A 144,179-nucleotide genomic window follows, 5' to 3' on the forward strand; every position below is an offset into this window, starting at 1 on the left:
CCTCTTCCTCCTCCTCTCCGCAAATCCATTCCCTTCTAGTCCTGATGATGTTATTTAGTTGGGCAAAGAAACGTCTGCAAGAAAACCACCGAGCTCAGAGAGCACCAACGACCCCTTATCTATTTTTCCTCCTCCTCCTCCTCTTCCTCCTCCTCCTCCTCCCTCCCTCCCTCTCTTCCTCCTCCTCCCTCTTTTTCTCCTCCTCCCTCTCTTTCTCCTCCTCCCTCTCTTTCTCCTCCTCCTCCTCCCTCTCTTCCTCCTCCTCCTCTCTCCCTTCCTCCTCCTCCCTCTCCTCCTCCTCCTCCCTCTCTTTCTCCTCCTCCTCCCTCTCTTCCTCCTCCTCCTCCTCCCTCTTCTTCCTTCTCCTCCTCCTCCTCCCTCTCTTTCTCCTCCTCCTCCTCCCTCTCTTCCTCCTCCTCCTCTCTCCCTTCCTCCTCCTCCCTCTCCTCCTCCTCCTCCCTCTCTTTCTCCTCCTCCTCCCTCTCTTCCTCCTCCTCCTCCTCCCTCTTCTTCCTTCTCCTCCTCCTCCTCCCTCTCTTTCTCCTCCTCCTCCTCCCTCTCTTCCTCCTCCTCCCTCTCTTCCTCCTCCTCCTCCTCCCTCCCTTCCTCCTCCTCTCTCTCTTCCTCCTCCTCCTCCTCCCTCTCTTCTTCCTCCTCCTCCTCCTCCTCCCTCTCTTTCTCCTCGTCCTCCTCCTCCTCCCTCTCTTTCTCCTCCTCCTCCTCCCTCTCTTCCTCCTCCTCCCTCTCTTCCTCCTCCTCCCTCTCTTCCTCCTCCTCCTCCTCCCTCTCTTCCTCCTCCTCCTCCTCCCTCTTCTTCCTTCTCCTCCTCCTCCTCCCTCTCTTTCTCCTCGTCCTCCTCCTCCTCCCTCTCTTTCTCCTCCTCCTCCTCCCTCTCTTCCTCCTCCTCCCTCTCTTCCTCCTCCTCCCTCTCTTCCTCCTCCTCCTCCTCCCTCTCTTCCTCCTCCTCCCTCTCTTTCTCCTCCTCCTCCTCCCTCCCTTCCTCCTCCTCTCTCTCTTCCTCCTCCTCCTCCTCCCTCTCTTCTTCCTCCTCCTCCTCCTCAGCTGTCATGTGTAGTCTTTCTCTTTGTGAGACTAGACATACCTAGTTTCCTCAACCATTCAACGTACAATTTAACCTCCATACTCTTTATCGTCTTTGTTGGGGAGGTCATAAAAGCCACGTGCATTGAAAAGAACCCGGCTAACTCAGGTTTTGCTTTGTTGTTTGGCAGCTCCGCTGAAAACACAACCAAACCAAAACAATTTCCTGCCTTATTTTCCTCCTGGCATCCCGACATTACGGCAGAGCCCTGGAATTGGATTAATGCGGCAATATTTGTTGTGAATCAAGAGCGAAGGACACAAGGTCATCCTTTATAGCTAGTTTATTCCCGGCCCTGTGTCGAAGAAGGGGAGATACAAAAGGAAATGTTTTTAAAAAGAGATTTTTTTTTTCCTTATTATGTTATTTTTAACACTAGGGAGTTCTGCCTGTTGGTAGAACCTCGTACAGGTTTTTTTCTTCCTCTTCCATCAAAACAGGGAGAGAGAAAACATTTCAACGGTTTGTGATCAAATTAGGAGGAGATTTAAGTCAAGGCTTTGTAAGTCCTGGCCCAGATGTTGTTGTTTTTTTTTTAGTTATTTAGTTATTTAGTTATTCAGATATTCAGATATTTAGTTATTTATTTAGTTATTTAGTTATTCAGATATTTAGTTATTTATTTAGTTATTTAGATATTTAGATATTTGGTTATTTATTTAGTTATTTAGTTATTTAGTTATTTAGATATTTAGTTATTTATTTAGTTACTTAGTTATTTAGTTATTTAGATATTTGGTTATTTGGTTATTCAGTTATTTAGTTATTTAGTTATTTAGATATTTGGTTATTTAGTTATTCAGTTGTTTAGTTGTTTAGATATTCAGTTATTTAGTTATTCAGTTGTTCAGTTATTTAGTTGTCTAGATATTTAGTTATTTAGATATTTAGTTATTTAGTTATTCAGTTATTTAGATATTTAGATATTCAGTTATTTAGTTATTTAGTTATTCAGTTATTTAGTTATTCATTCATTCATTCATTCCTCACCTTTATTTTTTTATATACAGTATATATAAATAATGGCGGATATATTTAATCCTCCCTCCTCCTCCTATTTTTCCTCCAAAAACAACCCTGTGAGGTGGGTTAGGCTGCGAGAGAGTGACATAGTTCAAGGTCACCCCCTTTCATGCCTAAGGCGGGACTAGAACTCACCGTCTCCTGGTGACTGGCTCAGAGTCATCCAGTCGGTTTTCATCCTAAGGCGGGACTAGAACTCACCATCTCCTGGTGATTGGCCCAAAGTCATCCAGCTGGCTTTCATGCCTAAGGCGGGACTAGAACTCACCGTCTCCTGGTGATTGGCCCAAAGTCAGCCAGCTGGCTTTCATGCCTAAGCCAGAACTAGAACTCCCAATCTCCTGGTGATTGGCCCAAAGTCACCCAGCCGGCTTTCATGCCTAAGGCGGGACTAGAACTCACCGTCTCCTGGTGATTGGCCCAAAGTCAGCCAGCTGGCTTTCATGCCTAAGCCAGAACTAGAACTCCCAATCTCCTGGTGATTGGCCCAAAGTCACCCAGCCGGCTTTCATGCCTAAGGCGGGACTAGAACTCCCCAACTCCCAGTTTCTAGCCTGGTTCTTTCACCACTACACCAAACAAAACTACAATTCCCATCAATACTTCGGGGGGGGAGGATGATAGAACCTGTAGTCCATCTCCAGGGCCAGGCTGTAGAAAGCTGATTGACTAAATAACCCTTAAACTTGAGCAACAGCTGGGTTGTTAAAGGTAGAACTGGGTCTCCACCAGTGGTCCTACCCCCCCCCAAAAAGAGAGTCTGAGGTCGCGCCCGCTTCTACAAGAAACCACGCTGTAGCAAACCAGTAGCATCCTTTGCAGCAAACGACGGACCCTGGGACCCCCCCGTGCTTCACCAAAACTCAGATTTATGGCTGAAAAAAAACGCAAAGGTGTTTTTTTTCAAGAGGCAACTGGAGTTTCCAAGTTTTTCTTTGAAAGAAGAGGAAAAAGCAGAAAGTCCAGTTGTGGACTTTCGTGGGACTTCCAGTTGGGACAACCGTAATGATGGATGACCTGAGAATCTCCACTGTCAGATTTATGGCTGGGAAGAAAACCACCTACGCCCTGGTGGTCCAACAAACCAGGATTAAGCAAACATGGCTAGAGGCCATCTCCCCTGCTGCGGACTTCCCTGAAGTCCTCCGCCCTTCGCCCGGTTCCCTGACTCATTTCTCCTCTCCTGCAGCTCCAAACTGCCAGAAACTAGGACCGATAAAAAGATGGTTTTAAAAAAAAAAAACACCGCAAGAAACCGAGCGATGGGAGGCCTCTCCGGGCTCTCCCCCCCCCTTCTTTTTCTCCTCCTGCCAGCAATAGCGCTGGGATCTTTTGCAGTCTTGTTAATATTCAGCAGACATATCACCGAAACGTCAAGAGTTTAAAATATACCACTGCAAACGGGCAAATTCTGGAAATTCGGCCTCTTAATTGTGGGGAGGGAAGATGGCTACCACCCCCCCTCCCCACACCTCCACATGTGCCTTCCTTCCACCATCCGAAATGGCAAAGGGGAATTTGGGCTCCGGGATTTAATAAAAAAAAAAAAAATGAGAGAGGAGATTTTTGGTGCGGTTTTGGCCCAAGAGGTGGAGGTCACCGCCCCGCCGAGCTTTGCAAGAACCCCGAAAAAGGGAGAAACTTCTCCGGTAAATAATCACTTTCTCGCCTCCGTTGCCCTTGAGAATATTCGCAAGCTTGGTGCCAGCGTTTAAGCATGTGTGGAGAGTTGCCAGGATCTTCCCAGGCCCTTCCTCCTTCCCCCTCCCATTGCATTTTTATTTTCCTGGCAGAGTTGGGACCAAATTCCATTTTAATGTCCCCCCCGGGGGTCTGCAAATGTGACATTACAGAACATTTAAATTCTAGGAATGTGCGCAGGCTGGCTTACACATCAATAAACGTTTTTTCCCAGAACCAGATTCAAAGACTTGGGGATGAAGGCTGGGTCCATTTTTTAATATATATATATATATATATATTTGCAAATTGCAGCTCCCAGGAAAGAAAGAAAAGCCCCACGTTAAAATCCATCAAAATGCACCTTAAAAGTAGTCCTTGACTTACGGAGCCCCAAATTTCTGTTGCTAAGCGGGTTTTGCCCTATTTTACCGCCTTTCTTGCACACGGTTGTTAAAACGAATCCATGCAGTTTGTTAAGCTGGTCACACAGTCGTTGTGTGAATCTGGGCTTCCCCCGTTGACTTGGCTTGTCTGAAGGTCGCAAAAGGAGGAGCCTGAGTGGCGTAGGAGGCTAATGCCTCCTAAGGCAGCATTTAACATCCAGCTGCCTGCAATTACTGCGAGTTCAATTCTCCCCAGGCTTAAGGTTGACTCAGCCTTCCATCCTTTCTAAGGTAGGTAAATTGAGGACCCAGTTTGTGGGGGCAATAAGCTGACTTTGTATAAATATACAAAAGTATGAAGGCTATTGCTTAACGCACTGTAAGCCGCCCTGAGTCTCCGGAGAAGGGCGGAATATAAATCAATTTTTTTTTTAAAAAAAGGGGGAAATCACGTGTCCCTGGGATGCCGCAATCGTCATAAGGTTAACCTAGTTAACTGGATCACCCACTGCATTGAATCATCATGCAAATGGTACATCCAAAGTCTGTTGGTTATAGCTGGTTACCAAAATTGGACTAGATGTTCCTCATCCCAAAAGCAGAGGTGGGGTTCAGCGGGTTCTGACCAGTTCTGGAGAACCGGTAGTGGAAATTTTGAGTAGTTTGGAGAACCGGTAAATACCACCTCTGGCCGGCCTCGGCCCCATCTATTCTCTGCCTCCCGAGTCCCGGCTGATCGGGAGGAAATGGGGATTTTGCAGTAACTTTCCCCTGTAGTGGGGTGGGAATCAGTGGTGAAATTCAATTTTTTTTTACTACCGGTTCTGTGGGTGTGGCTTGGTGGGCATGGCTTGATGGGCGTGGCAGGGGAAGGATACTGCAAAATCTACATCCCCACCCCACTCCTGGGGGAAGGATGTTGCAAAATCCCCATTCCCACCCCATTCTGGGACCAGCCAGAGATGGTATTTGCCGGTTTTCTGAACTACTCAAAATTTCCACTACCGGTTCTCCAGAACTGGTCAGAACCTGCTGAAACCCACCTCTGCCTTGGACCCAGCATCTGGGAACGAGTTCACATTTGGAGCCCTGTAATTCAGGAAAGGGATGCGTTTTCATCCTTATAACAGCGACACTTTTCTAAAGACAAAAATACATCAAGGGAAGCTGGAAGAGCTGCATGAAGTCATCTTCTCTCTGAAACCCCGTCCAAAATTCTGAAGAACTGGGAAGGGAAGAGCTGACTTTGGTGTTGTCACATCTTGGTTAAGAGCTGCCAACTCCTTCTCTTACCTAACTGGTTGTTTACCGCAGAAACTAGGATGAGTTGTCTCATATTTTCGTTTCAATCCTAGCAACTGTATCTAAGTTTAACCCAATGCATATGGATTAATCAAAAAGCAAATTGCTAATTTTTTTTTTTAAATATTTTTTTGTGTGTGCCAAATGTGGGTTGATACCCAAGAGAAGCAGAGATGTGAAAGTTAACTTTGGTTTACAATCTTCTTGTAAAAGTTGGAGGTCTAACCAAGTAGAAACTCAGCGAATCGTTGCCAAAAAATGGGTCCATTTTTGTGAAAAACGGGCCCGTTTTTGGCCTCCCAAACCGTTTTTCACTAAAACGGGACATACAGAGGGTTTGGGAGGCCCGCAGAGTGCTCCTGGGGGCTGGGGAGGACAAAAAACGGACGCGTGGCGGCCAATAACTAATTTTTTTTTCATGTTTTCCTCTTCGAAATTTTGGTGCGTCTTATCGTCTGAAAAATACGGTATTTGTGCATGGAAATTAGGGTAGACTTTTTTTTTTAAACAGAGAGTTCTCTTGATAGGAGAAGAATACTTTTAAAAATAGCTTTAAATACCAATCTTTGAAGGACACAAGTCCTCATTTCACGTTTCTTTCCTGCCGGAAAACTGCCATAGCATTAGTTCTGAAAATGTGAAGGCTCAAAGACGATGATCTTAAAGAACGGCCTGTTTTTAGTTGGGGGAAAAAATACGTCTTTCCTGTGACTTGAGCATAGCACTTCTCTCTCTTACCCCGATCCCAAGAGGAAGGGAACTCATAGTTCAATGTAAAGCCGACTTTGTTGTTTTGCAGTAAATAATGGATTACTAATGGTTTCAGAAGTGTTTGTTCTCACTCTAAAAGAGCGATGGAAACCTGAGGCTAAGTTAGTCTGAAAACACTTTGCGTAACATGGATTTCTTTTTTTTCTTCTTTCTTTCTTTTAAAAGGTAGTTACAAAATTTGCCTTGAGTCAAAACTGAACTCCTGGTGCCCAGAGGCCCCTAAATATGTACTTTTTTTTTTTTTTTTTTGGTGGCACAATTATACAACGGTTTTGTCCTTGTTGTTTCTACCAAAGTTTTTCATCTTCCAAGTTTGGTCTACAACTCTGAGATGATTTCATCCATCGATTTGGCTGGTTTTCCTTTCGGGAACTAAGTTAGGTCTGGATCCTGCTAATCTTCCGAGCAAACGAGATGGACCAAGTATAGGGCATCCTCAATTTATGACAGTCTGTTTAGTGACCAAAGTCGCATTGCCACTGAAAAGGGGGTCTCTGTTGTGGCCCACTGGTGGCCAGCAGAGTCGGACAGTGAGGAGGTTGGGGAGGAACATGGGCCAGTCCTGGGGGCTGGGGAAAACTCGGACGAGAGCTTTGCGTCGGAGGCAGAGAGGGAGTTAAGACAGCAGCGAGGCAGAGGAACAGCAGGAGCCCGTTCCAGTGTGTGCATGCGCAGAGCTGCCAGAAGACAAGAACAATTAAGAAAACAGGGTCAACTCAGGAGTAAGACCACACACCTTGGAGATGACTGGCTCCTCCCATAGGACATAAAAGAGGAGAAAACGGGATGTGGGCTTTTGCAGGAAGGAATTAGTTCATCTCGTTTCAAGATTGGAAAGTTCTGTTTGTGACTCGAATAGACTCTGTGCCAAGTTTGGCCTCGTTCTGCATTGGGAAATTGGTGCTCCGGCAGCGTTCCAAGGGAGATAAGGTTTGTGTTGATAAACACTCCTTTGAAAGACTGTTTGCCAAAGCCTTGTTGACCGTGAATGAACAGAATTCACAGTCGTCTTAATAAAAGAGGTTTTACTGGGATTAAGACTTTTGCCTCATGCTTTCTAAGGAAGCCTAGGTCAGTACAGTCTCTTAGGACTGTGTTTCACCATTACGACGGTTGGGCATCCCCAAGGTTGCATGATCCAAAATCCAGACGCTTGAGAACTGATTTGTGTTCATGATGGCGGAACATCCGCGCTGCTAACGTAACAACTGCAGTGCTTCCCTTAACAACGGTGGCAACCAAGGCGGGGCAAAAACTCGCTTCTCGCTCAGTAACGGAAAGTTTGGGCTTGACTACGGTCATAAGTCGAGGACTGCTGCGGCTCCCGGTTGAAAGGCAATCGATAAAACAAGGTGTAGCTCTTTCGCATTCCCTCGCACACAGAGTTGTTAACGGGTGGAGTTTTGGTTTGCTGGCTGTTGCCCACGATCCGTTTATTCTTTTAAATTGACAGTAGTAGGGGAGCTGTAAAACTGAACTTCCCCAGGGAGGCAAAGTTTGGCTTTTAAACTGGATCTTAGCCTTTTGCACTGCGGAAAAGGAGAGATTGCTTCCATCTTAATCCCTGGAGGATGTTTGGTGCTGTTGTGATATTCTGGCTTGTTCTTATTCCTTTTTAGCTTTCGGTTTAGATTACGTGCTGCTCAGAGCGGGCCGGAATTAGAACTGCAGTACCGGGAACGCAAGGAAGGCATGCAATTCTGTAGCCAGCAAATTAATCTGGCTGCTTTTTAAATACACACACACATATATATATATATATATATATTTGTATTTTTATTCTTTTTACAAATAAGGTGGCGGATATAACCAACTCGCCTTCCTTGTCCTATTTTCCTCACAACCACCCTGTGAGATGCATTGAGAGGAGAGAGTGGGGGACGGGCTCAAAGTCACCCAGCTGGCTTTCATGCCTAAGGCAGGACTAGAACTCACTGTCTCCTAGAGTTTGGCCCAAAGTCACCCTGTTGACTTTCATGGTTAAGGTAGGACTAGAACTCCCAATCTCCTGATGATTGGCCCAAAGTCAGCCAGCTGGCTTTCATGCCTAAACCAGAACTAGAACTTCTAATCTCCTGGTGATTGATCCAAAGTTAGCCAGCTGGCTTTCATGCCTAAACCAGAACTAGAACTCCCAATCTCCTGGTGATTGGCCCAAAGTCAGCCAACTGGCTTTCATGCTTAAGGCGGGACTAGAATTCACATTCTCCTGGTGTTTGGCCCAAAGTCAAACTCCCCAATTCCCATTTTCCCATTTTCTAGCCATTAACCATTGTACAAACCCTAACTTGCCATGCAAAGCAATTATTCTCAATTTTGTGTCTTTCTAATCTGTTTGGTGGGTGGTGGGTAGAATAGCTCCTATAATTCCCAAGCAGAGAGGGCTCTTTCTTGTCCCATTCACTTTTGCTAGGTTGGAGAGAAATTCTGGTTTTGGGGTTCTTTTCTAGTGAACAATATTGTGAGTTTTCTTTGTGCCGGATAAAATCAAGACTTGGCAATATCTCATGAACAAAGCGCACTTTGTAACCCGTATTACGGGGTGTCTCGTTGTTGTTGTTGTTTTAATCCATTGTCGTTTCCAACCAGCAACAATTTTTTCTCTGGTTCCTGACCTTTTCTCCATCTTGTTGCAGAATAACTATAATTATATAAGAGGAAAATTGTGGGTTCAAATCCCGAGTCAAGCTGACTTCAGGACCCTGGAGAGCAGCATTCCCTTGTGCTCTATTGGAACCGCAATCCAATATTTTAATAAAAATGATCTTTAACATTATTGTCAGACCCGAATACTTAGAACCCTGAAAATTATAACATTTTATATGTTTTGGCTTTTTAAAATCGTTCTCATTGCATTCTTTTGTTGGGTCTCTGAATGTCATGAAGATTTGATTGATTGATTGATTGATTCATGATAGCTTCTTAGCATAAATTATAATATAATCTCTATAGAGATGATGACACTTTTCTTGTCATGGGCCCATTCGTAATTGGGTTCTGTTTCTTGGTGACCTTCAACCAGTTTCGTTTCTTGAAATGATACAACCCACTTTTCAAGCATGCAAAATTTATTATTGGATAGCAAAGCCGCGAGGTTAGAAATGATGATTTTTTTGCAGCTGAATTGTATCCTGCAACATCTCTTTGGCTTGGAGAAAACCTTCTGTTTTCTCTGAGAAAGATAATCCTGGTTTTTTTTGTGTTTTTTTTTTTAACAAAAAACCTATTAAACAGTACATGTTAGTTTCCTGAACTCTTAAATGTAGAATTTGTTGCATCGTGTCTCTTTTTATAACAAGCATCAATTGAGGGCCAGGCCACCAATCTCAGTTTCTCCGTGTTACAATTACTCGGGCTTGTTTCTATATACTCACAGAAATGACCTTCTCCAAAAATAGCTTTTAATTTTTTAAGGTGAGAAAGCAAAACCATGAAACTGTACAAGGCAAACCCAGCTTAACATATTCACGTCATTTATCTCAGCCTGGGTTTAAACTGGATTTGAAGTGAAGTTTATAAATCTGGGACCCAGATTTGAGATTACAGATAGTCCTCAATTTACGGCCATAACTGAGCCTGAAATTACTGTTGCTAAGTGAGACAGATGTTAAGTGAGTTTTACTCCCTTTCTAGCCACAGTTGTCAAGTGAATCCCTACAGGTGTTAGGTTACTAACGCAGTTGTTAAGACTTTGCTTGTTAAGTTGGACTTTGCTTATCAGAAGATCACAAAAGGGGGAATCACGTGACCACGGGACATAGCAACCGTCATAAATAGGAATCAGTTGCCAAGCATCTGAATTCTGATCACATGACTGTGGGGATGCTGCAATGGTCATAAATATATCAATAAAGGAGAATCTTTGTAGCTCAGGGTTGAGTTGTTGGGGTCCTCGGTGCTCTCTGAGCTGGCTTGTTTTCTTGCAGACATTTCATGACCCAGCTAGGTAACCTCATCAATGCTAGAAGGGAGTAGGGTTTGTGGGGGGAGGAGGAGGAGGACGAGGAGAAGGAGACGGAGGAGGAGGAGAAGGAGAAGGAGGAGAAGGACGAGGAGAAGGAGAAGGAGAAGGAGGAGAAGGAGAAGGAGGAGAAGGACAAGGAGAAGGAGATGGAGGAGGAGGAGAAGGAGAAGGAGGAGAAGGACGAGGAGAAGGAGAAGGAGGAGAAGGAGAAGGAGGAGAAGGAGAAGGAGAAGGAGACGGAGGAGGGGGAGAAGGAGAAGGAGATGGAGGAGGAGGAGAAGGAGAAGGAGGACGAGAAGGAGGAGAAGGAGGAGAAGGAGAAGGAGGAGGAGGAGGAGGAGGAGGAGAAGGAGAAGGAGGAGAAGGACGAGGAGAAGGAGAAAGAGGAGAAGGAGAAGGAGACGGAGGAGGAGGAGAAGGAGAAGGAGATTGTGGGGTCCTTGGTGATCTCTGAGCTTGGTTGTTTTTTTTTGCAAATGTTTCATGACCCAACTAGGTAACATCATCAGTGCTAGTAAGGAGTGTCAGTTTATATTCTGGTGTCTTTCCTGACTGTGTGGGTTGGGGCGATTTTAGAGGTTCTTCGGTTGGGCTGTTTACTGATGGCTCTTTGGCAGTTTCTTGATTCAGATGTTGTTTACCTGATTGTTGGTCTGATGTTAACCTTGGAGTTAATCTACTCTGATTGTTGGGGGAGAGTTGCTGGAGTCTTTTTTCTCCTTCTCTTTTGGGCTGGTTGATTGTCTCTTTTGCATAATCTGTAGATGTCCTTCATGTCTATGTGTCCGTCGATGGCTGATTTGTCAGAATGCCAGGCTTCTGGCATTTTTGGGACTTGGCCTGGTCTAGGATGGTCACATTTTCCCAATTGAAACTGTGGTTATGTATCTATGTATATATATAGATTATATATTCTCTTTCCTTCCAGCCATCTGTAGAGCTGTTATGTACTTTTTCTCTTTTATGTTTTTCAACCATTTTTCCAGGTTCTTGTTCCCTGCACGCGTACAGATGCAACATTCAGAGAGGAAAGGATTGTGATGGACTTATGAAACGTCAGAGGTACCAAGAGTGCCAAGAAATACTTATGAGTTTTGATTTCCATGCAAATTCAAATACAGCTCCCTTTCCCATCCCAGCAGATAAAAATCTGAGCTCTTACAAAAGAAGTTGCTACGTTATTAAATTTGGAATTCATCATCATCTGATTAGGGCACCTTTTCAAGAGAGAAAAAATAAATATTTCTGATATTTTTTTTAATTTTTATTTTAGAAGAACCCTCTTTTTTTTAGGGACACCAATGGGAAACAGACGTTGAGGAGGGCAGAGGGGGTGAAAATCTTTTTTTTTCCAAACATTTGAGGGGGGACATTTGAGGGACACCCACACACAGAAATGCTGCTTGGAGGGGCTAGGCAGGAAATGAAAAGAGGGAAGTGAAATGAGAGATAGGAAATGAAAAGGGATAGAAAGAAGAAAGAAGTGCCAACCGTAGGAGAGGCACACAGTTTTCAAAGATGGTACTCCAGGATGCTCTGAACATCACCAAAGTCCCACCTGTTTCGAGTTTTGCAGAAGGAGAAAAGGCAAGTTTAAGACAAATCAGCTAAAGCGTCCCTTCGCATTTCTCTCATTTTATCCCCACCCCAAAAATGAGGGTTGAGCAAAACTAGAAAATGCATAAACAAGGTAGCTAGCCAGCTAAATAGAGATAGATAGATAGATAGATAGAAAGATAGATAGATAGATAGATAGATAGATAGATAATAGGATAGATAGATAGATAGATAGATAGATAGATAATAGGATAGATTAGATAGATAGATAGATAGATAGATAGATAGATAGATAGATAGATAGATAGATGATAGATAGATAGATAGATAGATAGATAGATAGATAGATAATAGGATAGATTAGATAGATAGATAGATAGATAGATAGATAGATAGATAGATAGAGATAGATAAATAGAGATAGATAGATAGATAATAGGATAGATTAGATAGATAGATAGATAGATAGATAGATAGATAGATAGAGATAGATAAATAGAGATAGATAGATAGATAGAGATAGATAGATAGAGATAGGTAGGTAGGTAGGTAGGCAGGCAGGCAGGCAGGCAGGCAGACAGACAGACAGATACCATGTTTCTCCGAAAATAAGACCCTGTCTTATATATTTCTGAACCCTGAAATAAGTGCTTGGCCTTATTGCCATGCGCTCAAAAGCCCGATTGGGCTTATTATCAGGGGAATGTCTTATTTTGGGGGAAACAGGGTAGAGAGATAGAGATAGATAGATAGACAGACAGATAAAAACAGACACAGACAGTCAGATAGCAATAGCCCTTAGACTTATATACCGCTTCACAGTGCTTTTACAGCCCTCTCTAAGCGGTTTACAGAGTCAGCCTCTTGCCCCCCAACAATCTGGGTCCTCATTTGACCCACCTCGGAAGGACAGAAGGTTGAGTCCACCTTGAGCCTGGTGAGATTCGAACTGCCAAATTGCAGGCACTGCGCCATCGAGGCTCCAAGATCGATGAAGGAAGGAAACGTTAGAAAGGAAGCGATGAAGAAAGGAAAGCGAGAAAGAAGGAAGAGAAAAAAGAAAAAGAAGGGCAAGCAAGGAAAAGAAGGGGAGGGGAGGAAGGAAGGAAAGGGAAAGAAGGAAAGAAGAAAGTGGAGAGCGGTGAGAAAAGAAAGGAAGGAAGGGAAGGAGAAGAAGAAGGAAAAAATCATAGGAAGGAAATGTTGAATGTTCAGCTCGGAGACAACTATTATTATTACTATACTTTTACTATTTGTTTTTCGAGTTTCTGGGCTACTTTGGAAGAAGAGCAATGCCTGAATAACTAGTCACTGTAATTTGGGAAAGCATATTCCACTGGGAAGCTGGAGGAGTGGGACAAATATTGACGTTGTGCAGGCAGTCCTCAACTTATAACCATTCATTTAGTGGCCCATTCAGAGCTACAGCACTGAAAAAAGTGACTTATGACCATTTTTCACATTTACGACCCTTACACAATCCCCCACGGTGATCAAAATTCAACTGGCAACTGACTCATATTTACGACCGTCGCAGGGCCCCAGGGTCACCCTACACCCCCCACCCCACTTAGCAACTGTCTCGCTTAGCAACGGAAATGTGGTTGTACGTCAAGCAGAATCTGGAATATTTTGGTGAATTTGAAAAAGAATCGGTGCCAAAATGCCCTGTCTCTGATGCTGCCTTTTTAAAAAAATTTTTCCTTCCTTCCCTCTGCCTTTCTTCGCAAATACGTTGCTTTTTGGATTCGCGTCTGTTCTTGGCAGGGCTGCCTGTTTGCAATCAATAGAAAAGGGGAATAAATCTGGAGCGTCCGTCTGACGATCGCTACGGCTACAAAAGCAGCGCGGAAAAATATTTTGCTCCTTGAATACCAATTGTAACCCTGAAACCTTTCGGTGGATGGAAATATGGGCATCGGCGTGAAATGATCGCCTGATTCTGGAGCTCGCCGCTTATTCGGAGCTGGGTGAGCCGGCTGAATAAATTTGTAAAAAAGAAAAAAAAAATGAAAAAATGAATTGCACCTTTTATTTTATTTTATTTTATTTTTCTTCTGAACAAAGTTTCATGAACCTGCGCCCTTAAATTGAATTTCCCCTGGTTCTTGCAAGGGTTAGTTTTACGTGATTTATGGATATCCCGTCTTGATTTGGGTTTTTTTGCAAATAATTCAGGTCGGCGAATAGATGGAACTCACCTTCCCCTTCCTGTTTTTCCCACAACGACAATGCTGTGAGGTGGGTTGGGGAGAGAGGGAGGGAGGGACGGAAAGAGAGAGAGAGAGAGAGAGAGAGAGAGAGAGAGAGAGAGAGAGAGAGAGAGACTGGCCCCACCCAGCTGGCCTTCATGGCTGAATTGGGACTAGAACTCCCATCTCCTGGTGATTGGTCCCAAGTCAGTCAGATGGCCTTCATGACTGAATTGGGACTAGAACTCCCATCTCCTGGTGATTGGCCCCAAGTCAGTCAGATGGCCTTCATGGCTGAATTGGGACTAGAACTCCCATCTCCTGGTGATTGGCCCCAAGTCAGTCAGATGGCCTTCATAGCTGAATTGGGACTGGAACTTCCATCTCCTGGTGATTGTTCGCAAGTCACCCTGCTGGCTTTCATGGCTGAATTGGGACTAGAACTCCCATCTCCTGGTGATTGGTCGGAAGTCACCCAGATGGCCTTCATGTCTAAGACTGGACTAGAACTCCCATCTCCTAGTGACTAGGTCTAAATCACCCAGCTGGCTTTCACGCCTGAAACCAGACTAGAACTCACATCTCCCACTTTCTAGTCTGGTGCCTTTAGACCAAACCGGCAGGGGCGAGAAAGGTTACAGCCTGCCTTTTTTTAAAAATTGTTGTTGTTATCGTTGTGGCCACTCGCGCACGTTTAAGGTAGACTGCCTTTGAATATGGTGTCTTTATTGTGCTGTGTGATAGCTGTTGAAAATACGAAACAAAAATTTCATTTTTTCCCCCCTTCACTGACATGAGGTCAAACTTACTCCAGCCACTGCTCCCGAAACTTCTCCAAACCCTCCCCCCCCATTTCTGCCTCTCTGTCTTTTTGTCTTTTTTCAAAATGTAAATACATATTTGTGTGTGTGTGTGTTTTATAAATATAAAATCCACGGGTGTTGATGATTTAACAGGAGTGGTCCACAAACAGCAGAAGAGCAAAAGACGGAAACCAGAGCGCATATGCTTCCGAGCCTTTGGGGTGGGGGCAGAAAGCAGAAAAGCATCCCCCCCTCCTCATTTGGGAGGGAGATAAGTAGATTGACTGCAGTTGGGATTTATATCATAACCATCTGTGAGTTCTCTTTGTGGTTTGTTTGGGATTTTTTGATTTTTTTGCCTTCCCTCCTCCTCCTTCAAATGTCTTCACAGCTCTATTTTCAAGCGATTATTCCGCCTGGATAATAATAAAATATATCACTCTTATGGCGGGCTAGATTCTCTCTCCTAAATTCCAGAATAATTCGCTTTTGGTGGCGGTGAGAAGGTTCGCCAACCGAAGAGTCACTTTTATAACGCACTGCAGTCCGACTGTAAAGCCAATTATTCCTGCCGGTTAAAAAACACACCAAGATTTGGGGGCTGGGGGGGGGGGCTTTTTCCTTGCAGAAATAGCACGGCAAATATTTCTTGGAAAGTTTTATCTGTTTGTTGTTTTTTTTTCATCCTTCCTGCGAAAGTGTCGTCTTGGAAGGATACGGTGCTGTAGGAAGTTAAAACCCACCCCTCTCCTAGAAAACGAAATATTTTAGGAAATATTAAAAGGGCAGAATATTTCCCCTAAAAGGCAGGCAGAAACTCAGCCCCCCCCTCCACCTTTGTTAATGGGCCGTTAAGGCCTGGGCCAGTCTATCCTACATAACAAAAGATCTACCTCCTTCGGGCAGAGCCATTTAATTGCTCTTCACTGCATCACCCAACAAGATTCAACCAAACTTAGCACCCAGACAACCTACAAAGCAAGCCATGATCTTTCTATTCTATTCTATTCTATTCTATTCTATTCTATTCTATTCTATTCTATTCTGTTCTAGCCCCTTGTGTCGACCAGAGTTCTCGCAGACGTGTCTGCTTTCAAATCGTTCGGTTTAGCCCAGTTTTCTTAAGCGTCGAAAGGCTTAAGTTGGGTTGCTGGGAAAGGGAACGGCAGAAAACAGAGGTCTAAGCCAGTTAAAGTCTTAAATCAGGGCTTTGCGTATAATCTACCCTTTTGGAAGCATAGACAGCTGCAACCTTAGCTGACCTTGGAGGGGACATATGCAGGCAGTCCTCAACTTACGACCGCCATGGAGCCCAACATTTCTGTGCTTAAGCGAGACACTTGTCAAGGGAGTTTCACCCGGCTTTACGAATGTCCTTCCCATCGCTATTAAGTGCATCACTGCGGTGGATAAATTTAGTCAGCCGGTTGTGAAGTGAATCGGGCTTCCCCGCATGCAAGGGGGCATCATGTGACACCCCCCCCAGGACACCGCGACCGTCGTATGTATGAATCAGTTGCCAAGCGTCTCAATTTTGGATCGCGTGACCACAGGGGACGCTGCAACGGTCGTAAGTGTGAAAAAAAAGATCATAAGTCCCTTTTTTTTCATGGCCGCTGTAACTTCGAACAGACACCAAATGAAATGTTGTAAGTCAAGGACTCCCACTTTGACCAGCAGTGGGTTTCACATATTCTTATCACCAGTTCGCCCTGTGCGCACTTGTGTGCTTTCCATGCATGCGCCTGGCCTCAGAAATGTGGCTAAATAGAATGGCATTACGCTCACCCTCAGTCGCCGCTACCAATTCGCCTGAACCGGCTGAATGCCACTTTTGACTTTGACCCTTAATTTTGTCTCTCAATATTGGCACACGTTCAGACCTTTTGTCCTGGAGAATCACTTATCTATACTCTCCTCTGTGTTTCTTGGCAACACAAACTCAACACGCTGTGTAGGTATAACACAACAAGTCTTCTCATCTGCCCTACGTAATATTCCCGGGAACCTTCGTTCCATCTGTTGCCATTCAACGCAAGGCTTCCAACGTTTTCAGGTCTGCTGCTGGGGTAGCTTTCTTAAGAGACGAGAATCGCTTGGCATCCATTCCAGGTTTTCCTAGAGAACGTGAAAATGAGACATTTTCTTTTGGGACGTCAGAAATCACATGGCAGGATTACTTCAGTGGAATGATTGATTTAGCAGCAGAATTATTAGCAAAGCCAGTTGAAAGGGTGAGTTCTAGTCCTGCCTTAGGCATGAAAGTGAACTGGGTGACCTTGGACCACCAGGAGACAGTGAGTTCTAGTCCCGCTTTAGGCATGAAAGCCAACTGGGTGACTTTGAGCCGATCACCAGGAGATTGTGAGTTCTAGTTCTGCTTTAGGCATGAAAGCCAATTGGGTGACTTTGAGCCAATCACCAGGAGATTGTGAGTTCTAGTTCTGCTTTAGGCATGAAAGCCAACTGGGTGACTTTGAGCCAATCACCAGGAGATTGTGAGTTCTAGTTCTGCTTTAGGCATGGAAGCCAACTGGGTGACTTTGAGCCAATCACCAGGAGATTGTGAGTTCTAGTTCTGCTTTTGGCATGGAAGCCAGCCGGGTGACTTTGAGCCAATCACCAGGAGATTGTGAGTTCTAGTTCTGCCTCAGGCATGAAAGCCAGCTGGGTGACTTTGAGCCAAATCACCAGGTCACTGTGAGTTCTAGTCCTGCCTCAGGTATAAAAGCCAGTTGGGTATCCTTGGACCAATCACCAGGTCATTGTGAATTCTAGCCCTGCCTTAGGCATGAAAGTGAGCTGGGTGACCGTGGACCAATCACCAGGAGACAGGGAGTTCTAGTTCTGCCTCAGGCATGAAAGCCAGCTGGGTGACTTTGAGCCAATCACCAGGTCACTGTGAGTTCTAGTCCTGCCTCAGGTATGAAAGCCAGTTGGGTGTCCTTGGACCAATCACCAGGAGACAGTGAGTTCTAGTCCTGCCTTAGGTGTGAAACCCAGTTGGGTGTCCTTCGACCAATCACCAGGTCACTGTGAGTTCTAGCCCTGCCTTATGCATGAAAGCCAGTTGGGTCAATTTGGACCAATTACTCTCTCTCTCTCTCACCTCAGCCCACCTCACAGGATTGTTGTTACGGGAAAAATAGGAGGAACAAGTTATGCTGGATATGTTCACCGCCTTGAATTATGTTTCAAAAACAATAAACAGACGAAAACTTGGTCTGGCATACATGCTATAAAATAATACGCTTAGGTGCCCATGTATTTCCTACCCAAGTTTCAATTTGCAGCTATTAATCGTATTTGAAGCGTTCCTATAAAATTGTATTCCACCACTTTTCAACTCCTGCGCCGAATGCTTTGACAATCCAGAGGTCATAAATGTCTCCCAAATCAAAATATACTCATTCTCACCCCGAGAATCGAAAAAATGCTTGTAGGACTGAGGCGCCGTTGCATTTGAAGGTTTATTTTTCTTTGTGTAAGAATTTGCCACTGGAGCCAGTCACAAAAGAACCATTAGCCCGAAGGTAACCTTCGGAATATTCTCTTTTCTTTCGTTCTACCTTCGACCATTTCTCTTTCCATCCCACACTTCCTTTCATCGCAAGTGCACTTCTTATCCGAATCTATTGTCGTTATGCCCAACAACTATTACTCATGAATTGCATTGCAAAAATAAAAAGCTGCGTAAATTCCAATTCAGTGTTTGGCTCCCTTGCGTGAAAAGCATTCTCTTGTTCAGTTTCAAATCTCTACCATATGTAAAATGCAATTTTTAAATTTAAATTTTAAACACTAATTTTAATTTGTTTAATTATGGGATATTTTTAAAATTTAGCCAAATTGTTTAATCTGTTTTAATCTATTTTAAATTTTGTATCTCTGTGTTTTATCTTTTGGCTGTTCACTGCCCTGAGTCCTTCGGGAGAAGGGCGGTATAGAAATTTAATAAAATAAAATAAATAAAATAAATATGTTGTCCTCAACATATGACCAAAATTGAGCCCAAAATTTCCGTTGCTTAAAGCGAGGCAGTTTATTTATTTATTTATTTATTTTTAAAATTTTTATACCGCCCCCTCTCCCGAAGGACTCGGTTGTTAAGTGAGTCTTGCCCCATTTTACGACTCGTCTTGCCACAATTGTTATGTGAATCCAGCTTTCTACTCTGACTTTGCTTGTCAGGTCACAAAAGAGGATCGCGCAACCCAATACCAGGCAGTTGCCAAGCCTCCGAATTTTGACCATATGACCACGGAGATGCTGCCGCGGTCGTGTGGATCACAAGTCACCTTTTTTCAGTGCCGTCATAACTTTGAACGGTCACTAAACGAATGGTCGTTAAGTCGAGGATTACCTGTACCACAAACTGTGTAGTTCCTTCCTTCTTTTAGTTCGCTCCAAACCTTTAGTGCCCAAGAAATATATAATTTCACTCTGCTGCCCTTTCTTTTTTTTACGATGTTTCCCTCCTCTACTGTGGATTTTAAAAGCCGTTCTGGGACTTTTGAAAAATGAGCGTGATTAAGATGGTGTTATTTGTGCAGTTGCTGGAAGTCACTTGAATTTGTATGCATCTTCTTCTGGGAGCTGCCATGACCAAAAAAAAAAAAAAAAAAAGGTGTATTGTCTAAATCACTAAAATGGCAAGCAGAAACCCAGGCAGCAAAAGCAACTAAAGTTTCAAATGGCAAAAAATAAAAGGGCAAAATACAAATGTTACCAGTGAGACCAAAAAACAAGGGATCAAGGAATAACTTTATTTGACCGTAACCAAACAGAACACACCAGAAGTAACATCATTACTGGAAGAAAGAACTATAAAATGTAACGATCAATGCTAGGATAAGATAAAACAAAGGTCAAAGCAAGAAAGCCAAACGGAGAAATGCAACTAAAGTGGCAAATTTCAGACAGAGCCAATAAAATAGGAAGTCCATTGAGATAGCATTGAGCCAAAACAAGAAGAATTAGAGGTAGGGAAGGAAGGGAAGGAAGGAAGGAAGGAAGGAAGGAAGGAAGGAAGGAAGGAAAGAAGGGAAAGAAGAAAGAAAAAAAGAAGGAAGGAGAGAAAGAAGGAAAGAAGGAAAAAGGAAGAAGGAAAAAAAGAAGGAATGACAGAAAGAAAGAAAGAAAAAGGAAGAAGGAAAAAAGAAGGAAAGACAGAAAGAAATAGAGAAAAAGGAAGGAAGGAAGGAAGAAAGAAGGAAGGAAAGAAAAAGGAAGAAGGAAAAAAGGAAAGACAGAAAGAAAGAGAAAGAAAGAAAGAAAGAAAGAAAGAAAGAAAGAAAAAGAAAAAGGAAGGAAGGATATATATGTTATTGTTTTTAATCATGGGGCCAAATTTATATATATATATTAATTATATTTTAATGTTTGTAGTTTATGCTTTTACTTGGCTGTTCACCACCCTGAGTCCTCAGGGAGAAGGGCGGTATACAAATTTAAAAATAAATAAATAAAAAAGAAAGAAAGAAAGAAAAAGAAGGAAAGAGAGAAAGAGAGAAAGAAAAAAGAAAGACGGAAAGACAGAAAGAAGAAAAAAGGAGAGAGAGAAAGAAAAAAGAAAAGAAAGAAATAAAGAAGGAAAAAAGAAAAAAGAAGGAAAAGAGAGAGAAAGAGAAAGAAAAAGAAAATTAACAGAGAATAATTAAAGACAATTAATGCAGCTTTCTCAGAAGGAGCATTATTGTCTGCTTGTTAAGTATTGTTAAGTATTTATTAAGAAGGAAACAATAGTTAAAGCCACTTGAAATCAGCCAAGCCAAAGTGATAAATCCCGCAATAAATCAATTTTTTTAAAAAAAAAATTAAATTCAGCAAGTCAAAGACGGAAGCGAGGAGCTGTCCCTTTCAGCACCTGAACCCCCCGCCCTCCGCGCACTACATTTCCCGGCAGGCCCCGCGGTTGTGAGTGAGAGAGAGAGAGAGAGAGTGTCCTTCGCTTTGCTCCCAGGATGCTTTGCGACGGCCGCTTTCCTTCCAAGCGGGAACTCGCGGCCCGCACTTCCGCCGGACGGACTACACTTCCCGGCGCTCCCGGCGGCCTGAGGGGAAAGGAGGGAGCCGTTTTTTTTTTGTTTCTCAAGATGGCGGACGGGGTGCTGAGCGCCGGCGTGAACCTGGAGGCCTTCGCGCAGGCCATAGCCGCCATCCAGGCGCTGCGCTCCAGCGTGACGCGGGTCTTCGACTGCCTCAAGGACGGCCAGCGGCACAAGGAGGCCGTGGAGGGCCGCGAGAAGGGCTTCCTCGCCAACTTCCAGGAGAGCCTCCATTCCGTCAGCCGGGATTTGGGGTGAGGGCGGGGCCGGGCCGGGCGGAGGCCACGCCCCTTCTTTCCTCTGGCGCCGCTAGCTCGCCTGGAGGGGCGTGGCCACGTAGGATAATCAGGGGAGGGAGGGCGTGGCTCGGGCTGCCTGGCCTGCTGCTTTAGTCCAGGATTGGGGACCACCTGGCCTATCATCATCCCCCTCCATCCATTGGCAAGGCATGGGATATAGCTGGGACTTCCATGCTGCACTGCCGGGCAGGGCATGATGGTCCTCCTTTGGGGGTGGGAGGAGAGCAGGCTGGTCTGCCCATGGTAGAGCCTCCCCATCCAGTCGCAGCACAGGTAGTCCTCAACTTACGACCTCAGTGGAAAATTTCCGTTTCCCCCCAACAAGATGAGCTCTGGCCTCGCTTTACGGCCTTTCTCGCCGCCGTTGTTAAGCGAATCACCGCGGTGGTTGAGCTAGTGACACGGTCGTGAAAGCGAATCTGGCTTCCCCATTGTCGGAAGGTTTGTTTTATTATGTTTTATTTGTTTTGTTTTATTTGATTTGTATACCGCCCTACTCCCGAAGGACTCAGGGCAGTGAACAGCCAAGCAATAAAATACATAAATACAAAAATTTAAAAAACCAGTTAAAATCAAATTAAATCATTTTGGCCCAGACAAATTAAAACACCCCAATAATTTAAGAACAGATTTAAAATTGATATATTAAAAGAGGGAGGAGATTAGGCCAAGCTTAGGGAGCTTCCTTAGAGATTAGGAAGGTTGCAAAAAAGGGGGTCGGCTGACACCCCCCCCCCCCGTGGGACACTGCACGCCGTCATAAATACGAACCGGTTGCCAAGCGTCTGAATTTTGATGGCGCGACCACGGGGGGGATGCTGCATTGGTCGTAAGTGTGAAAAACGGCCATACGTCGCTTTTTCCCCCCAGTGCCGTTGTAACTCCGAACGGTCCCTAAAGGAACGGTTGTAAGTCGAGGACTAGCTGTCTTGTGATTCCCGATGGCATTTGTATGTGTGGTGATTCAAAAAGATTCCAGAGACCAAGAAACTCCTTGTTTTTGAAAAGGAGGCAAACAGAACACACCAGAAGAAACACAGAAAAAATAACAATAAAATGAAACATTCCAGCCTTATGGTCAAGAAATAAAGAAAGCAAAAACAGAGAAAACGCAGCTAAAGTAGCCAATGCAAACACAGTAAATAAAATAGAAAAAAGGGCTTGGAGGTAGCATTGATGGATGGACGATGAATCATCAAGTCAGAATCAAGTCTTAGCAACCATACAGCTAGATCTTCTCAGGAGGATCTCTCCCCATCCTGGTCCATGGATGGATGGATGGATGGATAGATGGATGGATAGCAATAGCCCTTAGACTTATATACCACTTCACAGTGTTTTACAGCCCTCTCTAAGCGGTTTATAGAGTCAACCTATTGCCCCCAACAATCTGGGTCCTCATTTTACCCACCTCGGAAGGATGGAAGGCTGAGTCAATCTTGACCCTAGTGAGATTCGATCTGCCAAACTGCTGGCAGCCGGTGATCAGCAGAAGTAGCCTGCAGTACTGCACTCTAACCACTGCGCCACCGAGGCTCTTGATGATGAATCGTCAAGTTAGAATCAAGTCTTAGCAACCATGTAGCTAGATCTTCTCAGGAGGATCTCTTCTCCATCCTGGTCCATGGATGGATAGATGGAGGGAGGGAGGGTTGGTTGGTTGGATGGATGGATAGATGGATGGATGGACGGATAGATGGAATGGATGGTGAATCATCAAGTCAGAATCAAGTCTTAGCAACCATTCAGCTAGATCTTCTCAGGAGGCTCTCTTCCCCATCCTGGTCCATGGATGGATAGATGGAGGGAGGGAGGGTTGGTTGGTTGGTTGGTTCGATGGATGGACGGATGGATGGATAGATGGATGGATGATGAATCATCAAGTCAGAATCAAGTCTTAGCAACCATGCAGCTAGATCTTCTCAGGAGGATCTCTCCCCATCCTGGTCCATGGATGGATAGATGGAGGGAGGGAGGGTTGGTTGGTTGGATGGATGGATAGATGGAATGGATGGTGAATCATCAAGTCAGAATCAAGTCTTAGCAACCATGCAGCTAGATCTTCTCAGGAGGATCTCTCCCCATCCTAGTCCATGGATGGATAGATGGAGGGAGGGAGGGTTGGTTGGTTGGTTGGTTGGATGGATGGATAGATGGATGGATGATGAATCATCAAGTCAGAATCAAGTCTTAGCAACCATACAGCTAGATCTTCTCAGGAGGATCTCTCCCCATCCTGGTCCTTCAGGCCTGTCAGTGCTGCTCCATCACTGCTATATGTCTGTGGAGATTCTCAGGTCATCCATCAGGTCATGGTTGTCCCAAAGGTGCTTTTTCAAGAGGCAACCGGACTTTCTGGTTTTTCTTTGAGGCTCTTCTTCAGCTGAAGAAGCTTCTTGGATGAGAAGCGAAACATCTTCGAAGAAAACCCAGAAAGCCCAGTTGCCTCTTGAAAAAGCACCTTTGGGACATGACTGGTATCTACCTTGCTGTTGGTTGTCTTCCTTTCTTCTACTCTTTCCAGCATTATGGACTTGGCTAGCAATTATGGCTTGCCCAGGTAGAGATGGATGGATGGATGGATGGTTAGTGGTTGGTTGGAGGATGGAAGGTTAGATGGACAGATCGATCTATCTTCTACCCATCAATTAATTCATAGCAACCATGTAGCTAGAGATTTGTGGATGGATGGATGGATGACCAGCTTCCAATAAACAAAAGTCCATGGGGGAAGCTGGATTCGTTTAATGACCGCATGACTCATTGAACAACTGCAGACGTTTGTTAAATTGGATGCGACCCATTGAACAATTCTCTTGCTTAGCAAAGGAAATTCCGATCCCCGTTGCCGTTGTAACTCAAGGAATACCTGTAGTTTGGTCTTTCTGTTTGATTTCAGCCCCGCGTTTTTCACCTCGAGAGTATGAAAGCGCAGACCGATTCTTTATTGCCGAGTTACACCCCGGATGAATTTATGGTGTCTCTCTGTGTAAAAATACGCTTTCTAACGCTGTTTTTCTCGTGATTTCTTTTCAGTGAGTTGGAACGCTTGAGTAACCTGGTGGGCAAGCCGTCCGAAAATCACCCCCTCCATAACAGCGGCCTCTTGAGTCTCGATCCTGTCCAAGACAAAACACCCCTTTATAGTCAACTGCTCCAGGCCTACAAGTGGTCCAATAAGGTAAATCATCCATGACTTCATCCCTAAGGTGTTAATGTTAATTGTCACTGACATCCAGCAAACTGAAGGATATTTTGCCGTCGGCGTTACTACAGGGAAGAGAAAGGAAAGGGAAAAATGTCCTTTGCGAATGCCTGTCCTACTTTAATTTAATGACCCTTTTGGCTGTTTATATGCACAGGAAAGTTGGTCCTTGACTTACGAGTAATTCTCTCAGCGACCAATAGGGCTGAAAACATGGGGGGAGGGGTTTTCACCAGTCCTCGGAGTTCTGACCGCCCCAGCACCTCTGCGGTCATGTCGTCGTCATCTGGACACTTGGCAATGCGCCCTGTGATCATGTGATCACTGTGAGCGTTTCCTGCCGACTTCCCCAACGACTGTCATTGGGGAAGCCATAGGGAATGTCACAAGTTGCTGGGATAAGTTTGCCCCACATGCGTACCTTCCTCCAGACCCTCGGATATGCTGTGCAGGTCCCTCACGCCCCTCCTCTTATGCAACCCCACCTATGCTACACAACCTTATGCCCCCTCCCCCATCGCCTCTGCTGTACCCCTGGGCCCTCACCCCAACCTGCACAACTACACCCCCTCCCTGATCCATATCCTTGCACACCGTCCACGACCCCTCCCCACATCTCTCATGCCCCCCCTCACACCTTTCCTTTCTGCAGAGGTTTTGGTTGTGACGAGACGATTGGCTGGGTATGTGTAGAATGGGATTTATTTATTTATTGTTTATTTATTTATTGGTTCGATTTATATGCCGCCCTTCTCCGGAGACTCAGGGCGGCTTACAATGCGTTAAGCAATAGCCTTCATACTTTTGTATATACCTGCTTAGTAGGGCTTTCGGCCCCCCCAAGCGGTGTTCTTTTTTTATACAAAGTCAGCTTATTGCCCCCACAATCCGGGTCCTCATTTTACCTACCTCGGAAGGATGGAAGGCTGAGTCAACCTTGAGCCTGGTGAGATTTGATTAATTGCAGGCAGCTGGTGCTACTTAACAGCACTTTAGTCTGCTGCGCCACCAAGGCTCCTTGGAATTTGGAATTGCCAGCTGTGTGTGATTTTAACCCCTTCCTTTCTTGCTTCTCAAATCTGAAAGGGAGAAGGGTTGGGACAGCCAAACAGCCAAGCTGAGAGTTACTGTAGGTAAACAGGGAACAAGCCACACTCATGAGCACTGATGGTATTACCTAGATGGGTCGTGAAACGTCCCAGCAACCAAAAGCTCAGAGAACACCAAGGAACTCCACTGTCAGTCAACCAAACTAAACGGCAAGTCCCTTTGAAACCTAACCTTGGCCAGGAGACTTAAGCGTGGTTTACTTTATTTTAAATCCGCCCCGACTTTGGGGACCGGCTAAAAGGCTCTCCCACGGTTTCAGAGCTTGCTTGGCAGATCCTCCCCGTTCTCTGAATTCCCTGAGATTTAAACGTACCTTCCTTGGCTGGCTTTGGGGTTTTGGCTGGGTTCACAATGCAGCGACATGATGCAGCACTTTTGAGCGGCTCGCCAGGTTGCGTCGCTCGGCGGTAGCCTCAGCAGCTGTTTTAAATAAGAGCATCTGGAATAATTGAGCAGCTTCTTTGACTCACACACACACACACACACCTTCGTTTGGCTTTGCAGCCCGTGATCGCTGCCTGCGAAGAGCGCGTTGGGTAGAACGGAGAGCGGGGAAGTGCTTTCTGTATTTAATTTTTAATTTTCGAATCCTTTGCAGCCGGCTTCTTGTATTTTTGATGAGCTGAGGCAAGGCATTTTCGGCGCCTCCAGACTGGACCGACCTTCTGTTAACAATTTGTATTTTTAAACACACGGCTGAGATCAGATTTGGGGTGGTGGTGACTAAGAGGGGCCACAAGAAAAGGGGGTCATTCTCTCAAGATTCCTTCCTTCCTTCCTTCCTTCCTTCCTTCCTTCCTTCCTTCCTTCCTTCTTTCCTTCCTTCCTTCCTTCCTTCCTTCCTTCCTTCCTTCCTTCTTTCTTTCCTTCCTTCCTTCCTTCCTCCCTCCCTCCCTCCCTCCCTCCCTCCTGGTACCGCAGTGGTTAGAATGCAGTATTGCAGGCTAATTCTGCCCACTGCCAGGAGTTCGATCCTGACTGGCTCCAGGTTGACTCAGCCTTCCATCCTTCCGAGGTGGGTAAAACGAGGACCCAGATTGTTGGGAGCAAGAGGCTGACTCTGTAAACTGCTTAGAGAGAGCTGTAAAAGCACTGTAAAGCGGTATATAAGTCTTAAGTGCTGTTGCTATTTCAGCCTTCCTGTCATTCATAAGAGATCTGGGGCAGCTCACTGACCCTCTAAAAATTACTTTTGCCTAGTAATGTTTAATACATTAAACAGTCTAATTATCATCCATCCATCTATCTACCTACCTACCTACCCACCCATTCTATCTATATGTCTGTCTGTCTGTCTGTCTGTCTGTCTGTCTGTCTGTCTGTCTGTCTATCTATCTATCTATCTATCTATCTATCCATCCATCCATCCATCCATCCATCCATCCATCCATCCTATCTCTCTTCCTCTCTCCCTCCCTCTCTCTCTGTCTCTCTCTTAGCCAATGTCTCGCTTAACAACAGAAATTTTGGGCTCCATTGCAGTCGTACGTCAAGGACTACCTGAAACGCTGCCTTCTGTACCCCATCATTTTTTTTTAAAGTCTAAGCCAGCTAAAGTTTCTTTTTTTTTTCCCCCTTCCCCCAGAATTTTAAGATGTAAAGGGATGGCGGATTCGTTTTGAATTCAAAAGAGGCCGTTTCTAAATGCCAGCCTGAGAAAAGTGAGGCTCTCTCCAACTTATAATTTAAGCCATAAATTAGCATTGTGGGTAACGCGTGGATTTTAAACCTGCCAATGCGCCTTAAATTTATATTTTCCCTGAAGCAACATATCCTGTTATTTGGGTTTCTCTGAAAGGCTTGGTAGACTCATAATAACAGACTTGGAGACTCTAAAGGTTGAAAAAAAATGATTATTATTTTGTTAGAAAATTCTGTTTATGAGGGGTCCTTCGTGCTTGGTTGTTTTCTTGTAGACATTTCATGACCCAGCTAGGTAACATCATCAGTGGTAGAAGGGAGTGGGTTTGTGGAGGAGGAGGAGGAGGAGGAGGAGGAGGGGGGGATGATTGTGAGATTCTTAGTGCTCTCTGAGCTTGCTTGTTTTCTTACAAATGTTTCATGACCCAACTAGGTAACATCATCAGTGTTAGAAGAGAGTGGGTTTGTGGTGGTGGTGGTGGTGGTGGAGGTGGTGGAGGAGGAGGAGGAGGAAGAGGAGGAGATTGTGAGATCCTTAGTGGTCTCCGAGCTTGCTTGTTTTCTTATAGACGTTTCATGACCCAACTAGGCAACATCATCAGTGCTAGTAAAGAGTGCAGTTTGCTGTCAGTTTATATTCTGGGGTCTGGGTGGGTTGGGGCACTTAAAGGTTCTTCAGCTGAGCTGTTTACTGACGGCTCTTTGGCAGTTTTCTTGATTTACTTGATTGTTGATCGGATGTTAACCTTGGAGTTAATCTACTCTGGTTGCTGGTAGAGAAGTGCTGGAGTCTTTTTTTTTTTTCCTCCTTCTCTTTTGGGCTGGTTGATTGTCTCTTTTGCATAATCTGTAAACGACCTTCATGTCTATGTGTCCGTCGATGGCTGATTTGTCAGAGTGCCAGGCTTCTGGCATTTTTGGGACTCGGCCTGGCCTAGGATGGTCACATTTTCCCAATTGAAACTCTGGTTAAATCTGTCTCTGCGTTGTCAATCTATATGTAATTCTGTGTATTCCCACGCACACCCCCTGAAAGGAGAAGGCAGCTTGGGTCTCCGGAGACGTCTCCATTGTCAAGCAATCCATGGTTAGCAAATCCGCCCGAATTGACTTCCTTGTTATTAAAACCCATTATTTCCCACCTGGCCGTCAAGAATTCCTGGATGGGTTCACAGCTTGGGTTGATTTAAGTCGGGTGTTGTCGTCCTAAGGACGTTTGGGGATGGGTAGAGGCAGTCCTTGACTTACGACCAGAGATGGGATTCACGTAACCGTAGCAACCGGTTCGCCCAGTACCAGAAACGTGAGCGGACGTGCCTCGTCCGTGCATGCATGCAACATCACACAAAACACAGCAATTTGCTCTTCACGTCATTAAGTGAATCTGACTTCCCCCATTGACTTTGCTTGTCGGAAGCTGGCTGGGACAGTCGCAAGGCGATCACGTGACCTCGGGATGCTACAACTGTAACAAATCGGTCACCAAGCGCCCGAATTTTGATCCTAGGGATGCTGTGATGGTTGTAAGTGTGAGGACACTTTTTTTCAACGCCGTTGTCACTTTGAACGGGCTCTCAACGGATGGTTGTAACAGCAGTTCGTTTAGTGACTGCTCAAAGTGACAACGGCACTGAAAAATGTGACTTAAGACCGGTCCTCACACTTACGACCGTCACAGCATCCTCACGGTTACATGATCAAAATTCAGACACTTGGCGACCAATTCATATTTACAACGTCCCGGGGTTACATGATCCCCTTTTTTTTTTTTGCGATCTTCGGACAAGCCAAGTCCGCGGGAGAAAGCCAGATTTACTTAACAACCGTGTTCCAAACTTGACATATGCAGGGATTCGCTTAACAACTCTGGCAAGAGAGGTCATTAAACGGGGCAAAGCTCACTCAGCAACAGAAATTTGCGGCTCAATGGTGGCGGTGAATCCAGGACTACCCGGATTGGCTTTGTGGGAATTTTTTTTTTCCCCCCGCTGGAAAAGTTCTCTTAACCCTAGGTGCGGTTTTAAAACGAGACGAGTGCGGGACGGAAGGAAGAGAAACTTGGTGGGATGAAGACCCCGTTTTAGGATCCGTCGGTAAAGCAGGACAATCTCTGAGGGTGTGTCTTCTTCTTCTTTTTAATCTCTTTTCCTGTCTTTCCGCGCTCATAGCCACGGGCTGTGCCAGCGAAGACGTTCCCGTAGATTTTGTCAAAGGCCGTAACAATTCCGTCAGCTCACAGATCAGGCGAAAGTCCGCTAATAGGATGTGAATAGGTAGGAGCGAGCTTTGCAGGGACACACAGACACACATACACACACCTCTCTCTCTCTCTCCTCGGGAGCCTTGCGGTATCCGCCGTTTTTTTCCCCCCCGAAATGGATCCATCACCCCGCTGACTTCAAATTGGTTGTGACTGGCAGACGGAACGAGTAGTCCTGCTTCTCGGCTGCTAAATGAACAAGAGAACGGGTTTCATAATTCCCAGTCAGCGGAATTTTTTTTTCCTCCTCATTCCTGGGTGACTTTGCACAAAAGAAAGGAAGCGGCTTTGTGTTGGCTTTAGGGAGGCGGCTCGGTGGCAAATGGGTTACCTGGCATATCTGGAGACGCCAACAATCAGGTTATCCCTTAAGTCCTTGAGAGATCTCCTTCGTTTCAGCACAAAGAGGTCCTCTTGTCTAATGAAAAGAAGTCCTTAGGGTGATTTGATTATAGCAGCGTTTCAAAATGTGCCTAAGGCTGGACTAGAACTCTCTGTCTCCCTTTAATTGGCCCAAAGTCACCCAGCTGGCATAAATACGAACCCCGTTCTGATCTACGGATCTAAATAGGGACCAGTTTTAGGTTTTATTGAACATTTTTCCAACTTTAAAAACCACAAGAGAAGAAATCAAAAAGGAGAAAAAAATAATAATAAAAGAAATGCAAACAAATAGGAAAAAAACCAAACAACACAACAGTGTGATACGATTTTACAGCTTTCCGTATCAGGATGTATTTTCTACTTTTGTATAGTTCACTATTCAATATTTGCCTTCTCATAGATTTTAACGATTCTAGTAATGGTATAATAATTATATTATAATAATAGAATACTGATTATAACCGTTCTGATTATACATATATACGTTTATCTTTATATTATAGTCAATAGTTTTAGAACTTTTATTTCTTGTTTTGGCTTCTATTCTCTAGCCACTTGTACAGTCTACTCCAAGTTTTATAATAATCCGAAAAGTTTGCTCTGCGTGATTTTCATAGAATCATAGAACAGAGTTGGAAGGGTCCTTGGAGGTCTTCTAGTCCAAACCCCTGCTTAGGCAGGCAACCCTACACCACTTCAGACAAATGGTTATCCAACATCTTCTTAAAAACCTCCAGTGTTGGAGCATTCACAGCTTCCGGTGGCAAGTTGTTCCACTGGTTAATTGTTCTCACTGTCAGGAAGTTTCTCCTTAGTTCTAAGTTGCTTCTCTCCTTGATGAGTTTCCACCCATTTTGGTAGAGGCGAAATCCTCTTTCTTTGAATGTTCACGCACGTCGGCATATGGCGGCTTGAAACCACAACATAAACAGTGAGAGGCAGCAGCGTTTCAATGGCAGCATGTTTATATGCAAATATTTACGTTCCGTGTTAATTAATTGTGTTTATTTGAGACTTTTGAGTAAGCAGTAGCCATCACTACCTGAGCTAATTGTTCCCGTTTAATTGTTCCCATTCTTGCAGCAGGCGTGATTCCACAAAGCATGTGAGATTTTTTGGGGGCGTGATTTCTTTAGGGAGAAGCTCCTGGTCAGGCTGACCTTGGATTATGGGAATTGTAGTCCCAACACTAGAGGCTGTCTTTGTGAATGTCATAAGGTCAAAAATCAAATACGTGGATGGATATATTACAGCAGTGTTTCTCAATCTTATCTTTAACTTCCTTTACAGATAACAATCTTATTTTTAACTTAACTTTCAGATGATCAACTCCCAGAATTCCCCAGCCAGCAGGGTTGACGGGAGAATTCTGGGAATTGAAGTCCGCCTCCCCCCCCCCTTTAAAGGACCCAAGGCTGAGAAACACCCAAATGAGAGATTCTCAAGCGATCTGCAAGAACTTTTAGTCCTCTCTAACTCAATTTTCTCTTCCATTGATCCGTTTGCCAAATATTATTCACAGGCGGCTGCCTCCTCCTGCTTTGTGTCGCTCGCGTTTTATATCGGGCAATCCAACCTTTTCCGTAAAAGAAAACGTTTTGACAATTGACAAGGTTGTGAATCCTCGCAGGGCTCCCTTTCCCCGGAAGGTCATTCTCACAACAGGATTCCCAGACGGAGAGAACCCATCACGTTTGAAAATCCGTCTTCCTTTCTTTGGGGGATCAGGATTGTGGCTTTTATTCACCCCCGGCCACAAACGTTTCCTTAATTGAAGCGTGACGCTGGCTCCAAACAGGTAGAATTTTTATGAAAGGGAGAAAGAAACCGTGGATAGTTAAAAACTCATGCAACCATCCAATGGCATTCACCCCGTGCGTCAAGGTACTTAGGCACAAAGGTTGGAGTTTAAACGACAATCACAGCCAACACAAAAACTCTCTCCTTCCCCTCTGGGCCAGTTTGGACATTAATGGCGCCCTACTGTTTCTCGCCCGAAATTGGGTTTACGGGAGGCCATTGTCCTCAGCCGCAACCGGCTAGGCGAGCGGACTTGCTTTCGCGAATAATCATCTCTGCCCGAGCCTGAACAAAAGCCCGCTGGGGTTGCCACTTCGGCCTCGTCCGCACGCACAAAAGAACGTCGGACACCTCGTTTTGACTTCTGCCCAGCTTACTTTGGCTTAATTTGAGCTGCTTTCTCCAGGGTGCCCTCCAGATTTCGGTAATTCAGCACGTTGGTTTTTTTTTTTTTCCACTGAGGGCGGAGGGCAGTGACTTGCTGGGTGTTGGTCTTTTGAATCGTCGCGCTTTCATTGCGCGGATAATCACACCGGTCCAGCGTGGAGGAACGCAACTCCCCCCCCCCCACACAAAAAAGAGTCACACATTAGCAAGCGCCCAACTTTGCAGAAAGATGTCCGAATGGGCCAGGATGCTGCCCAGCTGTGGCAGAGAAAAAGAGTTTTTCAAACTCGGCGACTCTTTAAGAGACGCGTGGATGAAACGGCGTTTGAACGACGGGCGGATTTCATCTCCGACAGACCGGTCCGTTTTGAAAAATTGCGACGATTTGGGATTGATCATTTTTATTTTTGGGAGAGAGAAAAACATCTGCATTTGAAGGAAAAACGCATTCTGGGCTCGAGTTTGCTAAACCGCGTCTGTTCGCTTTTCCAGGTCTTTCATTTTTTTTTTTCCCTGCCAGCGCAAGCATTGAATTGCCATGTGTTCGACTATTTCAACGATCCCTTTCAAAGAGGAGCTTGAATTTCCCTGAGCAGGCTGCCCATGCTTTTCTTTACAAGCCAATCCCTTCTTTCCAAAAATGCATATTCATGGCTTAAAGTTTCGGCTTTGAGGAGTCTTTACCCCCCAAAAAAGAGAGAGAGATTCTAAAATTAGCATGCCGTCTTCTTTCTCGGTTGCACCAAGCTTCAATTTGGCACTCAGGTATTCTTAAAAAGTTTTGAGAAATGGGGGAATTAGCCCATTGAACGGAAAACACCCATTTGGCAAAGTTTTGCAAACTTCAGGTCCTTTTGGGGACCTTTTGGGTTTTATATTAGCAGATCAGGGGGATAACACTTCAATGTTTACGACCGCAATGGAGCCCAGAATTTATGTTGCGGAGCGAAACTGTTGTTAGGTGGGTTTGTCCCCGTTTTACGACTTTTGCCACGGTTGTTAAGTGAGTCACTGCGGTTGTTCGGTTGGCAACACCGTCAAATGTTACTGACAGATTAAGTGTATCTGGCTTCCCCATTGACTTTGCTTGTGAGGAGGTCGCCAACGGGGATCGCCTGGCCTCCGCGACGCTGCGACCGTCATAAAGATGAGTCCGTTGCCAAGCGTCCCAATTCTGACCACGCGATCAACTCATCTTGCCACAACTCAACTCAATGACCGTTCAAAGTTACAACGGCGCTGGGAAAAAAGTGACTTATGACCGTTTTTCACACTTAATGACTGTGGCAGCATCCCCATGATGCTGTGATTTACATTCGGATGCTTGACAGGGGACTCACATTTACGACGTTCGCACTTTCCCCGGGGGGGGGCTCACGTGATCCTCCTTTTGCGACCTTTCCAACGAGCGAAGTCCATGGGGAAGCAGGACTCACTTAACAACTGGCGGCAATTCATTTAAACAGCGGTGGCAAGAAAAGTCGTAAAACGGGGCAAGACTGACGTAGCGCATTTCCCACGTAGCAACGTAAATTTTTGGGCTCCATTGTGGTCATAAGTTGAGGACTGCCTGCGTATAGGAAGGTTTATCCGAGGCTTAAAGAGAAAAGATTGTTCTTTTAAAAGTGAGAAAAAAAAATCTTAAAGCTGTCCTTATTGATTCTTTAATGCCCCGGCTTGCAATCTCAGCAAAAATGAGATCAAAGATGACAGAGTTAGGCTTGATCCTTCCTGATCACCTGTTTGCTTTCTGCTTCGAGGCTTTTGTAGCTAAAATGGCAGGTATACAGGCAGCCCTCGACTTAACGACCACGATGGAGCCCCAAGTTTCTGTTGCTAACCATCACAAATTGAGACCATAATTGCCAGATTGCAACTTGAGGTTTACCTGTATATAAGACTCCTTCCTTCTCCTGTTTTCCTTACGACAACAACAACCTCTTGAGGTGGGTTGGGCTGAGAGAGAGACTGATCAAGGGGACTCAGCTGCCTTTCATGCCTGAGCCAGAACTGGAACTCCCAATCTCCTGGTGATGGGCCCAAAGTCACCCAGCTGGCTTTCATGCCTAAAGTGGGACTAGAACTCCCAGTCTCCTGGTGATGGGCCCAAAGTCACCCAGCTTTCATGACTAAGGTAGGACTAGAACTCACCGTCTCCTGGTTTCTAGGTGGGTGCCTTCACCACTAGACCACACCGGCTCTGTGTTTTGGGTTTTAATTTGCCCCCCACCCCCAATTAAACAGTTTTTAATTGCTGGAGCCAGGACAAAAACGAAATTGAATTCCATCTCCTTTATGTTCAAATGTAATTAGAATTAAGTGCGGTATTATTCCACACTGCGCATGCATTTAATTAATACTCTTTGCCTTCTGCCAACTTACACGTTGCAGCTGGGCAACCGTTTTTTTGGTAGGGTCTGGAGGCCAGACACAAGGGTCTTTGGGGTAGGAGTGGTGAGGAAGATAGCAATTTTGCGGTTTTGAGTGACACACCTCCGCTTTAGAACAACTGCTGACTCCCTTGAACTTCTGGCTGCAGCTGGAATGAACGAATGAACAAAAAGGCCATCCTAAAAGAGGCATTTTTGGCTTCGGGATGGCGATGGTCACAAGGGAAGACAGCAGGCGGCCTTCTAAGAAAGGGTTGCACGGCGATTTTTGCAGAGTTTAACAGAATAACGGAATCGGAAGGGACCTTGGAGGTCTTCTATTCCAACCCCCTGCTCAAGGCAGGAGACCTTCTTACAGCCTCCCAGATAAATGGTTGTCCGTTCTATTCTTGAAAGCCTCTAGCGATGAAGCACCCATAACTCTAGGAGGCAAGCTATTCCATGGATTAATTGTTGTCACTATCAAGAAATTTCTCCTTAGCTTTACGTTGGACCTCCCTTTGATAAGTTTCCATCCATTGCTTCTTCTCCTGCTCTCAGATTCTTTGGAGAATAGCTTGACCCCCTCTTCTTTGTGGCAACCCTTGAGATATTGGAATACACAGCTATCCTGTCACCCCCTAGTCCTTCTTTTCATTAAACAAGACATACTCAATTCCTGCAACCGTTCTTCCTATGTTTTAGCCTGCAGTCCCTTGTAATTAAGGGTCAACAACACAACTCATATTAACTCTTGTTTGTTGTCAGTGGCCGTGACCTGCTTCTCAATCAACACAATCGCGTTGGGGAAGGCTTTTTGAGTGCCACATCGGCATGAATGCTTCTCCTTTCCCTCTGATTTTTTTCCCCTCTTCTTAAAAACTTCCAGTGTTGGAGCATTTACAACTTCTGGAGGCAAGTTGTTCCACTGATGAATTGTTCTCACGGTCAGGAAATTCCTCCTTAGTTCTAAGTTGCTTCTCTCCTTGATTAGTTTCCACCCATTGCTTCTTGTCCTGCCCTCAGGGGCTTTGGAGAATAAATCTGGAAAGCTCAACAAATCTCCACCGGTCACTTCCTTCCCCGTCGTCGTCAATCCTGTGTGAGATGCCACCATCACTAATCTTCCTCTTGTCTCCTTGATGTGTCGACTTTAGCTTTTCCGCGGTGACACGAAAGGCTGCCTTTGGAGAATGAGCTTTTTAAGGGCGTGGATAATCCCATCAAGAAGTAAACACCGGCAGCGTGTTAATGCCGTCAGACGGGGTCCTTCTGTCTAGAATTCGGAAGGATCTCAATAATAACAGCATATCGTTGGGCAGCCTCATGATTTGGGTGTCAGGTTTCGATGTCATCTCAAATAAATTGCACTCCCAAACAATTAATCTTTGCTAAAATATTCCATTTATTTGAGTACAACAGATCTGGCCCTGACTTCGTCGTAGCCGATACTAACCCTCTGACCCCCAAACCCTTCCCTTTCCGTTTCCCAATTCTCATCTTCTCATTGGCCATCTTCCAAGTCAGTCTCCCCAGCTTCTGACCTCAGCCCACAGGAATGTCCCCCCCTCCCATCCCATCTCCTAGGGGATATTATCTACAGAGAAAATAAGTAGGTGAAAAGTCAAGCCTCGTCTCCTCCTTTTTATGGCAGCATCAGAATGCTGACATCGGGTTTTGAAGGGCATTGTTTTGGATTTACAGAAATAACAGGGTTGGAAGAGACTGACCGGCATCTAAGGAGAAATTTCCTGATTCTCAGGACAGGGAAGACTTGCCTCCAGAAGTTGTCAATGCTCCAAACTTGAAGGTTTTTAAGAAGAGATTGGACAGCCATTTGACTGAAAATGGTATAAGGCCGTGATGGTGAATCTATGGCATGTGTGGGCACCCAAGCCGTCGCCCCAGCTCAGCTCCGCTGCACATGGCATGGCGTCTGTGGGGGGCACACGTGCAGGGGACCCACTCACGTGTGGGGGGCGGGACGCGCGCGCTTTGGGCACTCGGTCCGGAAAAGGTTAGCCATCACTGGTGTAGGGTTTCCTGCCGGAGCAGAGGGCTGGACTAGAAGACCTCCAAGGTCCCTTCCAACTCTGTCTATTCTATTCTATTCTATTCTATTCTATTCTATTCTATTCTATTCTATTCTATTCTATTCTATTCTACTCTACCCTACCCTACCCTACCCTACCCTACCCTACCCTACCCTACCCTACCCTATTCCTATTATTTCTAATTCTTTTCTGCTCTGCTCTACTCTACTCTATTCTACTCTCTATTCTAGTCTATTCTAGTCTATTCTAGTCTAGTCTAGTCTACATTGCCTTCTTTCATTAGAACATAGAATCCTAGGGTAGAAAGGGACTTCGGAGGTCTTCTAGTCCAACCCCCTGCTTAGGCAGGAAACTCTACCCCACTTCAGACAAATGGTTATCCAACATCTTCTTAAAAATTTCCAGTCTTGGAGCATTCACAACTTCTGGTGGCAAGTTGTTCCACTGATCAATTGTCCTGACTGTCAGGAAATTTCTCCTTAGTTCTAAGTTGCTTCTTTCCTTGGTTAGTTTCCATCCATTGCTTTTTGTCCTTCCCTCGGGTGCTTTGGAGAACAGCTTGGCTCCCTCTTCTTTGGGGCAGCCCCTGAGATATTGGAACATACTTCTATTACGTCTCCCCTGGTCCTTCTTTTCATCAAGCTAGACCTACCCAGTGTTGGATCTCTGTTTTACAAACCTCTACCCATGACTTCTTGTCTTGCCCTCAAGTGTCCAACTCGGTTTTTCTGCATTCAATGGAAGACACCCCCCCCCCCTTCCATCATTCTTAGTATTCACATTTAGAAGATGATTTCAATAAAAGCCAGGGCTTTTTTAAAAAAGAAAAAAAGATATCTGGAAAAAGAGTTCTGTACGCTCCATATTGTTAGCTTCGTTCGGTTTTTTACATTCTTTCCAATTCTCCGTTCCCCTCCCAAGTTGGATCTCAACTCCGCTCGCGAACCTGGAAAATCGAACAACAGATGGTGCTGTTAGGAATTAAAAGAATTCAAAGCGGGGCTCCGTCAGCTGCCAAGATGAAACACCCTTTTTCTTTCTGAAGGAAAGGAGCTCATTATCAAGAGTATTTAAGCCGAGGAGATATTTAATCTTCCTTAATCATTTGCATTCTTGAGAAGAAGGAGACCAGTGGCAGCTGTCACGCCCGGCCAAGGCCCGTGCAACAGCTCCAGCTTCTAATGACTTTGACGAATCTATTTTAATTCCGCTCATGCTGGGCGCAATCAAAACTGAAGCCCCCAAAAGTAAGAGGAATGTTTTTACAAGCCTCTTTATTTCTAATTAATTTGATGGCTTTCCGATCTCGCTTTCTATTTCCCTCTTCCCTGCGTCCTGCGTTCGGGAAGGGAAAGAGAGAGAGAGAGAGAGAGAGAGAATTTTTTTTTTAAGAATTGGAGGCGAAATTCAAGAAGAAATATATTCTCTTTACGAATATGGTAGTGGGGCATTTCTGTCCCACAGTTTCATACTCTGTGTTATCCTGGAGCTTTTCCTTTTCCTGAAATGATCAACAGGATACAAATGATTTCCTTCCTTCCTTCCTTCCTTCCTTCCTTCCTTCCTTCCTTCCTTCTTTCCTTCCTTCCTTCCTTCCTTCCTTCCTTCCTTCCTTCCTTCTCTTTCTCTTTCACTTCTCGTCTGTCTATCTGTCTCTGTCTCTACCTACCTATCTATCTACTCTCTTTATCATGTGACTCATCTCTCTCTGTCATCCCTCTCTCTCAGTCATCTTTGTCATTCTCTCTTTCGCTTCCTGTCTGTCTGTCTGTCTCTCTCTCTCTACTCTCTTTATCATCTGACTCCTCTCTCTCTCATCCCTCTCTCACTCATCTTTGTCATTCTGTCTCTCTCTTTCACTTCTCGTCTGCCTGCATCTCTCTCTCCTCTCTCCTATTATCTATCTATCTATCTATCTATCTATCTATCTATCTATCTATCATCTATCTGATTTATTTGCCTCCCATCTCATTTCGAAGCCACTCTAGTCGGTCTTAACACTATCTTGCTGTTGTTCAGCTGAGGATGGTAGAGTTTCGTCGAAGCCATGTCAAACCTGCCATAGGATGTACAGAGACGTTTCAGTGCCTTCCGATGGCAGCAGAAAAGGAAGGGGAGCAGGGAGGGGTGGAGAGACCCATTAAGCACATTCCTGTTCTAAATCATATTTCTGTTGCCTACATCTAGATATCCTTAAATGCAATGCTGAGAGGGCTCTAATCCCTGCTAAGCGTTTTACGTCCTACCATATTTCAACGCATTCGTCAGAAGCCAGCTGCCTGTCAAGCTGTAGGATGTATTGGGCACTCCATGGAGCGAAGAAGGAAGGGGAATTGGGTTACCGGTAATCCTCGACTTAATGACCACAACCGAGCCCAAAATTTCCGGTGCTAAGCGAGACACTTCCACGAATCCCTGCAGTTAACACCATTGTTAAGTGAATCCGCCTTCTCCATCGACTGGGGCTTGTGAGAAGGTCACAGAACGTGATTGCTTGCCCTCGGGATCCTGCAACCGTCGTCAGTAGAATCGGTTGCCCATGGTGGCCACAGATCCCCTTTTGCGATCTTCTCACAAGCCAACTCAACGGCGAAGCCGGATTCACTAAAACCACTTGTGTTACTAACTACACAAGCGCAGCGATCTCAACAGCTGTGACAAGAGAGGTCATACAGTGGGACACTTCCGAAAAGTCTCACTTAGCCACCGGAATTTGGGGATCAACGGTGTGTATGTGTCGTAAATTTGAGTACCGCGTTTAAAACTCCACGACCGAGTCTTTTGCTGCACAATGCTTGATTTGACGTTGTGTTGAGGAACAACATAGATACCCCACCTTGTCAAAATGGGTGAAAAGAAGGCGGTCCTGGTAAGACGGTGGATTGCTGTAGATCTACTTTGGCTGGGTCGATCCTCCTGAGAACTAATTGGGAATTCTCCCGTGAATTCCAAGGACGTCAAAAGAGAGTACAGTTCCATGCACGGAATAATTTTTTTTTTTTAAAAAAGGCGATAATCGGCATATGTTTAACATTTATTCAACATTTGTCACTGATTGGAAACCTTCCTTCCAGCTGTGATTAAACAGTCTCCCTCTTCTGCATTTCCAAGCAGGCCTTAGAAATTTAGATAAATAGATTTATTGCTGAGAGTTAGGAAGGCATATATACAATATATATATATATATATCACGTGAAGTGTTAATACCACTTTATAATGCCTTGTTAAGGCCACACTTGGATATTGCATTCCGTTTTGGTTGCCACGATGTAAAAAAAGATGTGGAGACTCTAGAAAGAGTGCAGAGAAGAGCAACAAAGAGGATTAGGAGACTGGAGGCTAAAACGTAGGAAGAACGGTTGCAGGAACTGGGTATGTCTAGTCTTATGAAAAGAAGGACTAGGGGGAGACATGATAACAGTGTTCCGATATCTCAGGGGCTGCCCCAAAGAAGAGGGAGTCAAGCTGTTCTCCAAAGCCCCTGAGGGCAGGACAAGAAGCAATGGGTGGAAACTAATCAAGGAGAGAAGCAACTTAGAACGAAGGAGAAATTTCCTGACAGTGAGAACAATTAACCAGTGGAACAACTTCCCACCAGAAGTTGTGAATGCTCCAACACTGGAAATTTTAAAGAAGATGTTGGATAACCATTTGTCTGAAGTGGTGTAGGGTTTCCTGCCTAAGCAGGGGGTTGGACTAGAAGACCTCTGAAGTCCCTTCCAACTCTGTTATTCTACTCTACTCTACTCTACTCTACTCTACTCTACTCTACTCTACTCTACTCTACTCTATATATATATGAAGGTATTCTCATTCGGATAGCACCCCACCAGCCTGCCCTCTGGGTAACCCCTAAGCTTTTTACATTAATTTCTTTGTCTTTCGTATGAAACCTGAAATACACGCCTATGAAATAATAATGTGGGCTGGGAAGATTGGGGGGTGCTGTTAACTCGGATTTTACCTTTATTTATATCTTTTGGATCGTTGCGGCTTCAACCATTCTAACCGACAGACTCTGGCTGGGAGTAAAATAGCACATTGTTAAAAAAAAAAGAAAAAAAGAAAAATCCAAGTGAAACTTAACAACGGTTAATACCTTGTCTGTGTCAGGCTCCCCTCTGATCTTTCAGCGATAAAGTCTGACCCGAAATGGGCAGCTTTTTAAACGATTCTTGGAAATGCTCAGATAAAAATAAGAATATCGGCAACTTGTCTCGATCAAAGTCAACGTTGTCTGAAGCAGTCTTTTTTTGCCGACGCCTCTGGCCTCCCGTGGTTCATCCTGGGCAGTTCTGCATAGGAAGTCCTTGACGTATGACGATTTGCTTAGTGACCAACGTTATAAGGGACTCCTCCGGGGCTACTTAGAATTCGAATTCGAAGTTCTATCATCATCTTCTTCCTTCTCCTTATTCTTCCTTTTCTCCTCCTCCTTATTCTTCCTTTTCTCCTCTTCCTCTTCCTCCTCCTCCTAATCCCATCTTCTTTTTTTCTCTATCATCATCATCTTCCTCCTCCTCTTTTTCTTCTCCTCTCCTCTCCTTTTCCTCCTCCTTCTCCTCCTCTTCTTCTTCCTTTTCTCTTCATCCTCCTCTTCCTCTCCTCCTCCTCCTCCTTTTTTTCTCCTCCTGCTATCTTCTTCTTTTCCTTCTCTATCATCTTCCTCCTCCTCCTCTTTTTCTTCCTTTTCTTCTCCTCTTCATCCTTTTTCTCCCTCCTCCTCCCTTTTTCCTTCCTTCCTCCTCCTCCTCCTCCTCCTCTTCCTCCCCCCCACCCTTCCTCCCTTCTGGTCCTGATATTTCCTGAATGCTGCCTGACTTTCTTGAGCCAATAAATAGCACACCCTTATGATCCCGGCTCCCCCACCCTCCCAGCCCCCAAACTGGCCTTAAGGGTGAATCCACTTTGCTTATTCCCCCCCCTCCCAAACTTTTATTTTAAGACTGACCGGATCGGGGTGCCTGCGGGGCATAAAATGAGATTTAAATTGCCCTTTCCAGCTAAGATCTTCTCTTCCCTTTTCCCATTAAAGGCTCCGATAATATATACAATTTCATTTCCATTCAGGTTGGCTTGTATCTGTTAGCGGTACATTGCTGCCGTCCGCGAGATCTGTACTCTTTTATTATTAATAAAATAGCAGAGCGAGCCGAGAAAGCATCTCGCAGTTTAGGACAGATGATTAGGAGCTTGAGTTGCCTTGTGGGAAAGCCTCGGATTGAAATGGAAGAGGATATAAAAATTCTAACGGCACCTGCTACGTTTGGACGGGGGCCTTTTCTGGGGAAAAAAAAAATACCTGTAATTTGAAGCAGAAAGGTATTTTAAAAAGCGTGCGTCTTTCTCCTCCCCGTTGCCCATTATTAAAATTATGGCGTCACCTTCGCATGGTTGATTTAAATATGTTTTCTGTAGATAGGCTGGCACAGCGAGCGAATTCCAAATGTACTTATCGTTGGCTCGTTGAATAAAGCACAATAAACTGGATTCATTCCACGTTCAAAACCCTAGATATCAGAACACATTTTCCTCCTCCTCCTCCTTTCTTCTTTCTTTGTCTTGTTGATTCTTCTCCTCCTCCTCCTCCTCCTCCTCCTCCTTCTTCTTCTTCTTCCTCCTTCTCCTCCTCTTCCTCCTCTTCCTCATCCTCCTCCCCCCCCTCTTCTGGCACTGATGATGTTACCTAGTTGGGTCATGAAATATCTGCAAGAAAACTACCAAGCTCAGGGACACCAAGGAGCCCACAGGCCTTTTTCTCCTTCTCCTCCTCCTCTCCCATCTAGCCCTGATGATGTTACCTAGTTGGGTCGTGAAACGTCTGCAAGAAAACCACCAAGCTCAGAGAGCACCAAGGACCCCACAGCCCTTTTCTTCTTCCTCCTCCTCCTCCTCCTCCTCCTCCTCCTCCTCCTCCTCCTCCTCCTCCTCCTCCACTACAAACTCCATTCCCTTCTAGCACTGATGATGTTACCTAGTTGGGTTGTGAAACGTCTGCAAGAAAACCACCAAGCTCAGAGAGCACCAAGGACCCCACAGCCCTTTTCTTCCACCTCCTCTTCCTCCTCCTCCCCCTCCCGCAAATGCTTGCAACTCCAAGAGTGCAGTGTACCTTGAAAGAACAACCGAGAACCATTCCGATTACTTCCTACCCCGCCAGCATTCTCCCCCCCTCCTTCAAACTAAGCAAATCCTATCGTTTTTGCTCTCTGGTGCCACCTTTTCTCCCTCCCCCCTTCCGCTAAATATTTATTCTACTGAATAAATTCTACAGAAGGGGCAAAGAAGAAATTATCGCCACTCCTAAAGAAACATGACAAGACGGGTTGGAAAAGAACATCTACCCGAGGCCGCATTTCCACCTGTTAATCGTTGACAGTTTATCGCAGGTTCCCCCTCCCTTATTATTATTTTTTTTTTAATTTCCACTTTTGCTGCAATCATTAAATCGTGGTGGTTTTTTGGATTTTTTTTTTTTTTTTTTTACAATAGCAGATGCCATTCCTCCCACACCTCAATTAATTTGCAAAAATGCGCTTAGGATCCCTGGATAATGAAATGCCGAACGCTTTCTAGTGGCAAAGCCGTGAGGAGGGAAGAAGGCGGAGTGGGAGGGGGGGGAGAGAGAGAATGTAGGCGACCTGTGAAAATATGCGCGGCCGCCCGATCGATGCCAATGGGGACGGGCAGCTGCGGGCATCACGGTCAGTCGCGGAGAGCCCCTGTCCAATGAATTTATTTAGAAACATTTAAAAAAAAAAAAACCTAGTGGCCCATCTTCTGAGTTTGTTTTTCTTTATCATTTGTTTATTGTTTCAGTAGCTGGACGCCCGTGCTTTGCTACGAAACTATGTGCTCAGGCTTGATAAATTGACACTTACAGCCTTAATGTAGAATATGTAACTCTGTAGCATCAGAGGGCATTAATATAATGCAACTGGCAGTTGGAACAGAGTGGGAAGGGGAACGGAATGTCCCAGCCCACAGCATCCATCGGTATTCATCTGGCTAACATCCTGTCAGTGTGTGAGAGAGTTGAGGGGTGTTTGGAAACTCAAACCGTATTTGCTGTGTGAGCAAGAAGGAGACAGGAAGGAGGCTGGGCGTGGCTTACCTCAACTGTTCTATAGTAAAGCTGCTTGCTGCTGTGAAAGTAAAACTGAAAGTGAAACTCCTCTCCTCTGCTTGTGTTTTGCATTTGGAACAGATTTCTTTTGATGTGGGGAGGGGGAGTAGAACTCCTTAGAATCAGAGCGTGAATTTTCTGGAGGAATTTTCTGGAGGCCAGCAAGAAGGAAACCTTCAGGTGTAGGCAGGAGAAAATGATGAGGACCCTCAGCCCAAGCCAAACCGAGAGGAGGAGGGGGGCAGACCATAATCTGCCTTTAAAAAAAAAACATAAAATCCCAGAGGCACTCTTGTTTTTGCACCAAAAATAGATTGTCTTTGGGGTTTGTAGGTTCTTATTAAAACATCTGGACAGGTTTGGCAAAGATGTTGATTTAATTGATGGTGGGGAATTGCTTCTTAATTAATTTTTTTTTATCTTTGGTAATGGCTCTTTCCTTCCTTCCTTCCTTCCTTCCTTCCACCCTCCCTCCCTCCCTCCCTCTTTCTTTCTTTCTTTCCCTCCTTCCTTCCTTCTTCCTTTCCTCCTTCCTTCCTTCTTTCTTTCCTCCTCCCTTCTTTCTTTCCTTCCTCCCTCCCTTCTTTCCTTCTTCCTTCCTTTCTTCCTTACTTCTTTCTTTCTTTCTTTCTTCTTCCTTTCTTTTTCTCACGTCTTGTTTCACATCGAGAATATTATGGATTCCGTAAATAGTTTTGAAATGGCAGTTGGTGATATATGGGTCTCTTTAGCATTTCTTTGATTTATGTCCTCTGCGGTGGTCTTGGTGGTGAAAAATAAAGCAAGAGAAGCGAATTATAAAGAGCTGGGGGTCCATGTCACTTTTTTTCCCCCCCAGCCCTCCTTAAAACCTGTTATTTTATTTTATTTTATTTTTTCAATCCGACTTGATGGATTTTTATTTTATTTTGTTTTTTTTTTTTAAAGCAAAAACAAAAAAAAAATCGCTCGTTTTAACACTTTGAAGAGCTTTAATGGGTCGGTGCTAAATTTAGAGCTGTTTCCGGCAGAGAATTCTGCGAGGCAAACGGTATCCTGGAATTTGATAATGCTGAGACGGCTAAAAGAGAGGAATAAGAGTGATCCCACCCCAGTTTCCAGCAGCCTCCTGAGTTTTCCCTGCGCTGGGTCGGATCAAAGGTTTGTCCTGTTTCCATCCAAGCCATCCTCGGCTTACCAACAATTCATTCAGCGATCATTCCGGGTTGTACCCTCGCTGAAAAAAAGCCACTTAGAGTTGTTTGACACACTTATAATTATCACAGCACCTCCTACCGTGATCGAAATCAGATGCTTGGCAACGGATTCATATTTACGACGATTCCCCCTTCTGACAAGCAAAATCAGCGGGGAAAACCGTGTGGCTAAATTAAGATTCACTTGACAACCGAGGCGAGAAAGATCCCCCGATAGGGGGGAAACTCGCTTAACAACCATCTCGCTTAACAACAGAAATTTTGGGGCTCGATTGTGGTCGTAAGGCGAGGACGGTTTGGGATGCCGGCCTTTCCCCCCCCCCCTCCCTCCCTACCACTTTCTGTAGACGTTAGGCTATTTTTTTAAGGTGACAATCAGAGTAACAGAATGACCAAGTGGGAAGGGACCTGGGAGGTCTTCCAGTCCATCCCCTCGCTGAAGTAAGAGGCTCTACACCATTTCAGACAATTGTCCAATCTATGGAGATTCTCAGTCATCCAGGTCATGATTGTCCCAAAGCAACTGGACTTCCATGGTTTTTATTTGAAGATGTTTCCCTTCTCATCCAAGAAGCTTCTTCAGCTCTGACTGGATGGTGGGAGAATGGAAGGATTTATACTCCTTGCAGACAGCTAGTCATTGGCGTCCTTGAGTCATTGAGGCCACTTGGAGGTTTATCTGTGTCCTAAGGATCACTGCAGGTGGTCCTTGAGTGGCCTCAACGACCCGCTAAAAGGATGCCAATGACCAGCTGCCTGCAAGGAGTATAAATCCTTCCGTTCCCCACCATCCAGTCAGAGCAGAAGAAGCTTCTCGGATGAGAAGGGAAACGTCCTCAAAGAAAAACCATGAAAGTCCAGTTGCCTCCTGAAAAAAACACCTTTGGGATTGTCCAACATCTTCTTAAAAACTTCCAGTGTTGGAGCATTCACAACTTCTGAAGGCCACTTGTTCCACCGATTAATTATTCCAACTGTCAGGAAATTTCTCCTTAGTTCTAAGTTGCTTCTCTCCTCGATGAGTTTCCACCCATTGCTTCTTGTCCTACCCTCTGGAGAATAGCTTGACTCCCTCTTCTTTGGGGCAGCCCCTGAGATATTGGAACATACTTCTATCACGTCTCCCCTAGTTCTTCTTTTCATTAAACTAGACATACCCATTTCTTGCAACTTTTCATCATCATCATCATCATCATCAGCCTCCAGTCTCCTAACCCTCTTTGTTGTGCTTCTCTGGACTTCCTTGTTTTTCTTTGAAGACCTTTTGCTTCTCTTCCCAGAAGCTTCTCCAGCGCTGACTGGATGGTGGGGAAACGGAAGGATTCAGTTCAGCGCTGAACTGGGATGTGTCTTCCAAAGCAAAACAAATTAAGTCTCCTTTACCACAGATCGGTTTCCGCAAAAGCGCTTTTTCGGGAGGCAGCTGGACTTTCTTTTATTTTTCTTTGAAGACATTTCACTTCCCTTTCAAGAAGCTTCTTCGGCTCTGATGGTGGGAAACGGAAGGATTCAGTCAGAGCCGAAGAAGCTTCTCGGGTGAGTAGCGAAACGTCTTCAAAGAAAAACCAGAAAGTCCAGTGGCCTCTGGAAAAAAGGCAACTATGACCCATATTTCCATAAACACAGGTCAGTTTCTCATTCAATTTTATTCAATTTTAACCAGATTCTCAGCTTGGCAGAGAGGCGGGTTTTTTTCCCGTCCTCTGTTCCCAAGCAACCGTGTTATTTATTTTGCCCCAAAACGCCGCCTTTCCTTTTAGCTATTTTTCGACTGGTTGATTGACAGTGGAAAAAGTGAACATGAGGTTGGCGGAGTAACAGGGTTACAGATGCTCAGAGGACGGGGAAGACAACTCTCTGGCAACGACACGCGTTGCAAAAAACCTCTGCCTTGCTTAACCACGGGAAATTCTGGCCCCCTTCGTGGTCGTAAGCCGAGGAGTGCAGATTTTTCACTAGGGTTTCAAGAATGTTTTTTTTTTTTAATTTTAAATCTTACACAAATGGATCTTGATTTATTAACAGCCCTGCCACACTCTTCAGTAGCCTCATCTGCTTCTCCCTGTTTGCAGTTTGGTTGGTTACCCACTTTTTGCAACATCTTCTAAACAAAAAAAATGTTGATTATCGCAGGATATATATATATTTTTCTGCAGATATTGCTGTTCTTCCTTCAGCAGGTGTTTCCGTCCACGACTCTTGTTTTTGTTTTCCAGTGTCACAGTTGCACAACTGTCCCTTTGATCTCACGGGACAATAATTTTTAATTTTATTACCATTGTCACCCTGGACGAACTACAGTTCTTGTGACCTGCGCCTGAAACGATTTCCCACCCGATCCAGAGGGGGAATATTTTGCTGAGTGAAAATGTCACTTGTAATAAAAACGACGTGAAAAGATGATTCGTTAAGGAAACTTTGCAGCAAGGGCAGCCACATTTTCAAGCCCTGGGGGCTTCCCACCTAAAAATAAACATGAAAAAATGTTTTTTTTTGTTTTAAAACAAAACAAAACTCGAAGAAATTGGCAAATCCTTTGTATTTTGTGAGATTGAGCGGTTCTCCCTTATTAGACGTTAAATCTTGCAAGAGATTCTGATGTGAAGTTCCTAATCCTTCCAAGATTTTGACATTATCAAGAGTTGGGCACTTTTCAAAACTGTCCTAAAGGTACTTTTTCAAGAGGGTTTGGGGTGGTGGTGAAATGCCCCCCCCTTCTCCAGCGGAGAAGAACTCGACTTTTATTAAGAACGCGATAGGGCCCTCTGGACCGTGTGATGTATCAGCTGCCGAAATGCGAACGAGGTTACGAAGCAGCGCCGCGGCTGATTTCGCTCTTTTTTCGTTGTTTTAAACATCGGTTTCAAAAAAAAAAAAAAAGGATGATTTGGAGGTTTTGTTTCTATTTTTATCCTGCAGGTGTTGGGCGCGATGAGATGATATGCCGGGTGCGAATAGGACGCGATTAATTGGAATTGCCGGTGTGATTTTTGATCATTCTTTTGTTTTGGCTTCTCAGTCTGAAAGGTGGAGAGCATTTGCACAAATATTACTGTGTAATTACCATAAGTGTCTTTCTTGAGATGTGTCTGTATGTGGTTTAGTCCTGCGCAAGAATCCACACTCCCTGGCACTGAGGACGTCACCTAGTTGGGTAATAAAACGTCTGCAAGAGAGCAACCCAGCTCAGTTAGCACCGAGGACCTCTTCCATTCCTTACACCTCACTCCCTTTTAGCACTGATAATGTTACCTAGTTGGGTGATGAAATGTCTGGAAGAAAATATCCAAGCTCACACCTACTTTATATAAACAGGGAGCAAGCCACACTCCCTACTAGTACTGATGATGTTACCTAGTTGGGTCATGAGTCTTCGGAGAGGGGCGGCATATAAATTGAATAAATTAAATTAAATTAAATTAAATTAAATTAAATTAATTAAATTAAATTAAATTAAATTAAATTAAATTAAATTAAATTAAATTAAATTAAATTATTAAATTAAATTAAATTAAATTAAATTAAATTAAATTAAATTATTAATTAAATTTAATGAAACGTCTGCAAGAAAACAACCAAGCTCAGATCTACTGTATATATATATATATACATATATATATATACATATACATATACATATACATATACATATATATATATATATATATATATATATATAGGGATCAAGCCACACTCGATAGCACTGATGATGTTCCCTAGTTGGGTCATGAAACATCTGCAAACAACCAAACTCAGAGAGCGCCAAGGACTTCAGATTAAACACTGAGTTTTCATTTTTTTAAAAATTCCCAGTCAACATCTATACGTACCAACCAGCCTTCCTTCCATCGTCTCCTATCCTGGCATTCCCTCTTAAGCCATCTTCCCTGAGCACTTGTATGCCTATGACTAATCACGACCCATTACTTTAATGGCCCAGTTATTTTCCTCCCTCTGCTCCCCAGCTCCAAATTGTAACCGCAAATGTGTAATCCGCCCATTATCTTAATTGGGCTTCCGATTATTTGGCACGTATAGTTAAGAAACCGGGACCAGTTAATTTATCATCTTTGGATTGCTCCGAGAAGCCAGTTCCAAGACCCTTAAGTGAGGAGGCGCTTTTGGTGGGATATGTGCTGACCCTCAGGATTGATTTTCTCCAAATTTGGAAGTAAGACGTCTTTGGGGGTGTTTCTGTACTGCTTAAATACTTGGCCCAAAAAAAAGAGGAATGAGGAGCGAACAAAGTTAGTAACTCTCTTCAAGGCCTCTAAATTACTGACTGAGAATTGAGATTAGCCAAAAGAACATGCATTTCCACAAATTAGTTTGTCCCTTAGTTTATGGCCATTCTTCCAAAAAAAAAAAAGAGAGAGACTCGGTGGAATGGTTTTAAGTGTGAGAAACAGTTGAAAACCACTTTTTTCACTGCTGTTTTAACAGTGTTCTGGAGGGAAATGGGCGGTTCAGAAATAGAAAATATAAATACAGAAATTTAAAAAAAAAACAAATTTAGAACAGTCACTTATATGACTGATTGTAAGCACTGGTAGCCATCTCTACCACTGCCTCTCCAGTGTGAGCTCTGGAGCAGGTCCTGAATTACCTTGGATAGATAGATAGATAGATAGATAGATAGATAGATAGATAAGAGATAGGTAGATATATAGACAAATAGATCAAGATAGATAGATAGATGATAGGTAGGTAGGTAGGTAGATAGATAGATAAGAGATAGGTAGATATATAGACAAATAGATCAAGATAGATCGATAGATGATAGGTAGGTAGGTAGGTAGATAGATAGATAAGAGATAGGTAGATATATAGACAAATAGATCAAGATAGATAGATAGATGATAGGTAGGTAGGTAGGTAGATAGATAGATAAGAGATAGGTAGATATATAGACAAATAGATCAAGATAGATAGATAGATGATAGGTAGGTAGGTAGGTAGATAGATAGATAAGAGATAGGTAGATATATAGACAAATAGATCAAGATAGATAGATAGATGATAGGTAGGTAGGTAGGTAGATAGATAGATAAGAGATAGGTAGATATATAGACAAATAGATCAAGATAGATCGATAGATGATAGGTAGGTAGGTAGGTAGATAGATAGATAAGAGATAGGTAGATATATAGACAAATAGATCAAGATAGATAGATAGATGATAGGTAGGTAGGTAGGTAGATAGATAGATAAGAGATAGGTAGATATATAGACAAATAGATCAAGATAGATCGATAGATGATAGGTAGGTAGGTAGGTAGATAGATAGATAAGAGATAGGTAGATATATAGACAAATAGATCAAGATAGATCGATAGATGATAGGTAGGTAGGTAGGTAGATAGATAGATAAGAGATAGGTAGATATATAGACAAATAGATCAAGATAGATCGATAGATGATAGGTAGGTAGGTAGGTAGATAGATAGATAAGAGATAGGTAGATATATAGACAAATAGATCAAGATAGATAGATAGATGATAGGTAGGTAGGTAGGTAGGTAGATAGACAGATCAATAGACAGAGAGATATAGATAAGTAGATAGACAAGTAGATATATATATTTGTTTTCTGAGGTTTTCGCGGGTGTTTGTATGTAGGTCTTTGGTTATACGCGAGAGAAAACCCGAATAACCACTGGGCCAAAGTAGCTATCCTACTGTTATAGCACAATCTTTCCAATACAAACTGTTGTTGCTATTGCCAAAGTACCCCCTGATTCTTTCCTAGAATTTTGTCCCATCGAACTCATGAGCATTTGTCATTTGTATTCCTATTTCCAGCTGCAGTATCACACCGGCCTGGCCTCTGGTCTTCTGAATCAGCAGTCTTTGAAGAGGTCGGCGAACCAAATGGGGGTCTCCGCCAAGCGAAGGCCAAAGGCTCAGCCCACCACCTTGGTGTTACCACCTCAGTAAGTGTCCGGCGTGTGCATGTGTGAAAGGCGCTCGAATGAAATCTGGTTTACAAAAGGAATCCTGGTTTTTGTGGGTCAGAAGTGCCTGGCGGCTTCCGGGCCTAAAGCAGGACTAGAATTCACAGCCCCCTGGTGATTGCTGCAAAGTCACCCAGCTGGCTTTCGTGGCTAAGGCAAAACTAGATCTCACCGTCTCCTGGTGATTGGCTCAAAGTCACCCAGCTGGCTTTCGTGGCTAAGGCAAAACTAGATCTCACCGTCTCCTGGTGATTGGCTCAAAGTCACCCAGCTGGCTTTCATGGCTAAGCCAAGACTAGAACTCACCGTCTCCTGGTGATTGATGCAAAGTCACCCAGCTGGCTTTCTAAGGCAGGACTAGAACTCATTGTCTCCTGGTGATTGGCCCAAAGTCACTCAGCCGACTTTCGTGGCTAAGGCTGGGTTAGAATTCACAATTTGCCAGTTTCTAGCCTGTTGCCTTTATCATTCGACCAAACTTAGCGTGGTGCAATATGGGAATTGGGTCAACCTGTTGGGGGGGGGGGCTACGCTGTTAATGGAGGGCCCTGCTGCATCTTTGCGAAGTATGGAGCCACTCTCTGGAAGTAGTTGAGATGGGCAGAGAAGAGCGAGGGCATCCAAGGACATCGTATCCATTTCTCCTCAGCTTTTATTCCACCTAGCTGCCATCGCTTGCAGACTGACGAATTGTCATGGGTGTGGGTATGCCATGGGTTTGTGTGTGTGAGAGAGAGAATTTTGCAGCCATCCTCGCCACCCAACAAAGCCAGCTCCGTGCTTTCTTAGCAAGTTTCCCTCCGTCTCTCCGATTTGCTCATTATTCTCCATCAGGCTGACAAGAAAAATGGAACGAAGGCTGAAATTAAATAATTGCTTAAAACTCCGAGATGAGCTGCTCGTCCCCCCGGACTTCCCTACCGGGTGAGGAAATAAGTTTTGCCTGGTTGAGAATCCTCCAGTCGGGACGTGATTTAACAAGGAGACTTCGGCACTTTTTGGGGGGGGGGGCGGGGCGGGGCGGGCAGAGAACGAGAGACCGGGAGAAGAGGGAATAAGAGGAAAATTTTGTGGAATTGCTTTTCGGTTTCTCGCCTCGTCTTCGGAGATTTTGGGAGCGCTGTGGGACGTCCGTGATTAGATCTTGAAATTTGACAGCCCACATAACCAGGTTTCATCGTAGTTTGAAAACAAGGGGGGAGTTGGGCAAGTGCTGCACCCATTTTATGGTTGAACATGGCAATCCAGACAAGCGGATTTTCTAAATCTCTGGTTAGCCCCTTCCCTGTTTTGTTTTTTTAAATTATGATCAAACTTCTATGCTGAGTATCTCGCCGAGGCAACTATAATGAACACATGATAGAAATCATTAAAAAAATAAGAGAGGGAGAGGGAGGGGCTGCCATGAATGAGAGAGGTGACATAAATGGATTGTTGGGGGCTGGATGGATGGCTGGATGGATGGTTGGATGGGTGGGTGGGTAGATAGATAAAAAGATAGACAGGTGAGTGGGATGGATGAATGGATAGATGGATGAAAAGAGAGAGATGTGCCACGAACGAGAGATGTGTCATAAATGGATGGATGGGTGGGTAGTTTGATAAATAGATAGATTAGATGTGTAGTGTGTGAGAGAGAGATGATGGATGGATGGATAGATAGATAGATAGATAGATAGATAGATAGATAGATAGATAGAAAGAATTGGTGTGATGGACCGACAGACAGACAGAGGGAGGGAGAGATGGATGGATGGATGGATGAGTTAGTGGGTGGATCGATAGATTAGATGTGTGTGTGAGAGAGATGGATAGATGGATGAATGGGTGGATGGATGGATGGTATTGGTGTGATGGATAGACAGAGACAGAGGGAGGGAGGGAGGGATAGATACCTCAATTCTGGACTTAAAATATATTTATGAACTTATTTAATCAATTTGTATAGCCAGTAAAGGCTTTATTTATGAAAGGCAAAATGGAGTTTCCACTGGAATCAGCACCGTTCAAACCTCCACACAGTCAGCTGTGTTTCAATGTCATTCCTTGAATTGGGCTGAGATTCCCCCCTCCCTCCTTTCTTTGCTCTTTTCTTCTCTCTTTTTCTCTCCTGCAAAAAAAACCAAACCCTCAAAGGGCTGTGACTCTTCCCTCTCTTTACTGTCTCCAGAGTTGAGAGTTGGGAACAGCTTCTCCTTCAGCTGGTAAAAGCGTTTAGAATCCAAATTCAGTGGAGAATAGATCCATCCTGTTTGGCTCTTTGTTTTATGTCGCTTTCCACCTTGAGCTGATAGCCTTCCACTTAATCACATTTTTTTTTTTTTTTTGTCATTCTGATCGGTTTTATACGCAACGATCACTCTTGGATTCCAATAACTCTCTCTGAGTGGAGCCAAATTTTAGTCATGTAATATGCAAGATGTGCAGCCGTTAGATTGACATGCTTAATTAATTTCTCAACTAATGCTCGTTTTATGTCTGCAATGTGTCATTGGCCGTAATAAAGAATCTCTCTGAGCTTTTTCATGGTCATATCAACCTGAAGTAGATTAATTTATACTTGTTAGCACTCTTCTTTCTTTCTTTCTTTCTTTCTTTCTTTCTTTCTTTCTTTCTTTCTTTCTTTCTTTCTTTCTTTCTTTCTGGCAAAGTACAGCTGAGCCTGTCGATACAAAACTGGAGAATTTCTTCTGCATGGATATATGGATAGACAGATGGAAGATAGATAGATAGATAGATAGATAGATAGATAGATAGATAGACGGATGGACAGATGGACAGATGGACAGATGGACGGACAGATAGACAGACAGATAGATAGATGATGGCTGGATAGATAGATAGATGAGATACTATAGATAGGTGATAGATAGATAGATAGATAGATAGATAGATAGATAGATAGATGAGATACTGTAGATGGATGGATGGATAGATGATAGATAGATAGGATAGATAGATAGATAGATAGATAGATAGATAGATAGGATAGATGGATAGGATAGATGGATGGATAGATAGGATGTCGGTGGGTGGATGGAAGGATCGAAGGGAGGGATAGAGATAGACAGACAGATATGATACAGATAGATTTTGCAAATAGATAGAAGGGATTAATGGATGGATGGATGGATCTTAATGTATAGACAAAATTGGTTCTGTACCCAGCCTTTGTTGTCTTCCTCTATCCCTAGAACTTTGTAGGAATTTTGTACAATCCTAACTGTGGGCACAAACAAAGACTTGCCGTAGCAAAAAAAAGTCGCAAATAATATCTGACAAAGTAAAGATTTCTATTCCGGAGAGACCAAAGAAAGCTAAACTTCGAGTAATAACTTCAACTCTTCTACATGTCTTTACTACGATACTGATTTTGGCTTTTCTCTCTTTCTTTCTCTCGCACTCACAGAACCCTTACTAGCAAACGCCGCCTTAAGTAACAATATTCATTAAGCACCTCTGAGATAATATGCAATAAAAGAATAATCCACAGGCCTAGGTCTCGGCTTCTCCCTGGAAGAGTTAATATAATTAAAGATTAAAATATTGTGTGCTTTTTTCGAGACGGAGATCCCATTTTTATACAAAAGGGGAATTGCATTAATAAGGAAGAGATCATTTTCCAATAACGTGCGGGGTATGAAAGGAGATGTTTTCGATATCCTGCTCGTGCGGCTTATCTTGCCGTTCCTCGCATGATTGTATTTTCGGGACATTAAATTAGCAAGTGCAAAAAATAACCGAATCGATTTTGGAAGAACGATACAAGTTGGGGGGCCTACCTCTGCGACTATATCAAGGATGTCAAACTCGAGGGCTGCGGGCTTGAAGAAAATGAAGGTGCTTAAATCTCGCCCGCGGGCCTGCTCTGGAAGCAGAAAAGGACCGGCTCGCGGTGCCTCTGCCAGCGAAAACGGAACTTGGGAAGGCCACGCGCGGAGCCTCGATGAGTGACGTTGGGCTGGCCACACCCCCTTCCCACGCCCCCCCCAGGTCAAACACAACCCATTTTGACTCTCCATCTGAAGGCTGATGGACGTCCCAGGCGCGCGCTCTCTCTCTCTCTCTCCCTCCCTCCCTCCCTCTCTCTCTCTCTCTCTCTCTCTCTCTCTGACAGCTCCATTCCCTCTTCCCCCTTGGACCTCTCAGGTTGCCTTGATGCTGATCCTGACCCCCACACCTCCTCCTTCTCCTCTGATTCGGCTGCTGGAGGGGCAGCCGACAGGCCACACCAGGGTGCCATCCGAGTGTGAATCGCAAGAGCGGGCTTCTCCAAAGAAAATGGCACTTTTCTGGTAGCCAGGGAACATTCAAAATTCATGGGGCATCAGGAACGTGGAAGGAACCCCTCCTTCCGCCCTTCATTTTAAAATCCCTTTTTGGGAAGGTGATCTGCTCACTGTCAGCTCTTCCTGATAAGTGCAGGGTGATGTACGACTCCGTGCTCCTTGCCATTTCGCCCCGTAGGTACAATTTCAGAAAGAGAAAGTCAGAGTGCAAACATCGTCTTGATACAGCAAACTTAGATGGAGCCTTTAAGTCTGGGTCCAGTTTGACTCTTTAAATCATCATTCAGCTCATCCTCAGCTAAGTGCGGTTACATCCAGGGCTTAGTACAGGTAGATTTCTGGACTTAACAACCAGGGGTGAAATGCTACCGGTTCGGACCGGTTCACCCAAACCGGTAGTAATAAATGCTACAAGTTCAGGCGAACCGGTATTTCCGACTTCTGGCAGCTCTTCTCATACGTGCACTAGGAACAGGCTCCTCCTGTTCCTCTGCCTCTCTACTGTCAGCCTCTGGAGGCTCCAGAGTCCGCACATCATTCCCCAATGGCCCTGGCCCCATCTCTGCCTCCGACGCAGAGCCCTCATCCGCGCCTTCCCCAGCCTCCAGGACTGGCCCATGTTCTTCCTCAGCCTCATCGACTCCGCTGCCAGCTCCGCAGGCTGCTGGCGGACCACAACAGACGGTTGCAGTGTCCTGGGGTCCCGTTTTGCGACCTCCTGACGAGCAGAGACAAGCAATGGGGAAGCCAGATTCACTTAAGAACCATGCGACTAACTTAACAACTGAGGGAGGAAGAGCCGGTGCCTTGGGAACTAACTGATAAGGGCACGGGGAGCCTGCAGCTGCATAACAGGCAGAGGACGAAACCGAGGAAGGATCCACCCTAACTGAAATCAGGCTGCAAAAAGAGACAGCGGGCGAGCTGTCCTTTCAGACTTGCCAGATTCTGTTATATCTTCCCTGACTTCTCTGCTCCCCTGAAGTTTCTTGTCTTCTCTCTCCAAATGTCAAGAAAACTACATTGCCAGTTGTTAGGGATTGGAAGCGATTGGGCAGGCCGTCAACACCCCAAGTTTAAGACAGCTGCGATTAAATCTTGATTGAGTTCTAGAGATCTCTGGGAGATCGTAAGCTTATGCACTTTGCTCTTTTTGTAAAAAAAGAAAAGAAAGGGATTTTGGACACTTAAGCAATAACCGTTGACGTCCAAAGGAGCGCAGATTACTTTTTCAATAAAGACCACCTCCTCCCCGGCTTTCTTTAAAGTCATTGCTACATAATTTTCTGCAGAGGATGCATTAAGTAACCCAACAGCTTGGGTATCAGCCAAGCAATGTTTTCACACGCTGAATTCTAACTGCAATCTTAAAGGAGGGTGAGTTAGTGTAATGGCTTAGTGGAATGACTCTGGATTCAGGGAAGTTCTGCCAAGCTTTCTAATCAGATTTGCAACGGTACTCCGAATTCAGCACCTTCGGAGAGATTTGAGTTGTTAGAGACGTCATTGATCACCTGTTAAGGGTTCAAGTTGCATCTAGTGGCAGCAGCTACTGGTAGTAGGTACATGCCAGGCGCGAAAGACCAAGGCGACACATTAAATTCCAGTTAAAATTGATTTCTTTCTCCTGCTTATGTAGTTAGCACTTCGGTCAGCACTGTTTGGGGGCTAGATAAAGGTTAAGAGCCTTGGTAGTACAGGGGTTTAAGGCACCCTGTTATTAAGCTGGTTATTAAGACCAGCTGCCTGCAATTACTGCAGGGTTCGAATCTCGCCAAGGCTCAAGGTTGACTCAGCCTTCCATCCTTTCTAAGGTAGGTAAATTGAGGACCCAGTTTGTGGGGGCAATAAGCTGACTTTGTATAAAATATACAAAAGGATGAAGGCTATTGCTGAGCACATTGTAAGCCGCCCTGAGTCTTCGGAGAAGGGTGGCATATAAATCAAATTAAAAAAAAAAAAGAGAGAGAGAGAATTCAAGAGGGGTTGGACTTCTCTTTGCTTGTGGCTATGTAGGGATTCCAGGTTGATTCCCCTCTTGACTCTGCCCTCAGGCTCTGCCAGTCCTCTACTACAGGAGGTGAGCTTGGGAGAATGGGTTAGAGAATCATACTAGAATAATCAGGCAGTTTCAAGTAACTGTGAGAGGGATCTCGGAGTCTTAGTGGACAACTAATTAAATATGAGCCAACTAGGCAATCCTAAATTGCATTAACAGAGGGATACAATCAATGGAGGTACTACTACCACTCTATAAAGCCTTAGCAAGGCCACACCTAGAGTATTGCATCCAGTTTTGGTCACCACACTATAAAAAAGAGGTTGAGACTCTAGAAAGAGTGCAGAGAAGAGCAACCAAGATGATTAAAGGACTGGAGGCTAAAACAGACGATGAATGGTTGCAGGAACTGGGCCTGGCTAGTCTAGGGAAGAGAAGGACCAGGGGAGACAGGATAGCATCTTCCAATATTTGGGGGGGCTGCCACAGAGAAGAGGGGGCCAAGCTATTCTCCAAAGCACCTGAAGGCCAGACAAGGAATCATGGATGGAAACTGATCAAGGAGAGATTCAACCTGGAAATACTTTCTGACAGTGAGAACAATCAACCCACGGAACAGAAGTTGCCTTCAGAAGTTGTGGGAGCTTCATCACTGGAAGTTCTTTCAAGAAACTGGACTGCCATCTGTCAGAAATGGGGTAGGGTCTCCTGTTTGGGCGGGAGACCCTTGTAGATGACCTACAAGGTCCCTTCAATCCTTGGGATAATTAGGGTGTGAATTTACCAGACTCCACAGGGGCGTGATAAGTAACCCTCAACCACAATTGACACCAGAATTCCTGTTGGTAAGCCAAGCCGGTTTTAAGTGAGTTCTCAATGTTATGACCTCAATGTTACAATGGATAAAAATTGTAAGTCGAGGGCTACTATACAACTTGGTGGGCTCTTTACAGCTCCGTCCCTCTCCGTGAGCTCTGCCATAAGACAGGTTCTCGTTCAACTCTCGGCCGGCATTACTACGGAAGCTTTTATTTATTTTGGATGGGCCAATATGTCTCTGAATTATGACTTATAAAATTGTCTGGCTGGCAGCTCCAGCTGTATCAGCAATTTCCCAGGAACAAAATCATTCATCTGGAAAGCGGAGTCTTTTTGTCTTAATAGAATTGCAAATGGACTAATAGCATCTTTGGAGCGGAGAGCTTGGTCTCTTGTGCAAGAGGCATTTTTAATCCCTGTGTCAAGTCTCACATTGGTCAGGGGACCAAGAGGCGCTGGAGGAGAATACGAGGCTTAAGACCGGACTGGGAAGGAGATAGAAGGACCGGACAGATTTTTTTTTTTTACTATCACAATTATTTATCGATTTATTTGTGACCGGCTGTTGTTATTTTTATAAATAACTGAATGGAACCTACCTAATGTTTATTCCGCCTCCTATTTTCCCCATAACAACAACCCTGTAAGGTGGGCAGGTCTGGGCTGAGAGAGAGAGTGACAGGCCCAAAGTCACCCAGATAGCTTTCCTGCCTAAGGCAGGACTACAACTCCCAATCTCCTGGTGATTGGCCCAGAGTCACCCAGCTGGCTTTTGTGCCTAAAGTGGGACTAGAATTCACAGTCTCCTGGTGGTCGGTCCAAAGTCACACAGCTGGCTTTCAGGCCTAAAGTAGGACTAGAACTCACCGTCTCCTGGTGATCACTCCAAAGTCACCCAGTCGGCTTTTGTGCCTAAAGAGGGACTAGAATTCACAGTCTCCCGGTGATTGGTCCAAAGGCACCCAGCTGGCTTTCATGCCTAAAGTGGGACTAGAATTCACAGTCTCCTGGTGATTGGTCCAAAGTCACCCAGCTGGTTTTCAGGGACTAGAACTCAGTCTCCTGGTGATCGGTCCAAAGTCACCCAGCTGACTTTAATGCCTCAGGTGAGACTAGAACTGGATAACATCATCAGGGCTAGTAAAGCCCTCTTTATCCTCCTTGCCAGCACTCTCCTTACCAGCCCTGATGACGTTACCTAGTTGGGCCATGAAACGTCTTGCAAGAAAAGCGGCAAGCTGGAGAGCGCAGCGAAGACCCCCACCTTCCAACCCTGAGCTACAAATATTCTCGTTTATTCTTCAGCGTTCCCTAGGAGCACAACAGAGCCCCATGTTGCATCTCTTCTTGGCTCATTAAAGCCGCAACATCTTTCTCGCAGGCACGCGGGGTTTTTTTTTCTCTCTCTCTCTCTTTGGCGCCGTGTTTCAGAAATGGATTGGAAAACTTCACACAGCCTTAAAGCCTTAATTACGACTCTGTTCCAACTGAACGGAACGAGAGCTTTCCAACCTCAGCAGTCAACATCTGTTTGCAACAGATTCTTCTTCTGACATTACTCTCAAGGAAAAACACACACAACCTACACCCACCCACACACACACACCCGCCCGCACACGCCTGCACACATAAACACACAACTCCGATAAATTGTCAAGTTTCTCAGAAAATGACGTTGCAATCGATAGAAGCCGCTCTAAACCTTTTAAGCTTGCTAAGACTGTTTTTGCATTCTTGGGAGATTTTCCCGACTTTTAAAGGTTACAGCCTGCTAACATTTTGGTTACAATTTGTGTAAAAAAAAAAAGAAAAGCAGGCTTCTGGGGAAAAAAATACATCAGAAAAATATAAATTTTCTTCTGCCGTTATATCGATTTAACAGATGGCCGATGCGGCTTCGGCAGAAGACGCATCTGAGCTGCGATGCCATCCCTATGGATTTATCCTTAAAAAGTTACGTAATGGAAAGTTATGTCGGCTTACAACTCTTTGTAGGCCCGCTCTATAAGGGGAGGTGAATAAATGAGGACCCAGATTGCTGGCGGCAATACAAGACAGCCCTTGACTTACGACAATTCGCTTAGCGACCATTCAAAGTTACGTCGGCATTGAAAAAAGTGATTGTGACCATTTTTCACACTTAACGACCATAGGTCATGATGGTTGCAGGGCCCCGGAGTCGCGTGATCATTTCTTGCAACCTTCCGACAAGCAAAGGACGCCAGATTCACTTTCACATGCAGGGATTCACTTAACAACCGTGGTCAGAAACGTCGTGAAACGGTGGGCAAAACCCACTCACGCTCAGTCACCTCGATTTTGGGGCTCCATCTGTGGCCGTAAGCCGAGGACTACCCGTATGCTGACTCTGCACACCGCTTATCCTCCATTATTGACTCCTAAATCCCGGTTTAGCGTTGATCTTAATCTCTCCGCATGCAAGTCGGAGACTCTGAAAAACGAGAGAGCTATTTTCGTCGCGTCTCCATGAGACCCGGCCAATCTTTTGCGGTGGGGTAGGGGTGGCGGTTGAGTAGTAGATTGTCAGGGTTCCGACGGATGCCCTAATTAAATCATGAGTCTCAAGCCAAGCTTCAAAAAAAAAAAAAATCCAGTCATTTATTAAGACCTTCATGTCAGCACCTTCCCAAGTGAAGCCAGCTCTGACCTTACGTAATTTACGCTCCCATTATGATCCTGTTTCCCCCTTCCCCCCAGGGTGTGTCATCAATCACATTCCAACAGAGCAATTTTGCGGGTTATAGAGGTCACTCCCCTTCGGCTGCTGTAGGTAACCCTGGGATACAGCCTTGAGGGAGATAAGCATGGAATGTGTACTTTTTTTTTTTTTTTTTTTGGCTGCTGTGCAGTTTCGCCAGTTTCCCATCCCCCCTGGCCTATGGCAGGAGCAGGCCAGGGATGCTTTGCGAGTTGACATTGATATATTTTTTTTTGCAGGCTTGCGCTCGGATCTCTTCCTTTGGCAGGATATTGGAAAACAATATTAACATTTTACAGAGCCGCTCTAAGCTGGTTCCCCGAGGCCCACCTGCCTTTCCCTTTTCCCAAATCGCATTTCATCCGGGCGGATTCATTTCCCTCCATTTGATTCCTTTCCCGTCTCGGTTCCAACGGGCGCCTGTTTTCTCTCTCTTCCCTCGCTGGGTAATAAGCCACGTTTTCTCGTTCCCCCTCCCCTCCCCGATAGCCCTATCATCCTTCCTTGATAATTCCGTGCAGGAACGCGAGCGTTTCAAGGTTCATTATTCACCCTGCTTTTTTTTTTTTTAAATAAGATGATAGGAAACGTCCCAGGTACGTTCCAGCTGCCAATTCTGTAGCGCTTGAATCGAAGCCAGCGTAACAAACACCGAAGCACCACTTGATTGATGAAGGCCTTGACAAAAACCCTCCTCTCCTTGTCTCTTCTTCTAATTTCCCTCTCGGGAGGCATCAGCGACGCTGTTTGTCCCTCGTCGGAACCGAATCGTCCAATTAAGCCATCCTATCGCTTCCAGAGGCTGGCACCATTTCCCAACCCTAATCGGATTGCACGTAAAACAGCTGTTAATTACATTTCCTTTTATAAACCTTTGATGCAATTTACAGGGGAGTCCTCTACATACGACTGCAACCAAGCCCAGCATGTCAGGGTTCACAATGCAAACAATGCAAACAAAACTCCGAGGCCAAGGTGCTTTTCAAAGTCCAAATTTATTAGGCATATCATATTGGCACATCTGGTGAAAAAAGCCGAGGTTTTCCCCCACCCAGATTAAAAATCAAAGTTCTACCCCTCCAGATCAAATCATAATTTTTTTAAAAAAATATATGAATGTGCAGAGATTGACAGATTATCTATGGAAATGAAGGAGAGGGAGGACACCAAGTACTATTTAATACGGAATAAATGGTATTCCTGGCTGGAGAGTAAACCTAAACCTTAAGGGATGTTTTTGTTACGAGATCGAATTATAAATAGAAATCAAGATAATTTAAATAAAGATGTAAGTTTAAGTTAAAGATATTTAGAAGTAGAATTTGTGTAAAGTTAGAGTTAGGGTTAGGGTAAAGGAAAGTTACAAAGGACTAGAACTCACCGTCTCCTGGTGATTGGCCCAAAGTCACCCAGTCAGTTTTCATGCCTAAGGCAGAACTAGAACTCTCCATCTCCTGGTGATTGGCCCAAAGTCACCCAGTCAGTTTTCATGCCTAAAGCAGAACTAGAACTCACCGTCTCCTGGTGATTGGCCCAAAGTCACCCAGCCAGTTTTCATGCCTAAAGCAGAACTGGAACTCACCGTCTCCAGGCAATTGCCCCGCTCAGTCTCCCACTTTCTAGCTTGGCGCCTTACCAAACTGGCTCTCTTGCCCCTTTTATCAGACGCTTCGGGGATTATGGGTGCTGTATTCCGACACGGATGTGGCATGCCACGGAGGAAGCGCGGACAAGACTTAATGGGCGTTTCTCTCTCATCTCTCTCTCTCTCTCTCTTTTTTCTTTTTTGCCAAGTTGCAGTCTGCAGAATTAACTCTCCCATCGTTCCAGTGCCAAATTGCTCATACGGAGACTGGATTCGACGGTCAGCAGATTTCCCCATCTGATCTGTCTGAAAGGGTCATGACAGATGAGGGGTCCTTCCAGCCCCCATTAAATCCTCTTATCTTTAAATCAAGCGGGATTCTCGTCCGTTTGAAAATTTCAGTCCTTGAGAAGTCCGGATCCACCAATATCCCCTCCCTGCCCAAACTCGTTTTAATGGGATTGATTTTTCTAATTGGCGCTAATTGGATATTCTCTCAATTTCTCTCTTCCTGTCTCCACCTTCCTGCTAGGTTCCAAGAAGGTGTAAATCTGCAAGTTGTGTTAAAAGGAGACCTGTTGTCGTCAAACCATGTATTTTATACATTGATAAAACAATAAAAGTATATAATAGTAAAAAGATACCTCCAAAAATATCCTGGATTAGTATTCTTCCCGCAGGTGAGTTAAATAAGAACCTTGAAGGTATAATAAATAGATTTATTTATTTTAAAAATTGCTTATTAAGGTCTGCCCACTCCCAACATTTCTTTTCTCCAAAATCTCTACCTGGGTTGAGCCGGCTCCTGATTTCTCATTTATCCTTCTTTCGATTTCTCACCTTACACTTCTGAATGTGGTCCTCGGTTCAAACGAACGTATATTTTCCTGTGATTTGTTATACGGGACTTGGCACAGCTGCACAAAGTTTTTGGTGGAAGTCAAAATTGAGTTTTATCAGTTGCCTTTTGCGTTTCAAGGGCTTCTGGCATTTTCTGTACAATCACTCCAGGTTCTGAGATTTCTGTTGGGGGGAGGGGAAGGAATTCAGAGCAGGGTTTAATGCGTCCTAAAAATCTCGTAATTTCTGTAAGGGGTGACGTGATAGCAGTGTTCCAATATCTCAGGGGTTGCCCCAGAGAAGAAGGGGTCAAGGCCCTGAAGGCAGGACAAGAAGCATCGGATGGAAACTAAATCAAGGAGAGAAGCAACCTAGAACTAATGAGAAATTTCCAAACAGTAAGAACAATTCATCAGTGGAACAACTGGCCTCCAGAAGTTGTGAATGCTCCAACACTGGAAGTTTTTAAGAAGAGGTTGGATAGCCATTTGAATGGAATGAGTATAAGGCAGTGGTGAAATCTGAACCGGTTTGCTACAGGTTCTCTGGCCATGAATGCACACTGTGCCACGCGATCATCCGAGCCTTTTTTTTTTTTACTTTTTTAAAGCATTTTTTTACTACCTATTCGCCCAGTAGTAAAAAAATGCTTAAAAAGTAGAAGGAGAAGGAGAAGGAGAAGGAGAAGGAGAAGGAGAAGGAGAAGGAAAAGGAAAAGGAAAAGGAGAAGGAGAAGGAGAAGGAGAAGGAGAAGGAGAAGGAGAAGGAGAAGGAGAAGGAGAAGGAGAAGGAGAAGGAGAAGGAGAAGGAGAAGAAGAAGAAGAAGAAGAAGAAGAAGAAGAAGAAGAAGAAGAAGAAGAAGAAGAAGAAGTTCCGACGATTACGCATTGCTCAGCTAATCATCGGAACATTTTTTTTACATTTTTTTACTACCGGTTCAGCGAATCAGTAACATTTTTTACTACCGGTTCGGGCAAACCGGCCCAAACCAGTAGCATTTCACCCCTGGTATAAGGTCTCCTGCTTGAGCAGGGGGTTGGACTAGAAGACCTCCAGGATCCCTTTTTGTCAACTCTTGTCATTCTGTATTCTTCAATAAATATACTCATATAGACATCAAACGAGGTAGCCGAAAGGGAGACAGCCTTCTATATTTCCTGCTTAGCTTCTGCCTTTGTTTGTCCTTGTGCTGTCTAAGAGCATAATCAAGATTTATTCAGTTCCGTCCTCAAACCACAGCTAGGAAGAGTTCCGGATGTACGAGTTAAATGCTGGCGCTACAGAAATATGATCCTTTGCCGCGATCCATGGAAAGAGACCTGGCACTGGGTTGAAACACGAGCGTTTAGCACACTCGGAGCCAGTAACAACATTTAAAGAAAAAAAAAAATTGCACGCACAAGAGGTTGGAGGAAAGGGAGCCCACGAATCTCAAATTTAAGCTTAGCTTTCCTGCTTAAACATTGCAATACTTGAAAGTTTGCTTGGGTTCATTTTATGGATGGTAAACCAGCCAGAGTCGCCTCTCGGATGGCGTATGAATTTCACAATCAAATCAATCAATCACAATCAATAGAACTCAGCTCTGGGTAGCTACATGGACATGTGGACTGTAGCTTTTTCAAGTCGTCCTCGACTTACAACCCTTTGGGCTTAGTGACCATTTGAAGCTGTGACGCAACTTTAAAAGGGGGCACGCACCTATTTTTCACATTTAACACCCTGTTTCCCCCGACAATAAGACCTCCCCTGATAATAAGCCCAATTGGGCTTTTGAGCGCATGGCAAATAAGGCCAAGCGTTTATTTCAGGGTTCAAGAAAATATAAGACAGGGTCTTATTTTCGGGAAAACACGGTATCTATCTATCTATCTATCTATCTATCTATCATCTATCTATCTATCTATCTATCTATCTATCTACTGTCTATCTTCTATCTATCTATCTATCTATCTATCTATCTATCTACTGTCTATCTTCTATCTATCTATCTATATCATTATCTATCTAAATATAAGACGGTCCTATTTTCGGGGAAACACAGTATCTATCTATCTATCTATCTATCTATCTATCTATCTATATCATTATCTATCTAAATATAAGACAGGGTCTTATTTTCGGAGAAACACAGTATCTATCTATCTATCTATCTATCTATCTATCTATCTATCTACTGTCTATCTTCTATCTATCTATCTATCTATCTATCTATCTATCCCGTTTTCCCCAAAATAAGACATTCCCCTGATAATAAGCCAAGCGCTTATTTCAGGGTTCAAAAAAAATATAAGACAGGGTCTTATTTTTGGGAAAAAAATTTTGCAGCATCCCCATGGTCAAAATTCAGACCCTTTGCAACTGGCTCGTATTTATGACCCCAGGGTCACCCGATTCACTTAACAACCAGGTTGCTAATTTAACAACCGCAGGGGTATCGCTTAACAACGGTGGCAATGGGCCAAAGCTCGCTTAATAACTGTCTCGCTGAGCAACCCAAATTTTGGGTCCAGTCGTGGTCGTGAGTCAAGGGGGGCCGCCGGTATGCCAGTCTTAATTTTAGGAAGGATTGTGTGGTTCAACCCCCCTACAACTATTCGTCAATAAACAGCTGAGCAGTCCAATTTTTCTACTGGAAAATAAAACAAAAGCTCTGAATTTGAACGACGAACGGTTGAAGAATCCTGAGACAGGGAGTTTGACTAGAAGGCCTTCAAAGTCCCTTCCAACTTTTGTTATTCTGAATCGATAACGTGTGATTCACAAACCCTCGGCCTTTTTACCCACTGTTACCGGGATGTCTTCGCTGTGGATATTTTAATATTTAATGCCACAATTACTGTAGCAGTTTGCCATTTAATATTTACTGCGGACGGGAGTCTTGTTTCCCACGCTTTGCTGCCAGGGATTATTATTATTTCTTCTTCTTCTTCTTCTTCTTCTTCTTCTTCTTTTTCTTCTTCTTCTTCTTCTTCTTCTTCTCTTCTCCTCCTCCTCCTCCTCCTCCTCCTCCTCCTCCTCCTCCTCCTCCTCCTCCTCCTCCTCCTCCTTCTTCTTCTTGTCATCATCCTAAGAGCCTTAGTGGCACAGCGGACTAAAGCGCTGTTAAAGTAGCACTTAGCTGCCAGCTGCCTGCAATTACTGCGAGTTCAAATCTCACCACGCTCAAGGTTGACTCAGCCTTCCATCCTTCCGAGGTAGGTAAAATGAGGACCCGGATTGTGGGGGCAATAAGCTGACTTTGTATAAAAAAAAGAACACCGCTTGGGGTGGGCGAAAGCCCTACTAAGCAGGTATCTACAAAAGTATGAAGGCTATTGCTTAACGCATTGTAAGCCGCCCTGAGTCTCCGGAGAAGGGCAGCATATAAATCGAATAAATAAATAAATAAATAAATCCTTGTCGGGAGCAGCTGCAAACCAGTTCCGTTCGGGCGCTAGAACAATGAATTAATTAAAGCAGGCCATTTTTGCAAAATAATTTAAAGCGTTTGGGGCATCGCCTAGCAAGGTTTGCTGAACTTCTGTGACGGCAGCCTTAGAATTTAATGCATCCGTCAACCCAGCCAAAAAAAGAAGAAGAAGAAGAAAGGGGGGGGGGAAGGAAAAAAAGGCTTGTTTTTTTATAATTTATTTATTTTTTTTAAGTCAAATGTCACTGCGATCAGGAGTCAAGAAAGCATGAACCGGCTCGGGAAACATTACTGGAAACCCATCTGAGCGTGCAAAAACATTTTCGGCGTATTGACGGAAAACTGACACTAATTCCTTTAGAGGAAGAAATTGAAAAGAAAACGGATCCTATCCCGAACTCTGTGACTGGTAAATGGGATTTTAAGAGAAATGGGACTATTCATGGTATATTAAACAGCCTTTTTTCCCCCTTGAAGTAGGCTGTGTTTACCGTTACCGATATATTTTTGGCAGGGGGCACGCATGTCACCTCTAAAAGCAAAGGGTGGGGGGGGGAAAGAAAATTAATAAGCATTTTAAACTGCAGGTAGTCCTTGATTTACGACCCACAGCTGAAGCCAACATTTCCGTTGCTAAGTGAGACAGTTGTTAAGTGAGTTTTGCCCCATTTGACAATCTTTCTGGACACAGTGTTAAGTCATTCTCTACAGTGGAGAAGAAAAGAAGAGGAGAGGAGAGGAGAGGAGAGGAGAGGAGAAGAGAAAAAGAAAAGAAAAAAGAAAAGAAAGGGAAGGGAAGGGAAGGGAAGGGAAGGGAAAGACGAAAAGAAAAGAAAAGAAAAAAAGAGAAGAGGAGAAGAGAAGAAAAGAAAAGAAAAAGGGAAGGGAAGGGAAAGAAGAAAAAAGAAAAGAAAAAGAGAAGAAGAGAAGAGAAGAGAAGAAAAAAAAAAGAAAAAGGGAAGGGAAGGGAAGGGAAGGAAAAGAAAGGAAGAGAAGAGAAGAGAAGAGAAAAAAGGAGAGGAGAGAAGAGTTAGAATTAGAGTTGGAGTTAGAGTTAGAATTAGAATTAGAATTAGAAATAAACACAAGAGAATTAAAATTAAAATTGTATAATTAGAATTAGGAACAGAACAGGGCAGAGCTGGAAGGGACATTGGAGGTCTTCTAGTCCAGCCCCATGCTCAAGGAGAACCTATCACGTTTCAGATAAATGACTGTGAAATCTTGGTTCCCCATTGCGAAAAGTGATCACACGACCTCGGGATACTGCAACCGTCATAAATATGAGTCGGTCATCAAGCGTCTGACTTTTGATCCCGCGGGGATGCTGAAACGGCCACACGTGTGAAAAACGGTCGTGAGTCACCTTTTTCAATGCCGTCGTAACTTCGAACAGTCTCTAAGCGAACGGTTGGAAGTCAAGGAGTACCTGTATTACTATCTCATTCCTATAAAAAGTCGGAAGTCAACATTTTTCTTTCTTTTTTTTTTTCCTCCTCTCCTTTTCCGGACCCTTCCTTCCCTTCTTTTTTTTTTCCTCCCTCCCTCCTTTTCTCACTATTTCTTTTGCATTTTAGATCTTGATGAACTTTAAAAAGCCAAAAGAATTTCCAACGAAATAGTGCCCCAGCCGCTTCGTGAAAGGACTTCAGATCCGACAGATATATATATATATATATATATATATATACATATATATAAAAGTTCAGAGAAATCAGTTTTATTTTTCTGCCTTTAACACAACACTGCGAAGGACGTTGCCATCCCCAGGGCTGATTTGTGATGCTGTTGTTGAGTCAGATTTGACTCTGTTTTCCACTGTTTGGGAATAAATTAGGGAGGTTCTTAAACTGGAGGGGGGGGGTTGTCTGGTGTTCCAATCCTACAGAGAAAATCTACCTAACTAATGATTTACCTCTGAGCCAATTAAGGTAGGTTAACTTTGGAGGGTCAGTCTCTCGGTTTAATGTCCCGCGTAATATTTTTTTTCTCTAACCTAAACGTCCTCCCAATCCTTGTTTGATGTCTTAAGATCTCATCTTTTCCTCTTCAACCTACTTTACAAGAGCAATAACATCAGTGTCTTTTTCTCAAGAACGAAACGCACTTGGAATTCGGGGTCTTCGTGGCATATTTCATTGCGACGTTCGTTGACGGTACGTTAGGCCAAGTTTCTCAGCTCCGGGCGACCGTTCTCATCCTTGTTACACGTTGGCTGAAGATGGTTTGGTGCAGTTTGACGCATCTTGAGGTTATGCCACGCTGGACCAACGAATCAATGAATTTTTCATAAAAGTGCTGAAAAGTGCTTTTCAGGCACATTAGAACCAGTGTAATAATCTAGTTCGTCTAGAGAAAATAAGGAAATAGGGGTGACATGATAGCAGCCTTCCAGTATTTGAGGGGCTGCCCCAAAGAAGAGGGGGTCAAATTATTCTCCAAAGCACCGGAAGGCAGGACAAGAAACAATGGTTGGAAACTGATCAAAGAGAGAAGCAACCTGGAATTAAGGAGAAACTTAAGTTTCTTAAGAGGACCAGTGGAACAGCTTGCCACCAGAAGTTGAGGGTGCTCCATCCCTGGAGGTTTTTAAGAAGAAATTGGACAACCATTTGTCAGGAATGGTATAGGGTTTCCTGCCTGAGCAAGGGGTTGGACTAGAAGACCTCCAAGGTCCCGTCCATCTCTGTTATTCTGTAATTCTATGAACTCTTTGAAACCGCTTGCAGTACAATTGGCCACATATGTATTTTAAAAAGCATCGCCGGAATACGTGCTTTTGAATCACCGCGCGTTGCTGCCAAAGATCCTGGTTACGTTCCAAGTCACACCGCACTCTGTGCCGCTTTTTAACACTTTTGTTGTTTTAATTAAGAAATAAAAATAAAAATAAAAAATTGCCGGAGATGGACAGGAGGAGAGCCTTGGGTTCTCCCACGTTTGCCACCGCCGCCTCCTCCTCCTCCTTCTCCTTCCTTTCTTCCTCTTCTTCTTCTTCTTCTTCTTCTTCTTCTTCTTCTTCTTCTTCTTCTTCTTCTTCTCCTCTTCATCCTTCCTTCTTCTTCTTCCTCTACTTCTTTTCCTCCTTCTTCCTCTTCCTCTACTTCTTCTCCTCTTCCTCCTTCTTCCTCTTCTTCTTCCTCTTCCTCCTCCTCCATCTCCCTCCTTCCTCTCCTCCTCCTCCTCTTCCTCCTCCTCCTCCTTTCTTCTTCTTCTTCTTTCTTCTTCCTCTTCTTCTTCTTCCTCTTCCTCTACTTCTTCTCCTCTTCCTCCTTTTTCCTCTTCTTCTTCTCCTCTTTTCTTCTTCCTCTTCCTCCTTCTCTTCTTCTTCCTCTTTTTCTCCTCCTCCTCCCTCCTCCTCCTCCATTCTTCTTCTCCTCCTCCTCCTCCTCCTTTTTTCCTCCTCCTCCTCTCCACACATCCTCCTCCTCCTTTCTGAAAAACAATAAAAAAACATTTGAGTTTATATTGTGGCGGGGTGTTTTGGGAGAGGAGAAGTGCGGCTGAGTTTCATGCGCGTGAGTTTTAAAATGAACAGCATGTATCTTACAAACTGCGTGGGAGAAATGTGCTTTCCACGGCGCCTGGGCTGCTAAACATAACGCTAACACTAGATCGCTGGATGAGATCCAGTTTTCAAAGCAGGTCAGGCTCGAGAACGGAGCCATCTGTCCCGTGTTAAAAACTCAAAACCACCAGCGCAGGGAAGGTGTCGGTTGCCTGCAATCAATTTATGGATGCAGAGGCTGCTGCCTTGTGCGGCGTTCACACACGCTTTGGGCCCGTGAAGGAAGGATGGGGAATGGGGCATTTCTGCAGAAGTGCCTCGGTAAGGCCACACGTGGGATACTGTATGCAGTTATGGTTGTCATGATATAAAGAAGGCGTTGAGACTCTAGAAAGAGTGAAGAGGAGCAACCAAGACAGATAGGGGCTAACTAAAGCATGCGAAAAATGGTTGCAGGAATTGGGGATGCCTGAGCAGGGGGTTGGACTAGAAGACCTCTAAGGTCCCTTCCAACTTTGTTATCCTATTCCTATTCCTTACTCTACTCTACTCTACTCTACTCTACTCTACTCTACTCTACTCTACTCTATCCCATCCCATCCCATCCCATCCCATCCCATCCCATATTCCATTCCATTCCATTCCATTCTACTCTACTGTACTCTACTCTACTCTACTCTACTCTACTCTACTCTACTCTTCTTATTCTCTTCTCTACTCTACTCTACTCCATCCCATCCCATATTCCATTCTCTACTCTACTCTACTCTACTCTACTCTACTCTACTCTACTCTACTCTACTCTATTCTTATTCTATTCTCTACTCTACTCTACTCTACTCTACTCTACTCTACTCTACTCTACTCTCTAATCCACTCTACTCTATCCCATCCCATATTCCATTCCGTTCTGTTCTGTTCTATTTTCTATTCTATCCCATCCTATTCTATCCCATTCCACATTCCCTTCTATTCTATTCTACTTCTAACTTTTTTCTTTTACGTGTAATGCAAATGTGTGTGTTGCTTTTGTAGCTACGTAGATGACGTGATCAATCGCATTGACCGAATGTTTCCGGAGATGTCTATTCACCTGTCTCGGCCCAACGGGACTTCTGCCATGTTGCTGGTGAGTTAAAACTTCATTGTTGTTGTTCTTATTGTTATTGCTGCTTCTGCTGTTGTTGTTTATAAAGCTTTGCGGCCTGGGGACATTATTGAAAATATTGCTTCAAAATGTACGGGGCGCCCTATCCATTGCTGAGAAATGATATTTCTGACGCACCTCGCAAATGCATCAGAACAATATATGGTATTTATCTAAACTAATAACAGATTAGTTATTAATCTGTTAATAACAGATTAACAGATCTCTACTCTACTCTATCCCATCCCATCCCATCCCATCTTCCATTCCATTCCATTCCATTCCATTCCCTACTCTACTCTACTCTACTCGACTCTTATTCTATTCTCTACTCTACACTCTACTCTACTCTACTCTACTCTACTCTACTCTACTCTACTCTACTCTTATTCTATTCTTATTCTATACTCTACTCTATTCTACTCTATTCTACTCTATTCTACTCTATTCTACTCTTGGCCTTATTTTTGGAGGGGGCGTCTTATCATTTTGGGGTGCATGGAGCAAGATGGGACCCCTCTTGCTGTCTTGCCTGATTTCCAGCTCTGCGTTTAAATATTTTCAGGGAGGGCTTATATTCAGGGGGGGGAGGATTATTTTAGCGCATGCACTCAATTGGGCTTATTATCAGGGGATGTCTTATTTTCAAGGAAACGGTGTGTGTGTGTATGTGTGTGTGTGTGTGTGTATATATAAATATAAAAATAACAATACAGGTAGTCCTCGACTTACGACGACAATTGAGGCCCAAAATTTCTGCAGTCAAGCGGGACATTTGTTAAGTGAGTTTCGCTCTGTTTTCCGACCTTTCCTGACACCGTTGTTCAATGAATCCCTGCAGCGGTTAAGTCAGTAACGTGATTGTTAAGTGAACCTGGCTTCCCTCAACGGTTTTGCTTCTCGGAAGGTCGGAAAAGGGAGTCGCGTAATCCGAAGGCAGTGTAACCGTCATAAGTACGAGCCAGTTGCCAAGCATCTGAATTTTTGATCACACGATCCCAGGGATTGTGTGATGGTCGTAAGTGTGAACAATGGCCATAACGTAAGTCACTTTTTTTTTTGTATCTTTGAATGGTCATCAAACCTGTTGCAAGCCGAGGACTCATTTTGGAAAGAAGTGAAATAATAAACAATGTTTAATCAAACAAAAATGCCTATTTAGGTCTATTTCTTTTCAACTCGAGGCCGTTTCCAGTAATGTTTGCAACAGGTGATGTCTAGACTGCCTTGAAGTCCATTTTTTTCCTCTCTCTCAATATATGTGAAAAAAGCTGAAAACTTAACAGTAATTCTCACATTTCCCAAATCTCATTGATGCAAAGATTTCTCTTGTGTTTTAAAAACAAAAGAGATTTTTTTTTCTTTTTTTTTTGTTTCCTTTCTCAAGAAAACTATTGGCAGGTTACTATCTCAGGGAGAAGTTACATCATAGAAATCTATTCTAGTTTAAAGTAACCTTTAGATAAGGAATAATCTGCCGTAACTTTTGTCATATATATTGATTCTGGTTTCCATACGTCTCTTGTAGACTAAGAGGTACATTGGAAAACAGTACAGTTTTTACATGTTTCTGTTTATTTTGATGATTCATTGTGGTTCATATAGAATTCTTTATTGGCCAAGTGTGATTGGACACACAAGGAATTTGTCTTTGGTGCATACGCTCTCAGTGTACATAAAAGAAAAAATAAAATATGTTCGTCAAGAATCATAAGATGCAACACTTAGTCATAGGATACTAATGAGCAATCAAATCGTACTAGGAACCAATAAAAGCAATATAAGTTGTAAAGATACAAGCAACATGGATAGAGCCATAAGTGGGAGGAGATGGGTGATAGGGATGATGAGAAGATTAATAGTAGTGCAGACTTAGTGAATAGTTTGACAGTGTTGAGGGAATTATTTGTTGAGCAGAGTGATGGCGTTTGGGAAAAAACTGTCCTTGTGTCTAGTTGTTCTGGTGTGCAGTGCTCTACAGCGTCGTTTTGAGGGTAGGAGTTGAAACCGTTTATGTCCAGGATGCGAGAGGTCTGTAAACATTTTCACAGCCCTTTTTAGTTTATAATATAAAATACAAAAATACAAAAGAAAATAAGGGAGGAAAAAGGGAAGGGAAAAAGTGTAGGGCAAAGGGAAAAAAGAAAGAAAAGGCATTGATTTCCATCTCCCTTTGGTGCAGTGGAATAAGATAATAATATCAAATCTTCCTCCCTCCCTCCCTCCCTTCCTCCCTTTGTTCCTTCCTCCCTCCCTCCCTCCTCCCTCCCTTCCTTCCTCCCTCCCTCCCTCCCTTCCTTCCTCCCTCCCTCCCTCCCTTTGTTCCTTCCTTCCTCCCTCCCTCCCTTCCTTTCTTCCTCCCTCCCTCCCTTTCTTCCTCTCTTCCTCCCTCCCTCCCTTCCTTCCTTCCTCCCTCCCTCCCTCCCTCCCTTCCTTTCTTCCTTCCTCCCTCCCTTTCTTCCTCCCTTCCTCTCTCCCTTCCTCCCTCTCTTCCTTCCTTCCTTCCTGCCTGCCTGCCACCTATTCGTTTTCTGTGACTCTAGGCAGCTTCCAAACAATAAAGAATTGATGTTTATGGTAAGTGATCGTCTCCATGCCATCAACTCTGGGGTTCAAACCAGTAGCGGTATTCACTTCCCTTCGCTACCGATTCGCACATGTGAGCTCGCGCGCGCCACCTCTGCACATGGGCAGAGCGTCAGTGATGACGTCCAGGCGGGTGGGCGGAGCTTCCCGCCGCTACCATTTCGCCCGAACCGGGTAGAACCGGCTCAACACCACCACTGGTTCAAACCGTATAAGAACTGCCTGACCTCCAAATTCACCTTGAAAGGTTGATCGGTTTGAAACGGTCAGAGATCAAACCGAAGCACTTCCACCCGCTCTAGATTCTGCTTGGGCATCTCTTCTGCCCTTGCTCTGCTTTCTCTCCCGTCCTTGGATTTCATTCTCGGTTAATTATGTATTTTGCTTTGTCTTTTATTTATAAGATACTGTTTATCGAAGGGTAGCGTATAAATTCTTAACTTAAACCGAATGTGACCTGACTTCCAATGTTCCTTCACTCCGGGGCTACATAAATAGAAGTATTTGCAATGCGATTTGGTTTTTTTTTTCCCCTCCCCACCAAAAGGTTGTATTGAAAGAAACCTGCACTTTTACAAGAGCTAAAAATGACAAGCTGTAAAAAAAAAATTTCCTTGAAGAGATTTCTTAAACTTGCAGAAGCGGAATGATGGGGACTTTTAGCCCAAATTCACCAGAAAGGCCATAAATTGCCCCGTCTCGAAGAGAGTTTCCGCCAACTCAGGAACCTACCACAAATTTAAAACTGAATTTTCTATCGCTGCCTATTAACCTTTTCCTTCCTGATAATTTGCTGAATCACCACTCACTCGTACAGTACAATGTACAATTAGTGACTGTTTGAAGTTACACCGGCACTGGAAAAAATGGCTCTTTTTCATACTTACGGTTATGGCAGCAGCCCCTCCCGTGATCACGAGATTAAAAAGCCGACTGGGTGACTTTGGGCCAGTCATCAGGAGACTGGGAGTTCTAGTTCCACCTTAGGCATGAAAGCCAACTGGTTGACTTTGGGCCAATCACCAGGAGACTGGGAGTTCTAGTTCCAGCTTAGGCATGAAAGCCGACTGGTTGACTTTGGGCCAATCACCAGGAGACTGGGAGTTCTAGTTCCACCTTAGGCATGAAAACCGACTGGTTGACTTTAGGTCATATCACCAGGAGACTGGGAGTTCTAGTTCCACCTTAGGCATGAAAGCCGACTGGTTGACTTTGGGCCAATCACCAGGAGACTGGGAGTTCTAGTTTCACCTTAGGCATGAAAGCCGACTGGTTGACTTTGGGTCATATCACCAGGAGACTGGGAGTTCTAGTTTCACCTTAGGCATGAAAGCTGACTGGTTGACTTTGGGTCATATCACCAGGAGACTGGAAGTTCTAGTTCCACCTTAGGCATGAAAGTCAACTGAGTGACTTTGGGCCAATCACCAGGAGACGATGAATTCTAGTCCCGCCTTAAGCATGAAAGCTGACTGGTTGACTGTGGGCCAATCACCAGGAAACTGGGAGTTCTAGTCCCGCCTTAGCCATGAAAGGCAACTGGATGACCTTGGGCCAGTCTCTCTCTCTCAGTCCAGCCTACCTCACAGGGTTGTTGTGGGGGTAAATAGGTGGAAGAAGGTACGTCAGGTGCGTTTGCCCCTGTGAGTTGTTTGCCAGCTTGCCTTCCTGCCTGGCATTATGATCTGCAGCCGAATGCCAAGGGGGAATGGCCACGTGAGAAGGTGGTCTCATCACCTGGTTTTTTTAATATCAAGGAAATCACTCCGAGCTCTTGATTGATGTTGACTTTCCAGCAGGCAATTAAGACAGATTAATGAAAGGTAAATTCCAGCCTCTCCATATTTTTCCCTCTCCCCCCCCCGTCCCCCCACCCCCCAAAAAGAGGGAAGAAAGAAATCCCTTGTAGAAGGGCCTAATTAGCCTGTTTGTTTGTTTAGCCGCTAATGGCTTAATTGCAGCCTATCCTGCTATTTACAAATAGGCGTCATTAGAAGAGAGCGGGTTGGCTTGATCTAACGGATAGTGTAAAGCTGGTCACGGCAGCTGAGGAAGGAGGAGGGAGAATGATTAGAAAAATAACTAGGAAGAAAGAGGATTAGCTTTTTATTCCAGCTGTTGATTGCCCAAATAAGATTTTCAGCCAATTAAGAGGACATAGCAAATACAACTCTAGCCGCCGTTAAAACATTCACAATTAAATATCTCAGTTCTTTATTTTATGTTTCTGGTCAAAGTCAACGTGTTTCTTTGTCATTTTTGTATTTGCTAAAAATTGGAAAAAAAGGAGAGAATGCCTACGGAAGATGAAGTTATCAAGAAAGTTACGGCATGTGCTGAAATGAGTAAACTGACATTTGAAATTAGAGAACAGGAAGATAAACAATATTATACGATATGGGATTTATTTTATCAAGGGCTAGATAAGAAAGCAGGGAAATGGAAGTGTGAAATATGAAATAAATGTAATAATAAAATATACTGCTCAAAAAAATAAAGGGAACGCAAGCAGAAGACGTCCGAGATCTGAAGGAATGAAATAGTCTTATTAAATACTTTGTTCTTTACATACAGTAGTTTATACACTGCTCAAACAACTAAAGGGAACACAAAACGACTGTTTTGTAGTTTTGGAGAAGACCAGCAGCAAGATGGATGGACGTTGACGATGGGGGCACCATCGGAAGACGTGGAAGACTAAGTTGGGGACAGATCCTCCTGGAGAAAACCTATCTATGCGGTCACTAAGAGTTGACACTGACGTGACGGTATCTAATCAGTCAACTAACGAATGGGAAGGAAGAGAAGACGAGGATGACCAGAAGCAAGATGGATGGACTCAGTTAAGAGGGCAACATTTTGAAGACCTGAAAGGACCAGGTTGAGGACAGATCATCACGGAGAAAATCTGTGCGGTTGCTAACAGAATAACTTGTAGGTCACCTGGTCCAACTTGAGGGCACACATTCAGTCAAACGCTGATAATATAAAAACTTGGAGGCGACCTAGTGAAATTTGGCGGTCGCTGGTCAAATGCAGCGGAAACCAGTTCTTTGTTACAAGGGAAATTAATGTTTAATCGTCTCGAAACGAGACGGTGGTAATTAAGGTTTGGAGCCACCTTAAATCCTCCATGCCATCAGCTGGCTGCAAAAATCACGAATTGCTTTCCATTTTTGTGTCCAAGTACGAGATCCTGGTTTTTGAAACGTTAATGTTGGGGGTATAAAACTAAAAAATGTGGGTTCCCCCCCCCCCCCAATCTGTCTTGTGTCTTTTATTTCATTGTACTTATCAGTATTCACACCAGGCAATTCCAATCTCATTAACTCAAATGACAGTGCAACTTTTGCTTAGAAAGGATCTATTCTTTTTTCCCCTAAATTCCACATCCATTGGGAAATTTTCGCGATGCCAATTTATTTTTGTCTTTGTTTTTATTATTATTATTTTGTCGGCGAGTATTTAAGGATAAGACCGAAGCGATCGCCTTTTGTCCTCTAAAATCATCCAGGAGCTTTAGATCTGGCCAGCGAGCACATTAGCACGACAGTATTTAAAAACAAGCTAGGAATGTAGCATAACAGAAGGTTGCATGTTGGCTTAACGTGCCGCCGTTCCATTTTCGGCTCCAAGAAACCTGGGGCGTTTGCCCTCCCCCATTCATATTAATTGAATTTTAGAGCGAGCTAGCAGATGTATTGATTTGAATTAAAAAAAAAATTTACATCAAGGTCGACTTGGAACACATCCTACAGGCGACATATTAAAAAGCCAAGTATTGTGTCTATTAGCGTATCGATAGAAATAACTGAAATTTAATGAGGGGGCCTCGGATTTTTATATATATATATATAAAAAGTCTGTGTAATGCAGTTTAAGCAATGCCGAATAAATAGAATAGCACTTAGCACTTAGATTTCTATACCGTTTCACAGTGCTTTGACAGCCCTCTCTAAGCGGTTTACAGAGTCAGCTGATTGCCCCCAACAATCTGGGTCCTCACTTTACCCACCTCGGAAGGATGGAAGGCTGAGTCAACCTTGGGCTGGTCAGGATCGAACTGCTGGCAGTCGGCAGAGTCAGCCTGCAATACTGCATTCTAACCCCTGCGCCACCACAATGGTATAGATATTTAGATTCCGGTGATAGTCCTATCCCACCGAAGTTTCATCCCTCATTAAGAATCTCTAGATCTAGTTTCCCGTCGCCCAGTCTGAGCCGAAGAAGCTCCTCGGAGGAGAAGCGAAACGTCTTCAAAGAAAAACCAAGAAAGTCCAATTGGCTCTTGGGGGGGGAGGGGGGAAGCACTTTTGGGACAACCAGGACCCGATGGTTCACTGAGAAGCTTCACAGACATTCAGCCAACGATACGTGGACCAGCCGCGTGATTTCAGGAGCAAGCTGGCCTCCCCACCCACCCACACAATTTCCCGCAACTCGAGTCTTTGAACCCGAATGTAAACGATAAACGCGACAAGCAAAAATCGCCATGTCCGTGTCCTTCCTCTTTTCGGAGGAGAAAGTGGAGGCAGGTTGATTTTATTTATTTTTTTTATCACGATAAGATTCGGGTTCTTTGATGGAGCAGTTGGTGAGGATGTCACATGCGGAAGTCGGACAAGCTGCGGCCGCCATCTCCTGCCTCTGCTTTAAAAGCAGCATTCCTCACCTTTGCAAGAGAGCCGCTAAAACATCTTTCTCTCTCTCTCTCTCTCTCTTTTTTTAATTTAAAAAAAAATGGCACTTGTCAGTTGCGATTTATGTAAGCTCTTCCATTTTTAATATCTGAATTTTAACATCGGGATGTCCTTTTCCTTCAGGAAAAAGTTTTGAGATCCGTGCTAAGCAGTTGGCTAAATCTTGCTATTCTGGTAATAAATTGCCTTCGCTTTGGGATGGATGAAGGAGGAGGGGGAGCCTGCATCCCCTCTTCCTCCTTTCTCTCCATCCCCTCCTCCTTTCTGTTCATCCCCTTCTCTCCATCCCTTCCTTCTCCTTTCTTGTCATTGCCTTCTTCTCCTTTCTCTCCATTCTCTCCATCCCCTCCTTCTCCATCCCCCCTACTCATTTCTATCTATCCCGTCCTCCTTTCTGTTCATCCCCTCCTTCTCCTTTCTCACCAACATCTTCTCTTCCTCACCCACATTTCCTCCTTTCTCTCCATTGTCTTCCTTCTCTTCATTAACACCTTCTCCTCCTTTCCCTCCTTCTCCTCCTCCTCCTCCTTTCCCTCCATCGTCGTCTTCTTCCTCTTCCGTTGCCGGAGGAAGCCAGAGTCGCTTAACAACCCTGTTACTAACAAGGTCCTAAAACCGGGGGCCCAACTCACCGAGAACAATCATCTCACTTATTAGCAACAGAAATTTGGGGCTCAATTTGGCCGTCAGCTGAGGACTACCTGTACTATCGTCCCTCATGGACTGCCTGCAATTATGCGTAACACACATTGTGCTATCACACAACCTTCGTTCTTTGGCCCGCTTTCTGGATCTGGCCGTTACGATCATCTCGTTCAGCCGCCTCCGATTTCCAAGTCCTCTGTCTTGGCTTCCTCAGTCGGCACAACAGTTGCTTGTTTTTCCGGGGTCGACACAACCTTGGTGCGAAGTTGGAAGCTTTTTGCGTTGCCACACACCTGTTGTGGAGGAATTTAAGCAAGTGTTGACAAGCTTAAGCGAGCACCCACCATGCCTAATTGTTTGGCAATGTCTCCATGCACGGGGCGGAAGTTCTTGCCGGTTTTTAAATCCAGAATCCAGAAAGCAATTCCGTTTTTAATTGAGTAGGCCGTCTTCAAAGCGAGGATGAAGCCCCATGTTTCTCGAGTGGACCGGACACTCCCCACCCCCACCCCCTTGTACGCCTTGCAAGTGGTGAGGTGGTCTCCGTTATACAGGCAGCCCTCAACTTAACGACGCAATGGAGCCCCAAATTTATGTTGCTGTTGTGGCCCGCCAGCGGCCTGCGTGGATTGTTGCTGATCCCGACAACGAGGAGGCTGGTGTGGTGCTGCGCCAGTAGCCTGTGCAGCCGGCGCTCGAGTCGGACAGTGAGGAGGCTGAAGAAGATGTGGTGCCAGAGGCAGGGATTCAGCCAGGGCCTTCAGAACCTCCAGAAGCTCCCTTAAGTGAAGAGGACGAAGAGGAGGAGCCTCTTCTCAATGCACGGGCACGCAGAGCTGCCAAAAGGCAGGAGTGGTTCCTTAGGAGGAGGTCTCCTCGAGAGTAAGGCTTGGGGCTAATTGGCCACTCCCTTAGCCTATTTAAGAAAGAACGCCACTTGCAACAAACTGTAGAGAACAACTTTAGTTCACTCTCTTTCGTGTCTGCAAAACTCTGCATGCGCAGAGGTTCAAAAACAGGTTAATGATGTCTGGGTGGAGCCTCGCGCTGCCACCGCTACCGGTTCGCCAAACCACACACCATCACCGCTACCGGTTCCCCCCAGAACCGGCGCGAACCGGTAGCATTTCACCCCTGGTCCTAAGTGTGAAAAATGCTCCTCAGTCTCTTTTCTCAGCGCCGTTCTAACTCTGAACGGTCACTAAACGAACTCCCGTAAGTCAAGGGCTACATGTATATGCATTTGGGACGGATTCCCCGGAAGCTGGTTTTTAAACCTATTTTATTTTATTTCTAAAGCCTGTCTTCCATATTCATTTATCTTTCCCTTATTCGTTGGCTCCCTTCATCATTCTGTCCCAGATTTTTGCAAATTTCAGGGTTGCCGTAAGCAAGCTAAAATTCCCCCGCAGTCATTTGGCGGACAACGACGCTCAGAGGATGAATCACTTCGTAGGATGCCGGAGATAACCGAGCGCTGAGAATTTTATCAATTTTCTCTCGGTTGAATTGAAAAATAATAATAAAATAAAATAAAATTGAGTTAAAACTGTGACACCAGCTTCATACCTAGGCAAAGATGGGACCCTTTAAACCAGGGGTATCAAACTCAATTTCACGGAGGGCCAAACAGGGCGGTGGTTGACCTCGTGGGGGGTGAGCGTGGGTGACTGGGTGGGCGTGGCTGACTGGGTGGGTGTGGCCAGCTTGATCCCACTCGCCAAACTGCTGGCCTGATGTTTCCTCTTCGCACTGGGTTCACCGGGCCGAAGCAACGCAAGCCGGCCCCTTATATTTTCCAGGACGGCCTCATGGGCCGGATCCGACCACATCGCAGCAGTGATGAAATCCAAATTTTTTTACTACTGGTTCTGTGGGCGTGGCTTGGTGGGCGTGATATAGCTTGGTGGGCGTGGCTTGGTGGGCGTGGCAGGGGAAGGATACTGCAAAATCCCCATTCCCTCCCCAGTCCTGGAGGAAGGATACTGCAAAATCTCCATTCCCATCCCACTCCAGGGAAAGGATCCTGCAAAATCTCCATTCCCTCCCCATTCCAGGGGAAGGATACTGCAAAATCCCCATTCCCACCCCACTCCAGGGGAAGGATACTGCAAAATCCCCATTCCCACCCCACTCCAGGGGAAGGATACTGCAAAATCCCCATTCCCACCCCACTCCAGGGGAAGGATACTGCAAAATCCCCATTCCCTCCCCACTCCTGGGGAAGGATACTGCAAAATCCCCATTCCCTCTCCACTCCAGGGGAAGGATACTGCAAAATCCCCATTCCCATCCCACTCCTGGGGGAAGGATACTGCAAAATCCCCATTCCCACCCCACTCCAGGGGAAGGATACTGCAAAATCCCCATTCCCACCCCACTCTAGGGGAAGAATATTGCAAAATCCCCATTCCCTCCCCACTCCAGGGGAAGGATACTGCAAAATCCCCATTCCCACCCCACTCCAGGGGAAGGATACTGCAAAATCCCCATTCCTTCTCTGTATTTACATGGTCACAATTCCTTTTTTCTGTGTTTTTCTTTCTTTCGTTCTTCCCGCAGGTAACTTTGGGAAAGGTATTAAAAGTTATAGTCGTGATGAGAAGCCTCTTCATCGACCGGACAATAGTCAAAGGTTTTCATGAAAATGTCTACACGGAAGATGGCAAGGTAAGCGTCGCTTTTGCATCTCAAATGAAATGAAAAAAAAAAAAAAGTAATAAGTTCTGGTGAGTGTGACTCGCTCCCTGTTTACATCCAGTAGATCTGAGCTGGGTTGCTTTCTTGTGGACATTTCATGACCCAGCTGGGTAACATCATCAGTGCTGCATAATGGAGGACAGAGAGAGGGAGGAGGACTGTGGGGTCCTTGGTGCTCTCTGAGCTTGCTTGTTTCGCAGATGTTTCGTTACCAAACTAGGCAGCAGAATCAGCACCCTGTTGATGTTCCCTAGTTAGGCAATGAAACCCAGTCCTCCTCCTTTCCACAAATCCCACTTCCTTCCAGCACTGATGATGTTACTTAGTTGGGTCATGAAACGTCTGCAAGAAAAAACAAACAAACAAACGAAAAGATCACTAAGGACCTCAGAGTTCTCCTTCTTCCCACTCCTCTCAACAAACCTCACTCCCTTCTAGCACTGATGATGCAACCTAGTTGGGTCATGAAACGCCTGCAAGAAAACAACCAAGCTCAGAGAGATCCCATTCCCCTCCTCCTCCTCCTCCTCCTCCTCCTCCTCCTCCTCTCCCTTCTAGCACTGATGATGCAACCTAGTTGGGTCATGAAACGCCTGCAAGAAAACAACCAAGCTCAGAGAGATCCCATCCTCCTCCTCCTCCTCCTCCTCCTCCTCCTCCTCCTCCTCCTCCTCCTCCTCCTCCTCCTCCTCTCCCTTCTACCACTGGGGTTGATGCTACCTAGTTGGGTCATGAAAAATCTGCATGAACCGTGATGGCTCAAAACGACTCCCTGAAGCTCAAGGAACACGGTGACAAGCCCGCGTTGCAACTATTCTCTTCTGCCATTCCCAAACTTTCCTTCCACCCAAAGGCATCCCCATGGGCTTCCTTTATTTACCTTTTTAACGTCAGCAACCTTGAGACGCATCCAGTTGGTTCCTATCCTGACCAACCCACCCCATCCCCAGCCATCGTGGCTTTCCCCCGGCCCTTTCCACACTCTCCTCCCCCACCGGAACTCACCATAACTTGGCAAACGAGCTCAAGACTTATTCTATTCATTTTATTTATTAAATTTGTTTGCTGCCCGTCTCGCCACGAGGGGACTCCGGGCGGAGGTAGGGATTCCAAGGCTCCGTAACCGCCTGGCCAGACACACCTCCAGGTTTGCGCCAGGTAGGACTCGCACGGATCCGTTAACCCACCTGGGCTATGTTAATGCTCTGCCTTCGTTAATTACCGCGTATCAATAAGCGAAGGAAGCTTTTGTGCCTTCCAGCGAGAAGGCCTCGCTCGTATCAAAGGCAGAGCTTCAAAGGTAGGCAGAGCTGTCTCCCAAGTAATTTCTGATCCCCGTATTCTTCCCACTTCAAAGCCCGAGCTGTATGTTGTGTTTGGGTGAAGGGGAGGGTGGCGGGGAAGGAGGGAGGGGGCTCCCCCCCTGCCGAATCGGATTCCTCTAATAAGTGTTGGCACCGGCTCTGTTTGATATTAGATGCAGGGAACATTTTGATTGGTGATCGCCTTTGAAATCGTTCGGACGACCTTCAGAGAGCGGCCCCTGGTTGTTTGCGCCAGGGAGAACGGGGTGCGCGGAAGAGAAAGAGAGAGGGAGAGAAAGGGAGAAAGAAAAGAGAAAGAGGGGGAAGAGAGAGAGAAAGAGAAAGAGAGAGGGAGAGAAAGGGAGAAAGAAAAGAGAAAGAGGGGGAAGAGAGAGAGAAAGAGAAAGAAAGAGGGAGAGAAAGGGAGAAAGAAAAGAAAGAGGGGGAAGAGAGAGAAAGAGAAAGAAAGAGAAAGAGAGAGGGAGAGAAAGGGAGAAAGGGGGAAGAGAGAAAGAAAGAGAGAGAGGGAGAGAAAGGGAGAAAGAAAAGAGAAAGAGGGGGAAGAGAGAGAAAGAAAGGGAGAGGAAGGGAGAGAAAGAGGGAGAGAGAAAAGGGGGAAGAGACAAAGAAAAAGAAAAGAAAAAGAGGAAGAGAGGGGGGAGAGAAAAGAGGTGGAGGATGAGAAGAAGAGAGAAAGAGAGGGGGAAGAGAGAAGAGAGAAAGAAGGAGAGGATGAGAGAGGGAAAAAGGGAGAGAAAAAAGGGAGAGGGTGAGAGGAAGAGAGAAAGAGAGAGAGGAAGGAAAAGGGAGAGGGTGAGAGAGGAAGAGAGGGAGAGAAAGGTGGAAGAGAGGGAAAGGGAAAAAGAAAGAGGAAGAGAGTGAAAGAGGGAGAAAGAGGGAGAGAGAGAGGAAGAGAGGGAGAAAAAGAGAAAGGGAGAGAGGGAAAAAAAGAGAGAGGGAGAAAGAGAGAGGGAGAGAGAGCGTGAGAGAGGGAGCCCCAATTTAATTCGCATGCGGGGAGACGCCTTGAAAATTGCGCTTTTCAGCAGCTTCTCCCCCACCCCCCCAAGTTAACAAATGTGTGTCTTGATTGAAAGTGAAAAGTTGAAGAATAATAGACCTGCAACCCTCCTTCGTGTAGCTCGCCCACTTCATTTCGACCTCTGTGTGTGTGTGAGTGAGTGTGTGTAAGGATGGAGGCTTTCCAAGCCCTACATATGCTTTTCCTTCCTTCCTTCCTTCCTTCCTTCCTTCCTTCCTTCCTTCCTTCCTTCCTTCCTTCCTTCCTTCCTTCCTTCTTTCTTTCTTTCTTTCTTTCTTTCTTTCTTTCTTTCTTTCTTTCTTTCTTTCTTTCTTGTGGTTTAATTAAACCTTGGGGAGCCTTAAGAGCTGTCCAGGTTGAACGATGTGGGTCCTTGTCCGTCTGGATGTTGAGGGATGCGTTGAGCGCCCATTTTGATGGCGCCTCTCTTGTTCTCGGTACAGTTCAATTCTTTTCAAAATTGAAGAACCCGAAGGGGTGGGGTGGGGGGAAAACCCAAGAGATTTATCCATGGTAAAGTCCACTAACCAGGGTTGGCAGGTGTAGCTGGAACAGGGTCGAGTGGGCGAACTACACCTTCTAAGAAGACCATCAGCCTCTCCATCCATCCATCCATCCATCCATCCATCCATCCATCCATCTAATCTCTCTCTCCATCCACCATTTACCTACCTACCTACCTACCTACCTATCATTATCTATCTATCTATCTATCTATCTATCTATCTATCTCCATCCATCTATCTTTCATTTCTCTCTCTCCCCCCTCTCTCTCTTTCTTTCTCCATCCATCCATCCATCTAATCTCTCTCTCCATCCATCATTTACCTACCTACAATCCTACCTACCTATCATCTATCTCTATCTATCTATCTATCTATCTATCTATCTATCTATCTATCTATCTTCATCCATCTATCTTTCATTTATCTCTCTCTCCCCCTCCCTCCCTCTCTCTCTCTTTCTTTCTCTCTCCATCCATCCATCCATCCACCTACCTACCTACCTACCTACCTATATGCATCCATCTATCTTTCATTCCTCTCTCTCTCTCTCCCTCCCTCCCCATCCCTCCCTTCTATCTTGTCATCCAGCTCCCTCTCTACCTTCTATTATCTGTCTAGAAGTTTTCAAGAAAAGATTGGACAACGATTTCTCTGAGAACCATCGTTCCTTGAGCACCCAAGGCCCCTTCCAGCCCTATGAATTGATGTCCTTATAAGACGGAGGGAAGATAAAAACACCAGTAGGCTTGGAAGAGTCTGTTACATGCTCTTTCTTTCTCCCTCCCTTCCTCCCTCTCTCTCTCTCTCTCTCTCTAAAGTAGAATCCTAGTCTCCTTACAGAGTAAGTTTCCTAAGCTGGTCTACCTCACCAGCTTTTCAAGGCCGTGGGGAGCCCCCCTTTGTCTGCATGGCCAGTTATCTCCATCCCTCCGCCCCATCTCTCCACCCTCTCTCCCCTCTGTCGTTCGTTGGGACTTCTTGTCCGTGACCTCTGTTCTTGTACACCTGTCAAGTGCCAGGCACGTTCGGGAGGGTTTGATGAATAAATAATAGCAATAACTAAAATATTAATTGAGCCATACTTCTGGACAGGAGTGGAAAACAGCGAGCTATTCACCGATATTTGGAATTTGAAAAGAATTAGGCCACACGCCTTTGCTGGGAGGGAGGGAGAGGGTTGCATAAGCGATAGAAACGTTGGATTTATTTATTTATTTATTTGTTTGACAGAGAGTGCTGTGTAGATGGCACTGTAAGCTTAAATACTTGATTGTTAGTGTTTAAAAACTTACCAGCTGAGCAACTGCAGTGATCCACTTAGCCCACCGTGGTGAGAAAGGTTGAAAGAATAAGGGGCAAAATTCACTTAACAACTGTCCTGCTCGCAACAGAATTGTTGGGCTCAATTGTGGTTGTATTTATAGCACTTTGGACCATGTGACTTCAGAATAAATATTACAAATAAGTAAGATTTGCCTTCCCATCTAATAAACAGCAAGTGGAACTCCAGTGATCTGCCTGTATTCCGTGCCGTGTTATATCTCTTGATATGCAAATAGTTGGATTTGGGATAAATGCTCAGCAAGACTCCAAATTATTATGGCTCCTTTCCCCCCCCCCCCCCCGTGTATAAATCTGTAGTAGCAGTTTAATCATGGGATCCAATATTTTGGGGAGGGATGAACAGAAAGCTACTCTTGATTTACTCCCAACTTTGCTGAACAAAGAGCAGATCTCTCCTTCGAAGCTAAAAATAGGAGGCAAAACCTGAGCATCAATTACTTAGCTGTGTCTAATTTAATTGTCTAATGTTGCCCTCTCCATAAACTCATATATCAAGATAAAGGTTTCTGGCCTTGACATTATAATCTGAAAATATCCAGTTTACAGAATGGATAACTTTTGTTCGCCTATTTTTTTAACTCGGGCGTAACATCCGTCCTCACCTCCCAGTCTCCGGATCTCAATGTAATATTTAGCAGAGGGAGTGGGGGGCATTTTATTTATTTCCCCGCAGGGCAGAATTCTGCCTTAATTCAGCTAAATGTTTTCTGTGTCACTTGTCACTGAATTACTTATGTTGTGGACACAAAGATGCATCAAAGCATTGAAAGATGCCTTGTTATAAGCACCGTTTGGGGGACTGTTAAATATTCATGTGGATCAGCACAATCTGTTCCAACTGACTTGAAGCAATCTTGCAACCGAACATCCGAACAGCCCCGTCTGAGTGAGTTCATCCTGGACCCAGGAATATGTCCCTCTAGGAGAAACTTTGGAAGTTCTGAAGACCAAGGAGAGTTAGCCCTTTGTAGCTCCTGCCACAAAGAAGGCAAGAGAATAAACAAGAGTTGAGAGGCGCCTTGGAGGTCTCCTACTCCTCAAGCAGGAGATCCCAGACCATTTCAGACTGATGGTTGTCCAATCTCTTCTTGAAAAAAAACCTCCAGTGATGGAGCATCCACAACTTCTGGAGGCAAGATGAATTTTTTTCTCACTATCAGGAAATTGGGTTTCCCAGGAATGTTCCTGTTGGGTTCTACCTAAAATTTAGGATGTTCATTTGGAACAGACCGTAGCTCCAGCCCTCACCTGCAGTTCTCATTAGCCTCTGAAGTCTGTGTCTGTCTTGTTGGGTTGCAGAACCAAACCAGACAGTTATAGAGGTGCAGATGACAGACTCAATAATTCCTCTGTAGAACTGTCCTCAATCATTTTTGCCCTCAATTTTGCCCTCCATCGTTCCCAGCATTCGGCTCTTCTCCAGGGAGTCCTTCCTTCCTTCTCATTAGGTGGCCAAAGGATTAGAGTTTCCTCTTCAGGATCTGGCCTTCTCAAGAGCAGTCAGGGTTGATCTCCTCTAGGACTGACCGGTTGGATGGTCTTGCAGTCCAAGGGACTCGCGGGAGTCTTCTCCAGCACCAGAGTTCAAGGGCCTCAATTCTTTGGAGCTCAGCCTTCCTTATGGTCCAACTTTCACAGCCATCCATTGCAACTGGGAAAACCATCGCCTTGACTATACGCACTTTTATTAGCAGGGTGATGTCTCTGCTTTTTAGTATGCTGTCTAGATTTGCCATAGCTTTCCTCCCCAGGAGCAAGTGTTGAGTTGTTAGAAGTATGCTAATACAGATTCTTTTTTTCTTTTGCTTTCTTCCCTAGCTTGATATATGGTCGAAGTCCAGCTACCAAGTCTTCCAGAAGGTAAGGTATCTTGGCTTCTAAAGAGGCCCTCCTTGTTTACGGAAATGAGATTGAATTTTGCTAGACTAATGAGGGTGATCCTGTTTGAACTGAAATCCCCAGGATTCTTAATTTTTTGGAGCTGAACCTGAAATGCACAAAGTTTGACCTTGGCCAAGTTCTCTCGGATAAAAAGGAAAAGCTTTGGGGAGGTATGTAACCGCCCAGTCCTTAACTAGCATTAAAACTCAGAATAGCGTACTTAGTTAGTCTTTTACTCCGGAGGGAGGGTGAGAATTAAAGGATTAGAGGCAGGGTTTTCTTTTCTCCCCCCCCTTCTCGAAATTCAGGCCTCGTTTTTGCGTGAGAGAAGATTTTCTAATGCAAAGTAGCTGAGAACAGAAGCCACGGTGATAATCCTTCATCAATAAACGCCTTAAACTTGTTACAGCTAATGAAGCAGCTTTTGTTTGGGCTGCTAAAAAACTTTTTCCCCTCCTTGGACCTCTCTTTCCCTAACCTAGACCAGTCCTTGACTTAAAGCCATTTGTTGAGTTGGAAGTTACAGGACGGTGCTGGAAAAAAAGGGGACCCGTGACCGTTTTTTTCACACTTACGACCGTTGCAAGCGTCCCCCCGTGGACCCCGTGATCAAAACAACACTGGGTAACTGGCTCATATTTATGAAGGTTGCAGTGTTCTGGGGGGGAAGCCAGATTCACTTAACAACCGTGTTACTGACTTAAAACCTGCGGTGATTCACTTAACAACTGTGGCAAGGAAGGTGGTAAAACAGGGCAAAACTCACTGGGCAATTGTCTTGCTTAAGGAACAGAACTGTTGAGCTCAGTGTTGTAGCTGTACATTGAGGACTACCTGTACATTAAATGAATAGGGAATGATCATACAAATTGCCTTCAATGGGACTATAAATTGAAGTCAATAGTTTTCAGTGATTTTCATCAGCCCACGTCGTACTGGATCCTCCTCATATCCATTTTTTTCTTTAGTGATTGGCCCAAAGTCACCCAGACAGCTTTCATACCTAAGATGGGACTAGAACTCCCCATCTCCCAGTGATTGGCCCAAAGTCACCCAGACAGCTTTCATACCTAAGATGGGACTAGAACTCCCCATCTCCCAGTGATTGGCCCAAAGTCACCCAGCCAGCTTTCATACCTAAGATGGGACTAGAACTCCCCATCTCCCAGTGATTGGCCCAAAGTCACCCAGCCAGCTTTCATACCTAAGGTTGGACTAGAACTCCCCATCTCCCAGTGATTGGCCCAAAGTCACCCAGCCAGCTTTCATATCTAAGATGGAACTAGAACTCCCGATCTCCAAGTGATTGGCCCAAAGTCACCCAGCCAGCTTTCATATCTAAGATGGGACTAGAACTCCCCATCTCCCAGTGATTGGCCCAAAGTCACCCAGTTGCCTTTCATGGCTAAGGCGAGACTACAACTCCCCATCTCCTGGTGACTGGCCCACAGTCATACAGCCGGCTTTTATGACTTAATGCAGGACTAGAATCAGTATCTCCTGGTGATCGGCCCAAAGTCACCCAGCTGGCTTTTGTGCCTAAAGTGGGACTAGAACTCACAATCTCCCAGTTTCTAACCTGGTGCCTTTTGCTGGGGCCAAACTGGCTCTGTCAAATGTATTACAGAAGCCCGGAGGATACAGAGACATACCTTCTGCTAAACATGTACAATTTTTATCTAGAAAGTAATACGGAATCAACTGACTTTAGTATTCAGAGACATTTGTCATAGATAAATTGCATTTATTTTACCCTCATTTCCCAGGATAATCAGACCGTTGTTTATTTGGGGTTTGTCACAGACGTGCGTGCAGCGCGTGCAGGAAATATTGCCGAATGTTACCCTTACGCCTTGATTATAAGAGATCGATGGGTACCTTGGCAGACAATGTTATTAAGTTTTTATAACTAGTTTATTTGGTTTGGATTGTTTTTTCTGGGTATCCGTGTAGCTGCTTGCACGAGGGTGGGTGTTTTGAACTTGGAGGGAAATGAAATAAAAAAGAACTAACTTCCCCTCCTGCTGCAAAGATAACTCGGCGACAAATAAATCAGGAGGATGCGCCAAACGTTTTGCAGAATCCCGTCACTCCTGGCGTGATTAATGATGTTGTTTTAATATACACTTTTTTATTAATAATTTCGAGTGGTCCCTTAAAACTTCACTTGATTTACGTAAAAATATTTCAAAAAGGAGAAGCAGGGAGAAGTTGTCTCCCCTTTGGGTGGGAGGAGACGAGCGAGCCGTTTCGGCAGATCAGTACAGGTTCTCCTACTTGATCAGGGGGCTGGACTAGAAGACCTCCAAGGTCCCTTCCAGCTCTATTCTATTCTAAGGACAATCTACTCTATATAGGAAAGTAAGCTCAGGCTGAATTTCAGCACCTTGGACAGCTTCCAAGAGAATTTGTAGGGTTTTTTGTGTCCTTGTGACTTTGGTTGATCTCAAAAATAAAACCTTAAGCAGAGTCCAACGTACTATATAGAGTCCTCTACTTACAGCCATTCATTTAGTGACCATTCGAAGTTGCAACGCCGCTGAAAAAAACTACATTACAACCGATTTTCCGCACTTGGGACCCTCCCCACAGTCATGTGATCAAAATTTAGACGCTCGGCAACAGATTCATACTTACGACCGTCGCAGCGTGCCCAGGGTCCGGTTGACCCCCCCCCCCTGTTTTGTGACCTCCCAAGAAGCAATGTCAGCGGGGGAAGCAGATTCGCTTCACAGCCGCGTGACTCACTTAAGGACGGCAGCAATTCGCTTCACCCACTGCGGCGGGAAAGGCGGTCAAATGGGACAAAGCTCACTCAACAGCCGCCTCGCTTAGCAACGGACGTTCGGGGCTCGATTGTGGTCGTAAGCCGAGGACTATCTGAATTGGGGCGCGTGACCACCAAAAAAAAACACCCCACCACCACCCCAAACCATAAGAAGTGGCGAGGGGGGGTAACACATTGCAAGAGACAATTGCGAGCAATTATTGCCAATAACACACACGGAAGGGATGAGGAGATGCCCCCAAGGCACCCCCAAACCACCCTCCCAGTCTGAAAAATTCGCCCGCATTTCCCCAAAAAGCCACATCCGGACCCGTTTCCTGTCAAACTGGGAATATCTGCAGCTCTGCTTTCATGTCACTATTTCCAAACTCCGTCGAGATCTTTTCTTGGGTTATTAAACTCCAGGCATCTTATTTAATTTGATATGGTTGGGGGGGGGGTGGCGTCCAGCTCCCCGAAGACCCATTATAGCTAAAAAAAAAAAAAAAAAAAACCATTCAGGTTTTCACCAAAGTTCACCCCCAGAGTTTTTCCTGAGTTCCCAGGTGGGGTGCTGGGCCTTTTTGTTCGTCTTGGCGGAGCCAGCAGGGAAGAATCGGAAAGAATAGAGGCCATAAAAACGCATCACAAAAGGGCCGAGAGAAGTCGGGGACGTCTCTGCCTCTCCTTGACATTTTAAACCCGGCGGGAAGAAGGAGCAGGGGTGGAGCCCTCCGACCGTTGAAATAAACCAAGAAAATAAAGAGATTCCCCCCTCGAAACAAAGAAAAGAAAAGCAGCCTTTCCTCCCACCCAGCGCTCCGTTCCGAAAGGCCATCTTTTGCAAAAGGAAGAGAAAACGTTGGCGATATCGATCGGGTTTCCTCTCCTCCCATCGGCAGTATGTTGTTGTTGGTGTTATTGTTTTGGGTTGGTGGCTGAAACAGCCTCGTGGCCTTTTACAACAAAGGCAGGCTAGCCCAAGAAAAACACCAGTGGAAAATAGAATACAGGCAGTCCTCAGATTACAACAGTTCGTTTAGTGACCGTTTGAAGTTACGACGGCACTGGCAAAAAGGGACTTACAGCCGTTTTTCACACAACCATTGCAGCATTCTCCCCCCCTTGGTCACGTGACCCAAATTGGGATGTGTTTGGCAACCGGCTCATATTTATGACGGTCGCAGTGTCCCGGGATCACGTGATCCCCTTTTGCAACCTTCTGACGAGCACAGTCAATGGAGCAGCCCGATTCGCTTAACAACCGTGCTCTTAATTTAAGAACGGCAGGGATTTGCTTAATGACTGTGACAAGAAAGGTTGTAAGGTTTGGGCAAGATGGATGGATGGAGAGATGGATGGTTTAGTGGATGGGTGGAGAGATGGAGGGATGTGTAGATGGATGGGTGGATGGGTAGGTGGGTGGATGGATGGATGGATGGATAGATGGATGGATGGATGGTTAAGTGAATGGATGAGTGATGGGTGGTTGGGTGGATGGATGGATGGATGGATGGATGGATGGATGGTTAAATGAATGGATGGATGGATGGGTGGATGGATGGGTGGATGGATAGATGGATGGTTTAGTGGATGGATGGAGAGATGGTGGGATAGGTAGATGGGTAGATGAGTGAATGGGTAGGTAGATGGATGGATGGTTAAGTGAATGGATGGATGGATAGATGAATTGATGGATGGATGGACCAATGGGTAGATGGACGGAGGAACAGTTGAATGGACAGATGGACACTCACATACAAGCAAGATGCCCAAAAGCTGAACGATTTCAGCAAGACATCTCAGCAGATCTATCAAGAGAGGGATGATGGGCCTCCAAATCCACTTCTGTTGCTGGGTGGCCATTCTCCTTTCTACATTTGATAAAGCCAGACGCTCTGCTTCGTCCAATCTCAGCTTCCCTGCCGTTCAAAGCAGCCCAACCAAAATAGCACCGCGTTGGCACTCCCCCTCCAAATGACCCTGGCAGACTGGTCGGAGGAGTAGAATCCGCCTCTGTCTGAGAAATGGATCGCAAATACTCAAGAGAAAACGCGAGGGAGGTTGTGCAGATGATAGAGACAGATTCGAGGATGTTCAGCCTCCTTTTACATCATTTTATTTCCACCATCCATCAGCTGGGCCTTCAAGCTTGGGAGAGTTGATAAATGCTTTTAACCACCGTTCCTTTTTCCTTGGTGGGTTTTAATGCTTCCTTCTTCTTTCGACGGTCTCGTCAACGTTTGCTTTCGAAAAAGGAAGAAGCAAGAAACGTAATCATTAAGCAGAAGATGCTCACAACAAGAAAGGCCAAGTTCAAACCAGATGTCTGCAAAATAATAATAATAATAATAATATTCCCCAAAGGACCATCGTTTTATTTTTTGGTGTGACTGTGGAGAACACATGTTGTTATCTAGTTTGGGTAATGAAACTTCTGCAAGAAAACAACCAAGTTCAGAGAGCACCAAGGACTCCACAGCCCTGTTCCTTCTCCTCCTCCTCCTCCTCCACCACCACTCTCTTTCACCTCTGATGATGTTACCTAGATGGGTCATGAAACATCTGGAAGAAAAGAACCAAGCTCAGGGACACCAAGGACCTCAAAAAGGTATCTAAAGGTCAAATCACGGCAACTGAGCCAAACTTAGATTAACATTTAAGTAAGTTCAACTTAGTTTAAACCTTTAGATACCTTTGGCCTGGATGACCTGAGTCTCATTTCTGTCATTCATCGCCCCGAGGAAAACCATGGAACGAAGGTAATTGGTCCAAAGTCACCCAGCTTTTTTAAACTATATCTTTAAATAAATAAATAAACAAACCCACCCACCCCTCTCCCCCTTTGAAAGAAAAGTTTTGCAATTAGAAATTGAAATAGAGCCGCAGTTGGGAAGGAAGGGACGTTACAGGGTGGAGCCCCCTCCCTCCCCGTCAAAACGGCCTCCGAATTCGGATGGACAAATTAAATATCTCGAGTTGCCTTTCCCCGTCATGATCCGTTCACACTAATGATCTCGTAAATCACTCCACGGAGGATCTTTTCCCCTAAACTGAATCTTTCTCCTTGGTCAAAGCAAAAGCTTCTTGAAAGACATCGCCCCGTTCTGGGGTGGGGGACGGACAACGAAGCCGGAATGTCTTTGGGGTGGAATATCTTCGTTAAATCAATGGGGCGATTTCGCCCTCCGTTCTTTTCTTCTTCTTCTTCATCTTCCTCTGCGTCTCCTTTGATGGGGTTCAAAACGCCGGCGTTTTTCTCTTGTTCCTCTGAGCTGCTGCCCGACGCCCCTTGTTCTGTTGGCAAAATATGATTATAAGGGTTTTCTTTTTTTTACCTTTCAGCAAAATCTCATTAGCCGGCTATTAAACTAGCTCAGTGTGCTTCGTGCCCCCGTTCAGTTTGTTAATGGCGGTGCCTCTTTCTCTCCAAAGCAAATTAGTGGTTGTAGTGTAAATTCTTCTTCTTCTACTACTACTACTACTACTACTACTACTACTACTACTACTACTACTACTACTGTAGCAGCAGCGGTAGTAGTAGTAGTGCCTTTCTGGATACAGAATAACAGAGTTGGAAGGGGCCTTGAAGGTCTTCTCGTCTAGTCCATTGCTTAAGCAGGAAACTCCATACCATTCTGGACCAATCTCTTCTCCCTCCCTCCCTTCCTTCCTCCCTCCCTCCCTGCCATCCATCCTCATCTCTCTTTCCTCCTTCCTTCCTTTCTCCCATCCATCCTTATATCTCTTTCCTTCTTTCCTCCCTCCCATCCATCCTTATTCCTCCTTCCTTCCTTCCTTCCTTCCTTCCTCCCTCCCTCCCTCCCTCCCTGCCATCCATCTTTATCTCTCTTTCCTCCTTCCTTCCTTCTTCCTCCCATCCATCCTTTTCTCTCTTTCCTTCCTTCCTTCTTCCTCCCATCCATCCTTATCTCTCTTTCCTTCCTCCCTCCCTCCCATCCATTCTTATTCCTCTTTCCTTCCTTCCTTCCTTCCTTCCTTCCTTCCTTCCTTCCTTCCTTCCTCCCTCCCTCCCTCCCTCCCTCCCTCCCTCCCTCCCATCCATCCTTATCTCTCTTTCCTCTTTCTTTCCTTCCTTCCTCCCTCCCTCCCATCCATCCTTATCTCTCCTTCCTCCCTCCCTCCCTCCCTCCCACCCATCCATCCTTAGCTCTCTTTCCTTCCTTCCTCCCTCCCATCCATCCATCCATCCATCCATCCTTATCTCTCCTTCCTTCCTTCCTCCCTCCCAACCCAACCCGTAAAAGCAGCCATGAGCATCTTTCTCGCAACCTTCTCCTCCCAAAACCTCCCATCCCACCACTCTCTTAACGGCCGCTGGGAATGGCCGCTGGGAGACGTCTCGGGCTGTTTAGCATAGGATGGTCAAAGATTTCTTGACTCGCCCTGCGAGGGAAGAAAATTACCTGCTCTGCAGCAGAGCCAGAGGCCGCGAGTGTGTGCGTGCATGCTTCCACTGATGAATTGCACTCACCAACAACAACATTGGGGCCTGCATTTTAATTGACGGGAGCTGAAGGGCGATGAGAATGCGCCTCCCGACCCACCTCTGCGGGGTTTAGAGCCTGGGTGCCCACACTCTGTTCAGCCAAAAAAAGCAAATTTGTTCGGTTCCAGGTTCGGGCACCATAAAAAAAATGGTTGCTATTTTCAGGGCCCCAAAGAAACGGATTGTGCTGGGGAGTTCCCAAGACGAACAAGCAACCCAAACTCCCTGGCCGAATTTCGCTGCGGGATTTTACTCTGGATGGTTTATAACAGTAAAAACGGGCGGGGGGGGGGGGGAGGGAGGGATGATTTAAAAAAATACTTTTAAAAAGTTTTTAAGTATTTTTCTCTTCTGTCTGTTAGATTTCTACCTGCCTGTCTATCCATCCATCTAATGATTGTATCCGCATTTTTATTCTGCTGGGTTTTATTGAATGGCGTCCAGAGTCAATTCAAAGTCAGGGAGTGTATAAGTAGAATACATTAAATCCATCCTTCCACCACTCCCCCTCTTCTGCCTCTCTGTTCATCTATTCCCTTCCTTCCTTCCTCCTCCCTCCTCATTCCTTCCTTCCTATTCCCATCTCCTTCCTTCCTTCTTTCCTTCCTTCTCCTTCCCATCTCCTTCCTTCCTTCCTTCTCATTCCCATCTCCTTCCCTTCCTTCCTTCCTTCTCATCCCTATCTCCTTCCTTCCTTCTCATTCCCATCTACTTCCTTCCTTCCTTCTTTCCTTCCTTCCTTCCTTCTCATTCCCATCTCCTTCCCTTCCTTCCTTCCTTCTCATCCCTATCTCCTTCCTTCCTTCTCATTCCCATCTACTTCCTTCCTTCCTTTTTTCTTTCCTTCCTTTTCATGCTCATCTCCTTCCTTCCTTCCTTCCTTCCTTCTTTCTTTCCTTTCTTCCTTCTCATTCCCATCTCCTTCCTTCCTTCTTTCTTTCCTTCCTTCCTTCCTTCCTTCCTTCCTTCCTTCCTTCCTTCCTTCCCCATCTCCTTCCTTCCTTCCTTCTTCCTTCTTTCCTTCCTAAATTTAACAACCGCCTCACTTAGCAACGGAAACTCTGCTCCCCATTGTAGCTGTAAATCGAGACCATCCTGTATTAGATCTCGTAATCTAGCAGTCGCTAGAATGATTTGGGTCGGGGTTTCATAGCTCTTCTTCTTTGTCTCCTCTGCAGGTGACGGATCATGCAACCACAGCCCTGTTGCACTACCAGCTCCCTCAGATGCCCGATGTCGTTGTCCGCTCCTTCATGGTAGGTTTTATTTCTTTATTACTTTGATATGCTGCCCAGTAGTGACTCTGATGGTGTTACCTAGTTGGGTCATCAGACGTCTGCAAAAAAAAAAACACCAGAGAACATCAAGGACCCCACAGTCCCCACTTCCTCCCTCCCTCCTCCTCCTCCTCTCATCACATCCCACTCCTTTCTAGCACTGATGGTGTTACCTAGTTGGGTAATGAAACATCTGCAGGAAAGCAACCCAGCTCAGAGAGCACCAAGGACTCCATAATCCTCCTTCTCCTCCTGCTTGAACGGGAGACTCCAGAATACAGAATAACAGAGTCGGAAGGGACCTTAGAGGTCTTCTAGTCCAACCCCCTGCTCAAGCGGGAGACCCCCATTCCAGACAAACGGCTGTAGGATCTGTACGTCAGGGTCTTTGATGAACGCGAGGCCAGTCAGATGAAGCGCGAACGGGCCGCCATTGGCCCGGTCCTGCTTGAAGGCCGATCTACGTGCTTTCTCTACTCCGAGAATACTCTGAGGAGGAGAGAGGAAGTTATTGACTGCCTGAGACGGAGGAGCAGCTCCAATCAAGGCGAAGAGAATTCATTTTCATAAAGGCAGTCCGCACGGCCTTCAGAGAGCAATTTTCTCTGATCGATATAATTCAGCCAGACCTCCCATGACAAGATTCATGACCGTTGTGGCTAGTTCGAATCTGATTGCTCCAGAAACTTGTTTTATTTTTATTTATTTTCGCTGCCTTTCTCCCTGAGCCCGCAATTCGGTCTGGGTAAGAAGAAGCCCTTTAAGCCTTAGCCTTAGATAACCGTAGGAAAACCATCCTTAGCATTCTTCCCTTTCTTATCCCTCAGATAGTCCTTGACTTACAACAGTTCTTTCAGCGGCCGTTGGAAGTTACGACGGCACTGGAAAAAAAAGTGACCTTAGGATCCATTTTCCACACCATTGCAGCATCCCCATGCCACGAGATCAAAATTCAGGCACTAACTGACTCGTATTTATGACATATTTTGCCACCTTCTGACAAGTAAAGTCGACGGGGAAGCCAGATTCACTTAACAACCGCGTTGCTAACTGAACAACTATAGGGAATCGCTTAACTGCCATGGCGAGAAAAGTCATAAAATGGGACCAAAACGGCGAACAATTGTTTCCCTCAGTGCCGGAAATCTGGGGCTCCGTTGTGGTCGTAAGGCGAGGATCCCCTGAGGTCCTTGATAATTTTTCCTCGTTCGCACGGTGAGCGGAAGGGATTTGACTTGAGAGCCAAAGGGTGGAAAAGTGAAAATCACAAAGATTATTCTTTGAGGACCACAAGATGTTCACCGTAGAGAGGTTGGGTGAAGACAGCAGAAGGAGCAGAAATGGCAAAAATGAATCTGTTTAATTAGAAGAAGAAAAATCGGGGAACGGAAACCCCCATGGATTTTTTTTTGCTGTAAAAGAGAGAGAGAGAGAAAAAACTCTCTCTCTGATTTATGAGTGTGAAGATTAGAAAGACTTAGTTTATGGAGGAAGGAAATTGGGAGGTAACCTTAGAGAGAGAGCGGGCACCGTAAAAATATTTCATTGACTTCTGTCAGTAAGATTGGAAATATAACCTTCCCCCCGCTTCTTTTTTTTTCTTCCTATTTTCACCATTAACTGCAGGTAGACCTCGACTTATGACCACAATTGAGCCCAAAACTAAGTGAAACCTGCCGTGGGCATGTTATCCAAGTAACATACCCACGGCAGGATACGGTTGCCACGTTTATTAAGTGAATTTTATCCCGTTTTTATGAGTTCTCTTGCCATTGTTGTTAAGTGGATCGTTGCAGTGGTTAAGTCGGTAACACAGTTGTTAAGTGAATCTGGCTTCCCCGCTGGTCGGAAGGTCGCAGGAGGGGAAATCACATGACCCCGGGACACTGCGACCGCCATAAATACGAGTCAGTTGCCGAGGGTCTGAATTTTGATCGTGGGACTGCAGCGGTCGTAAGTGTGTAAAACAGTCCTCGGTCCCTTTTTTTTCCCAGTGCCGTTGTAACTTTGAAAGGTCACTAAGTGAACTGTTGTAAGTCAAAGACGCCTGTTTTCTGTCAGTGTCTGTTGAGAAAGTTGGAAAAGAACGAGCATCGCAGGAGAACCGAAGCTCAGGTAACCCTCAAGCCTTCCATTCTTCCTTTCTAAGTCTACATCTGGGCTTCCTCAAGGAGTGGCGCGGTGGCCTAGAGGTGGAGCTCTCGCCTCACAATCAGGAGGCTGTGAGTTCTATCCTCGATAGAGGCAGTTATTTCTCTCTCTGGGCACAATGAGAATATATCTGCTGAACAAAACTCCTCATTGGCGACAGGAAGGGCAGTGGGCCAGTAAAAAAACACTCTAGCTCCATTCAGTTACCCAAATTCCACCCCGCAAGGGATTATGGGGTCGTTAAAAGATGAAACTAAAGCCATGTTTTGTTTTCACACTAAGTCTCTTTCCTTTTTTGTTTTTTGTTTTTCAGACCTGGCTGAGAAGTTACATCAAGCTGTTCCAAGCTCCGTGCCAACGTTGTGGAAAATTCCTGCAGGATGGCCTCCCTCCAACTTGGCGGGATTTTCGGACCCTGGAAGCCTTCCATGACACGTGTCGGCAATGACCCAACCTAGTTGAGTTGAGAAGAACACCTTCTCTGGAAGTAGAAGATGGATCTGAAGAAGCCCGGAGCGGAAGACAAACCTTCCATAGAGCGATCTCTCATTTCTCCTTGACCGAGATCAATGTCTCCATGAACTTCAGCAGGGTTAAATGCATATTTTGGTCAACCGTCGTGACCGGTTTCAGGATAACGACCTTGTTCAACCAAGAAGGAGAAGAAGGTATAGTCCAGTGATGACGAACCTTTTAGGCACCAAGTGCCCAAATCGGAACGCCGTGCAGGTGTGTGCAGCGGAGTGTCGGAAACCCGAAGACCAGCCCAGCTGGCCGGCGCACACATGCCTGTTTTTTGGCTGTTTTGGGCCATTTTGGGACCATTCTCAGGCCGTTTTTTCCGGGCTGTTTTCAGGCTGTTTTCTGGTGCTCCAGCGCCTGCAAAGATCAGCTGGCGGGCGTGCCAGGAACCAGAAAAGCAGCTGGCATAGCTTTGCCATCATGCGCATAGTCCGTCTCTCAAAGCTCAGCCTCCCGGCTTGATCCGAATTCCTTCATGGCTTTCAAGAAGATCTCAGCTGACACGAATAAAAATTCATCCTTTCGCTCTTCGGTTCTCCTTTTTTTTTTAAAAAAACTTTCTGTCTCTTTTCTACAATTATATATATATATGTAGGTCTTTGGTTATTCGGGTTTTCTCCCGCGTAAAATTGGAGGTTTCTTGGCAACGTTTCGACGAAGTCTCATTCATCATCTTCAGGCTGGTGTCTTCGGCTTCGTGCTTCTAGGAGCAATGTGTGTGATCGCAGAAAAACCTTAGAAAACAAATATATATATATATATAATTTGAGGTCCAAAATTGGGTTTTTCCACCCCACTTTCCATCCTGATATCATGATTGTGGATCAGAACATGGTGGGTTCAAAAGGAATCTCAATCATTTACTTATTTCATCCTTTTTGAAACCTGTTCCCCAGCTTCCCAAGATCTCTCCTGGATCCAGTCGTGGGACCAAACGATTCCCCTTGGAAAGACTCCGTAAACCATCCCTTGGCATTTCTCTTATCTGTTATTTTGCCTTCAAACGAAAGCTAGGCAAATGAATCGAACTCTTAAATCGTTGGCTCATCCCTGTTTTCCGGTTTCCCCTTCTTTGTTGACTTTTCTTATTAAAACAAAAGACCGCGTTGGGGAAGAAAAAAAAACCCTGTCTCGTTTTTATTCACCGCCCTGCAAAGTTCAGAAGGAGGCGTCTTGCGGAACTGTTGATTCAAAGGATTCTCGCGTCCCGTTAAGCGGATTGTGGTTTGATTTGGGTTTGTGTTTTGTCGCCAGTATTGTTATTCGATTGGCTTGTGGAGTCCTTGGTGCTCTCTGAGCCTGGTTGTTTTCTTGCAGACGTTTTATTATCCAACTAGGTAACGTCATCAGGACTAAGTTTGATTTATATCCTCCATTCGTATTATATCCTTCATTTCCTCCCAAAACATATTCAAGACAACCGGGTTTAAGGGAAAACCCAAGAAGAGACAAAGTTCAGATCGGAAGTTTCTGCTTCTAAAGACAAGGAAGGGAGACCGATGGATTGATGTGATGCTTGAGCCCAGGGAATTGTGGCTTATTCCCTAAACCATGACTTAGAGCTGTGTGATCTCACCCAAAACAACACGATACTCTGGGAGTAGACTTAAGTGACTGCGGCCCCTTTTCTTTTGGCGAAAATGAATATCGAGGGTTTTTTTTCCCCCCTTTCTTTTACTAAAACCAGAGTGAGCTAAAAGTGCCGCCTCCGATCTATTGTATGTATTAAGAAGCTGCGAGATTCACGGGGGAATTCGTGTTTGTTTGTTTCGCTGGTAATTTTATTTCTGGGAATTCTCAGCTGCTCTGCGGCTCCCAGACTGATCTCCTATTTAGAATATAATTATCCTTCGCGCTTCTCTCCTCTCCGAATTTTACAATGCAGCCTGCCCCCTCTCCCTAAAGCGCAAACTTGGGTTAAACGTGCAGATTTTGTGATGAGGGAAAAAAAACTCGAGATGCGTGCTCTGAACGCATTGTGTAAAGGCCCTTTGTATTCACAATCCGTTGTGCGTTTAAAAAAAAACACCAACAACCCGATTCATAGAGAAACAGGGATAGCATGAACAAACACAAATCCTTCCCCCGGATTTCAAGTCATCCATTCCTAATAAAATAACAGGTAGTCCTTCACTTACGACCTGTTGTGACCCAGGCCCAAGTAGGTATTATCAGACGCAAACAGTTTGAAACAAACAGACTTTATTAGAACAGCTGAAAATTAACTCATTCTCAGCGTAGTCCAAACTAATTCAAAGCAAATTCATTCTATTCTATTCTATTCTATTCTATTCTATTCTATTCTATTCTATTCTATTCTATTCCATTCCATTCCATTCCATTCCATTCCATTCCATTCCATTCCATTCCATTCCAAATTTCTCTTTTCTCTTCTCTTCCCTTCCCTTCCCTTCCCTTCCCTTCCCTTCCCTTCCCTTCCATTCCATTCCATTCCATTCCATTCCATTCCAAATTTCTGTTCTCTTCTCTTCTCTTCTCTTCTCTTCTCTTCTCTTCTCTTCTCTTCTCTTCTCTTCCCTTCCCTTCCCTTCCCTTCCCTTCCCTTCCCTTCCCTTCCCTTCCCTTCCAAAGTTCTCTTCTCTTCCCTTCCCTTCCCTTCCCGTCCCTTCCCTTCCCTTCCCTTCTATTCTATTCTAGATCATTGAACTAAATCTAAGCTTCCAGAGCCTTTGGGCTGTGTTTTTTTCCCCCCAAGCTCAGGAAATCGAAAACAAGCCGTCTTTACGAGGGAGAGATCTCCTTGTCTCTCTGCGATTCATACTTTGCCATCTTTTTCTCCAGTTCTGTTTAGCTAGATCAAAAGCCAAGCGGCTGGAGGCATCGCAGCTGACTAGAAAGGGATGGCAAGAGGACACTCAGCCCCATGTTCTCACAGAGAGGGAACAGAAAGATCCAAGTAGTTCTTGATGGGAGACCTCCTTTTGCACTTTTTAAGGAAATGAGAGGTAAACAGTCATTCCCGATAACCAATGCCCCGGACGAGGGCTCTGTGTCGGAGATGGGTCCAGGGCCATCTGGGAGTTATGCATGGACTCCGGAGCCTCCAGAGTTGGACATCAGAGAGGCAGAGGAACAGGAGGAGCCTGTTCCTAGTTTGCGCATGCGCAGAGCTGCCAGAAGGCAAGAACAGTTAAGACAAAAGGGGCGACTCAGGAGTAAGGCCTGGAGATGTTTGGCCCCTCCCATAAGGCTTGAAAGAGGAGCAAAGGCACGTGGGCTCTTTGCAGGAAAGCAACATTGTTAATTCTGTTCCCAGTCGGCATCTCTGTTTGATTCTGGACTCCGTGTGGCTTTGCCAAGTAGGTCTTTGGCAGCGTGTCAAGGGAGATAAAGGTTGGTGATTATCCCGAAGGACTTTCTGCAACTAATTGGGACTCAGCTGTGAATGAACGTAATTCACACCTATTGCAATAAAAGAGGTTTTTGGGACTACTCGTGTGTTTTCATGACTCAGGAAGCCTAGGTCACAACAGGATTTTGACCATACCGCAGCATCATGCCAACGTAAAGATGCCATCCATCAAACGGGGAATCCCTTGTCTTAATTATCTCCTATCTTCTCCATTCCAACTCTAATGTTCTATCTAAATCTGTGACCCATCTAAAGCCAGGTAGGTCCTCCCGAGCACCTTTTCCATGAAAGATCTTCTCGATCCTTAGGACAAACCTCCAAGTGGCCTCAACGACCCTCTGAAAGGATGCAAACGACCAGCTGCTCTGCAAGGAGTATCAAGCCTTCCATTCTCCCACCATCCAGTCAGAGCCGAAGAAGCTTCTCGGATGAGAAGCGAAACGTCCTCAAAGTAAAACTCAAGATAAGTCCAGACGCCTCCTGAAAAAACAGCACCTTTGGGGTCTTTCTTGGTTGCCTTCGAAATCACGTCGTGACCTCTCCTCCTGGTCTTCCAGCCCATGAAAAAAAAGTCCTTCCTTCCTTCCTTCCAAGACCAAACTAAGACAAAAACTGCTGTGTAATTTCTTGGATCTGAGTTCTAATATTTTTAAAAAAAACCCGCCTTGCCGTTGGCCGTTATCCAGTTCTCCGGTCCCGAAGACCACTTTGAAGATGCGCTACATATTTTTGACAGAAGGTCTGCCGTTTCCCGTTTGCTTCTTGAAGACTCCTTGGACAGCTGCCACCTGCCCCTTGCGATCTGTTTGTTTTCAGCTCATCAAGGAGTTCTAGAATTGTTTTGTTTTGTTTTTTTTGGTTTTTTTTTCGGCTGCGTTCGCTTCCTCCCTGCATAAATTATTTCCCCAAAAGAGTTAGCCCTATACATCCCCTGCAGAGAAACAGATGGAACGTATGCGTCTTGTTTTTCTTGGAAATAGCGGAAGCAAGGACCGTGAGAGATGTACATTTGGGCTCTGGAGGCCAGCCACCTCTCTTCCCTGCTCAGTTCAGGAATTTAAATCCAGCCCTCCCGGGATCCCTGACTCTCGAACCCAGAACAAGAGATTTCCATTTCTAACATCGGATGTGGGGGTCCTTGGTGCTCCCTGACCTTGTCTTCTTGCAGACGTCTCATTACCCAGCGAGGTAACGTCAGTGCTGGAAAGGATTGTGGTTTGTAGAGAGGAGGAAGAGGAGGACTTTGGGGCTCCTTGGGGCTCTCCCAGCTTAATGGTGTTTTTTTTTTTTTGTGAAGATGTTTAATTACCCAACTAGATAACATCATCAGTGCTAGAAGGGAGAATGGTTTATGGAAGGGAGGAGAAGGAGAACGAGGAGAGGAGGAGAACTGTGGGCTCCTTGGTGCTCTCTGAGCTTAATGTTTTTTTGCGAAGACATTTAATTACCCAACTAGATAACGTCATCAGTGCTAGAAGGTTTGTGGAGGGAAGGAGAAGGAGAAGAGGAAGAGGAGGATTGTGGGTTCCTTAGTTCCTTTTGAGCTTGGTTGTTTGCTGGCAGATGTTTCATTACCCAGCTAGGTAACCCCATCAGTCCTAGAAGGGAGTGGGGTTTGCTCCCGATTGCCATGCACTCAAAAGCCCGATTGCGCTTATTATCAGGGGAGGTCTTATTTTGGGGGAAACAGGATAGATAGATAGATAGATAGATAGATAGATAGATAGATAGATAGATAGATAATGAGATAGATAATGAGATAGATAATGAGATAGATAGATAGATAGATAGATAGATAGATAGATAGATAGACAGACAATGAGATAGATAGATAGATAGATAGATGATAACCATGTTTCCCCAAAAATAAGACCCTGTCTTATATTTTTTTGAACTCTGAAATTTATTTATTTATTTATTGGTTCGATTTATATGCCGCCCTTCTCCGGAGACTCAGGGCGGCTTACAATGCGTTAAGCAATAGCCTTCATACTTTTTGTATATACCTGCTTAGGAGGGCTTTCGCCCCCCCCCTAAGCGGTGTTCTTTTTTTTATACAAAGTCAGCTTATTGCCCCCACCATCCGGGTCCTCATTATTATGAAATAAGCGCTTGGCCTTATTGCCATGCACTCAAAGGCCCGATTGGGCTTATTATCAGGGGATGCCTTATTTTGGGGGGGGGGAAACAGGTTAGATTTGTGGGGTCTGAAGCCGTGTCTCTCTGAAGTTGCCATTTTAGTGCTTTTGAGGCCTGAAATTCAGAGGGCTAAACTCCCGTGATATCCAGGTTAAAACACAATTTCCTCTGGAAGGTAGTTTAAATTCAGGTTGCTTCTGTACCGCGACGCTTCCGTCTGCCTCCTCAGTATTCACTTAGCGTCTTTTGGAAAGGGTTTGATTATTCAAAAGGAAATTAAACAGCTTTTTTTCCCCCACCCCAAATTGTTCATTTGCATTGCGAAAATGCTTGGTTGATTTCAGGAAACCCCCCCCCCCCGACCCGAATACACGATCCGTTTATCTCAAAAATCTAGATTCAGGTGCCATTGTTTTGTCTCTCTCCTCCCGGTGCGGTACGCTTAGACTATTCCGGGATGTCGATAATTATTATTATCTGCAAAAAACAAAACAAAACAGAAGAACTTTGGCTGGTAACGTTCTTCCTCTTTCCATCAAAGGATATCGAGGGTTGTGTTCTACCACGAGTTCGGTTTTTAAACAACACACGCACACACAAAAAAAAATAAACATCTTCAAAAAGCCGGTGATCAAAAGAGAAACACAACGATCTTATTTCTGTGTTGCTCTTTGGTGGAGAAAAAACTCTCGCCAGTGAGGTCGTGGACGGCCTTTCTTCCCGTCAAGCCTTTGAAGCAAAAATAGAAGCCGCAACGAGCGAGTTGACCCATCGCAGTAATGAAAGCTGGTGGGGAAATCAGAAAGTTAAAGGAAAGAGTCTCCAGTCTTTTAAGTAGATCAAGTTCCTTTGGGTTTGGAGGGAAACAGAGAGGAGACCTGAAAATTGTCACCTGTCTCTTGTTGTTAGTTGCAAAGTCGTGTCCAACACATCGCGAACCCCATGGACAACGTTCCTCCAGGCCTCCCTGTCCTCTACCATCTTCTGGAGTCCATTGAAGCTCATGCCGACTGCTTCAGGGACTCCATCCAGCCACCTCCTTCTCTGCCGTCCCCTTCTTCTTTTGCCCTCCATCGTTCCCAGCATTAGACTCTTCTCCAGGGAGTCCTTCCTTCTCCTTAGGTGGCCAAAGGATTTGAGTTCACCTGTCTTTAGCAAATCCTGGCTGTTTTACTGGAATTTGAATGCAACTTTGTGGTGGGCTTCCATAACTCATGTCAAGAACATCCAGACCCAGGCCGATGAAAGAAGGAAGGAAGGAAGGACAAGAAGGAGGGAGGAGGAAGGAAGGAAGGAAAGGAAGGAAAAGAGGGAGGGAGAAGGAAGGAAAGAAAAAGGAAAGGAAAAGGGAGGGAGAAGGAAGGGAGAAAAAAGGAAGCGAAGGAAAGGGAGAGAAGGAAGGAAAAGAAAGAAAGGGTGAGAGGGAGGGGGAAGGAAGGAAGGAAAATAAAGAGGAAGGAAGGAAGAACGAAAGAAAAAAGAAAGGGAAGAAAAAAGCAAGCAATCCTGGTGTCTTTAAACCATCTTACTTTTACCATCTTCTCGCTTTTCTGCTAGCAAGTTTTCAGAATACATTTTCTGGCCAGGGTTCTCCGATCTTGGCCGCAGCTCCTCGTCCTCTCCCAACGTCTTATTTCTGGGGCGGCCGGGCGTCGTCTGAAGCCCCCCCTTTTTTTCTTTCCAAAGCTCTTGTTGTAAAAAGAGGGCCTCCTTTGATCCGCCTAAAGATTTCCAATGGCCAAGGATTAACCGCTCTCCACCCTCGAAGGCTGAATCTTCGCCCCTTTGCAAGGAGATGAAAGCGGCTGTCGGGAGCCTCCACACCCCCCAAAAAAGTCGGATCGATACCTTTCTTTTCTTTTTTCTTTCTTTTTTTTCCCAGAAGCCAGAAAAACTCTCAACAAAATGTTGCAGCCGCTATCAAGGCTCACCTCCCTTTCAAGTCCCTTCCCAAGGAACTTGGCAAAGCTCTGGAGAAACCGGCCTCATTTATCTTCCCATCGCTTCAAGGGTTTCACAATTTTGGGAGGCGAAAAGATGTGAAATTTCAGGCTGGGCCAGGAGGGAAAATTGGTTCCCCTGATTTCTCCTGGGGAAAGCTGGAAGTGTCTCTTGTCAACATCAAGGACAATTTGAGATAAACGAATGGGTCGGTCTAGCTTATAAGAACCGTCTCGGAGCTTCAAGGCTTATCTCTTCCCCCCCCCCCATCTGCAGAGAAACGGGGGTGGGAAACTTCTGGATTTGGGAAACAAAAGAACATTTAAAAAAAAAACACACGTAATCCTTAAAAGACAAAAATGTGGCCTTGTAGCTAGAGAAGATCTTTTCCAGAGATCTCTTTTTTTATTTCTGGTCATTGGTCAAACTTAGCACAGTCAATGGATGCTGCATTGTGGGAAATTGTAAAGAAAACAATTTGGATTTAATTGCCGTCGTAAGTTGAGGACAACTTGTTCTGTATGTACAAATTTAATGTTAAGTTTGTACGTGTACTGTACAGGTCGTCTGATTTAAGGGCCACCGTTGAACCCAAAATTTCTGCTGCTGAGCAAGACAGTTGTTAAGTGAAATCAGTGGTGAAATCCAATTTTTTTTTTACTACCGGTTCTGTGGGCGTGGTGTGGCTTGGTGGGCATAGCAGGGGAAGGATACTGCAAAATCCCCATTCCCTCCCCACTCCTGGGGGAAGGGTACTGCAAAATCTCCATTCCCATCCCACTCCAGGGGAAGGGTATTGCAAAATCTCCATCAGGCTGCTGGCGGAACACAACTCTAATGATCAGCCGAATCAGCTAAAGATCCGTTCGTTTGGCTCTCCCCTGAAGCGATTTATTATCCTACTGCCCGCGGGGCTGGACAATGCAATCTGTTCTGTACTGATTCCTGGACTGACGGACAAGTCCTTGGCTTTTCAACGCTATCTTTGGAGCCAAAGTGGTTGGAAGTTCAGACTGAAACACTCCGCAAAGATTCAGAGAAATGCCTGCCACATTTGTAATAGCAATCGGTCGCATTATGTTGGACCAGGAGTAGGGTTGAAATGCTACCGGTTCGCTCCGGTTCGTGCAAATCATGCAAAGTAAAAAAAAAAAAAAAAAAAAGGTTCCAACTCTCATAGCTGTGCCATGCGATCGTCGGAACCTTTTTTTTTTTAATTTACTCTTTTAAAGCAATTTTTTACTATCTGTTCACCCGAACAGGTAGTAAAAAAATGCCTTATAAAAGTTTTTTTAAAAAAGATTCTGACGAGCTCGTCGTACAGTTGTGATCGTCGGAACCTCTTTTTTTACTTTTTTAAAGCATTTTTTTTTACTACTGGTTCAGGCGAATAGGTAGTAAAAAATTGCTTTAAAAAGATTTTTTTAAAAAAGTTGCTCACGCCCACCCAGTCACATGACCCACCACCAAGCCACGCCCACCAAGCCACACCCATAGAACCGCTAGCAAAATTTTTTGCATTTCACCGCTGACCGGCAGGATTAAAAAAAATGTGAACCTCTCGAGAGGTAAAATGCTGAAATGGTCCATCCATCCATGCCGGTCCAAAGAGCATCATCATTTGAGGACTACCTGTATCTAAACCCACAGGCCGTGGCATCCACGTGTGTCCGTGTGCAGGCCTGCAGACGACGCAGCCGTATAAATAGAGAAGCTGTATTTATAAATAGATCCTCGCCAAAGCGATCGTTTCCAAGCGATGCGGAATTTTAACTTTCCGACATGCCCAGCTGCTCCGCCGAAGGAGGGCTTGGGCGCGTAGGTGGGCGGGAAGGCTCATGCATTATGGATCTGCGCTCAGATCAATCCTTCAGGAGGCTGTCAGCCCAAAATCAAAGCTTAAAAAGCAGCTGGCGATGCGGGATATACGAGGTCCCAGCCCTGTCTTTGTGGACCTCTTCTCTTTCTCTCTCTCCTTCTCTCTTTCTCTTTCCTGCTCTCTCTCTCTTTCTCTCCCCCTTTTTTCTCTCTCTCTGCCCCCCTCTCTCTTTTCTCTCTCTCTCTCTCTCTTTCCCTCTGTCTCTCCCCTTTCTGGCCCCTTTCTCTTTCTCCCTCTCTTTCTGTTTCCCTCTTTCTCTTTCCCACTCTCTCTTTCTGGCGGAGCAGCTGGGCATGTCGGAAAGTTAAAATTCCGCATCGCTTGGAAACGATCGCTTTTTTTCTCTCTCTCTGCCTCCATCACCCCTCTTTCACTATCTCTCCACTTTCTCATGTCCTTTCACTCTCTCTTTCTCTTTCCCACTCTTTCTCTTTCTCTCCCCCTTTTCTCTCTCTCTCTGCCTCTCTCTTTCTCTCTTTCTTCCTCCCTCCCCCTCTCTCTCTTTCCCTCTCTCCCCTTTCTCGCCCCCTTTCACTCTCTCCCTCTTTCTCTTTCCCACTCTCTCTCTCTCTCTTTTTCTCCCCCTTTTTCTCTCTCTCTGCCTCTCTCTCCCTCCCTCCCTCCCTCCCTTCCTCTCTCTCTCTCTGTCCCGAATCAGCCATTGTCCTCCTTCACTTTAAACGCTTCTGTCTTTCCCCCCAAGCAGACTTGGGTCGGGGAAGAAAAACAAAACAAAACAAAACAAGGATGCTGATTTTTTTTTCTTTTTAAATGAAAAAGATATCAAAAGGCAGACAACTATTTTGGAGTGGGTGCCAAGGTCCTCTAAATGAATCATGATATCAAAAGTAGACGGTCGTCTTCTTTTCTCTTTCAGAAGAGAGAGAGAGAGATGGCAAAGTCACCTTGCGAACGGGATGGGTGGGGGTATGGAAATAAAGGAAGGACCTGACAAAGCCAGTCTTTGTTTCGTTAAAAGCTGGGGTGCTAATGATGGGAGGGGGAGGGAGAGGGAGAGGGAGGGGTGTTTATATTCTGCTAATAGACTGTTTTGCTTGTCTGCCCATGGCTGTCTGTTTATCCATTCATCCATCTATCCACTCTTCTTCCTATCTATCTATCTATCTATCTATCTATCTATCTATCTATCCATCCATCCATCCATCCATCCATTCCATCTATTTCATCTATCACCTATCCATCCATCCATCCTATCTATCTATCTATCTATCTATCTATCTATCTATCTATCTATCTATCTATCATTAAATTCCCATTGCAGGCAATGAGCTACCCGTTCTATCTATCTCATCTATCATCTATCCATCCATCCATTCATTCATCAGTCTATTTTATCTTATTTATCTATCCATCCATCAATCCATCCATCCATCTATCATCTATCCTATCTATTTATCATCCAGCTATCCATTCGATCTATCTTATCTATAATCTATCCATCCATCCATTAATTCATTCATCCAGTCTCTATCTATCTATCTATCTATCTATCTATCTATCTATCTATCTATCTATCAGCTAACCATTCTATCTATCTCATCTATCATCTATCTATCCATCTATCCATTCATCCAGGCCTGTCTGTCTGTCTGTCTGTCTGTCTGTCTGTCTGTCTGTCTGTCTGTCTGTCTTGGCTAATTTCCCCAGCCCTCCTTTTTCCCAGCTCAAGCAAACCCAGGCCAACCTGATGGCTGCCTAGCCTTCAAGTTCCAGCCTTTCAAAAAATAAACCCCCCCACCTTCCAGCCTCTACTTTTCCCACCTTGCCAGGTAAAGCAGGCGCCTCTCACCTGCAAAAAAAAAACCAAACCTTTTTTTCTCCACCGCGCGGGGCACGACGGGAGGTGTAGTTCCCGGCGTCACCGCAGCGCGCCCGGCGAGAGACTAGGGCCCGCCGTGACCAGCATGTTTCTCTGCCTTTTCCTTTATATTTATCGACCATCCAAATCTATCAGTGCCAGTCCAAGATGGATTTGCTAATGGCCCAATAAGACTTCTCTCTCTCTCTCTCTCTCTTTGCCACAGCTGTTCCCACGTGGATTTTTTCCACACTGGGTTTTAATCAGGTGCGTCTCTCGCCTTGTCAAAAGAAAATCTGAATCCCTCTGGGTCTGCGGGGTGAGTGAAAAGCTCAGCAAAAATTATGGATCGATCTTTGCAGAAGTTTAATCAATCAGTGGCTCTCCGGGGTGGGTGTGGACGGAGGACAGGAGAAGCACCTCCTGGCAGAAGACAGAATGAGACGAAGAAAAAGGGTGAATTGACTTCCTCGAAGAAGTCGAAGAGGAGGGACTGTGCTGGTTACCGATTAATTTCTGGGGAAAACAGATCCAATTAATGACCGTTTTACTAATTTTAACAACTGCAGGGATTTGCTTAACAAATGGGGCAAAGTTGTAAAATGGGGCAAAAAAATCACTTAACAACATAAAGTTTGGGCTCAATGGTGGTCGTAGGTTGAGGACTACCTGCATTAAAGTCCTCTGAATCAGAGATTGGAATATAAACTATGGAATTGTGACTTATGTAGTGTCGTTTGCCTTCCTCATCTTTCCTTAAATCTTCCTGGATGGAAATACCAACAAATTTGCACTATTTACTTGTTAATTTTCTGAATGAATAACTAACACTTTGGGTACTTCTATATTAGGCAGGTTAGATAACAATCCTGGGTAGAATTTGAATTTCGAAGGAATATCAACTTAAGATATCCTACCCCCCACTCTGTGTCATTCCTTGAGGAATCGAAAATAGCTTTTCGCACAGTCTGCCAGATGTTCAGGCTGACATTTTTGTCTACCCATTGAGTCCTTCCCAGACAGATATTGGCAGGCGTAGACGTTTTATGGTGTTAGAAATCTCATTGCCGGATTTCAGCTGTTCCGAGGAAAGCTGCCTTTTGCAATTGACGGACGGTGAATTTGTCAATGCCGACGGTGTTCAAACGATGCTCTAATTGTCTTTTTTTTTTTTTTTGTGGGCATTATTATAACTTGTCGACCTAACAACAGTCTTAAACTCATTCCCTGAAAGGACAGACAAGGAGAAAAAAGGCCCTGCTGCAAAATCAGAAGTATCTTTAAGATAGAAGCATCGTTATCCATCCAAAAGGACCATCGGGGTAAAGAGGCACATTTGCAAAACAGGCAGTTACGGGAAGTCGGTCGAAGAAGTCCCTTCTGCTGACATAAAATTATTCTGCAACAGTGCTAGCCTTTCATTATCGAAGAACAAGTTAGTGGACAGGGCAGAGGTGAAGCAGCCTCAGAGAGATGCTCGCTCATCAGAAGCAAACCAGGAAAAGATGATTCAGCAAGCCGTCGTGGCCATCTGCAGAGAGCACTGTTTGCATGCCCAAACTTCTGCCAGGATTAGAACCCAGAATAACAAGGTCGGAAGGGAACCCTAGAGGTCTTCTAGACTACACTTCTGCTCAAGCAGGACACCCTATGGCTGCCGAGTCTCTTCTTGAAAACCTCCAGTGATGGAGCATCCACAATTTCCAAAGCCAGCTTGTTCCACGGATTAATGTTCTCACCGTCAGGAAATTCCTTCTTAGTTCTAAGTTGCTTCTCTCCTTGATCAGTTTCCATCCGTTGCTTCTTGTCCTGCCCTCAGGTGCTTTGGAGATTAGCTTGACTTCCTCTTCTTTGGGGCAGCCCCTGAGATATTGGAACATACTTCTATCACGTCTCCCCTAGTCCTTCGTTTCATCAAACTAGACATACCCAGTTCCTGCAACCGTTCTTTATATGTTTTAGCCTCCAGTCCCTTAATCCTCTTTGTTGCTCTTCTCTGCACTCTTTCTACAGTCTCCACGTCTTTTTGACATCGTGGCAGAGGTGGTATTCAGCAGGTTCTGACCAGTTCTGGAGAACCGGTAGCGGAAATGTTGAGTAGTTTGGAGAACCGGTAAATACCACCTCTGACTGGCCCCGCCCGCATCTATTCTCTGACTCCTGAGTCCCAGCTGATCGGGGGAAAAATGGGGATTTTACAGTATCCTTCCCCTGGAGTGGGGAGGGAATGGAGATTTTGCAGTATCCTTCCCCTGGAGTGGGGAGGGAATGGAGATTTTGCAGTATCCTTCCCCTGGAGTGGGGAGGGAATGGAGATTTTACAGTATCCTTCCCCTGGAGTGGGGAGGGAATGGAGATTTTACAGTATCCTTCCCCTGGAGTGAGGAGGAAATGGAGATTTTACAGTATCCTTCCCCTGGAGTGGGGAGGGAATGGGAATTTTGCAGTATCCTTCCCCTGGAGTGGGCTGGGAATGGAGATTTTGCAGTATCCTTCCCCTGGAGTGGGCTGGGAATGGAGATTTTGCAGTATCCTTCCCCTGGAGTGGGCTGGGAATGGAGATTTTACAGTATCCTTCCCATGTTATGCCCACCAAGTCATGCCCACAGAACCAGTAGTAAAAAATTTTTGAAACCCATCACTGCATCATGGCGACCCAAACTTAAAAATTGGAATATGAGCCCCCAAATGGATATTAAGACCCTTAACCAATAGAAGACCTGGAATATTCCAACTTCATCCCATCAAGAAGGGGGACCGTCGTTTCTAAAAATAACGCCTGCCGAGTTGTATCTTTCTCCTGCCCCGCTGGCATTTCTCTTTTATGGTGGCATCTCTTCTGGGGAGGAAAGAAAAAAAAAAGCGCAAATTGTGTCATATTGCATATGCAAAGCGAAATGCTGCAAATTTATTGTCGGCATTACATGCTAAGTGTGCATGTTTTTTTTTTCCCTTTCCACCCCCCTTCGTCGCTCTCAACCATCTTTGATGGATGGATTTTTTTTTTTAATATACAAAATTTATGCGTGGCCCACTCCCTAAACAACAGTGGGCAGCTTCCAAAAATACAATAAAAGGCATCATTGAGCCATAATTAAAAATGAGAAATATGAACGTATTAAAGGCTAAAGCCAATAGAGAACGTGAATATATAGAAAAGGCCAGAGCCAAGAAGCAAAGTTTTAGCGTCTCCTAAATTGCAATGAGGATGCCTAGAGTCACTGGTTTCCTAGCATAAGGCTGACCTGTTTTGGACAATGCAAAGTGTGTGAGATTTCTGATGCTCTCGGAGTGGGTGGTTTTCTTGCAGACGTTTCATTACCCAACTAGGGCACATCATCAGTGTTAAAAGGGATTGGGGTTTATGGAGTGAAGGAGAAGGAAACGAGGAGGAGGAGGAAGAGGGTGGCTGTGGCTTGAATTATTTTCTTGCAGACATTTCATGACCCAACTAGGAAACATCATCAGTGCTAATGAGGGTGTCTTGGTCTCTGCTTATATACATTTCTTTTCTTTTCTTTTATGTACACTGAGAGCCTATGCACCAAAGACAAATTCCTTGTGTGTCCAATCACACTTGGCCAATAAAGAATTCTGTTCCGTTCCGTTCCGTTCCGTTCCACTCCATTCCACTCCATTCTATTCCATTCCCTTCCATTCCATTCCAAATTTCTATTCTGTTCTGTTCCGTTCCGTTCCGTTCCGAATTTTTTCTTTTCTTTTCTTTTCTTTTCTTTTCTTTTCTTTTCTTTTCTGTTCTACTCCACTCCACTCCACTCCACTCCACTCCACTCCACTCCACTCCACTCTACTCTACTCTACTCCACTCCACTCCACTCCACTCCACTCCGTTCTATTCCATTCCATTCCATTCCAAATTTCTATTCTATGCTATTCTATTCTATTCCATTCCATTCCATTCCATTCCACTCCACTCCACTCCACTCCGCTCCATTCCGCTCTATTCCATTCCATTCCAAATTTCTATTCTATTCTATTCTATTCTATTCTATTCTATTCTATTCTATTCTATTCTATTCTATTCTATTCTATTCTATTCTATTCCATTCCACTCCACTCCACTCCACTCCACTCCACTCCACTCCACTCCACTCCACTCCACTCCACTCCACTCTATTGGCTCTGAGCTTGGTTGTTTTCTTGCGGACGTTTCATTACCCAACTAGGGAACATGATCAGTGCTACAGAAGGGATTACGTTTTGCAGAGCGGAGGAGGAGGAGGAGGACTGTGAGTTCCTTAGCGCTCTCAGAGCTTGGGTTTTTTTTTTTTTTCCCTTGCAGGCCTTTCATTACCACATTACGTTACATCATCAGTGACAGGAGGGAGTTAGGGATTGCTCTCAGTTTATATCCTAACGTCTCGCACTGTCGGTGTTGGTGGGAGATCTTTGCCCAACACCCCGTAATGCAGTCACCTGACCATGAAGGCCGATGATGGGCTGTCGGGACTTCGGAACCGGGTTATAAGTACTTAAGGACCAGTTGCAATTCGTGAACGTTCTCTGATGATGATTAAAAAGGGAGGGGGCGGGAAAAAGAAAGAAAATTCCTATTTTGGAACGGCTGATGTGCTAGACGATCGTCAATGCGACGAGAGAATTTTCCTTTTTAAAGTTTTCCCTTTTATTCGCCGCTCTTTTATCGGCCTGAAAGATGGGGGTGACAATGATAAATAAATCAATCTGGTCCATTTAGGGGGGGGGACTCTGTGCACGTCAGACGGGGAAATATTACACCCCCCCTTTTTTTAAAAAAAAAATCACAGAGCAAATGCTGAACATATTTGGGGGTTCACGTGTTCAGACTTGTCTCCCAAGGGGATCAAGTTACCTGGTTATTATCTTTGGGGTTTGGCGGGGGCGGGGGGGTCTCGAGAACAATTTCAAAAGCAAAGCCTCCTTGATTAATCCTGTTATTTGCTCATGGATTCCTGCGCTGTTTGCTCGCTCTCCATTAATATGCAAATGGCCCCAGCTGTGTTGTTGGGTGTTTGGAAAGGTTTTGTGTTTAGGAAGTTTTTATATTCGTTTGTTTGGGTTTTTGACAGAGAGAGAGAGAGAGAAAAAAAACTCCTACCCAAGAAACAATGAAAATATACACGAGAGCAGGGGTGGGCTTCAAAAGTTTTAGCAAGGGGGTTCTCGGCCTGGTGGCTGGGCGGGCGTGGCCTAGTTGGCCGCCTGAACCACAGCTGGGGGTGGGGCATTTTTGCCCTCCCCAGGCTCCGGAGGCTTTTCCCCAGCCTCTGGGAGGGCGAAAACAGCCTCCCCAGACTCCGGAGGCCCTCTGGAGGCCAAGAAACAAACTTGGTTTCTCCTGGCAGAACCTTCGCTCCGCGCTTCCGCCTTCCCCCCCCCCAAACGTCTCTTTTTTTTAGGAGACCGATTTTCCCGTCTTTTCCTGACCCCGTGCACTTTCTTCATCCATCCCCATCATTTGCATCCTCTACTCCGGCCCTGGGGGTGAGGGTATCAATGCTAACAATATGGTAATGAGGCGTGGCTAATCAATGGCATTTTCCAGCGGCTTTAATCAGGCAATCAATCAAACCAGCCCTGATTCCCAGCTCCGAAGCCTTCGGTTTAATGCGAGATATTCTTCGGTGCCAAAGCGGTCAACGCCAGAGGGTTGAGTTTTGAGTGACAGCTTGGGGGAGTGGGGGGGATGTTGGGGGAAGGGCGCTGAGTTTAACTCCACCTTCCTGCTGACAAAGCCAATCACGGGTCTTGCGAACGCGACACAGCAAAGGTCAGGGATAGGGGTGGATCGGGCCCAATATAATTCCGAGGATTGATCGGATCCAACTCAAGTTGAATTGGAAAGCCACTTTCCATCGGATCCAACGATTCAGAAACCGACCGAGCGCAATCCTTTGGCTTGATCGTGACCATAAAACGGAAGGAGGACGCAATTTGGAGACGGGGTTGCGTCGGCGTGGAATTTAATTGCACAATTGATTCTTTGTGCAGCCCTGTAAGGTCTACCAGGGACAACGAGGTTATCTTGAGTCTTGAATGATTATTTTAATTTTCCTTTTGTGGTTTAGAATTGTGTACCATGTGGAGTTCTGGCTGCTCTTTTTTGTTTGGTTGTTTTCTTGCAGACGTTTTAAGACCCAACTAGGGAACATCATCAGTGCTAGTGAGTGCAGGGTTTGCTCCCTGTTTATATATAATTTCCCTGAACTTGCATTCTTGCAGACGTTTCATGACCCAACTAGGGAACATCATCAGTGCTCTAGAGGTGCTATTGATCACAATGCTAATTGTGCGGAAAGCGCACGATTCAGAGCCCAGAAGACGAATGAATTTGGAAAGGAGCATAAAGCAGTATGTAAAGCCAGCTATGGTATATTTTCTAAATGTTCCTTCAAAAGTGCTCTTTCCCAACGGTTAAAACATCTCAGTTTTGCAGGAAAAATTAATGCGTGGGCTGTCAGGAAATCCTCAAGGTCTACAATCTGGGTTTGATCTATTCAGGAATCGCAAAAAAAATAATAATACAATGGAACAGTGGATACACGAGCCGGCGAAATCTAACAGCGGAACTTTTAATATCCGGTGGAAGGGGAAACAAAAGAGATCGAAAGCATTGTGATTTAGACACAATTCCAAAGCTACGTTTTCAAAGACATTATATGGATACATTATAATAGTGTTCGAATTCATTGAAAAACCTAATTTTTTTCCCCTTTCAAAATTGGCACGCAGCCCTGCTCTCCTTTACCCCACAAGGGGGAGCTTCTATATCACCCTAAACAAGATTTCTGGAGGGTTGTAATTTTTTAAAAATTAAATTAAATTAAATTAAATTAAAAATTAAAAATATTTTTTAATATTTTTAAATGTCTGAGTCAAGAGGCTTCTCCTCCTCCTCCTCTTCCTGATTCTCCTTCTCCTCCTCATTCTTCTTCCTCTTCTTTCCCTCCTCCTTCTCCTCCTCCTTCTCCTCCTTCTTCCTCTTCTCCTCCTCCTCCTCCTCCTTCTTCCTCTTCTTCTCCTCCTCCCCCTCCCTCTTCCCCTCCTCTTCCTCTTCCTCCTCCTTCTTCTTCCTCTTCTTCTCCTCCCGCTCCCCCTTCTCCTCCTCATTCTTTTTCTTCTTCTTTCCCGCCTCCTTTTCCTCCTCCCCTTCTCGTCATTCTTCTTTCTCTCCTCTTCCTCCTCCTCCTCCTTCTTCTTCCTCTTCCTCTTCTTCTCCTCCCTCTTCCCCCCTCCTCCTCCTCCCAGTGTAGGAACAGACTGCTGGTCCAGCAAGACATTAAGCTTATATGCTTAATGTAAGTAATGCAAGACTAAAACTCAAGCACAGGAAATCAGGAGTCCAGGCAGTTCAAATGAATATACTGTATATAGGCTTCTTATTTATCGGATGGTGGTAGATAAAGGATTCAAGGTGGGCCAGATCAGGGGTGGGATTCTACCGGTTTGGACCGGTTCGAGCCAACCGGTAGCTCCGACGATCAGCTGGGAACGAACCGGTTCACCCCATGGATCAGCTCCACCCACCACTGGGCCAGTGGTGGATCCCACCACTGGGTCCTACCACTGTGCCTGACTTAGTGGGAATGAAGGGACTCGAAACTGATGACGTACTTGACTCCTCCCTTGGTCTCAGCCTGCTCAGCTCCTACAAGTGCTTTCCATCCTGATTTCCCAAAACTTTCAAGAGCGTGTATTGCCGGTGGAAATACACGTTCGCCAGTTCTCTACCCCTTCCCCCTTTCCAGCAAGCCCCTTACCCAGCCAAGGTGCACCTGGCTCCCTCTGATTCAATCACCCACTTTTGCAGCCGCCGTCCGTCGACGGTCTTTTTAAATTGCATCCCACGTTTTGAAGGCAGCGCTAATTCAATACAGAAGGTCTCTCTTCCCATCATTAGCAGATCTAATTGTAACAAAGGCCAAGTGTTAATCAGACTGGGGAGAGAAAACGGTCCTCGGCTTCTTAATGAGGTTGTCCCAGCCCTACCGGCAGACGGGGTGAAGCAGACCTCGGAATAGGAGCCCCATTGAAGAATCGAGATATGGGTCACCACCTCGAGAAAAGCTATCAGTGCCGATGCCGGGGAAATGAAATGAAGGCCCAGATTTCCAAAGAGGGGAGGTTGAAATTGGAGGAGCCATTTAGAGCTCGATTCTTCTACCATGACCAAGCAAAATCTCTCTCTCCCACCCCCCCATGTTTCCACGCCTTCTAAATCTGGACAGCAACCAGATGCCCCTGAAATTTGAAGAGACGAAGATCTTGAGATCTTTGGAAAATGGAACAGAGACTTAGATGACTCGGAGAATATTCAGCTGAATGAAAATGGAGCAGTTTCATGCCTGCAAGCATCCTTTAAGAGCAAGCCCCGCTCTCTACTGACACTGATGATGTTACCTAGCTTGGTAATGGAAGGTCTGGAAGAAAAATACCAAGCTGGAGGAGACCCCATGCTCCTCCTCCTTTTCCCCTTCCCTTCCCCTTCCCCCTCTCCAAATGTAGCAATACATTTGGAAAAGCAAATTTAAAATATAAGAAAAGCCATATTAGTCGTCTTCTCCTCCTCCTCCTTCTTCTCCTCCTCCCACTCCTCCTCCTCTTCCTCCTCTTCTTCTCCATTTTTTCCTCCTCCTCTTCTTCCTCCTCTTCCTCTTCTTTCTCCTTCTCCTCTTCTTCTCCTTCTCCTTCTCCCACTTCTCCTCCTCTTCCTCCTCCTCTTCCCCGTTTTTTCCTCCTCCTCCTCTTCCTCCTCTTCCTCTTCTTTCTCCTTCTCCTCCTCTTCTTCTCCTTCTTCTCCTCCTCCCACTCCTCCTCCTCTTCCTCCTCTTCTTCTCCATTTTTTCCTCCTCCTCTTCTTCCTCCTCTTCCTCTTCTTTCTCCTTCTCCTCCTTCTCCTCCCTCCTCCTTCTCTTCCTCTTCTTTCTCCTCCTCCTCTTCTTCTCCCCACTCCTCCTCCTCCTCTTCCTTCTTCTTCCTCTTCCTCCTTCTTCTCCTTCTTCTTCTTCTCCTTCTCCTCCCTCCTCCTCCTCCTCCTCCTGTGTGAAAAACGGTCATGTCACTTTTTTCAGCTCTTCGAACGGTCGCTCAATGAATGGTTGTAAGCCAAGGACTACACTGTATCTGCTGCGGCTTTTGCAGCAACTAGACAAATGGGGAGGTGGACGCGGAGTTTGATGGTTGTTCCTTTGGGCTTCCATCGTGCGCCTGCACGCTGGTGTGTGTCTGTTTTGCCTGCTAAGCACTTTTGTTCCCCTGGAGTAGCAACGTGTTGTGAGTTCACAGACTCATCAGAAAGTTTATGGGCAGGAATTAATCATGAGCCCTCAGGACAAATTGGTTGAGTTGTAGCTGGTGGATGCAGGCGAGGTGGAAGGAAGGCAGAGACAACGGGAAACGGTCACCTCAGCAAACCACCCAAATGCAGAGCTGTGCATATTTGGGTGGGTGAGTTCCGTTTGCTTTCTTTTATTTTGTTTCGTTTCATTTCTTTATCTTTTATTTTACTTTACTTTACTTTATTTTGTTAGTTTAGTTTATTGTTTTATTTTATGTTATTTTATTTTATATTATTTTACTTTATTTTAGCTTAATTTAGCTTAATTTATTATTTTATTTTATGTTACTTCGTTTTACTTTATTTTAATTTATTTTACTTCATTTTAGTTTAGTTTAGTTTATTAGTTTATTATATGTTACTTTGTTTTACTTTACTTTATTATTTTATGTTATGTTACTTTGTTTTACTTTATTTTAGTTTACTTCATTTTAGTTTAGTTTATTATTTTACTTTACTTTATTTTTTTACTTTACTTTGGTTTGGTTTGGTTTATTTGATTTGTATACCGCCCTACTCCCGAAGGACTCAGGGCGGTAAACAGCCAACAATAAAATACATAAATACAAAAAATTTAAAAACCAGATAAAATCAAATTAAATCATTTTGGCCCAGACAGATTAAAACACCCCAATAATTTAAAAACAGATTAAAATTTACATATTTTAAAAAGGGAAGAAATTAGGCCAAGCCCGCCTGATGGAATAAAAAGGTCTTCACAGCACGGCGGAAGGAGCGCAGATCCGGGATCCTCCGTATCTCCGGGGGGAGCTCGTTCCAGACGGTAGGTGCCCCCACAGAGAAGGCTCTCCCCCTAGGGGCCGCCAGTCGACACTGTTTGGCTGACGGCACCCGGAGGAGCCCAACTCTATGAGAGCGTACTGGCCGGTGGGAGGCTATTGGTGGTAGCAGGCAGTCCCGTAAATAACCAGGTCCTAAGCCACTTTACTTTATTCTATTCTTTTAGTATTATTATTTTATTTTACTTCATTTTATTTTATTATTTTACTTTATTCTGTTCTTTTACTTTTATTCTTTTATTTTATTTTGTTATTTTACTTTAATTTTCCTCCAAGGGAATACAACCAAAATCCAAAGTGATGCAAGAATTCCGTGAAAGAGAGGGGGGGGGGAAAGGCTAGTAATCTGTTGCATTGGATATGTTCGCCGCCTTGAGTTATTTGTTAAAAAAAAATAAATAATAAAGGCAGCTCTATATAAATGTATTAAATTTACATCGTCACCCAATTCACACCTAAGCGACTCCGAGCGACTTACAACATTAAAACTTTTAAACACACGACGTTGTGTATTCACACAACTTTCCCCTTGGAAACTGATGACCAGAGAGAAGGTTAGGGGTTGAAAGCTTGGCCTCTCTTGATCCCAAAGGCAAAAAGTCTTCTTTATTTATTAGCTAGATCTTGCCAAATCTTAATTGATTGGTCTTGAGATGGAGCCGAAAGTCACTCGTTGTTTACCGCTGCTTAAACATCATCTAACATTAGTTTGCGCTGAATTTGCTGACCGGATAATGGTTGCACTTAATGGTAGTTGCGCAATGCTCATCTCCTTCCATTTTAAAAACCTTCTCAGAGTTCATAGTAAGAGGATGGAGAAAGTTTGCGGTTTTTTTTTTTAATTGTTTTTCCTGGGTTGGGTTCAATGTTAGAACATAGCTGGAAGGGACCCTGGAGGTCTTCTAGTCCAACCCCTCGCTCGAGCAGGAGATCCTATACCATTTCAGACAAAATGGTTGTCCAGTGTCTTCTTGAAAGCCTCCGGTGATGGAGCAACCACAACATTTTTTAAAAAATAAATTTTTATTATCCTGTTTCCCCGAAAATAAGACCCAACTGGAAAATAAGATATTTTAGGATGCTCGTAATATAAACCCTACCCCCAAAATAAGCCCCAGTTAAGATTGTCAACCAGATGGATGCATTTAGTACCATATTTCCCCCCAAATAAGATCCAACCAAAAAATAAGCCCTAGCATGATTTTTCAGGATGCTCGTAATATAAGCCCTACCCCCCCCAAAATAAGCCCCAGTTAAGATTGTCAGACAAGATGGGTGCATTTAGTACTGTATTTCCTCCAAAATAAGACCTAACCAGAAAATAAGCCCTAATGCGTCTTTTGGAGCAAAAATTAATATAAGACCCGGTCTTATTTTCGGGGAAACACGATTAATTTTCTACTATTACATGTAATTAGTGCTTAATAAAAAATCATATTGCCTGGGTTATTTTGTTTGCTTAACAGTACAAATTACATTCCTAATCTTTACCCTTTTTTTTCCCTCCAGCCGTCGATAAAATAAATTCCATGTTTGATCGTGTTCCGTATCTTCGTTCTGTTTGAGCTTCAATGTAAGTCTGTCCATTTCTGCGCAGTCCAATATCTTCTTAATTATCTCTTCATCTCGCGGTGTTTCTTCATTTTTCCAATGCTGAGCAAATACAGCCCTCGCTGCTGTTAATACATGCAATATTAAATATACACTTTGCTAAATCAAATTTTTCTGGTACTGCACTAATAAAAAAAAAGTTAAGGTTTAAAAGATCTACATGTTTTCCTAACATCTTTTCTAACCAGATGCATATTTTTGTCCCCCCTTTTTTTTTTTTGCTTTAACACAAGTTAAATAGATAGATAGATAGATAGATAGATAGATAGATGATATAGATATAGATATAGATATAGATATATAGAGATAGATAGATATAGATATAGATATAGATATAGATATAGATATTTGTTTTCTGAGGTTTTCACAGGTATTTGTATGTAGGTCTTTGGTTATTCGGGTTTTCTCCCGCATAAAATTGGAAGTGTCTTGGCGACGTTTCGACGAAATCTCATTCGTCATCTTCAGGCTGGTGTTTTCGGCTTCGTGCTTCTAGGAGCAATAGGGCAGGAGATGGCAATTAACTCCAAATTAAATACAAATTGGGGGAGACATTAAAAAAAAAAGAATGCCCCGGTGGTTGCAAGATGGCCAGCCTCATCAGATGTCAACCTTGGAAGGGTTTGTCCCCGACAGCCAAATATCCAACAAGGATCTGTTCTTTACGTCCAACTCAGAAGCTTAGATCATTGCTCCTAGAAGCACGAAGCCGAAAACACCAGCCTGAAGATGACGAATGAGACTTCGTCGAAACGTCGCCAAGACACCTCCAATTTTACGCGGGAGAAAACCCGAATAACCAAAGACCTAGATATAGATATAGATATAGATATAGTATAATAGTTCCATCTTCCATTAAACAGTGGAACAGTTATCTGGATACATGTATCTTTGTGCAATAATAATCAAAATTTACAACAATATCCATTACGTTAATATGGCTTCTCGAATTTTACAATACTAATATTGAACATGATAAACATATGCATATCTAATAGGAATATAATAATAATAATATTAAATACTCACAACCAGTCCCTCCCTCTTAGCCCAACCAACCTCACAGGGCTGTTGTGTGGAAAATAGGAGAAGGAAAGTGCGTTGGGTATGTTCACCACCCTGACTGATTTGTCAAAATAATGAAGGCAGGAGGCAAACATCTAAGCTCCTGAGTTGGACGTAAAGAACAGATCTTTGTTGGATGTTTGGCTGTCGGGGACAAAACCTTCCAAGGTTGACATCTGATGAGGCTGGCCATCTTGCAACCACCGGGGCATTCTTTTTTTTTTTTAATGTCTCCCCCAATTTGTATTTAATTTGGAGTTAATTGCCATCTCCTGCCCTATGGAGGTGTGCCCTCCTCTTTCATTTCTGTAAGGAAACGCGTGTCTTTCACCAACAACCTTCCTAATTGAGGCTGAATTATCACCTTTGTTCAAGGCTTTTTTTTTCCTCCTTCCATCCTCCAACCGAACTGGACCAGGGGGCTCTGATTTTAGAAGGGGGGGAGGAAAAAAAATATCCCCCGTTTTGCCCATCAAGAAATTCTAACTCTCCAGCGACTTCATTAGCAGGAACACCTCCAGCCAGAAAAGCGATGTTTAATTATCCTAAAATGCCCTGATTTCTTCCTTCAATCTTATATGACGGAAACCTCATTACCGAAGACAATGTAGTACATTATGTGGCTTATACTAGTTTCAACTCTTCAACATTCTGAATGGGATCTTCTCCAACTGCTCATCCACCCACCCACCCACCAAATCCATCCATCCATCCATCCTGTGATGAACCAGGGCGTGGCACGAAAGCAACACAGCCAGACAACAGGTCTAACTCCCCTTTATTGCTCCAACTTTACCCCCAAATGTCCCGACTACAAGTCCTGGAGCAAAGCTCTCACACACACCTTCAGCAGCCTTTGGTTGCGAGGAGTCCAGTAAACCAGGTTAGCCAAAGAGTAACCAGAGCAAGACGTTCAGCGAAGCAGACAAACAGGGCAAACCCCACAAGACAGAGCACAGTAATCTCCGGGCGTTGGCAAGCACACACGAGGCTCCACAGATTCAGTGCTTGTTCCCGACAAATGCCCCTCCCACATGCACCTGCTTACATCTCAGTCCCCAGGTGTGCCTTGTGAAGGGGGGCGGGGCACTCTCTTCCAGTGGTGAAATGCAGCCGGTTCTATCCGGCTCGGGAGAACCGATAATGCCAGCGGCGTGAGGCTCCGCCCACCCGCCCGGACATCATCACATCCATTTTTGACCCTCTGCACATGCGCAGAAGGCTCTGTGTATGTGTGGAGGAGGCACGCGCAAGCATGCTCACATTTGCAAACCGGTAGTGAAGATAAGTGGATTTCACTCCTTCTCTCTTTCCTCGTAGCCAGCTCAGTCTGCGTTGTTCTCGCCTTCTCTCTTCTCTCCATGCTCTAGGATCAGGAGGGGGTGGTCCTTGCTCTTCGCCTGAGCTCTGTCTCTCCTGCTCCTCCCTGCCTGCAAGCTTTTCTAATCCTGAAAAGCCTTGCCCGGACTGACTCTGCCCTTCCCCAGTTTCCTCCAAGGCCAAGGGAACCTCCCTCTCAACCTCTGTCGGCTCTTCTTCCAACTCATCTTCCCCCACAGATTCAGACTCCGACGGGGGCATGACGCATCCATCCACCCATCCACCTATCCAATCTCATCTGTCTATCCATCCATCCATCATCTATCTATCCATCCATCCAGGTCGTCAGTAGTCCCAAAGTAGGTCCAATGTAGCTTCAAAGGGTCACTAATGGTCATAAGTTGAGGACTACTTAAATCAGAATTATTTTGCGCCTAGCCTGGCCCACTTTTTCTGCCTTTGATGCCACCCTGCCCACTCCCAGGAGTAGGCTTGCAACACACCCCCGTAGTTAAGGAATGGTAACATTCGCAAAAATCGGAGGAACCGGCGTGTGTCACCCCTCTCAAAACCCCACAACGTCTGTCCAAAGCGTTGACTTTTTCATCTCTCTTGGACCGCTGAAATGTGTGTGTTTGCATTCGCCCGGACTTTTCCACACTTCCCCGGCATCCCTCATGCACCGCCAAACGAATTTGCAACCGGAGGTGAAAATGGATGAACCATTTAGCTGACATCCGTCCGGGATGCACAGCTCCCAATCCTCCCGAGGTCAAAATGCCCTTCGATAAACAGCATTCATTCAACCAGCCAGCTATTTTTGGATGCATTGATTTTATTTTTTCATTACTTCCCAGTATTTATAGTTGAACACTCTTGCCTTCTGCCCAAATATTTAGGCTTCTCCCCCCCCCCACTCACCGAGGTTATTTTGTTTATATATTATTTATTTGAAGAGCCCCTCTTTCTTTCAGCTCTTTGCTTTTGAACGAATGTTCTAAAGACACAAAAAAGGAAAATACAATTATAAGGGAGAAAGGAAAAAATAGCAACATCCTCCTAGATATATTACCTTGTCCTCCGCTCCCCCAAAAATCCTTCAGCTCAACATTTAAAGGAACATTACATCACTGGCTCAGCTTTCCTTTCCCAGAGTCCTGGCTCGTTCTTACTATGGTTTGCTTAAACCACAATGAGTTGGGTTCACACAACCCCAAATTTTGGCTTGCACACCCCAATGGTTGGATTCCTACAAACCTGAATAGGGCGATGGATTATCCTGATACGCAGATCATCTCATCTTTGACGTGCCTACGGTCTTGAAATTCATTTGCAATATGAAATGCTTCCCAAACAGCCTTAGAAACCACCCTACAGTTTGCTAGACGCCAGGGGGAAAAAAATTCTAGCCACGTCAGACAAATGATCAATTTTATTCCGACAATAGTTTTTTGGGGTCGTGAGTCTCCTCGGCCGCATGCCCTGCACGATTTATTGTCTCTAAATGTCAGTGGGCAGCCTCCTATAAGGTTCCATTTTCCTGACGGACAATATGAATTCTTAGCAAGCCCTTCGGAGGTTCAGTGAAGTCATCCTCAGCTCCAACCTGGAGGAAGATCTCCCAGCGCTTTCTCAGTAGGGTTTCTCCAAGAAGACAATTGAATCCCTTGGGCAGCAGTTGAATTTTTCAGAGCCTGAAGTTCACCAGGAAAAAAAAAAAAAAAACACCACCACCCCTTCAAATCTGTTTTGTTCTCCCATCTCCTTTGTCTAGAGAGAAAGGGAAATTGTGAGGATGAAAATGTGGCACGGTGAATGGAAGGTCCTCCTGCTGTGAACTCTGCGCTGGACAGGCCTTCCAGCTTCCTTTAGCCTGCCAGTCTTGAAAATGACCAAAATGTGTGTGGCCTGAGTAGAAAATGGGATTCTTCCTCTCAGTAGCTGGATAAAGTGCTCCACAGTTTAAAGAAAGATGAGAGAGAGGGGGGGAGGGAGGGAGGGGGGTAGATGGACAGAGTGATACATTGGATTGGATTGGATTGGATTGGATTGGATTGGATTGGATTGGACTGGATGGACGGATGGATGGACGGACAGATGGGTGGGGGGGCAGATAGATGGACGGACGGATGGGTGGGTGGGTGGGTGGGTGGAGAGAGAGATAGATGGATGGGTGTGTGGGTGGAGAGAGAGAGAGATGATGGATGGGTGGACAGAGAGATACATTGGATTGGATGGATGGATGGACGGGGGGATGGATGGATGGAAAGATAGATGAGTCGGTGGGTGAGTGAATGGGTAAAGAGAGAGAGAGAGAGAGATGATGGATGGGTGGACAGAGATAGATTAGATTAGATTAGATTAGATTAGATTAGATTAGATTAGATTAGGATAGATGGATGGATAGATAGATAGATAGATAGATAGATAGATAGATAGATAGATAGATAGAGCCTTGGTAGTACAGGGGTTTAAGGCACCCTGTTATTAAGCGGGTTATTAAGACCAGCTGCCTGCAATTACTGCAGGGTTCGAATCTCGCCAAGGCTCAAGGTTGACTCAGCCTTCCATCCTTTCTAAGGTAGGTGAAATGAGGACCCAGTTTGTGGGGGCAATAAGCTGACTTTGTATAAATATACAAAAGGATGAAGGCTATTGCTGAGCACATTGTAAGCCGCCCTGAGTCTTCGGAGAAGGGCGGCATATAAATCAAATAAAAAAATAAAATAAAAAATAGATAGATAGATAGATAGATAGATAGATAGATGATAGATAGGATATCTATTTCTATCAAATTCAAATAAATATAAATATATGGGGGAGAAAGAGAGATGATAGACAGATCTTACAACTATATTAAAAAGTGAAATACCAGGTCTATTGCCAAGATAAAATAGGCAAAAGAAAATGGAATACCTATGTGCTAAATGCAAGCATATGAAGTATATGCACTGTAATATAGATACAGATTTTATAGGCATTCATGTCTAGATATGGCTATATAGATATATAAATCTAGATCTATTACTCTTTTTCTCCCTTTTATTTACAGCACTGAGCTCAAAGATCGAACCTTTCTTCAGTCTGGAAACAATTCAGTGCACTTTGCAACTTCTGAGCAGCGTTAAGGTATTATCCCGCACGAACCGTACGATGTCAGCGACCCTTTGAATATTTGGTCCGTTTACATGTCAGAAATTGTATTTACATTGATGTAAAGTTTCCGTCTTGAAAGGTTTACTTTGCTTTTATCCATGCGGAGTAAATAGCTTCTTGTTCCTGTTGTATAAATACCACTGTGCTATCTATTAGCAGAAGGAGAGGGAGGAGGAGGAGGAGAAGAAAGAGAAGAAGAGGAGGAGGAGGAGGAGGAGGAGGAGGAGGAGGAGGAGGAGGAGGAGGAAGGAGGAGGAGAACTGTGGGGTCCTTGGTGCTCTCTGAGCTTGGCGGTTTTCTTGCAGACGTTTCATGACCCATCTAGGTAACATCATCAATGCTAGAAGGGAATGGAGTTTGTGGAGGAGGAGGAGGAGGTTATGGATTGTGAATTGAGGTCATAAGTCAAGGACTACCTGCACAAAGATTTATATAAAAATATTACATTTAGCTAGCCAATAAAGGCATGGCAAGAGGAGTCAAGCTAGGGCTGAATTTCTAGTTGTGTAGACGATTTAGGCCACTGCAATGATTAGAATTGGGGGGGAAAAGGTTAGCCGAGTTAAGCATCCCTTCCATTTGTAATTTTTCCAAGCGAGTTGATGGATGCAACTTTTTTGTTTCTTTCTGAATACTAACAGGCTTCACCGAATTGAAAACACCAATTTATCTCCCAATCCTTTTTTTTTTTTTTTTAGCATTCATTTTCTTCTTCTAATAGTCTGGACAAGATTGCCCTCTAGAGTTTCATTACAGGAACGATATATAGGTGAAGTTTCACAATATATATCTGGAAGCCGGATTCACCTAACAACTATGAGATTAATTTAACAAATGCAATGATTCGCTTAACAACTGTGGCAAGAAAAGTCGTAAAATGGGGGCAAACTCACTTAACAAGTGTTTCACTTAGCAACACAAATGTCGGCTCAATTGTGGCCATAACTGGAATGGCTACCTGTATGTTACTCTTAACAAATTCACTCCTGCTTCTGGAGAGTGAAATTGATGAGACCATTCAGCGGATTTTTTCTCTTACAGAGAAGAACTCAGACCTCAAAAACATAGAGTCCATCTGAAGAACATAGGAGAGTAGAGTTAAAAGGGATCTTGGAGGTCTTCTAGTCCAACCCCCTGCTCAAGCAGGAGACCCAATAGATCCCAAGATCTCTTCATGAAATCCTCCAGTGATGGAGCACCTACAACTTCTGGTGGCAACTTCCGTTCCATTGATAATTCTCATTGTCAACGAATTTCTCCTTAGTTCCAAGTTGGATCTCTCTCGGACGATCTTCTGCTCATTACTTCTTGTCCTGCTGTTTTGGAGGATAGGTTGACCTCCTCTTCTTTATGCCTATTCTGATATCTTAAATATTGGAAGTCCCAGCAAATAGATGGGGAAGAAATGGAGGGAGTGACAGATTTTATTTTCCTGGGCTCCAAGATGACCGCAGATGGGGACTGCAGCCAAGAAATTAAAAGACGTTTGCTCCTGGGGAGGAAAGCCATAGCAAATCTAGACAGCATACTAAAAAGCATTCTTCTTCTTCTTCTTCTTCTTCTTCTTCTTCTTCTTCTTCTTCTTCTTCTTCTTCTTCTTCTTCTTCTTCTTCTTCTTCTTCTTCTTCTTCTTCTTCTTCTTCTTCTAATAGGGGTTGGAAGAGACCTTGGATGTCTTCTTCCTCCTCCTCCTCTTCTTCTTCTTCTTCTTCTTCTTCTTCTTCTTCTTCTTCTTCTTCTTCTTCTTCTTCTTCTTCTTCTTCTTCCTCCTCCTCCTCCTCCTCCTCCTCCTCCTCCTCCTCCTCCTCCTCCTCCTCCTCCTCTTCTTCTCCTTCTCCTTCTCCTTCTCCTCCTCCTCCTGGCCATATCAACATACAAGGTTATTTATTATTTATTATTTATTTATTTAATCATATTTTTATACCGCCCTACTCCCAGGGGACTCAGGGCAGGGAACAGCCAAGATAAAAATACAAATAACATACAAAAGTTAAAAGCTATTAAAAATAAATTAAATAATTTGGGCTCAAAAAACAAATTTAAAAACATCCCATTTATGTAAAACATTTAAAACCCAATTTAAAAGGGAGAGTTAGGCCAGACCAGCCTGTTGGAATAAAAACGTTTTTAGGGCGCGGCGGAAAGTGTGTAAATCTTGGATCCTCCGTATCACCGTGGGGAGCTCGTTCCAGATGGCAGGTGCCCCCACAGAGAAGGCCCTCCCCCTTAATATGTTAAAACATACATTACCGATAAAATCCTATACAAACAATTTAAAATAAGAGTAGGGTAAAATACAATAGTTATAGGATAAAATACAATAATTTAATACATCACTATGTAGAATAGAATAAACTATATTTCTATTTCTTCCTGAAAACAACTTCTGGAGATAAACTATTCTACTGATCTTCATGCAACACCGAAGTTTTCTTCCCTTTTTCTAGGGGGAAAAACTTCATTTCCCAGCTGAAGTCCCAATAAGACGTGGTCTGTTGTGAGAGCACAAACCCGGCTAAAAGAAACAAGAGTCTACGAGGCAAGGCCAGGGGTTTTGCGTGTATGAAATTTCAATATCCAGCTGTGAGCAGGAAAGGAAATTCAAGCTGAAGCCGCCAGAGGTCGCTTAATTTCAGCCTGTTACATTTGGGCCACTTAAATAAATAAACAAAACGGATGCATAAATAAATATTCAGTTTGTATTCTAGGAAATTGGGGGAAGGGCTGAAAAAAATTCAGAAAGGACGACAAAGCCTTTCAAAATTAAAACGTGATGTAAGAACGAGGAAGGACAAGAAAATAAATATTTTCTTAATATAATAATATAGTATAATATAATATATAATATATTATAATATATATTATATAATATATAATATTATATAATATATATTATATATTATAATATAATATATAATATATAATAATATAATATACTACTGCAATTTGGGCCACTTAAATAAATAAACAAAACGGATGCATAAATAAATATTCAGTTTGTATTCTAGGAAATTGGGGGAAGGGCTGAAAAAAATTCAGAAAGGACGACAAAGCCTTTCAAAATTAAAACGTGATGTAAGAACGAGGAAGGACAAGAAAATAAATATTTTCTTCATATAATAATATAGTATAATATATAATATATTATAATATATATTATATAATATATAATATTATATATTATATAATATATATTATATTATAATATAATATATAATATATAATAATATAATATACTACTCTATAGTATACGACAGGGGTCGTATACTTGACAGGTTGGACTAGAAGACCTCTAAAGTCCCTTCCAACTCTGTTACTCTGCATTTTATTCTGAGTATCGTGGGAGGGGAGCTCAATTTTTTATTTTTTAAAAAAAAAGGGAGACAAATTTAAATTTGATGTTGTGAATGAGCAACGGCCAACATTATTAAACATTCAGAGGACCTGAAGTATTAAGAGCAGTCTATTTGTAGCAGCAAAGAGAATTTTTTTTAATTTTTTTTTTTTTTGGAAAGATCAAAATTTTTTAATCTTTCAAAAGATTTCCTTGAAGAAGGAAGGTGCGTTCTGACAGGCATTGGTTCTGCCCTGGGAAAACTCCGTTTGAAATACAGCCGAGGCGTTTAAAAATAACATTGGGTGGAATTGTTCCCTGAAAGAAGAGTTTGACGAGAGAGCTGGTGCTCTTGTTGGGTCGCACAATGCCCAAAAATGTAGCCTTGGTTTAGTTTTGGTTACTTTGGGGCACTCTGGCTGAGTACGTTGGGTGAACGGGAAGCTCTGGTTTAGTGGATAAACCGTGGTTAAAAGAAAGTTTAAAAATTTTAAAAGAGCCGATTTGGTCTAGCACTTAAGGCACCAGATTAGAAAGCAGGAGATGGGAGAGTTCTAGTCCCGGTTTTGAATTGAAAGCCACCTGGGTGACTTTGGGCCAATCACCAGGAGAATGTGAGTTCTAGTCCCGCCTTAGCCATGAAAGTCGGCTGAGTGACTTTGGGCCAATCACCAGGAGACAGTGAGTTCTAGTCCCGTCTTAACCATGAAAGTCAGCTGGGTGACTTTGGGCCAATTACCAGGAGACAGTGAGTTCTAGTCCCACCTTAGCCATGAAGGTCGGCTGGGTGACTTTGGGCCAATCACCAGGAGAATGTGAGTTCTAGTCCCGCCTTAGCCATGAAAGTCGGCTGGGTGACTTTGAGCCAATCACCAGGAGAATGTGAGTTCTAGTCCCACCTTAGCCATGAAAGTCGGCTGGGTGACTTTGGGCCAATCACCAGGAGACAGTGAGTTCTAGTCCCGCCTTAGCCATGAAGGTCAGCTGGGTGACTTTGGGCCAATCACCAGGAGAATGTGAGTTCTAGTCCCGCCTTAGCCATGAAAGTCGGCTGGGTAACTTTGAGCCAATCACCAGGAGAATGTGAGTTCTAGTCCCGCCTTAGCCATGAAAGTCAGCTGGGTGACTTTGAGCCAATCACCAGGAGAATGTGAGTTCTAGTCCCGCCTTAGCCATGAAAGTCAGCTGGGTGACTTTGGGCCAATTACCAGGAGACGGTGAATTGTAGTCCCGCCTTAACCATGGAAATCGGCTGGGCAACCTTGGATCAGTCACTCTCTCAGCCCAACCCACCTCACAGGGTTGTTGTGAGGAAAATAGGAGGAGGAAGGAGTATTAAAGATATGTTCGCCAACTTGAGTTATTCATAAAAATAATAAAGGAAGGATAGGAAGGGGAGGGAGGGAGGATTAAAAGATGCTGAAGTAGGGAAGGAAGGGAGAGAGGGACGGAGGGAGAATTAAAAGCTGAAGGATGGGAGGGAGGGAGAATTCAAAGATAGGAAGGAGGTAGGAGAGGAGGGAGAATTAAAAGGAAGGAAGGGAGGGAGGGAGGAAGAATTCAAAGATAGGAAGGGAGGGAGGGAGAATTAAAAGATAGGAAGGAAGAAAGAAAGAAAAGAAAAAGAAAGAAAGAAAGAAAGAAAGAAAGAAAGAAAGAAAGAAAGAAAGAAAGAAAGAAAGAAAGAACCTGGCCAGTCTCAATTTTTACTTGTCCTAATTCATCTTCGATGTTTGTTTATTTGAAATAACTTGGGGTTCCCCCCCCGAAAGGTGGGTTTCCCAAATGGTTGCCACCTCTATCAATCAGAAGAGAGTTGGAAGGGACCTTGGAGGTCTTCTAGTCCAACCCCCTACTCAAGGGGGGGGGGGACCCCGCCTAGACCATTCCAGACATCAGACATTTCAGGTTGGGGGCCTCTTGTCGCATGTCGGTCCCCAAATATCGTGCAGGAATTTTTTCTGCCAAGAAAATACGCAGTCGCTTTGAAAGGGTAGGAGGAGGGGGGGGGAGGAGAGATTGCATCATCTTCCCACCCAAGGAAAGCCTCAAAAATGGGTCCCTCCCCAAATATTTGGAAGCCCAAAAATTCCTGGAATGAGGAAAGCGGCCCACATAATCCACCCCCCCCCCAAAAAATCCTAAAAAATATCTTATTAGGGGAAGCAAAGTCAGAAGTAGGGCCCTGAAATGAGCCTGGCTGCTGCAGAGATGCCGGATGGCGACCCTGCGCTGTGGCTGCTGGGTAGGAGAGTCGGAGGGTTGGGGGACGATGGGAGATGTAGTCCAGGTTGGGGCCAAGCGGAGAATAGTCCCTTCACATCACAGCCTCTCAAGAGGAAGGAAGAATATTATGCTATTTTTTTTTCCTGCTGCTGTGGTTGATGGGGCTTGGAGTCCCCTCCCTGGCTGCGCAGGATGGACAATTTGTGCCTTCCAGGGAAGGGAGCCCTCTTCTCTTCTGCTGTGGGAGATGGGGCCTGGAGTCCTTCCCTGGCTGGGCATGATGGGAGCTCACGCCTTTCATTGCTAGCAACAGCCTTCTCTTTTAGTATGGGAGATGGGGCCTGGAGTCCCTCCCTGGCTGGGCAGGATGGACGATTTGTGCCTTCCAAGGAAGGGAGCCCTCTTCTCTTCTGCTGTGGGTGATGGGGCCTGGAGTCCTTCCCTGGCTGGGCATGATGGGAGCTCACACCTTTCATTGCTAGCAACAGCCTTCTCTTTTAGTATGGGAGATGGGGCCTGGAGTCCCTCCCTGGCTGGGCAGGATGGACGATTTGTGCCTTCCAAGGAAGGGAGCCCTCTTCTCTTCTGCTGTGGGTGATGGGGCCTGGAGTCCCCTCCCTGGCTGGGCAGGATGGACGATTTGTGCCTTCCAGGGAAGGGAGCCCTCTTCTCTTCTGCTGTGGGAGATGGGGCTTGGAGTCCCTCCCTGGCTGGGCAGGATGGACGATTTGTGCCTTCCAGGGAAGGGAGCCCTCTTCTCTTCTGCTGTGGGTGATGGGGCTTGGAGTCCCTCCCTGGCTGGGCAGGATGGACGATTTGTGCCTTCCAGGGAAGGGAGCCCTCTTCTCTTCTGCTGTGGGAGATGGGGCTTGGAGTCCCCTCCCTGGCTGGGCAGGATGGACGATTTGTGCCTTCCAGGGAAGGGAGCCCTCTTCTCTTCTGCTGTGGGAGATGGGGCTTGGAGTCCTTCCCTGGCTGGGCAGGATGGACGATTTGTGCCTTCCAAGGAAGGGACCCCTCTTCTCTTCTGCTGTGGGAGATGGGGCTTGGAGTCCCTCCTTGGCTGGGCAGGATGGACGATTTGTGCCTTCCAGGGAAGGGAGCCCTCTTCTCTTCTGCTGTGGGAGATGGGGCTTGGAGTCCCTCCTTGGCTGCGCAGGATGGACGATTTGTGCCTTCCAGGGAAGGGAGCCCTCTTCTCTTCTGCTGTGGGAGATGGGGCTTGGAGTCCTTCCCTGGCTGGGCAGGATGGACGATTTGTGCCTTCCAGGGAAGGGAGCCCTCTTCTCTTCTGCTGTGGGAGATGGGGCTTGGAGTCCCTCCTTGGCTGCGCAGGATGGACGATTTGTGCCTTCCAGGGAAGGGAGCCCTCTTCTCTTCTGCTGTGGGAGATGGGGCTTGGAGTCCTTCCCTGGCTGGGCAGGATGGACGATTTGTGCCTTCCAAGGAAGGGAGCCCTCTTCTCTTCTGCTGTGGGAGATGGGGCTTGGAGTCCCCTCCAGGCGAGTCACATCAACCCCCCCCAACCCCCATTTTCTGAATCAGAACGGCGCTGGAAGGGGCCTCCCGAGGTCTTCTAGTCCAGCTCCCAGTCCTCTGCCGCCCTCCCTCCCGCCTCTCCGGCCCATGGGCCCTGGAGTCCTCCCGGCGGTGAGCGATGGGACTTGCTGGCCCCCTCCAGCGGCGAGCAACAGCCTCGGCAGCCGCGGCGGTCGGGCAGCAGGGCGCGCTGTGGGCCGGGCTGGCCCTGCTTAGCGGCGGCGGCGGCGGCGGGAGGAGCAGCAGTGGCAGCAGCGGAGCCGCGCGGAGCTGCCCGGCCGCCTGCCGTCCTCCCCGGGGTTCCGCCAGCGCCCGAGCCCGGCCACCGGGGCCGAGCAAGCGGCGGCCGAGCCATGTCTGGCAGGGTGGAGAAAGCAGGTGAGAGCCGAGCCGAGCCGAGCCAGGCCTGGCCCTGGTCGGGGACCAAGCGGAAGGCCGGCCGGGCGTGGATGATGGGCATCGGCCGGCCCAGCGGCCTCAACAAGCCCTAGAAGCGAACGGAAGAGCAGCCGCGCCCGGGACGAGGGTGCAAAAAAAGCAAGAAAGAAAGAAAAAAAAAAAGGCAATTGCACACGAGTGTGCAAAAAAAGGCAGAGCCCCCCTCCCCCCTTGCTTGCTTGCTTTCCGGGTGGGGGAAGGGAAGGGAGGGGGTGGGTGGGGGGGTGGGCTAGGCAGAGGGGGGACCATCCCCCCCTCCTCTCCGTGCGCGTGCCCGCCCGCGCGTGCCCCCCTTGGGTGTGTGTGTGTGTGTGTGTGCAGAGTCTCACACTTTTTGGCACGCTCGGGGTTTTCTTTTTCTTTTTTTTTTTGCAAATGGGGTGACCCCCCCCCCCGTGTGGATTGTGGGAGGGGGTGGGAGGGAGGTGGGGAGTGGGGGGTCCTTGCCGGAAGGCCCCTGGGGGGGGGAGGGGAGGGGAGGGGAGGAGGGAGGGAGGGAGGGAGGTGGGGGTGCAAATGCACGCGGGCCGTAAAAGGTGAGCCGTGATTGTGGCTCGGAGGTTTCCGGGTTGCATTGTGGCCGACGTGGGGATTCGGCGTGTCTTTTTGGAGTTTGCTTCTGTTTATGGATGTGGGCGTGGAGGGTGTGGGTAGAGATATGGCTCTGGCTTTACACACACACTCTATAAATACATACACACACACACACACACATACTCCATACATACATACATACATACATGTGTGTATTCTGTGTACACACACAAACACACCCTATATTGATACACTCTGCCTGCCTGTCTATCATATCTATCTATTCTCTTTCAAACATTACTCTCTATCATCTGTCTGTCTGTCTGTCTGTCTCTCTACCCATCCATCTATTCACACACACATACACTATAGCCAGCTATACACTATATACACACTATATCTAGGTACACACACTATATAGACATATTATATATGTATTACACGCTTTATGTGTGTGTGTATCTATCTATCTATCTCTCTATCTACCTATCTACTTACCTACCTGCCTATCATCTGTATCTCTCTCCATCCATCCATCCATCCCTCTCTCTCTCTCTCCATCAATCCATCCATCTATCTATCTATCTACTTACTTACCTACCTATCATCTGTATCTCTCTCCATCCAGCCATCCCTATCTATCGATTGATCGATCAATTTATCTATATCTATCTATCCATCCATCCATCCCTATCTCTCTCTTTCCATCCATCCATCCATCCATCTACTTACTTACCTATCATCTGTATCTCTCTCCATCCAGCCATCCCTATCTATCGATTGATCGATCAATTTATCTATCTATATCTATCTATCCATCCATCCATCCCTATCTCTCTCTCTCCATCCATCCATCCATCCCTATCTCTCTCTCCATCCATCCATCCATCCATCCATCCATCTATCTACTTACTTACCTATCATCTGTATCTCTCTCCATCCATCCATCCATCTACTTACCTACCTGCCTATCATCTGTATCTCTCCATCCCTCCATCCCTATCTCTCTCTCTCTCTCTCTATCTTATCTACTTACCTACCTACCTACCATCTGTATCTCTCTCCATCCAGCCATCCCTATCTATCTATATCTATCTATCTATCTATCTATCTATCTATCTATCTATCTATCCATCCATCCATCCATCCATCCATCCATCCATCCACATTGTGTATGTATAATAGATACATATGTGTGTTTGTGCAGTAACAAAATGTTACATATCAAAATGTTTCCTTTCCCCTCTCTGCTGTCTTTCCTGAACAATATTTGAAATTTGAAACATGATTGCAGTCCCTGCAACGAAGCAATCCACACAAGTGAGGCAAATTTTATCTCAAAAGCATTAGGAAAAAAAAAATACTATTATTTTTATCTTTGTTGACAGCCATTCAAGTACAGTCATTTAATTAAAAAAAAAAGAAAACACTAGTATAAGGCGTGTGCTAATGTACATGGACATGATTATCTGTGTGGATATCACTGAATTTATATGGAGAGTATCTGTCCTGTGTAATTGTATGCACCTACTATGGCGTTTATTAGATACCCCTTCACAAGCTTCAGATGCACATATGTGTGAAACCCACATATATAGAGGTGTGTTTTCATGTGCACACAATGGGATCTCTATTCAGTGTAGGAAGTGTAAGCATATATAATACCTGAGCTATAAACTTGTGCATGTGAGTGCATTATGTATTGATTTTAATTTATGTATCAAATTTGTAAAGAGGCCATCATGCTTCTAGAGCAATTTGGGCAGTATACAATTAAAACATAAAACTGTCTGTCTGTCTGTCTGTCTGTCTATCATCTCTATCTATCTATCTATCTATCTATCTTCTATCTATCTACCTTCTATCTATCTTCTATCTATCTATCTACTATCTATCTATCTATTTACCTATCTACCTATTTTTAAATTCTCATTGCAGGCAATGCTCTGGAATAAAATAATTAAAAACTAAAAATTAAAAAAATTAATTAAAGGGAATATAAGTATATCTCAGGTGAAGATAGTGTGTTTCTTTGAGTACATATTTGCATGGAAATGATACTTAAGTAGCTTGGCAATTTCCTGTGCTGGGTTTTGTTTTTTTAAAAAATTCTGGTTAATTGTTTTAACGGTTTTAATTGTTTTGAATTTTGTTTATATGAGGTTGTTTTTTGGAAGCCAGCCAGAGGAATGTATGTGAAGTGGGCGGGTAGATAAATTACGATGATGATTTAAATGGATTGGCTGCCTGGTTATTAACTGAAGTTGAAATGAATAAAAAAATTTTAAAATAAACTTTATGCATCTGTATAGATAGCGTGCATCTGTGAATATAATCTGTGTGTGTGACATACGCAGATAGAGAAATTATATTCACACATGCATACGCCCTTTGGAGAATTTTAACACTCTATTGATGCCAAGGTGGGAAAACTCTTTGTCCAGACATATGGATCATGAAGTTAGTAAAGCCTGCGTGGGAATATATATTGGATATCATATTCTTTTACTTTTACTTTGGCTGCCGTTCCTTTTTTGAAATTATACATGGTGATGTGTATATATGTTTTTTTTATTGTGCTTGTTGTTCCACTTTTGATCGCTGCCTAGACTCACTCTGGTGAGAGAGGTGGCCCTCTATGCTGAAATAAATAAGATTCACATATACAGAAGTATTACATATATATGTGTGGATATGTAGCATGAAAGCCAGCTGGGTGGCTTTGGGTCAGTCACCAGGAGACAATGAGTTCTAGTTCTGCCATAAGTTTGAATACCAACTGTGTGACTTAGGGTCACTCATCAGGAGGTTGTGTTTGGACGGGACCTCCAAGATCCCTTCCAACTCTTGTTTTCTGTTAGATATACCTAGCTCCTTCAACTGTTCATCATACAATTTAGCCTCCAGACCCATTATCATCTTTGTTGCCTTTCTTCTTCTTCTTCTTCTTCTTCTTCTTCTTCTTCTTCTTCTTCTTCTTCTTCTTCTTCTTCTTCTTCTTCTTCCTCTTCCTCTTCCTCTTCCTCTTCCTCTTCCTCTTCTTCTTCTTCTTCTTCTTCTTCTTCCTCTTCCTCTTCCTCTTCCTCTTCCTCTTCTTCTGCACTCTTCTGACATTGGTTGCAGGAACTGGGTAGGTCTAGTCTTATGAAAAGAAGGGGAGACATGATAGCAGTGTTCCAATATCTCAGGGGCTGCCCCAAAGAAGAGGGAGTCAAGCTATTCTCCAAAGCACCTGAAGGCAGGACAAGAAGCAATGGATGGAAACTAATCAAGGAGAGAAGCAACCTAGAACTAAGGAGAAATTCCCTGACAGGGAGACCAATTAATCTGTGGAACCGCTTCCCTCAAGAAGTTGTGAATGCTCCAACACTGGAAGTTTTTAAGAAGAGGTTGGATGTCTGAAGTGGTGTAGGGTTTCCTGCCTAAGCAGGGGGTTGGACTAGAAGACCTCCAAGGCCCCTTCCAACTCTGTTATTCCGTTGTCGTTATCCATCCGTGAAAGTGGCCAATGGAAAAGAATGCAATCCATTTTTTTCATAGCCCCGGGGCCTCTTCTCTATTGCCGAGATGAAATGCTCTCTGGCTGTCATTGAATCAGCAGAAAATGATGCCAACATGACATTCGGTTTACATATGACTTACTCCTCCCTTGGCTCTGCCTATCCGGCTTTCCTCCTAACTGAGAGACGACCCAGCCCAACAAATTTTGCATGCTTTGAGCTACATTCAGATGCTGTCGGTGGATGGTGAGAAGACTGCTTTAGCTCTGATGGAGCAATAGAACAATTTCAACCTCTCTGTGTCACAGGCATGGAACAAAATGAAGATAATGTTGCGTGAGGACACTGCAGAAAAGAAGAGGGGCTTATTATCAGGGGGTGTCTTATTTTGGGGGAAACAGGGTAGTTGCGAAGTCGTGTCCGACCCATCGCGACCCCATGGACAATGTTCCTCCAGGCCTCCCTGTCCTCTACCATCCTCTGGAGTCCATTTAAGCTCACGCCGACTGCTTCAGTGACTCCATCCAGCCACCTCCTTCTCTTCCGTCCCCTTCTTCTTTTGCCCTCCATCGTTCCCAGCATTCGGCTCTTCTCCAGGGAGTCCTTCCTTCTCATTAGGTGGCCAAAGGATTTGAGTTTCCTCTTCAGGATCTGGCCTTCTAAAGAGCAGTCAGGGTTGATCTCCTCCAGGACTGACCGGTTGGATGGCCTTGCAGTCCAAGGGACTCGCAGGAGATTTCTCCAGCACCAGAGTTCAAAAGGCCTCCATTCTTTGGCTCTCAGCCTTCCTTATGGTCCAACTTTCACAGCCATCCATTGCAACTGGGAAAACCATCGCCTCGACTATACACACTTTTGTTGGCAGGGTGATGTCTCTGCATTTTAGTAGGCTGTCTAGCTTTGCCATAGTTTTCCTCCCCAGGAGCAAGCGTCTTTTAGTTTCTTGGCTGCAGTCCCCATCTGCAGTGATCTTGGACCCCGGTCTTCACTAGACTAGGCATACCCAGTTCCTGCAACTTTTCTTCATATGATTTAGCCTTCAGTCTCCTAATCATCCTGTTTTTTTTTTTTTTTGTTTTTTTGTTTGTTTAAAATTTGATTTATATGCCGCCCTTCTCCGGAGACTCAGGGCGGCTTACAATGCGCTAAGCAATAGCCTTCATCCTTTTGTATATTTATACAAAGTCAGTTTATTGCCCCCACAAACTGGGTCCTCATTTCACCTACCTTAGAAAGGATGGAAGGCTGAGTCAACCTTGAGCCTTGGCGAGATTCGAACCTGCAGTAATTGCAGGCAGCTGGTCTTAATAACACGGTGCTTTAGACCACTGTGCTACCAAGGCTCTTCTCTGCACTCTTTCTAGAGTCATGCTCAGTTCCCATGGACATGCAGGGATGGACATGTGGCTGATTCAAAGGGCAGCGAGTTAACGAGGGATTATCTAATTTCCGCTCCCTGTCCCATTCTCTCCTTTTTTTGCAAAGCCCGTCCTGGCTTACGCTGCCCAGGGAATCCAGCAATGGTTTAATTCTGTGGGTGTTGGTTGGTGTTTTGTATGAACCAACCAAAAAGGTCAGCTGGTGTGGAAAATCCTGGGCTCTGACTCTCGAAACACGGGCATCCACACCCTCTCCTCCGCATAGGTTATGGACCCAAGGAGGTGATATTTGAATGCTTCCGAGGGTAAGGGAAGGAAAGGCCAGTTTTGAGCTGGGGGAAGCACTGGAAGAAGACAGCTGGAGCAGGCCGGAATGCAAAACAGCTGAGCAAAGCCTTAAGCAAAAAGCTGAAATTGGAAACAATTTCTAAATTTATTATCTGGGTGTGGACAGTCCTTTGGATTCTAAGTCATAGAGAAGAGGGGTTTAAGTCTCTCTTTCTCGCTTTCCCTACCTATCCTTTTCTCTCTCTTTAACGCTCTTTCTCTCTCTTTCCCTCTGTCTCTTTCTCCCTGTCTCTCACTCTTTTTTCTCTCTCTCTCTCTCCCCCTTTCCCTGTTTCTCCCTCTCTCTGGTTCTCTCTATCTCTCCCTCTCTGTCTTTTCTTTCTCTCTCTCTCTCTCTCTCATTCTCTCTCCCTTTCCCTGTTTCTCCCTCTCTCTGGTTCTCTCTATCTCTCCCTCTTTCTTTTTTTTCTCTCTCTCTCATTCTCTCTCCCTTTCCCTGTTTCTCCCTCTCTCTGTTTCTCTCTATCTCTCCCTTTTTCTTTTTTCTCTCTCTCTCATTCTCTCTCCCTTTCCCTGTTTCTCCCTCTGTCTTTTCTCTCTCTCTCTCCCTCTTTCTTTTTTCTCTCTCTTTCTCATTCTCTCTCCCTTTCCCTGTTTCTCCCTCTCTCTGGTTCTCTCTATCTCTCCCTCTCTTGTCTTTTCTCTCTCTCTCTCTCTCTCTCATTCTCTCTCCCTTTCCCTGTTTCTCCCTCTCTCTTTCTCTCTATCTCTCATTCTCATGTCTTTTCTCTCTCTCTTTCTCTCTCTCTCTCTTTCTCTTGTCCTTTCTCTGTTTCTCTCTCTCCCTCCAAAATAAAGAGTGGTGTAACCTGAGTAGAGAAAGTTTTTGTTATCCTGAAATTGGAATTTTATTTTATTTATTTATTTATTTATTGCTACTGTGATGTTTTTGGGATTTTTGAGTGCTTTTAAAGAAGGCATTCCCTTTTTTCCCACCAGCAAAACGCTGGATTGATCGGCTGGTTGAGTTTACGGAGCCCTCGGTTTGAATTGGAAACCGTTAAGAGGTGGAATTTATGTTCTTTCCAGACAGGGGGAAGCTGCTTCAGAGCTAGAAGTCAAACCTCCCATTTGCCGCCTTGAATTACGCGTAAAAATAATAAAGGCAGGATACAAATTAAATGCATTAAATTAAAACACTGTCCAATATCTTATGATGACGACAACTACGACAATAACTTATTATGCCATTGTTGATCCAGCCTCCCAAAGACATACCAAGCTAACCAAGATTAAAATGAAAGAACTGACTCATTCGTGCAAATGTAACACTTAGCGTCGTCCTTTCTGAGAAAATTCACACCTAAAGTCGTCTTCTCCCTTCTTGTTTCTGGTACCCTTTGACTACCCAAAACTTCGACGATCCCTTTGTTTGTCTAAGAGAAGGACTAGGGATGACGTGATATCGGCCTCTCAATATTGGAGGGGCTGCCCCAAAGGAGAAGGGGTCAAATTATTCTCCAAAGCACCCGAGGGCAGGACAAGAATCAACGGATGGAAGATCGTTCAAGAGAGATCCAGTTTAGAATTAAAGACAAATTCCTTGACAGTGAGAACAATGAAACAGAACTTAACTGCCTCCAGAAGTTATGGGTTCTCCATCACTGGAGGTTTTCAAGAAGAGACTGGACAGCCATTTATCCAGAAGGGTATAAGGTCTCCTGCTTGAACAGGGGGTGGACTAGAGGACCTCCAAGGTCCCTTCCAACTCGGTAATTCTGTAATCTCCGTCATTTGCATGGGAAGCCCTTGGCTCTCAGAAGCCCCAATGACCTCTGTCTTCACTTCATCGTTCCTGGAATTTATTTATTTTTTTCTGCTTGGGAGAAGAGGGAAGCCCAATTTTCGGTAGCAGCCAAATTCCACACACGAATTTAAAAAGAGATTATTGGTTCGATTGCCAGCAGCCAGGCCGAGCAAACATTCCACGAAGCGGCCAGACTGTTAAGTGTTTTTCTTGAGACACCCTGAAGTGTTTTTTGTATTTATCCGAGTCGTATCGTGTGTTAGTATCAGGGGTGAAATCCAGCAGGTTCTGGAGGAATTTCGACCAGTTCGGAGAACCGGCAAATCTAGCTCGCCTCAGAGTGGGGTGGGAATGGAGTTCTTCCAATATCCATCCTTATATTTTTTTGAACCCTGAAATAAGCGCTTGGCCTTATCGCCATGCGCTCAAAAGCCCGATTGGGCTTATTATCAGGGGAATGTCTTATTTTGGGGTAAATGGGGCAGATAGACAGACAGACAGACAGACAGACGATAGATAGATAGATAGATAGATAGATAGATAATAGACAGTAGATGATAGATAGATAGATAGATAGATAGACGATAGATAGATAGATAGATAGATAGATAGATAGAAGATAGATAGAGCGAGAGAGAGAGAGAGATACCGTGTTTTCCCGAAAATAAGATCCTGTCTTATATTTTTTTGAACCCTGAAATAAGCACTTGGCCTTATTGCCATGCACTCAAAAGCCCGATTGGGCTTATTATCAGGGAACGTCTTATTTTGGGGAAAATGGGGCAGATAGATAGATAGATAGATAGATAGATAGATAGATAGGCGATAGATAGATAGATAGATAGATAGATAGATAGAGATAGATAGATAGATAGATAGATAGATAGATAGAGATAGATAGATAGATAGATAGATAGATAGATAGAAGATAGACAGTAGATGATAGATAGATAGAAGATAGATAGATAGATAGATAGATAGATAGATAGATAGATAGAAGATAGACAGTAGATGATAGATAGATTGAAGATAGATAGATAGATAGATAGATAGATATAGATAGATAGATAGATAGATAGAAGATAGACAGTAGATGATAGATAGATAGAAGATAGATAGATAGATAGATAGATAGATAGATAGATAGATACCATGTTTCCCCGAAACTAAGACCCTGTCTTATATTTTTTTTTGAGCCCTGAAATAAGCGCTTGGCCTTATTGCCATGCGCTCAAAAACCCGATTGGGCTTATTATCAGGGGAATGTCTTATTTTGGGGGAAATGGGGTAGCTTAACAACTGCAGCAAGGAAGGCCGTAAAAATAGGGCAGCATTGACTTGGCCGACGTCTCGCTTAGCAACAGAAGTCTGGGGTTCCGTTGTTCCCCCCCGTAAGGGGGAATATCTGTATTTGCAAACATTTTGCAAGCTTGTAAGAAAAGTGTGAGGAGGGGAAACAGATGACTAAGGGATCAGCAGTTAATGATGTTTATAGCAATGCTTGGAAAATTAAGAAGATTTGTCATCGGAGAAGCTCATGCAAGGAGGTGAAGCTGTGGGACGCTGGTTTCAGTTGCGCCCTTGTGTTTCCAGAAGAAACACAAGTTGTGCCTGTGTGTGTGTGTGTGTGTGTGTGTGGGCGGGGGGGAAGTGAATCGTGGGGTGTGTTAGGGTCTGCCTGGATTGTTGTAATTTTGCGATGCAACTGTAGTTTTGCAAAAACAAAAAAGGAGAAAGAGAAGAGAGAAAAATGTGAGCTGAAATATTACAGTGAGCTAAGACAGAAATGATGGTCAGGTTTTATGTATTTCTTTATTCTATATCCCACC

At 44.8% G+C, this 144,179-nt stretch overlaps 2 protein-coding genes across 5 annotated transcripts in view; both read left to right on the forward strand.

The window, feature by feature from the left end:
* The first annotated feature begins 20,745 nt into the window (after positions 1-20,745).
* MED27 (mediator complex subunit 27) lies at positions 20,746-99,388 on the forward strand. The gene is made up of 8 exons (XM_060684591.2): positions 20,746-21,081; positions 24,163-24,307; positions 50,461-50,591; positions 70,819-70,912; positions 81,424-81,531; positions 87,576-87,617; positions 96,094-96,171; positions 98,657-99,388. Exons 1-8 carry the CDS (start codon positions 20,876-20,878, stop codon positions 98,789-98,791), a joined length of 939 nt encoding a protein of 312 aa, XP_060540574.1. The 5' UTR covers positions 20,746-20,875; the 3' UTR covers positions 98,792-99,388.
* Positions 99,389-134,581: 35,193 nt separating this feature from the next.
* The window catches only part of RAPGEF1 (Rap guanine nucleotide exchange factor 1), a 56,207-nt gene continuing 46,609 nt past the window's right edge, over positions 134,582-144,179 (forward strand). For all 4 annotated transcript variants that reach the window (XM_060684611.2, XM_060684614.2, XM_060684615.2 and 1 more), the window contains exon 1: positions 134,582-134,782. In XM_060684611.2, the coding sequence (XP_060540594.2) occupies positions 134,758-134,782 (25 nt within the window). In that variant the 5' untranslated portion in view covers positions 134,582-134,757. The remainder of the gene's footprint in view (positions 134,783-144,179) is intronic.

This window comes from Pantherophis guttatus, chromosome 16 (genome assembly GCF_059756535.1).
Source record: "Pantherophis guttatus breed Tessera chromosome 16, ASM5975653v1, whole genome shotgun sequence".
NCBI classification, from domain to species: Eukaryota; Metazoa; Chordata; class Lepidosauria; order Squamata; family Colubridae; genus Pantherophis; species Pantherophis guttatus.

Coding starts and splice junctions, on each gene's coding strand:
- MED27 (XM_060684591.2), top strand. CDS start 20,876: ATGGCGGACGGGGTGCTGAGCGCCGGCGTGAACCTGGAGGCCTTCGCG. Junction 24,308..50,460: donor CCTACAAGTGGTCCAATAAG/GTAAATCATCCA, acceptor TCCTATTTCCAG/CTGCAGTATCACACCGGCCT. Junction 50,592..70,818: donor ACCTTGGTGTTACCACCTCA/GTAAGTGTCCGG, acceptor TTGCTTTTGTAG/CTACGTAGATGACGTGATCA.